General features: G+C 42.7%; 3 protein-coding genes across 4 annotated transcripts; 2 read left to right on the top strand and 1 right to left on the bottom strand.

Moving 5' to 3' along the window:
• Positions 1 to 780: 780 nt before the first annotated feature.
• On the bottom strand, positions 781 to 10,021 carry AP5M1 (adaptor related protein complex 5 subunit mu 1). Its single transcript, XM_085061034.1, has 8 exons — positions 9,868 to 10,021; positions 5,513 to 6,158; positions 3,982 to 4,209; positions 3,392 to 3,531; positions 2,564 to 2,649; positions 2,347 to 2,462; positions 2,009 to 2,105; positions 781 to 952 (listed from the first exon to the last, which is right to left on the bottom strand). The coding sequence occupies exons 1-8, from the start codon at positions 10,005 to 10,007 to the stop codon at positions 870 to 872; spliced, it is 1,536 nt and encodes a 511-aa protein (XP_084917160.1). The 5' UTR covers positions 10,008 to 10,021; the 3' UTR covers positions 781 to 869.
• Positions 10,022 to 10,032: 11 nt separating this feature from the next.
• EXOC5 (exocyst complex component 5) lies at positions 10,033 to 35,660 on the top strand. 2 transcript variants are annotated; one of them, XM_085061031.1, is made up of 19 exons: positions 10,033 to 10,171; positions 14,386 to 14,477; positions 16,769 to 16,916; positions 17,297 to 17,491; positions 21,348 to 21,412; positions 21,858 to 21,886; positions 22,033 to 22,142; positions 22,599 to 22,643; positions 22,752 to 22,892; positions 24,031 to 24,113; positions 24,562 to 24,771; positions 25,012 to 25,047; positions 25,954 to 26,101; positions 28,135 to 28,243; positions 28,948 to 29,068; positions 29,469 to 29,555; positions 31,982 to 32,090; positions 33,049 to 33,264; positions 33,404 to 35,660. In XM_085061031.1, exons 1-19 carry the CDS (start codon positions 10,145 to 10,147, stop codon positions 33,590 to 33,592), a joined length of 2,160 nt encoding a protein of 719 aa, XP_084917157.1. In that variant the 5' UTR covers positions 10,033 to 10,144; the 3' UTR covers positions 33,593 to 35,660. The 2 variants fall into 2 exon arrangements, with proteins under 2 accessions (XP_084917157.1, XP_084917159.1); XM_085061033.1 differs by lacking the exon at positions 25,012 to 25,047.
• Positions 35,661 to 35,931: 271 nt separating this feature from the next.
• On the top strand, positions 35,932 to 77,058 carry LOC146435803 (uncharacterized). The gene is made up of 7 exons (XM_085061035.1): positions 35,932 to 36,795; positions 37,312 to 37,401; positions 43,454 to 48,103; positions 65,338 to 65,538; positions 72,578 to 74,028; positions 75,170 to 75,281; positions 76,387 to 77,058. Exons 1-3 carry the CDS (start codon positions 36,675 to 36,677, stop codon positions 43,552 to 43,554), a joined length of 312 nt encoding a protein of 103 aa, XP_084917161.1. The 5' UTR covers positions 35,932 to 36,674; the 3' UTR covers positions 43,555 to 48,103; positions 65,338 to 65,538; positions 72,578 to 74,028; positions 75,170 to 75,281; positions 76,387 to 77,058.
• Positions 77,059 to 116,689: the final 39,631 nt, after the last annotated feature.

Raw genomic sequence — 116,689 nt, 5'->3', positions numbered from 1 at the left:
ATGCTCTGCTTTTGTGCAGCTTCTCACCAGCCCTTCAGAACCTGCACATTTCTGGTAACCCTTCAAAAGTCCATTTCCCATGTTCCTGCAGATCTCAAACTCAGAGGTTTGCCTCTGTAAACAGAGTCTTTTTCTGCCTACTTTTCCAGGAAAAGCAGCTCAGTGATGTTTTTCGGAACCTCCAGCAAACGTAGCTGATTTTGCCTCCTCAGGGCTAGTCTTGTGAGCTGCAAAACTGAGTTCACACCTCTGCTTTCAGAGCAAGTTCCCAGGCGTGTGTGAAGGGAACTCACCACTTCTGCTGACAGAGGCAATACAGGTTCCTTAACAAAAACTGTCTCCACTTTCAGAAGTGCTGCCATACTCCCCCTTTGAAAATTCTTGTAAATTATTGACTGGTGTGTATTCTGTACACATCTTGTGAAAATAACTCCTGCTTTGAACTGTTTTCTGAATCTGGGGTCTGATCAGATTCTTGTGACTTCAGGACATGAATAAGATGCTGAAATGTTTCCCATCCTGCAATGGGAAACCATTGGGAGTAACTAACTGGGAGTAACTGGAAATCTCAATGTCTGTACATGTAACACCAAGGATTTATTTTGAACCAGTTAATGTTAGAAGGGAAAATAAAAACAGCCACAGCAAGTACATTTCAAATTGTCTTCTCTAGGCTGTCAGCCAGGACTCAGCAATTTAAAAACCAACTCATGTTTTTAAGACAAGTGACCTCTTGTTTTCCATCAATAGAAATTTTTTAGGACACATACAAGGCAAAAGTGCTGAAGAGCATTTATTTTTACTGTATCATGACATAAATCTCATGAACACTGTGCTTTGTTTAAATATAAAAACTATTCACAAGTAAATTAGTCAAGTAATGGTTTGTACACCATAGGTGCTGGTGCTTTGGAATTCCAGATGTAGTAATCAGAAGAAATCAGTTCCCGGGCTAAAGGGAAAAAACAGGCAAGAAAAATAAGCATTACAGGGTGCCTTACAATCAGACATTCCTTCATCCAAGTTAAGTGACTACTAATCCATCCTTACCAGTTTACAGAAAAGGTATAATGGCCTCTTTAAACTGTAAGACTCTTATTATTATTTGAAAATTGTTTTTGATAATGAGACATTTAAAGTCTCAGCTTCAATTACCTTTACTAATGTATCAGTCATGAGCTTAAAATTCAAACAGAGGTTAAGTCAAAAGCAGGTGAATGGCTTGGATTTTGTTCAATGAATATAAATTGCATGCTCGATATAAAACATGAAAATGCTGCTTTTCCTGTGTAACAATTTAGGGCTGAGTGTGACCTGTCACAAAATTAACAGTGCAGACCATGCTTTTCAAAAGGCATTTACAGAGTTCTGCTACCATGACTGGCAGAAGTTGCAACAGAGAGACAGCTACAAATAAAAATGCTTCCACTAGGCAGAGCTGTTCAGGTTTAATGAGTGCTTTCTGTGTGCCATTTAGGGTATTTTTGGTGCAGGCTTGGAAGTGCTCATGTTTTAAATGACAAAAAGCAGAATTGGTTTCTGCTTCACATATTCAATGTAGAGCCACATCCACCAAGGGATGCTGGTGTGGTGACACTGACAGCAGCAGGCTCACCTGGCATGCAGGAGCTGCATTCTGTACCTGGAAACTGCCAACCCACCTGAAATGTCTGACAAAGTTGTTCTGAACAAGGAGCCAGACCATGGAGGATCATTCTTTGACTCCCAAAAAAGTTCTGCCATTATGGAGAGCATGAGAACCAGCACAGGGCAGAGGGGAGAGCCCCAGAGAGAGATTGACTTTGCAACTGAGTGTAGGAGCTCTCATCTCAAAGGGAGAGGCCACTCCCTACTCCAGGGATGCTTTAAGCATCACAAAAAAAACCCAACTAAAAAGCAGAGAATAAAAGTCCAACTTTAGCCACATAATTTTAGTCATGGACATCCAGCTTGTAACTTCAATATGCAGTTTTCATAAAATAATGAAATTATATTTTAAGCAACTCACATGCAGTAATTTTGGGTTTCCCTGGGACAAAGATCTGAACGGAATGCTGGTCTACATTACATCCAGTAAGTGTAAAGTCTGGGATCCTAAAATACAGCTACAAAAAGAGAGGGAAAACATGATTAGATGCACATTGTCACCCTTGCTGTGGAAATCCTAGCAATCTGTGTCACAAGCTCTGGGTGTGCAAGTGTACTCCAAAGTGGCAGGATGTCAAATCCCCTAGGCATCAAAAGGAAAACAAAAATCCATGCTGAGATTTTAAATCAATGTATCTTCAATTTAAGACAAAAATAAAGTGGCTACTAAGGCCTCTTTTCCCAGAGCCTGTGACTTACTTTCACATAAGCAGTGTTGCCAGTGCACACATAATCAGTCGGGTGCTCTTTGCCTGCGGTGCCGAAAGACAGAGTTCCAGTCAGGGAAACTTCCAAAGATTTGGGGAACTTCTGTCCTAAAGGCAGAGACAGCATCCATCAGCAGTCACACAGCTGTGCCCACGCTGCAGAGAAGGGGCTGGGGGAGGAAGGACAGTCACTGGGGTGAGTTCCTTACCAATGACCCAAACCAGGAGGCTCTTCTCCCGGGACAAATCCAGCTGGCCGTAACTAACTTTGTACTCTAAGTGAGCAATTGGGCCCCTGCATGTGACAGAGGAGAAATAAAACCACTGGAATCACTATCATTCAGCATTTGTTCATGCCTGTTTTGTTACAGAAAGCGAGGAAATGCTGACAGACATGATTTATGTGCATACAGACAAATCACACCTATCTGAGCACACTGCTAATTTATGAGAAGAAATTACAGAGCAGGAGGAAATCACCATGCTCTCAACCCAGTAATCACAAAGGAGCTGTTATGTTTTACTTCACGGATGGTGTTTTACTAACACTATGATCAGCATCAGCAACTTTGTATCATTGCATCTTTGAATTTTCATGATAATTACCTAGCAGCCGGGTCGTGGCAGCTGTCAGAGAGGCTGAGATGAAAACTATCGTTTTAATTTGAAATAACTATATTTTTGATAAGCTGATCTGTAGCTAGGATTAGCAGTCTTAAGGAACAGGTAACCCTGGCTTGGAAGTGATCTCCAGCTTAATCCACCTGGAGGATTGTGGCAGTGTTTCACGTGAGAAAATACCACAGGGAAACAGGATGAGCAACAGAAGTGTTGGGAACATTACCAAATATTCTGGTACAATTCTGTATTCTGGAAATTAAAGGAATTCCAAGGGGGCATCCCAACATTGGCAAGGCTGGTGTCCACTGGTAGTACCTTGATGGAGCATCATCTATTTATAGTGACTCCTGACAGGTTCATTTTGGGAAGAAAACAGAGAAATGCAAGAAATTTGTTTAGGCTTTCTTTATTCTTACCTGTTGAAGAAAGGTATACGAGCTTCACAGTACTCAAAAGAGTTCTTTATGCTTTCATGAAGCTTTAAATTAACTGTGATTTTTATCTGTGATCCCTCTTCAACGAGTTGGTAACATCCCAAAATTGGTGGAACAGGAACCTGGAAAAAACTATATTCATTCTCAAGATATATTAACACCATCATCATAAAATCAGTTATATACTGTTTTCATTGCTAAAATACTTGAAAAAAAAACCCCAAACACATATTAATTACTGACTGTGCCAAACTCTTCAGGCTGCTTGTGATACAGAGATCTGGGGAACAGGCACTTGACATCTCAGGCTGACTGCATTTTGTCTAATTCAGGCATTTCAGTGGCTCATTTAAAGTAAGAGCAGCATTGCCAAGCACAGGCACCAGTAACTCCTGAACATGACTCAGGCAACTCAAGTTGCCTTCCAAGCAGTTTATTACATAAAAACCATTTAATATAATGTCTTACTACCTGTATTTGACTCAAACTCATTCCAGCATGCCCAACAACAGAGGTATTTTTATTCCCATTTGAAGACTCAAAAAGAGTGAGGGTCAGTGGGGTGTTGTTACCTGGGAGGTGTAGTAACACAGGTTGAAGGAATCTGAAGGAGGAATGAAAGGGAATTTGTAAGGTCCATTATACACAGAATCATGCAGAGGCTCAGCACTGGTGGACATCAGCATGGCAGGGTCCACAGAAGTCACACAGTGATGCACCACGATGTCTTGGAGTGGGGGAGCATTTGTTGGGAGGTTCAGGCTGAGGGTGACGTTTGGTGCAGATCCCTCTATGTCACACTTGGGAAAAGGAAGTCAAGACATTATTCTAGAATACTTGAATTAAGTCAGAATGAGATGTTCAAAACCAAAACACATTTAGCATTAAAAAACCAAAATCACTGGAAGTTTTCAGCTGACTTCGATCATTAGTACTAACCACAGTTACCAAGACAGTCTCACATGCCTGCTGACAGTTTAATTAATTAGGGTGCTTTTACAACATCCACTGAATGGATTCCAGCATGCTCTGATGGCCTCTGTGGTCCCATGCCAGCTCTGTCACAGCAGCCATGGGCAGCCTGTCTCTTGTCTCATCCCTCCCTGTGCCAGCTCAACAGGGCATGATCACACCTGAGCTTTGGTCTTGCCTAAGGCTATCCACCCACCCTGCAAGATGACCTGGGAATTGTCCCTCTGAGAGCAGGAAGCTGCTCACCCATAAATCCTTACCACCATGGCTGGTGGGAAGTAACTTAGGCTTTGGAAATGCAGCATTTAGGTTGGCCTCCTTCAGAGACAAGGATCCCACCTCATGCAAATAATTAAATTACCACTTCATTAGCAGGTCTCTCTCTTCTTAAAACACTGACAGTGTACCAAGATAATATTGTGTGCTTCCTAAGCATAATTCAGAACAAAGAATGAATTATAGTAAGAATTATAGTAACAAATTTTAATATACTTCATATTTATTATGAATCTACTTAGTCAAGAGTCCCCAGTTTTTTTATATTAAACAATGCTCAGAGAAGCTGTGGCTGCCCCATCCCTGGGAGTGTCCAAGGCCAGGCTGGATGGGGCTTGGAGCAACCTGGGACATTGAAGGTGTCCCTCCCCATGGCAGGGGGTTGGAATGAAATAATTTTTAAGGTCACTTCCAACCCAAAGCATCCTGTGATTCTACAATGAAAACCACTGTCACAAACCATCCAAAATAATTACACAACCTGTTTCTTTCACCAGATTCTTTATCAACTGTTCTTAGGTCTTGAAACACCAACATTTGTGGGTTCATGGTAGAATAAAGAAGGACAGAAGATTAAACTTTCATTTGGCAGGAAAACTAATTAAAAATGCTCATGTAAAGACTCTTGTAGAAGACATTTAGACATCTCAGCCGGAGTATATTTTGTCTAATTTCAGTGGTTCATTTAAAGTAAAAGCAGCATGGCCAAGCAGTCAAAGGCACCAGTAACTCCTGAACATGACTCAAACAACAAAATTGGGAAAATTTTCAACTCAATACATCATTTTCCATCAAATGAGTATTTATTTTGCACAAAAACTGCTTTGGTCAGACTTGCATACCAAAGGCTCTCACCTTGCAGTTCACAGCTCCATAAACTTGCCATGTGTCCACCACATCCCTCTGGTCATACTGCATACACTTGACCTTCTCAGTGATGCAGACATTAACCTGAGGCTTGCCCTTGTAGGTGCTGGATCTCCAAGCTGGCTGATCCTTATCCACAGGCATCTCCTGGATGTCCTCAAAGGAGCTGTTGAGGCTGCGGATGTTGGTGTTCAGGGGGGTGCCGAGGGGACAGGCCTGGATGAGCAGATTTCGGAGCTGCCCTATCTTTGTGTTCATCTCAGCCTCGTTTTTCCGGCTGGGAGAGATGTAGTCCATGATTCCTAACAACAGAGCCAGTCCCTGAGAGAGCCCAGTGATGGTGAGGAGGGGTGGCCGTGGCTCCAAGGTGCTCTCCACCAGCGGGACGCAGGCGTAGATGAGTCCACTCTTGTGGAAAGCCAGCACAGGCCAGAGCTCCCCTGCAGCAGTGGACACAGAATACACAGAGGAGTGGTTGATCCTGGTGCAGGTGTCCCTGTGCTCCACAAACACATGGTCATCCACCAGCCTGAGCTCAAAGAGCAGGGCCTTGAGGAAGGTGCTGTCCGAGGGCACAGGGATGTACGTGGAGCCGTTGAAGGTCTCGGCGCGCAGCTCGACTGTGGGGTAACGTCTGCAGGGAGGGAATGAAAACATCTCAGTGCCACATGCATTCATCCCACCCAAAAGATTATCCCAAAACACAGCTGCCAGGAGCAGAACCATCCAAGCCCTTTTCTGGCTGCAAAAGTGTTAGGAAAATCTTTGGCTATTGGGTTTCTCTTCGTTATTCAAATAACTCCCCAAAGCCCACAATAACCTCGTGTATGTGAAAGCCAGCAGCACCTTGACAGAAACAGTGGTGGGATCAGAACTTATATCACTGTCAATAAAACTATTCCATGAGTAGTAAGGATTCATTCTAGCAGGTCTAAACTTTGAGTAAATACATTCTCATGAGCAAATAGCTATTTTTTAAAATAAAATGTGGATCTGTCCATCTACCCTGGCTGTCACAGAAGTACAGGATGCTTGTACAACACTAAGGAATGACTCCCACCAGTGCAGCAGAACTTCAACACCAAAATATTTCAAAGAGGTGAGATCACACTGAAGAGAAGTTCTCAGATATTTAAGAAAGCAGATGTTCTATGTAATAAAATGCCACTACAACAGCTTTTACCTAGGTAAGAGTATGCAGTGCTACAGCTTTGCTGCTCTGATAATAATAACAACAATAATAATAATTCCACACTGCACATGCAGTATTATGTGACTTAAAGCTCTCATGACTTTTTCATAATTTCATTTTTTCAATTGAAAAATGTGGTGATAATATCATAGACAGAGGTTTTGTATATTTTAAAACTAGTATGTTGCAGCAATGTATATATTTAATTTCAAACTTTCTAGAAATAGTATTTGAGAAAAATAATATTAACTGTTTAAAACTATACCTACTATCTTGCAGCAATATTATTTTTTGAAGGGGAGTAGGATGAAAGGGGAGCTGAAGAGTTGTGTTTTAATAAATAGCTGAGAAAGAGAAATTATTACTTCCACTAATGCACGCGGTTTGCCCTATTTTGGAACTGCAGACTCCCCTGAGTGCCTCTTATGTGAAGTTTGCTGACAGCCTGGCTTTCCTACATTCTCCTGCCCATCACAGGTCACACATGCAAAGTTAAATCACTTTATGATTTATCACATCACCTTGTAACAGATGTTCTCAGATGTTTGTTTGCTCTCAGATCCATGCTTGCACACCAACGTGGAAGTAAAAAACTGCAGAGATATATAAATGCCCTCATTTGTTCTCCTTTTTATACCATCCTTTTAAGGACATGTTGACAGCCTGCTTCTTAAATTGCCATGGAACTGGCAACCCCAGCAATGTGGGACTTTGTTATATCTATAACTTCCATCTGCAGCACTTCCCTCCTGCTCTTCAACACTTCCATGGATCTTATCCTGCTGCTCCAAGTCCCACCTACACCATCTTTTCTTAACTGAGTAGCTGGAGGCAGCTACACTTCCTCAGGCTTGTTTTCAGTGACTATGCTTTTTCTTCTTTGATTCTTAATCATGCATCCCAGGCTTTTTGGGGTTTTTTTCAGTAAGGGAAAAGCAAACACAGACGGAGCAAAGCCAGAGCTACAAAATCCGTAAACAGGATACAGATGACAGCAAAACACCTCCCTGTGGTCTCACATCTATTCTGAAGAGCAAAGAAACAAAGTGGGTTTACAGCTCTAAAATTTATGAGGCCTTGCAGAGCCAGGTTGCTGATAAGAGGCTACATGTAACCTTGGTGAACAGCTCTTATTTTTGGCCAACGTTTCCAAAACATGGGAAGAGAAGATATTTCAGTCTAGTTTTGTCTCAGTCAAGTCCCAGTCTCTCTGCTCCATCTGCTGAAGCTGTCCCCACACCACAGCAGCCTTCTCCTCCTCCCACTGAATTTTCCCAGCTGAGTCATCAGATCATTAGTTAGCCCTTCAGATCCCAGTTTTTCAGCATTCCCTCCTAGAAAGTGATGCAAACTTCAAAAGATGAAAAGTTTCCAGGGATGAATGAGCTTCGGTGACTCAAGAGAGAGACCATCCTCGTTGCCTGAATTAAGTTATGATCAGCCTTAAAAAACAACAAAAAAAGGGGGAATGCTTTGATGTCCCCGATGTCTTCCCTGGGGTTAAAGATCAGGGCTCACGTATCTCCAGCTGAGTGCCTAAGTCCCGAAACCAACAGTTTCCATGTGATCCGGGCATTCTTTATATTGTCTGCGCGCTTTGTTGAATTTAAGGTCAGTTAGGAGGATAAACTTGGGGCTTCCACTGCCCTATTATTTCCTCTGGGAACTTGAAAGATCTAAGTCTGGAAATCACTCGAAGCATCAAGGATAGTTTGCCCTTTTCAAAGGAGTGCTACTCCCTGTCTCTGCTGCTCACTGTGTGACAAGTCACTTGGCATATCCCTGTCACCAGCCCCCCCTGCCCCGTGGTGATTACACTCGCTGAGGTTTTGGGGACAAGACTTTCTCTTTATCTGTGTTTGTAGAGGGGAGGCCTCATCTCTAGTCCTGCAGGTAATACAAGGACCATAATACTAATCCTAAAACAATCAGAGGAGTGTCCAATGGAGAGATCTGTCTGCACCTGAAGATGGAAGATAGTCTACTTGCTCTTTTTTTTGTTGTGGGTTTTTTTTCTCTCCTAGGTTCTCCTTCTTTTTTTACTGAATTCAGATTATCACTTTATCCAGGTTTTTTTTTTTTTCCCAAACTTTCCCTAGCCTCAGTTATTTTTCCTCTCATTGTTTGGATTTCTCTGAAACCACAGAGGAAAAAAAAGGGTAACAGATCTTGCCAGCCCAGCAAAAGCACTTTGCCTAGCCAAAAGTGTTACTTAAAACCCTGCAAGAATTCTCAATAAAGTCTTCCTTTGGAGGACTCTTTAGTGTTTAATAACTTAAAACTCCTCCAAGAACTTTAAAAAAAGATATTTGTACACAAAAATTAACATCAAATGGAAAGTTGAATTTCTGCCTGAAAACATTCTAATTTTTGTACAGCTCCAGAACAACATGAGGAGAATATAAGTAAAATATAAGCAATAATACATGCTTTCTACTTTGTCCATTTTGCTATTCTGACAGTATTTCACAATCACTGCCTTGTCCTTTTCCACGTTGGAACGGCAAAGAGCTGGGGAAAATCTTTACAGCGACAAACAAGAAAGAGGAACAGCAAGGAAACTCATGTGCAAAACGCAGAAGTTATGAAAAAACCCGTATTTAGTTAAAAGCGTATCTCGTGAACCTGACTCCAAACTTTTGGAAATCGAGGTCAGAAACGCAAAGCATCCAGCGGCGCTGGGATGAGCCGAGGGATTTATCCAGCATCAGAGGGTTTGGATAACAGTAACAAATATTTTGGCATGTTTCGGGGGCGAGGCAGCCCGGGCTGCTCCGAACAGTGAACCGGGGGTTCCTCTGGGTTTCCTCTGTGCTTCCCCCTTACCGAGGGCAGCAGGGGCCGAACCCAAAGACACCCAGAGCACTCGATTCCCCCTGGGCAGCAGGATTTCCTTCAGGGCATCCTGATCCCCCAGGGCACCAGGATTTCCTTCAGGGCACCCAGATCCCCCCCGCGCCCCTCAGCTCCCCTCAGGGCATCCGCTCTCCCCAAGGCACGCTGTTCCCTCCAGAGCACCCACACCCCAAGTGCATCCGCTCCCCCCAGGGTTCAGAGCATCCGGAACCCTCCTAGATCACCCGCACCCCCAGCCCGACCCTCGGCCCTGCCCAGCCCGCCGTGCCCTCGCCCCTCCGGGTGCCGCCGCTACCTGGAGAAGAGCACGGCGCCGCCGGCCGCGGGGTCGTGCCTGAGGAGCCACAGCGCCCGCAGGGCCATGCCGGCGGTGGCGGTGCTGCCGACGGCGGCCGGGGAGGAGCCGCCCGCCGTGCCCGCCCGGCGCAGCCCCATTTCCGGCGGGCGGAGGCGGCGCCGCGGCCGCCGCTGCTGCTGCCGGGGCGGGGGACACAATGGGCGGCAGCGGCGGGGCGGCGGCGGCGAAGGGGCGCTGAGGGGCCGCCGCTGTGCTTCCCTGGCTCCCCGCGGCCATGGCCACCACGGCCGAGCTCTTCGAGGTGGGTGCGAGCCCCGCGGGCCGGGCGGCGGGCGGCGCTGGGCGGGCCGGCTCGCTGCGGGGATGCGGCGGCCTCTCCCCGGGGAAAGGCGGGCGGTGTGTGGGGCTGGGCGAGCGGGGGAGCCTCGGTGCGGCCCCGGGGTGCGGTGCCCGCCTCGCCCCGCTGCAGGGCCTCCCTCCCGGCCGGCTCCCGGCTGCTGGCAGGGCTGTGACAGGCCATGCCGTGCCAGGCCCGGCCCGGCGCCCCGGCTGCCAAAGGCACCCCTCGCCTCACCCTGCGCTGCGGTGCCGCTGGGGCTGGAAGGGAATAAGGAAATGACTTTGCCCTCCCTGTACCCGCGGGGGAAGCGAGGCACGGAAGGAGAATAGCTCAGCCAAGGCCACGCAGGAATGGCAGGAGTCTGTCAGGTTCTTCCCGTGGAATCGCAGAATGCCCAGAGTTGGGAGAGACGCACAAGGATTGTCTCCCTCCTGAAGGGAGCCTGCGAGAAACATGAAAGGGGGACTTCTTGCAGGAGTGGGTAGTGACAGGACGAGGGGAAATGGCTTCAAATGGAAGGAGGGTAGGTTTAGGATGGATGTTAGGAAGAAATGGTTGGTTGTGAGGATGGTGAGGCCCTGGCACAGGTTGTCCAGAGAACCTGTGGCTGCTCCATCCCTAGAAGTGTTCCAGGCCAGGTTGGACAGGGTTTGGAGCAACCTGGGATGGTGGAAGGTGTTCCTGCCCATGACAGGTGTTGGAATGAGATAATCCTTAAAGTCCTTTCCAGCCCAAACCATTCTGTGATTCTGTGGCTCCAGCTTCTGGCCTGGCCTGTGACCTCTCTCGATGTGACCTGTGATAAACAAAAAATGTGTGTCCTCACTCCCTCCTCACAGGGACATGGTGTCATCACCAGGTGCCCTGTGTTTGCTCTCCAAGCCACTCAAGAGCCAATTGTTCCTCTGGTGGGTTATCACTGGGACTTGCTTTGTCCAGCCTTCAGGAAAGGGTTTTCCTGTTCCTCTGGAAGATCCTCTGTGTGGGGTTTATATAAACGCATTGTGTGCACTTGAATTTATGAATCACTGGGATGGCAACACAAGTGTTATGACTCACATCTTTTGGTTTGCGTAGCTTTAAAAAATAGCAGGACTGAAATACTGTGTTCCTGTAGCTGGTTGCCAGGTTTTGCACCCTCCCTACCCCAGTCTAGGAGCCCCTTGATTTCTCAACACGATGACAGTGCAGTTCTGTTCTTTGTGGGATGTTGAGTGTGAGATAACTTGAATATGGAAAGAAAACTGTTTTGGCTGCTCTGGGTCATGCAACAGCTTTTTCCATTTTGCAGTAGCAATAAAGATAAAATTGCAAATTAGGTGAGACTTTTGTCTTGAGGTTTGGGCTAGAAATTATGTTTTCCATTGTGGAATCCAGTATTTCTGTCTCTCATGCTTTCACTTCTTTCACTCCAGAGGCAGGAGAGTTTTTGTTGATGTCCACCAATTTAATGTTGCTCAATCATCTAGTTTGAAATTGCTGCCTTAAATAAGAATAAAAAAAAAGGTGCTTCTTATGGGAGTAACCCTTGGCTGTGTACTGAGGGTGGAATTTGATTACCATATTTTCACAAGTGTGTGTTCTAAATTAACTTTCAATAAAGATATGTGAAATGGTACAGGAGGATCTGTACTGGAAATGGGCACAACAAGGACTCAATTCTCCCTCCCACAGTTTGTGGCATAATTTAACAATGGCTACTTCTAAACTGGTTTTTAATTTGGCTGGGTCCAGTGTAGTTTCATTTGTAAACACCAGATCAAACCAGGTTATCATCCACTTCAGGCATATCTCTTATTAAATCAAGAGTATTGGCTGAATGGCTGGGATCACATTAATTCATCTGGAGCCAGAGGGAAGTTCAAAGCTGAAGAAATTGACTGTTGGGGCTCATCTGATAACGGGCAAAGGACTTGCAAATGACATTTGTAATAGCTGAGTTTCAGCAATTTCTGCAGAACAGGATAGAGACTTAAAATAGGAATTAGGCTGTCAGCCATGGGTAACCCTGTTATCAAGATAGCATTTAAAAAGGCAAATGTGTATGGAAGATACAAACTGAAGTAAAAACTTTTGGATCTGCAGTGGAACTTGGGAAATCATGGCTTAGAAAGACACTGCTGAACTTCTTTTATTCCTTATAAATCAAGTAAGTTTTTAGCACGCCCTCTGTGGAAATCTGGAGGAAAAAGCTCATTTTATTTCTCTGTTGATCAATATCCTGCACATAATATCCACTGCAGCTAATAGTTCTTAAATAATACAGAACAGGATATATATGGTTAAAAAACTGAAGGACAGATCTCCTGTGTAAGTGTTCTTGGAAAAACAGGTATTTTCCAGGAGGAGAGCTGCAGGTGAATTCAGGATCTTCAGAGGAAAGATTGTGGATTTTCATATAAAGGAGTCCTGCAAGGAGCCCTAAGGTAGTTAGGAAGCTGTAGGCCTCCCCTGCAGGGAATGTTACTACACTGAATGACTCATTTTATTTCTAATTAAATTGCAAAAGTGTTCCCAAACTTTTAGATACCAAGATGCTATAAGGAGAGAATTTACATTTGGTAGGAACACATGGCTTTTGATTAAAAGGATTTGTGTAAAGGAAACTTCACCTTGTGTATTAGGAAGGACTTGGTTAAAGAGATGAGTGACTTGTAGGGAAATTGTTTTTATGTGGCATCAACCAGTTATTTTTGAAGTTTAGCCAGAGAGGCTGAGCACAACACAGCTACTTGAGTCAGTCTGTGAATGAGGAGTTCCTGAGTGATCTGTTGAAAGGGTGAAATTTCTGCCCTGTCTGGCAGGATTCAGCATGTAACAAAGTGTATTTAAAAACCTTTTATCTTCCTGTTTAGTGGCTGGGCCTGACTGGATAGGGCATAATTTGTTTCTGAGGAAACAGACCTTGAACTGGCAATATTTGCTTTTCAACCCTCGGTTTTAGTTAAGAAACTAACTCTATAATGCTGTTTTCCCCCTCCTTGTTACTTGTGACAAAGTTTCAGACATGTCGATACAGTAACAAATATAACACCTGTGGAGCTCTCTTTACTTTTTACTGTTGTCATTTTTGTAAACCAACTTTTAGCAAAAGCACTGGTGGCATGTTCACTTGTTTCATCAAATACCCCTATTAGCCAGACCAGCTCTGTTTTGGGTTGTTTCACACTTTTAGGACTGTTGCTGCTTATAATTTAAAAGCTTTCTATAAAATCCTGGTGGTTGTAAGAGTATTTTTCTTACTGGTCTTAGAAGTGCTGATGTTGGCACCTAATCACTGCTGCTGAAGTGATAAATACCATTTTTGTTAGTAATAGAAGTTGGACTGTGTTTAGAGTAATTTAGTAGTAACTGTGTGATGAAGTGTTTGAGGTGGTGTAAGTATTAGGCCAGCTAAAATAGAAGGTCTTGAGTTTATAAATGGGATCTCTGCCTTCAGAAAATGTTGTTGGATGGAGAAATAATCTTAACTCTACCCTTGAGTGGTGTTTTTATGGAAGAACCAGCAAATGTTATGGAACAAACTTAGGTAACCTTGAGTTCTGGTATCATTCATGCCTTGTTTCTTCTGCTTGTGGAAATCAAATTCATCCTCTGTTTTTATGCATTTTTTCTTCTTTTTTTATCTGCTCTGTTTCTGCAGCTGCAGTTTGATGTTGGGTTGTGTCCAGTGGCATCTCGTGCTGGTTTTTTTGGGCAGTGCTTTGGTCAGTTCTGTGTGTGATGCCATGGTGTGACAGAGAGTTGAACAACTGTAAAAACCCCTTATTTTGCCACCTAATTTTTTTAGGCAGATGAATTCCCTGATGTGTTTTGCTGTGCAGCTGATGGCTGGTGATGTAACCTCTCAAATCAGCTGCAGGGTTCAGGCACTTTGTAATGACAATGACACACAAGCTCAGCTGCAAATAAGGTCATTTAGAGCCAGCTCTTCACAGACCTACAGCAAATTCTTTGCAACTAGTCTGATATTATCTAGACTTGTTGTTCAAACTCACCGTGTTAAGAGCAGTGTTCTCAGCAATAAATATGTAAACCCAAGAGGTGATGGAATAATTGTCAAAACTGTACTTTGGATTGTAATAAAACTTCTAGACATTTTGAAAATGGTGTGTGAGCACCTGCTGGAGGAACAACCTGCTGTGAAACATTGTAAGTTTTTTTTCTGTGGCCAGGAGCCTTTTGTGGCAGATGAATACATTGAACGCCTGGCATGGAGAACACCTGGAGGAGGTTCCAGAGGTGGAGAAGCTTTTGATCCGAAAAGGTAAAAAAATCAAATTGCACAATGGCCCAAGGGAATGGATCTCTAATTGTACTGTTTTGTTCCACAGATAACAACAAGTCTCTGTGTACTGGTGCTGTGTGTCCAAGGAGGTTTTCAATTGGGAGAATTGCTAAAATTGGTGACCATGAGCCAATTATTCAGAACTAATTATTCAGCAACAAGAGTAGGGAAAGTCACTTCCTTATTGAGACCTCTTGAATGAAGGAGAATTGGTGTTTGTGCTTGTCAGACATGAATGTTCCAAAGTACTGGAGCTGCTGGATTAAAGCATAATATGAACTTCACTGCTATGATAGTTAAGACAATTTGATGAGTTTCTTACTTTATTTTCCTGAGCTGCCTTGTTTTAAGACACATTACTTTGCAAATAAGAGGCACAAACAGGTGGAGTGGGAAGAGAGGCAGCTCTGGGGATGAGATCTCTCGATAAACTAATTTGACTTACTAAAATGTCAGAAAATTACCCTGACACAGTCAAAGGACATTTCTTCTGGAGCAGTCTGGCTCTTTGGAAGCTCGAGAGAGAAGAAAGGATATTGTTGGATTTCTAGCAAGATGTTGAACCCCTTGACATTCAGTCTGGGGCCTGTATTGTATGCAGAGCGTTGTATGTGACTGAAGCAGGAAGAAGCCTGGAATTACACAACATTATTCCCTGGAGCTCTTTCTCCATGCTTGTACCCAGTATATACTTCATTTTGTTAGTTCATAGTTCATTTTGCACCAAGACCTACTCAGTTTGACAGATCTCCTGCATTTCTGCTGGTTTGCTTGTGCTAACTTCTGTGAGGCACTTTCATATCTTTCTAGACAAGCAGGAGAAACCTGCAACACTAAATATTTTTCTTGTGGCATCTTCTAGTATTGGGCAGGGACCCAAAATTAATATTAAAAAGGAAACAGGCCTTTTGATGTATGTTTTTTTTTTTTCTTTTCTGTTTTCAGAAGAATCTACTTTTGTGTGCTAGAAAGAGTATTGTAGTCTGTATTTCTCTTCTGAAAATCTGACCAGCAGCTGCCTTTTCTGCTTGAGCATTCTTTCCTCTTAATGTATTGAGCACTGTTGCTGGATAAGTGCTGAATTGACACAAGACCTGTTTAAAAAACAAACCCCAGCCTGAATCAGTTTGTTAAAATTAATACAAACTGTTCACATTTCCCCTAGACTTTTGTTGGAAAGAATGCTTCATGTCACTGTTGTTTAAATTTTATTTTCAATATACTTCTGTAAACTTAGATGTGTTCCTTGTGGTTTTCTGTGGAATCTGATGCAATGTGCTTGCTCATGGGCTTCTGGCAAGCAGGGAGTGAAGGAGAGGAGTCACCAACATTTGACTCAACCCAGTTTTTTTTAAGAAGGTGTGCCTTTAAGTAACTGACTGGGCTAAAAGCCTTTTTTGATATTAAACTTGGACAGCAGAGTTCTCAAATGTTTCAGATGTTTTCCAGTTATTAGCATGAGTGTTATGGCTGTGGAGGATCTGGGAGTAATCCATCCCTTGACCAGTGACTGGGATATTTAGATAAGTAAGAGCTGAGAAGTTGACTGGACTGGGACAGAAGGGACAAAAACAGAGAAAGAGAGATGTTGAGAGCAGAATGAAAGGAACAGAGGAAATTTAAGAATGCATACAGATGTACTGTGACTGGGAGGAGTAAAATGTGATTCTGAAAGAAAAATCAGTGATGGGAAAGGGCCCTTAAAATGGAAAAAACCCTTCAAATGGGTGTAGGAAGAAGTGAAGTCAGTCAAAACAACATGATGAAATTATGACTGTATTATCTACTTCTTAATAATTATTTATTGTAATGCTGATTTCCAGCTTTGCAGGAACATGTACAGTAGAAAATATTTTCCTGTTGTATCCCTTACACTGAAGGGATGTAGTGGCCTAAGCTCTCTTTTTCCATATGAGACTTACTTAGGGAAGATGGGGCTATAGGGATTTTTGTATCTGTGGCAGAGCCATGTTCTTGAGTGGTATTTTGTTATTCCTATCTCCTTTGGTCCACCATACACAGTTTTTATGTTGGCATAGAGAGCTATACGACCAGGGAGATGCAGTTTAAAACAAGATTTTAGAAACAGAATTTTTCTAAAAATTTCAACTTTAAATTTGTTTATTTACATTTACAATTTAGAAACATTTCTAAGTTAGATATGTTTATCTCAGCCTTAATAAGTTATTTTCTTTGAGGTGTTCTAGACTCTGCAGAAGACAGTGTCTTTCAAACTAAAGTCTCTTTTCCTGTATTTTATTCTCAATCAGACTATTGGAAGAATTTGTAAATCATATCCAAGAATTACAGGTAATGGATGAAAGGATTCAGAGGAAAGTGGAGAAACTAGAACAGCAGTGCCAGAAGGAAGCAAAGGAATTTGCCAAGAAAGTACAAGAGCTGCAGAAAAGCAACCAGGTAAATCCAAAGGGTAGAGTCAGTGGGAAGCTGTGCAAGTTTTTAAAGCATCCTGTGCTCCTTGAACATTTCTTGGTACAGGGTGTTGCTGTTTGAGATAAGAATAAAGAGGGCTTGATGACAATTTCTGCTGTCAAAGGGGGCTTATCTGCATGTTCCATTAATGAGTGTTAGCAATGCTGCGAGTAGGGAGTCTTCACAATAATTTAAAGGAAGACACTAAACTTTAATGGGTTGTGTGTAATTAATTAGTGCCTCTGAGTAGCTCTGTGGCTCTGAGATGCAGCACCTGCATTCACTGTGCTTCTTCCTGGTGGAAATCTTGTGTTTCCTGAAGTGCATGAAATGGAAATCATGAGTTTAGCGTTGTGTTCTCCCAGGTTGCCTTCCAACATTTCCAAGAACTAGATGAGCACATCAGCTATGTAGCAACCAAGGTCTGTCACCTTGGCGACCAGCTGGAGGGGGTAAACACGCCACGGCAACGGGCAGTGGAGGCTCAGAAGCTGATGAAATACTTTAATGAGTTTCTGGATGGAGAGCTGAAGTCTGATGTTTTTACAAACTCTGAAAAGGTAAGAGCTGTCAGCGGGATGAAAGCAGTTCAAAGCAATGAGCGGGACTGCCCTAATTACAAGCTGCTACCATGACTTACCATGGTCAGACTTCAAACCACTGAGTGACTGACTTGTTAAAGTTTCATTGTTCTGAAATGTAAATGAACAACACTGGGCTGCAGATTGCTGATAAAGCATTTGTATTCAGTGATGCTTAATGTGGCAATGTTGGCATTTTTCATTTTATGAAATTATCGGAGATTTGGGGAACGCTGGGAGGGCAACTTTGGAGTGCAATACAATATCTGCCTCTTTCCTTTGAACCCCTTGCCTTAGATCCATCCTGTAAAGCAGAACGCTTCTGAATGCAGCTTCTTTGTGCAACTTTGCTCTGTTGGGTCAGTCCACTGGCCTTGGATACCTTTTTGTCACAGCATGCCTTTGGGCTTTGTATAGTCCTGTGGTTATGTCTCCACCCTTGGAATTTAGAGGGACCAGGCAGGAAAACTTCAAAGAAATGTTGAAGCATTTTGTTTTTCTTGTGCTTCAAGAGTACGTTCATGAAGCAAATACAATCTGAGTGGTGTGGCAAACAGAAATAAACTGAAGGAAAAGAGTCCAGCTCTAAGCAAAAGGACACATATTGGATTTCCCAATGCAGTTTAAGTAAACTTGTTGGTTTGGGTTTGCTGGGGTCCTTTTTGTGTGGTGTATCCTGAAGAATCTTCCTTCTGTCCTTGAATTCTGTGCAGTGGTATGATTGTAGTCAGGAAAAAATTATAATATGTGGAAACAGCAAAAATTTGATTTGCACATTCAGCAGAAAAATATGTGCTTGAAATGCAGCTCAGAGAAGACCTGAGAACAGGTTAATAGTCACCCCCTCCCCACTGAGCCAGAGGTATCTCTCAGGGAAATGAAAAGCTAATCATTTTATATAGTTGTATTCCCAAGAAGTCAGTTGCACAGTGACTTTTGATTCATGGTCTGTGGATATATGGTAATTACCAGTTGATGGTTTGCCCTAATTCAAGAGGGAGCAGAGAAAAACTTCCCTGATTTCCAAGGGAAACAGAAAGGTTTCAAAGTACTGAAAGTTCCTCTGTGGACAGCCTTTTCCAGATCTGCTTAATTTTTTTCTTTTCTTTTTTTCCTAAGCAGTAATAAAACATGCATTTGAAAAAATATTTATTGGCAGCATGGTAAATAAGTGAATGTAAATTAGAGAATTATGTGTTGTCTGCTCAAGAAGCTCATAGAATTCAACTTTCACTTTATTTGTAAATGAAAATTTCGTGATACATCCGGCTGGAGGACCAGAAAAATCTGGTAGATAAATAGGGTAAACCTGGAAATTTGTAAACAAACGAATCTCTGTGCACCTTGAAGAGTAATAAGATACTCAGCAAATCTGGAGGAAGACAAATGTAAAGGCCCTGAGTCTCCTGCCAGTCTGCCAGGGAAGGGTGTGGGAACACAAACCAGAATCTCTAGATACAAGTTGTCTTACTAGCCTAATTTCAGCCAGGTGGATTCTTCAACTTTTTGCCTCCTAGTTTAAACAATAACTTGAAGAAGTGTTTGTAGAAGAGCCTGCTGAGACAGAAGCTGTTACATCTTAATGCATCTTTGAACTAAAAATACTTCTAAAGTATGAGATGGTAACAAATGTTCTTAAATGGGAAATCTTAGTGCTTTGTCAGTCTCTTCTGATCTTCGAGCTGATGGGGGTTTTAGATAATGTTGTGGAGGGTGTTGTGATTTTTTTATTTTTTTTTTTGTGCTATGCCAGCCCTCACAAGTGTGGAGTTTTCTGTGAGACATCGAGGGGGTACTGTGAAAGGAGAAGCACAAAAAAGAATACAATAGTTATTTCCTAATTGATACTTTTCTCAGTAGTGTCTGTTCTTAAAATCTGTTGGATTCCTTTTTTTTTCCCTACACTCCATTTATTGCTTCCCACTTCCTCCCAGCCATACTGAGCAGTTTCTTATCTCTGTGAAGCTTTTCCTTGCTGTCTTGTCCTGTCCTGTGTATTGTGTCTCTGTCCTCTGAATCCTTATAATTTCCCTTGTGCTGCCAGTCTTTCTCCTGTACTCAAGATTATTGAAGGGAGCAAATCACCCCAGTTAACACAATTAAACTATCAAAATGATCAGCAGCTCACTTGTTTATCATGTAATAACATTGTTCTGCTTAATATGTTTACTGTTATTCTTATGTCCATTTCTCTGTTTATGTTCTGTACTTAATATTATTTCATTATGCCTTTTAACTTGTGCATGTTTTGTGTTAAAATTCTCTATTGCCTTTATTTCTCCATGATTTTTTGGTTGCCTTTTTTTCTCAGATACCATTATAGCCTTTAAGTTGTATTTTACAAAATCGATATTTATTTTGATTTTAATTGTTTACAGAAGCCTGATTCAATTAAAAATTAAATATGTCTGGGTTTAAGCAGAAACCATGGAGAATTGATTTGTCATGGCTTCTCTTGTGAATAAGAAAAGGTCCTGAATTCAATAAAATCTAAGTTAGTTAACAGCTATTGTGTGAAGAGGAGACAAAGAAAATGTTGTGTTAGTGGGATTTTTTTTTTGCTGTTGTCTTTTTTTGTTTGTTTGTTTTGATTTTTGTAGTATTGGTTCATAACTGCTAATATATAGACAATCCTACTGACATCAGTATTGATCACAGTTGTTAGGTATTAAGGCTGCTGCAAGCTAATAGAAATAACTGCTCTTTCACTGGATTTATTTGAGGAGTGTAGCAGCTTCTGCCTTAAGAGGCTATTGTAAGCTGACAGTTCAAAACATAAGCTGCTCTTAATAGTCAGAATGGATACTCTTTGAGAGCCCCTATTTTTGCTGAACAACCAACCTAGTGTCCTGCCTGTGCTCTCTATTCTTACCTGTGTGTCTGCTTCTGTTCTTGTAAAGTTTTAATCCAGCCTGCTGTAAGTGGTGGCAGAATAGGATTTTGTTACTTCCTTCCCTCTCACTTCAGTTCCCTGGATCATCACGATTAGGAAGAACAAGATAAACTTCATATTCTCCATGTTCTCCATTGTGCCAGCTTATAAAGGTTTTAGTCATAAAATAATTCAGGTTGCAAGAGATCTCTAAGACCACCAAGTCCAACCAATCCCCCAGCACTGTCAAGGCTACCACTAAACCAAGTCCCCAAGTGCCACATCCACATGGCTTTTAATGTGATTTTATTCAGCCTAACGTGAATAAATGTAATTTTATTCAGCAGTCTCTAAGCACCACTTGGATGCACTTCCTGTGCTGATTGATGGTGGAAGAATAATTGATAAAAGGTTTTGCTGCCCAGGAGAGATCACAAATTTGCACAATTTGTTATCTTTATTTATCAACTTTTGTATTTTTACAGCTATTCTTATTTTGTAGCTATGTAATCAACTGACTTTCATCTTGATTTTTGCTTTGGACCTCAGAATTTATCATTTCTAATGGAGCTTCCATTTCTCCTTCCTTGGTAGAATGCTCTGCTTTGATCCCCTTTTTCCCTTTTCTCCCCTCTCCATGTCAAGCATGGCCATGGCTTTTTTTGTATGAAGTGTTTGTCCAGGCAGCTCACACACCTCCACAGGCATCCCCAGGGGGAACTTGTAACAAGACTTTACATCATGTTTTGACCTATATAACTTTATGTTAAAAAAAAATACCTTAAGCATCTTAAAAGTACATATGGGAACTTGCAGGGGTTGATCTCTTCCACGGGTATGTCAACTCAACCAGCTTTAGAAATAGGAACTTCATGTATGAAAATTGGACAGTGCAGGGGGAGGAAAGGAATAGCCTAAAATCAGGCCTTCTTTAATAATTCTGTCATGTTTTCCTCTCACCAGATTAAAGAGGCAGCTGATATTATTCAGAAACTGCATTTGATTGCACAGGAACTGCCTTTTGACAGGTAAAAATCTATCAGAACATCTTTATAAGAAAATAAATCTTCCCATAGCTGTGATTTTTCTGATGCTTCCCTTGTCTCCCTTTTTGGTGCAGCGCTTAGCGATTCATGGAGCTTTTGAGCTGGATTGTGTGCTTATTTCTCTCTCCTCTATTCTCAAATTTGTGTTCACGCACTCATGTTGTAGGATCATCTTTACATACACATCCTAAACTGCTTAACAGACTTTTAATGGGATAATTTTGCTTTGCTGACTTAATGCTAGATCTGAATTAGATGCTTGTAGGTTTTTAGGGATATAAAGCGGGTAACTTCTCTGTCGTCTTTGTGCTACATGTTTTCATTTTTAAGCAGAGTGCCTGCTGTTCATGATCCAGCATGTCTGTGATTTCCCATGTGATGTGGATTTGAATTTAATCATGCTATTTTTTTTTGTTGTTGTTAACAGGTTTTCTGAAGTAAAATCAAAGATAGCAAGTAAGTTATCTATCCAGTTCAATCCATATTCCTGTATTTGAATTGTTAAAGATGATTAAAGAAGTAAGCAATACTGTCAGTATTACAGTTTTTGCCTGTATTACGTAGCCTGATGGGTTTTTGTTGTTATCCCCTTTCCTCTGCAGGTAAGTACCACGATTTAGAGTGCCAGTTAATTCAAGAGTTTACCAGTGCTCAGCGGAGAGGAGAAATCTCCAGAATGAGAGAAGTAGCAGCAGTTTTGCTTCACTTTAAGGTAAAAACTGAGGGGTTTAATTTAAATACATGACTAAAACCGACCCACAGTACAATAAATGCCTGTTTGGAGTGAATGTGTTTGCGTGGGCACAGCCCTCATGTCAGATAACACTTCAGAAATGCTGAGGGGTTCAATCTGGAATCAAATGCAGGGGAATAAAGGAGGCAGATGAGGGAGATTGGGGGCAGAATCAGTGGAGAACTTTCTAAAATAATCTCTTCTTGCCTGGGTGTGAACTGACTTGTGTGCTTGAGAAAGAATGTTGAAACTTGAGGTGTAGATCCACGGAGAGTGGTGGTAGATCTGTAACAAAAATGGCTTTGGAAAAGTCTACATGTTGAATGAACCTGTATTTTTTTTGCAGTAACTTTTTCAAGTATTTTCTTGATTTCATTTCATACTGAAAGTATGAACAACCTCCTTTAACCCTGAGTTCTTTTGCTCCTTCCTTAGGGCTATTCCCACTGTGTTGATGTGTACATAAAGCAGTGTCAGGAGGTAATGCAGTTTGTTTTACATTATTTCTTTATTTACATTACATTATTGTTTTATATAGTCCTATAGGTTGTTGTCAATACATTCTGAAATGTGCTTCTCAATCCCTAGGGGGCATTCCTGAGGAATGATGTCTTTGAAGATGCAGCCATTCTCTGCCAGAGAGTGAACAAGCAAGTTGGAGAAATTTTTAGCAATCCAGAGACCGTGCTAGCCAAACTCATTCAAAATATCTTTGAAGTTAAACTTCAGGTATTTCAAATTTTAACATGTTGAAGTTCTTTGAGGAACCTCCTAATTAAAAAATATTTTATCTAGTAATAGCAATTAATGAGAATTTACAAAATTTGTAATTTTTGTGTAATGGTGTAGAATCATAACTCATTGTTAGATAACTATTCAGATAGATAATCAAGCCCACATCAAAGAAATCTGCTTGTGCTCTGAATACAGGGTGACTGAAAACACTCAAATTCAATATTTAAAATTATTAGGGAATTGGGTAATTCATTGGGTAATTCACGAGATGTCATACATATATTTGATTTTTTCTCTATGCCCCCTACCAAGAATATGTCAGGAAAAGAACTTCCACATTTCATATCTTTAATTATCTTTAACTTGCTCATCCTTAGATTTGGGTGTCATGTGTGAGGTTAGCATTGAATGAGTAATAAATAATAATTTATAATTAATAAATATTTATAAGTAATAAATAATTTATGTTGTGAATACTCTCTTGCAGCTAATGCAATATTTATATGAACATCTAGGATACTTAAAAATACTGTTTTTCATACTGCAAATACACTCACTTAGGTACTTAAAGTCAACAGCATGACTTTACTTGCAAAGAGCAATTTCCCTGTAGATGTTGTTCTTGTAGTGTAGAGACTGAGCTTGTGTTTCAACCCCAATTTTGTGTGTCAGTTTTGAATTAGTATTTTATGGTAAATAACATTTTTGTCCAAATATTCAATGATAAGGCTCTAAGCTTGTATCTGCTTTGTGTATATATTATGATAAGCAAATATGTAACCATCTCCATTGCTTACTGTCCACTGCAGAAATGCCCTGAAGCCTCTGGTGCTTCTGATTTATAAAATGAGAGGATGTTGTGTTAGTTGGTCAAACATATTTTCAAAGCCATCTTTTGTCTTTGCTTCACACATTACTGTTTTGTATTATTAAATAACTTTCCTCTACAAGTGCTTTTAACTCTCTCTGTGGATAATGCAGGAAGTGTAAATTAGAGATTTAAAAACAAAGGATAGATGAATTACCTTGGCTAAGATCTACACTTTGCAGGAAATTCCATATAATCTAGGAAGTAGGGAGTATGACCTCTGGTTGTCAGTTGATCTTCTAACAGATGCACCAAATTTTACAGAGTTATGTGAAGGACCAGCTGGAAGAACACAGGAAATCAGATGCAGAACAGTATCTTAAGAATCTCTATGATTTATATACAAGGTATTTATATCTCAATGATGAAATTATTGGATCGAAGTTATTGGAAAATAAATGGATTTATTATTAAGAAAAAGAAGCCAAAAATATAAACTGCGCATAAAAACTGGAAAAAAAAAAGTCTATAAACCTTTACAGTGATGGCTTTCCTAAAGAAAACTTAAAATGGCCATTATTATTTTCAATGGGAATTATCGTGACCTTCAAGAGTAATTTTAAAATTGTGCAAAACCCAGTCCTCCCCATCTCACTGGCAACTTGATTGCAGTGGTGCTGTGTGTAATTAAACATGAATTATGTGAAATTCTTTACTTCAATGTAAAACTGCTCCAAGTCCTAAATCACCATCAGGGTTCTGTTGTGCTGTGTACTTTACAAACTTGTAATGCTGTAATTCATCCACATTCAACCTTTTCCTCCCCTTCCCTTCTTTGTTTCTTTTTGCATAAAGAACTGCTAATCTGTCAAGCAAATTGATGGAATTTAACTTGGGTACTGATAAGCAGACTTTCTTGTCTAAGCTTATCAAGGCCATTTTCATTTCCTACCTGGAGAATTACATTGAGGTGGAAATTGGCTATTTGAAAAGCAGGAGTGCAATGATTCTGCAGCGCTATTATGATTCCAAAAACCACCAGAAGAGGTCCATTGGCACTGGAGGGTAAGTTCCTTCTGGGAAGTTTCATCATTTTAAAGTGGAAGGGAGGTGGTGAGGGGAGAAAGGTTGTATTTGCCATGTCAGTGATGAGCTGCCAAAGACCTACAGCTTTTTATAACTTGCTTTCACTTTGTGTTCTGCTCAAAAGTGTGTTGCTCTCAGTACATGTGAAATGTACTCAGTGCATGGTATTTGTACATACTGGAAATGAAAAATACCAGTTAAACCTATGTTTCAACTTAGGATCCAGATCCACAAAAGGACTGAAGCAAAACTAAGGTACCTAAAGCATGTATATGTGTGTATCTAAAAGCATACATTTTTTTTCACCTGCCCAGGTCTTGTGGTCCCCTCCCAAGACCTAGGAAGGGGAAAAGACCATAGCAATGTCAGTGAGAAAGCTCTTAGTGAGCCCAGAAGATGCAATGGACTTAGAGAAAGGTAAAACAAGACTTCATTATCCTCAGGGTAGAAAAAGTAATGAAGGAGTAGTGAGAAGTGGGATAGGAAGCATTAAAACTTGTGTGAAGCAGAGGTGCTAAGGCTCTACTGCACCTTTGAAAGAGCTCCTGGGTTCAGTGTGTCAGGAATGAGGAATGATATGGAAAAAGCAGCAGTGAAGTAATTAAAAAAAAAAAAAAAAGCAAAGATGAAAATTTAATTTTCTTGGGGAAAATTAAATTTATTGTAGTGTGTAACTGTATGGGTTGTTTTATGCATGGAAATGTGTCGGAGCATGCTTGACTAAATAAAGGACTGCTGAGATAATGGATGAGGATGAGAGGATTTGTGGGTGTGGATGAGATAGGAAGCTCTCATTAGTGTTTGGAAAGTGCAGTGTGACATGACAGAGTGTATGGAGGCTAAATTTGTCCACAGAGCATAAGTGCTGTAGGGATTCCAGTGCAATTACTCTTATCCCACAAAAGGGAATAGCTGCTCCCATGTGTGAATGTGCCATGCTAGAATGCAGTTGACCATGGAATCAGAGGTGGTAGTTTTGCATTTACTGTCAACTTTTTGTTTTTAAAGCTTGCAAGACTTGTCGTAATGCTTGCACATCCTAAACTGTGTCTCGGGTCCTGTTTTTTTAAGTTAACAACTAAAAGATCCTGAATTGTTGTTGAGTTTGAGTATCAAAATTTCCACCCAGTGAAATCTTCTTGGGGTCTATCTCTGTTCCAGTATTCAAGACCTCAAGGAGAGACTAAGGCAACGAACAAATTTACCCCTGGGGCCAAGCATTGACACACATGGGGAAACGTTCCTGTCACAAGAAGTGGTGGTTAACCTTTTGCAAGAAACCAAACAAGCTTTTGAAAGATGTCACAGGGTAAGTTTGCTTCCTGTGATCTCCCTTAGTGGTATAATTTTGTGGGTGAGATTAAGCCTTGAGCTGAAGTTTTTGGTTGAGGTGTGATAGGAAGAAGAAAGGACATTGTTAAATTCTCTGTTTTTCGTGGAAATGGAGCCACAGTGGAGGCTGAGGGTTTGCTTTTACACCTGGATCTAGTTGTATTTTGTGGGTATTAATGCTGTCTATTTTTGGAAGAAGTGGGGATGGTTAAACCTACTGGCAACACTGCTTTTCTTACTAAATTAGAGCCAAGACCTGAGAAGCCTTTAGTGTGGTTTTCTTTTCCTGCTTTAAAAATCCACTGAATAGTTCAATGGTTGTTTCTCTGCCTCAAGTGTAATTTCTTCCTACATTAGTGAATGATCACCAGAAAAGTGCTGAGAGGAATAGTATTAAACATTGTTTACCTTAGTAACCCTCTGCAGTTCTTTAAATGCTTTAGACTAATGTGAAAAAGGTATTTTACTTTTGATTAAATTGCTGGTTTTGCTGCCTGTCAATCATATTTGTCTGGTACTTGGTGTAAATGAAAACCCTTGAAATTTAATTGCAGAACTTAAATGTTAGTGATTTTTTTTATTAGCTAAAACACACTGATTTCTAGGACATTTTTTTTTGCCATTCTACATGAGCTTAGAGCAGAAAAACTTCACATCAGATATAAACTTAGTGGGGCCAAAGAGAGAACAGGATTCAGACACAGGACTGTTACCTGCACTCATTGGGATCACCACCTTCCTCAGGGTGAGAATCAGTGACTGTAGGACAAGCAGGTAGATCATTATTTCTCTCAATATCATAGTTGCTAGAAGCAGTTGTTAAATTCATGATATAAACAAACTTTTTCCAGATGTGCATAACCCTTTCTTTTTTCCTGCCTTTCTGCTGGGATCAAATTTAATATAAATTATTTGAAAATAATTGTATTGAGGTGGAAACCCCAATGGATCTTGACATGTAAGGAGATTTCCAGAATTAGGCTTTTTAGAATTTAGGGGTTTGTGGTCAAAACAACTCACTATACAAAAGATAAGTTAGTCCTTGGCTAACTAATTGTGGTATTTATGTCACATTGCAGATACACTGGCTCTGCCAGCTGGGACTGCTTTGGGAAAAAGAAATTGCTAATTTTGATGTAGCCATAGGTTGAAATATTTCAATGTTTGGGAGTCTCTGTTGTTTGATTCTTTGAGTTTTTTTTGGGGAGAATACAGCAGAAATATTTGAGTGTTGTGTAAATTACCTTGAGTCGCAATAGTAATCTTTCTCCCTTGAAGCTTCATAAAAGTCTTCACCTAATTCCTTAAGAACCAAAGCTGTATTTCCTAGGTACAAAAGCCCTGTCACGTTTTTCTTTAGAAAAGGGATTTACTGACAGGTTGCTGTCCGAAATCCCACGTTGCTTACAGCTCATCAAAGTCCAGATGCTGAGTGTAAATGTGGGCCTTGCTGCACTTAATAAAAGTGTTCATGCTCCATTGGCTCCAGCTGAACTGAGCTAAATGTGGCTGAGCTTCAGCTGCATTATTTTTGCTCCAGTGATAAAAACACAAACTGGAGGTCCAGCTAACCCAGTGTCCTGCTTCTCACTGTGGCCAGTGGCAGAAGAGTATTAAAAGAATGAAAATACAGGGTATGGATAGAGTAATCTCTTCTGTATACATTTTTCCCAGCATCCAGTGGCATTCAGGTTAGGTAATTCCTGAGATTGCATCTGGAAAACTTATTAGTTACTATCATCTTTTATTATTACTCTTATTAGAAACTGTTTCTGCTTTTGTTTGTTGTAGCATCCTGTGTCAGTTTTTCCTTGTAAATGCTGAAGGGTTTATTGACACTCTTAAGTTGTTCCTGAATAATTCTCTGTACGCATACTTTTCATTTAGAATAAAATTCCAAATATTCTGGAATACTTGTCACATTTTAAGCTTATCCCTTATGCAATATCCAATAAACTTTCAAATCTATGTAGAACTGACCTTTAGGATATTTTTTCTTTTTCTTTAAAGCTCTCTGATCCCTCTGACTTACCCAAGAATGCTTTCAGAATTTTTTCTATGCTTGTAGAGTTCTTATGCACTGAACACATCGATTATGCATTAGAAACAGGCCTTGCTGGTGAGTACAGTATTTCCTGAACATTTCATCTCCTTAGCCTTTCTGTGCAGATGATCTTTGCTGTGCCTTATTGATTGGCCTTGTTCAGGATGTGTTGGGTAAATGAAATTTGTTTGGTGTGTTTGGGGGTCGACATTTAATGGCTTCTCAAGTGTAATTTTCATTTGGGGGATTGATGCACAGAAGGAAACATGCTTCTGTCTTCAAAAACATTTTTATCACAGAAACTGGGACATCAGCACTCCCTACTTCTTCTAATTGTTCACTGTGTCACAACAAGAAAATATTTTTATATTGAGGCTTAGTGTCTTAATTTTTATTGGAATTATGTGCTTGTGTTTGTATATTTATGTATTTTAGAGTGATGGTAAATAAGAAAACTGCTTGTTTAAAGAAGTTAAAATCTCAACAGTGAGAACCTGTCTTTTTGATAAGACAGCATCAATCTCACATTCTGAAGGAGTTTTTAAATTGACTGTTCTGTTTTGCTGTCAGAAATTTTACCAGGAAGGTATTTCTGTGCTTGTGCTTGTTACCAATATAGCTACGAGAAGAATTCTATATATGGCACCGTGGTAAATTTTTGAAACTCTAAGCCTGTGATTGAAGCATTCATGGAAAAATTCTGCATATTTAAAAAGTCATCATGCTAATTATAAGAACTGCATATCGTTACAATTCTAATGAAACCTTCTTTGCTTTAGGCATTCCCTCTTCTGATTCCAAGAACGCAAATCTTTATTTCTTGGATGTTGTCCACCAGGCCAATACTATTTTCCATTTATTTGACAAGCAGTTCAATGATCATCTGATGCCATTGATAAGGTACTTGTTTTGATTAGCATTTTCTCTGTAAATGGTCTTTTTTTTTGCTGAAGAAAGCAATTTTTTTCATTTCTCATCTCTGTTAAGAGGAGTTTCTGCTCGGAGTAGTTCAGCTTGATATTGTGGAAGATAAAATACTATTGTGGGAGGGGAAAGAAGGGAAGTTTAAACAAATTGGCTCCTTTGGAAACAAATGGGAGAGGGTAAACTCCAGGAGTATTGGTAGGCAGGAGAGATGTTGCTCCTTGGAGACTTTGCTGCTGCATTCCAGGTGGGACTGAAGGAGGTTTGTGGCTGATGGGATGAGAAATCTCCACTAGATGCTGTTGGAAGCAGCAAACCCAGCAGACAGATTTGTTTTCATATTTTAACATTTCACACATCTTCTGCGTTGTTTCAGTTCTTCTCCTAAATTGTCTGAATGCCTTCAGAAGAAAAAGGATATCATAGAGCAAATGGAAGTGAAGCTGGATATGGGCATTGATAGGCAAGTAGAGATCTAAACTTTCTCCTGATCTTATAAAACACTCCTTTGTGATATATGTTAACTGTCCTTTTAAGCAGGAATTACTGAATAATTAATAAATTATTCCTGAATGCAAAATCGATATTTTAATTTTTTTAAACAGATAAACATGCATTATTGTGCATAGGAAATTTAGATTTTGTGTGAACAGAGGGTCATGTTTTCCATGGCAGATTTCTGACCCATAAATGCTTCTGGAAGGATGTCAAAGGATTTTAGTTGTGTTGGAAGAGTGCAATAATTTACTGTTGTCTTATTGTCTCCAACTGGGTTTTTTTTCTACTTTGAAAGAGGGAGAAGTGATGATTGAAATAGGTTAAACACTTGCAGGATTTCCATTAGGAGCAAGGTTTGACAAAAATAGGTTAAATGATTTGCTGGAATCTGTGCAGTGCTATGGATTAGACCGAGTCGTGGAAGTCTGGAGACCTGGAATAATTTTGCTTCTGACATTGACTTGCTTTGAGGTTGTGACTCATTTAATCTTTTTTCTATTTCTCAGCATAAAAATGAGGGGATAGCTATAAAAATTGCAAATTAAAATCACAGCTGTTTTGCAGCAGATGAAAATAATAAACTAACAAGCTTAATATTAGGAAATGGAGCTGTTGTGTGATGCCCTACTTTTGACTTGATGTATTATTTTCTCTAAGTGCAAAGAGAAAGGTGGAAATAGGGGATATAAGTGGCAATTGAGATTTTAGCTGCTCCTACTGCAAGTGACCTTAGGGGTTTAAACACAAAGTTGGAAATACTTTCAGCACTGAGGCCAGAAGCTTAGATCTAGACAGATACAGGTCAGTCATCAGTATTACAATGGTTTGTATCTGTTTGTGTTAAATAATTAATCTTTTAAAAGTATTAGTAAGACTTAGGAGAACAAGTCCTTGTCAGAAGATAGAACATTCAAAGGTTTGTGGATGGAGAATGCAAAAAAATTTGTGTTTCAGCACATAAAAAAGAGAGATTAGTTCTGAGATTACCATTACATGTGAAATGTGTTTGTGGGGCTGTTTCATGCTGCTTTGTGGTGCCACTGGTGCTGTTGAGAATTGATTGTCTTGCTTAAAGGAATGAGTTTAAAAAACGAAAGCAAATTTTCAAAATGTTGATGGTTTCAGCTTTATCCAATCTGGAAAAGTCCAAGTGCAGCTTCTTGAAAACCATTCACAGCAATTATCTACCTCAGTAAAAGTGATTTATTAGCCTAACAGAATTAGTTCAATTGGTTTTCTCTCAGTCTGTATTTTGTGTAAATAGCCTTCTGGGAGTATTTAATTCAAATAAAAATTGAGCAGAATGCAAGATATCAATGGAAATTTAAAGAAATTGTATGTGGATTGTGGAATGAAGTACACCCAAAATGCAAGCCTGAGCTCTGTGCATAGAGCAAAAGGAGGTTTTTTCCTCCCTCTTTGGATACATGTATTCTTCTCTACCTCATGCCAGCTTGAATCCTTCAAGGCCTGTAATGTCCTTGACAGTTTTCTTTGGGAAGGATGGAGGGGTGAGGGGGGTGAAGGAAAGGGGAAGGGAAAAGAGGAGAGCCAGGGGGATGTTCCTGGCCAAGGTGGGTTCTGGGAGACGTTTGCAGCCTCCCTTGCCTGCTTTGCTGTTTGACCTTTGCTTTGGACTTGAAGGAAAGCAAGGCCTTGACCTTAGATAATGTTGTGAACAGATAAATCCTATAAAGGAAAAATAATTGATGCTGTAAAACTCCATTAGATTTCTGGGAACAAGAGAAATACCAAGCTCTGGCAAAGGAAGAGGTTTTTTCTTCCCCCTCACCCCTCCTTCATTTTCCAAGTGTTTCCTGACACTTGCTTCTGACTAACATGCAATGTGATCTAATTCTGCTAAACTCCTTGGAATGCTTCCTTTGGATTCTCTGCATTGAAGGATGCTATCCAATTTCTCTGAAGAGCTGGATTTGAATGGATTACCTCACAATTAATGTGTCCCCTTTAAAAGCAGCAGGCCAGCAGGCTGTGTGCTGCGCTTCAAGACACTGAACTTGGAGGAAAGAGATTTTAGGGTTTATTTTTGGCTGATGCTCCTTTTTCTAAATATATATCTATATAAATACATATAGATAAAATCAAGTGTATCTTCTTTATAGAATTACTTTGCAACTGCAGAAGAGAGTGTGTATGTCTGTTAATTGAAATATTTCCTATGACATGTCCTAGCACTGCTTGCTTCTTAAAATAAGTGTTTGTTTTCAGTGTATCTTCTGTAGATTACTCAAATGTTGGGTGCTGGGGTTTTTCCCTTATTCCTTTATGCTGCTTACTTTTGTCCAGAATCATGTCAGTATATGTAACTATAAAAATCAAGGAGATGAAAATGTTCCCTTCAAAACCCAATTTGTATTTGTAACTTTAAAGGACACTGAATTGTATGATTGGACAGATGAAGCACATCTTGGCTGCAGAGCAAAAGAAGACAGATTTTAAACCAGAAGATGAAAACAATGTCTTGATTCAATACACAAATGTAAGTAACCAAAGTCCCATCTCATAAGGGTTACCGGGTACAAGATGTTCCTTACCAAACTCCCATTAAACAACATGTGCATTTGCTTAATTTACTTCCATTTTGCACCAAGCAGCTCCAAACTCTGTTGTGGACTATTTTCTCGAGCTGAAAAGGAACATGAGTAGTTTTTATCTAGTGTCAGACACAAATCAGTAGGTGCTAGAGAAACTGGCACATTCTTTCCCCTCCCAAGAGGCCCAGATTTGGAACAAGGCTTTTAGCTGATAATTAGCTCTGAGCTATCAGTTTCAGAAAATCAATTATCCGGTACTCTCTAGTTGCTGGGTGCTTTTTCCTCTCAGAATGGCAGGAACATGGCAAAGCATCACAGGTACAGCATGAACATTCTTTGCTGCACAGTGTTCTTTCCCACTGAGTGTCTGAATCCCAGCCTGGGGGCTGCTGGGGTGGCTCACATTAGGCTCTTCTTGGGAACAAGGCAGGGAGGAGTAGAGAACAAACTCATTGGGAAGGAGTGAGAGCATTCCCTGAATGCCTGCAGCCAGGTGGGAATGGGAGAAGTGCAGCAGTAGGTGTAGAGTCTGGTAGTCTGTGGGAAGGGTGAAGATCCCTGTGTGGCTGTTAATTTGAATTTATAATTGTGACCGACAAGAGGTTTCTACTCACATCCCTCCTTGTGTGAATCATTGAATTAAAAGTCCAAATTAAACTGTTCTATACTGAACTGATATGAACTATAGCCTAATTCAATATTAGCTTGCATCCGTCTTTCTACTTGCATTTTTGCATCTTTGTGTGGGAAATGAAAATAAATGTGGGAAATTACTAACTGGAGAATAAACTTTCACAACACATCATTGAAATTAGTCAAAGGTAGTGACTGATGTTCAGCTTATGATATGGGAGAAAGTAGATTACCTCATTCTTATTTATTTCTTTTTTTTTTTGAATTCAGGCTTGTGTTAAAGTCTGTGGCTACGTTAGAAAACAGGTGGAGAAGATCAGGAATTCCATGGATGGTAAGAATGTGGACACAGTTTTGATGGAGTTTGGGGTTCGTTTCCATCGCCTCATCTATGAACACCTACAGCAATATTCCTACAGCTGCATGGGAGGAATGCTGGCCATTTGTGATGTGGCTGAGTACAGGAAGTGTGCCAAAGACTTCAAGGTGAGCATGTCTGTGAGGAGACAATGATGGTTGTAAATCCTATCTTAGGAGGAAATGTTTTGAAAATGTAGATGGATATTCTGTTCTAAGCAACTCTATTTATATCTGTTTTTTTCCCTATATTTTCTCTTGCCCACAGATTGCGCTGGTGTTGCAGCTCTTTGATACCCTGCATGCACTTTGCAACCTTCTGGTTGTAGCCCCAGATAATTTGAAGCAGGTTTGCTCAGGAGAACAACTTGCTAACCTGGACAAGAACATCCTTCACTCCTTCGTTCAGCTGCGTGTCGACTACAGGTCTGCTCGTCTCGCTCGTCACTTCAGCTGAGAGCATGGCAGGACACCTTGCACCTTTGGGCAGCCTCAGCTGTTAGAAAGCACAGGGAATTCTTTCTTACCAACCATGGGTGTAACTTTTGTGGGACAGTGACTGTTCAGAATAAAGCAGCAGCCATATTTAAACCTGACCGTGTAGAAGGTGAGCAGGTAAAAATCGGGATGATGTTTCATGTTAGCTCAACTTCTCCCAGTGAAGAATTTCACAGATCTACTTGCTACTGATTTTTTTTTTTTTTTTAATTGGAAACATGTCGGTGTAGGAGAGCAAATGGTGCATTGAAAGTATTTTAGTCTTCAGTATTGAATTATCAGATACCATTTGTTAGACTTGAACTACAAGAGCATAGCGTAGGTAATGGATTACATAGAATAGACCAGTGTAAAAACATTCTTCATCAATTTTAATGACTTAGACTTCAGCACAGCTAATCATAATCAAATTATCTTTGATTGGTGTTTCTAAGTCATTTCTTTCATTTAAAACGTTATCCTGCTCAATGTAATTTCTTGCTCTAATTAATTAGCTTGGAATTTCTTTGAGATGTAGGAGTAAAGCACTATCCCAGAACGACGTAATTTATTCATTGTGTAGCATTCTAAACAGAACTAAAGTGGTGAAAAGTTCTGGATTTTTTTATTTTTGGTTCTTTGGCTTTGTTTTTTGGGTTTTTTTAACCTGATAGTCAAGGGCCCACTGGAATGTACTGGCATTGTATGATCTGACATTATTGTTTCTGTTTGATACCAGCACACTGAATTTTATATATGCTCCTGAAGTAAATGCAGCTGCCTTGCCTAAGGCATCCTTATTACAAGTGAAGGTGCCCATTGTTGGGTTACTATAAAAGAACTTTTTCTCCTGTCTTATTTTGTATGTAAATAAATTCAAATTCTAATGAAGTGAGAGGATAAAATGTAGCCCAGTTTTTCCTATGTGGCAGGAATGACTCCAGCAAAAACTTAGAGTGGAAAATTCTCTTGCTGAAGAGAATTGATCCTCAGTGCCTGAGCAATATAAAATGTTGAAGTGTGTGAAGCTGCTCACTGATCATAACTTTAATGTTGGACAGAGGCTACTCTGTGCCTGTTGTGCTCCAGTGTTTATTCAGGTGTTTCTGACATGGACCCACAGTGTGCATACAGAGAACTGAAGCAACAGCAATGTTTGAAACATCTGGGGTGGCTTTTCCACAGGCAGCTCGAAATTGTTGTAAATAGACTTTTCAGAGTGGGCTCTTGTGGAAACCAGGTTGAAACTGCAGTGAAACAAATCCTTTCTAACACTTTCCTTCTACTGTGAGCTCAGCACATCATGGAAACTTCTTTGTCTCCCATCTCCAGAGCAGCATTTCTATCAATTCTCCTTATGGGTTGGTCAACTAATTTTATTTTCCTCTTCTGTTAATGAATTCCCAGGGGTAGATAATATTGACAAGACTTGATGGAGCTTCTTGTGCTTAGCTGGGGTTCTCCTGCTTCATGTTGGATTGAGGGGGGCATTCTGTCAGAAAACAGGGAGTGGATGCCAGCCTGGCTCTCAGTATCCAGGGAGTCTGGCTGCTCTGCTGGGCTGCTCTGCTCTGTTCCTTGGCCATGGCAAAGCCACAAAGGAGTTTGGACACTGGAGGAGGCACCTGCTTGTACTGCTGCCATTTTTGTTTCAAAAGCTCTGATGTGAATTCAGATGATACCTCTCTGTTACCTCTGTAACTGAAAGCCAACAATTTTAAAGGCTGTGGTTTTATGAACCAATACAAAAATCTTTCTACAAAAAACAAAAAAAAAAGTGTCAATTTGCTAACACGTCAGAACAGTGAACATCAACTTGAGATTGCAGATCACAGAAGTGCTTCAGAATTCGTTGTATGACTGCTTGAATTTTTTTAAGGTTGTATGAAATGTATTTACCATATTCCTTGCTTTGTTAGCTGTGTTTTCCATGCAAATGCTCAGTGCAATATTTCCATTATGCCTGTTAACAGGAGGCAGCAAAAAGTAGGTGAATACTTAAACTAAGATATGTAAACTCTTCCTCAATAAAAAGAATTCCTTCCAGATACCTTTTTCATTTCATTTCCATGTTTCTCAAAGATATTTATACTCAATTGTATAAGCCCTTCTATTTAAAAAAAAAAAAAGAAAAAAAGAATAAAAGTAATTTTACTGACCAAATTTATCACTGGTGTGAGCTTTCCCCTTCCTTTAAAAAACCTCCCCATGCACACACTGAAAGTTTCTATTTCTGGAGAAGGCTGCATTGTCAGTAAGTTTATTTTATAATACAAGTTGGATTGGGATGGGGTGGAGGAACTATAATTTTCACACATTTTTAAGTTTAGAGCTCTTAGAGCATGTAATTTAGAAAAATATTTCCAGTGGCTTCTGAATGCAATAAAATAGTATCTAAAATACAAATATGCCTTTTCATGTTCATGTAATGAGTTAAAGTATTGCCTGTCTAATGTTCCCTCCTACAACATAGGCACTTATTTATCAGGCTGGCAGCCAAAGCTGGGAGGAGGAGTGTGTTTGTGTGTAATTATGTTGTCTACAATTGGTGAAAATGGCTTTGCAGTAAACTGTTGTAGGCTGGAAAATCAGCTGTGTTTTTTCCAAGTCCTGTAATTTATTAAGGTCATTTGGGATTTTGTTCTGTTTGCGTATGCACAGAGGGCAGGAAGGAGTTCTGTAAGAATACCTCAAGTAATGGAAAAAAATGGGAAACAAGTGCTTGGAAATGTATAGAAATAGAGGGCAAGGAGTGGAGAAGACATGAAGTAAAAGGATAGGGAGAAGGAGCAGTTTTAAATGAAGAAGGGCAGGAAGGAGGAGGTTAAAATAGAAATAATGGAAACCTGACATACCCATCAACTTGGGAGAATAAGCAGGATTGGCATTAAATCTCCACAGCTGCATCCCACCCTGAAATGAGATGAAATGAGCCTCTGGAGGAGGGGGACTGAAATCAGGTGAAAATACTTTGCTGTGGAGCTGTTCATTCATCTTGAGACTTGGATTCAACAGGAGGAGACTCCATACCCCAGTCTGTCTGCTATGAAGGACAGGTAGTGATGCTGGGAGCCTGCAAGGAGTGGAAATGCATCAGCAAGATGCAACCCCAGTGGAGGGAAGGAGAATTTGCCAGAGCTGAGCTGCTGATTCTCCTTGAGGACCACAGTGAGGTGGAGGATGGTAAGTGACTGCTGGATTTGAGGGTGGTGTGGTGTTGGCAGAGGGCAAGTCAGGCTATCCTGGATGTGGTAAGAGGACTTGGGTTGGATTTGGGGTTTGGTTTTGTTTTCCTCTTCACAAAGTCATTTTAAATCATTGGTGGTGTGATGGAGTGTTGCCTGAATTCACTGCTCCATTTCTGTAGGAAATTTTGGGTGCCTTGGTGAGGGATGAGGCCCCTTGAATCCTTTCCTGGGGAGGTTACACCTTGCCCTGTCCTTCAGAACACATAGTTCCAGGTTTCTCAATCCAGTGTGTGCCTGGCAGTAAACCATAACATTCTCAGTTTTGGATGTCATGACAAACTCCAGAGCAGGAGATGGCTCTTTGGATTTAGCTTTCATGGCAATAACTGTCTTAATTCAGATTAGCACTGGAGTTGAACCACTCATGGGCAGAGAAACCAGTTTGAGGCAATGGCTTTTTCCTCTGCAAAGGAAGCAAATATCTAAACTGCTTGTCTAACTTTAAATGCAGGTAGCAACCCTTATCCTTTGCCCTTCTTGTCCCAGGAGCAGCAGGGAGGACAAGCCAGCCATCAGCTCTCTTCTAGAGGACAACAGAAAGGTAGGAGAACCTTTCCTGTCCTCATGTTGTGCAGGATATTGGCTTCTAGCATTATTTCTACCACCACTTCCTCTGTGGTAACTGTAAATGGAGACAGATTTCTGTTTTGCTTCTGCATCAAGGCTGGCATGTTGATTTTTTTTTAATTTTTTTTTTCCTTTCCTGGTGTTTCTACACCTGTTTTAGAGGAGGGGAGGGAGCCAGATCTCCTGCCCAGTTACATTCACTGCTTTGCTTGCCTTTTTTCCCCTCCCTTCTAATTTCTTTTGGTGGTAGGAGGTTTCTATACCACATCTTCTGCTTATCTTGGAGTGGGGAAGCAGCTGTGTTTGCCTGTCGTCTTTTCTCTGGTGTGTGGGGCACTGCTTGCTCTGTGTCAATACAGCCCTCAGTGTATGTAGAAACCTTGGTTTCTACTTTTATTCTATTAGCTTTATGTCCCTGTGCCCTGTTTTCCTTTCAGATCTCAGGATTGTACTACCCCTTCCCTTCTGTTTCCTCTCTGCCAGAGAGGGAAAAATCTTTAACTTTGCAGTGTGGCTTCTGGGAGATCTTTACACATTATCTGATCACTCTTTATCCATGTGTAGCATGGTAGGAGAAGTGTAGCTCCTTTCCCCTTTATCCCTCTACCTTCCCCATATTCTCTCATCTCTGCAGGTCTCTTTTTCCATCTCTTCACTGAAGAACTTTTTCCTAATATCCAATCTCCTTGGGGGTCAGAGTTGTTCCACCCCAGTAATGTAATTTTAGTGCATCTCAAGAGAGCCACAGCTGTCAGTGCTGGCTTGTTCAACTGATCTTCCTATGTGCAACATTCTTTAAAAGTTGGTATTTTAAATTTTTTCTTCTTGAAGTGCAGAACCTCCTCTCTCTCCTTTCACTGAAACCCAAATCAGCTAATTCAGTAAGGCTGCTGAACCCAGATTGTGAAGGAGGAAATACTGGTTTGGGATCACAGCAGCAGTGGCTGCTGCTGAAAGTTCCTCACACTGTGTTTTGCTGTTCTCAAACCTGGATTTAGCCAGGACAGAGAGAATGGACTAAGAGACATTGATCCTTTCCATTTGTCCCCTTTGTGTGCTCAGTGGGGCTGTGTAAGTTTTAAGACTGTTTCTCCTCCCCAGAGGAGGCTTTTGCACCACACTCTTCCCTTGAAATGTATTCACCTTAACCCCATCTGTTCTCAGGGCTGCCCTTGCCCTGCTCAGCCCCATCCCAACCTCCCTTCCTGGCACAAAGGAGCCCTGCAGAGGCTTGGATGTACAGCTGCTTTTCCATGGTGCCCATCAGTCTGTTTAGAACAGGAGCTGTTGGGCTTTTGGGAGTTCAGCCTCATCAAGGACTCCTCTTTGCTTCCAAAGAAGGAGACTGTGGAGAGAAGATGTATCCAGAACCAATTCCAAGCTCCAGGTGTCAGCATAAACAGCTCCTGCTGGAAGGCAGGGTTCAGCTTCACCTGGGTTGAAAATGGTGACTGTGAACCCTCCTCTGCTTTAATTCATGTTTGAGCATTGTGGAAAAGCCAGGGAACACAAGCTTGCATTTGAAACATTTTTATAACATCCATTTTACTGTAAACAATTCATTAAAATGACTTGCTAAGTCTGAGGCAAGTGGATTTTTGAAGGTTGCTCATTTTACTTATCCACCCAAAGTCAATTTGAGTATGAATATATAACATTTTACTCATAATAGCAAACAACTTCAGAGGAGAGACATTTATTCTGGAGGCAGAGATTCAAACTAGACAGCAATGATGCATTACAAATATATAATTATTTGCACTAATATTTGAGCAGGTGGAATGGATTAGTACATGGTCAACATTGCGCTGCTGATAACATGTTTTTTTCTATATTAATATGTACTGTGCAACATGTATTAAAATTGTCAATAATTCATTTTAACAGAGATAGCAGTATTTATATTGCTGTGTTCTACAGACAGCAGAGTGAATTGTTAAAATGTGTAAAGCTGGGCTAGATTTAACTTAACTTTGTTTCCCAGCATGTGTGTTTTTAATTACTCATTAAGAAAAAAAACCCACCTTTCAACCTAGACAGATTCTTTAAAAGAATGTTCCTGACCAGCCAGACACAAGTTCAACTGGGCTAGTGAATCTCTCCATTTGTGTATTTTTTTTTTTTTTTGTATATATAGGGGTTTTTGGTACATATGCTGATATATATTAATCTCAGAAGGGGTTCTGGGGATGCATTGCTCCTTCCTCTTGTCTAGGCACCTCCTTTATTCTGAAAGAGCATCTTACATTTGAAAAGCTTCTTTAAATGTGGAAAGACATCTTTCTTCAGTGTCAGAGCATCTGCCATAAATGTCTGCGTGAACTGAGCCCCCAGTCGAGACTAAAGAAAAGTCTTGCTTAGCTGTTGAGAGTCAACTTGCTGCTTTTTCATTTACTTTTTTCTTCCTGTGACAGTGAGAGCCTTAAATAGTAATTTTGAAGCCGAGCTTGAAGTCCAGGTCTTCTGAAGGAGACCAGAAATAGCTGGCTTCTGTTTGCTCAACACATAGGGCTCAGTGCCAAACTCACTGCTGGTGTGAGCAGCTGTAACTTTGCCAGCTTCAATGGAAATATGAATTTTTAAAAGTCCATAAGCACGTTAGACACATACCTTTGTCTTTCCACAATTAGTTTTGTTGCCTGCATAGCATGAGGCTTTCTGTAGTGCATAATCCAATGGCTAAATATAGTAATTCCAATGCACTTGAGATCAATTAGATTTGTACTTTTAAACTCAGTTTTGTCTGTAAAGATAATGTTATTTTGCTGAAGGGATTTGGTATTTAAAGTGTCTGAACAAGTCTGAGTGGCTCTTGGGCATTATAATTTTTATTTAGCTGCTTTTAGCCCAATCACTAATCAAATTAAAACCTACCATGACTGGTGTATAACTCAGAGCAGTCGGTGGAGCTTCTTTAGCTGACGGCACTTAATTTTTTGGTGAGAGGGGTGCTAAGGTGTTGCTTTTGTTAGCAACAAAAGACTCCTCTTTTCTGCAAATTGAAAAATAGGTTTTAAAGTGACTTTGGGGGAACAAAAAGACAGAGGTTCAAGGTTGTAGTTGTCCCTGCAATGATGGGCAAAGATCTCTTTGAAGTCCTTACACTGCAAAGGTGGTGTGCTTTAAAGGAAATTACTTTATTTGGTCTTTACAAACAACAGTCCTGTAAGAATAATGCTGCTAGTTGTGTGAAGGGAGGAGAGGGAGGGTTTGAAAGAGCTGTCAGCTTCCCTCCAGGACATTATTCCAGAAGGTACCCTCAGATTAGGCTGCTGGAGGGACAATCCCTTGTGCAGCAGTGATATGATCCAAACCATGGTTTGTTTCCATCGAGAAAGCCAGAGAAATTTTTGTGCAACATGTAATTCCCTCTGTGTTGGTGTTTTCCATTCAGAGCCACCACGTGAGGTAAGATACAGGAAGGTGGGCAGCTTTCTGCTTTGTTTCATGGCAAAATGGTGCATTTAGCAAGGTGAGGGGCTGAGCTGAAAAAGAGAAGGCAGGAAATAATGATTCAATGGTAGCACCAAGTGCCTGACTGTTCAGTCACATCACGAGGGCAGAAATCAACAGCAGTGTCAGCTAAAGAGGAGAGTTCATCCTGAGGCTTTATTTCCAGGACTCAATAAGGTTCTAATCAGGCCAGGAAATGTTAGCTCTTAGAAACTCCTAGGAGTCTGTCAACTTGGTTTAAAAAAATGGCATGAGTGTCAATTGTGCTGTCAGACACACTCTTACACTTGTCTCCAGCTCTGAGCTGGAGTGTACTTGCTTTTAATTGTCAGTGCCAGAAAACTGCTTCATGCCAAAAAAGACAAGGAACAGCTCTCCTTGTTGAGCATTCCCTGTACAAAATAGACACAGAGAGAACTAGATGTGCTGAGGAAGCTATGGGAGAGTGACATAATGTTTTAGAAGTTTTTGTTTTAATTCAGTGGGTAGATATTTTTTGGATGTCTAACTGTGTAGATTCCAAGGGGAGATGGAACAGAGCCAGTTCTGAGATGAAACGAGATTGCAGAAGACAACACAGCTACTCTGCACTGCCACACAAGACAGAACTGCAGCCAAAAGAAGCAAAAGTGGAGCAGTTCCCCAGGCATGGCAACATCGTGGGGGACTGATCCCCAAATTCCCATTCTGTGACTTTCAATGGGCACTGTGCTGCTTGGGCAGGCTCTCTATATCATGGTCTACGAGAGAAGGGATCTATTCCAAAGTCTGAGTCATCCTGGCATGGAGCTAAAGTGGGACAGATGATTTGCTTCCTAGAAGAGTCTCAGTTCTTCATCACTTCTGAAGGGATGCAAGCCACTTGTTTAGACCAGCTAAAATGAGATGTCTAACAAGTAAGACAACCTCATCCACTTGTAGAGGCCAAGAAAGCCATGGCTGCTTGTTATTTTGACCCCTGGAAAATGTCTGAAAAGAATTCAGCTTGCTTGGCTCATTGGGTTTCATCTTCCCTCTCAAGTGGAAGAACCTTGAGATGACTTTCCTTCCCTGCTAAGTCTGGTGGTAAACTAGAGAGCAGAGAATTTGATAGCAGGCAAATGCTTCCTTTCTGTGTGCAGGAATTGTCTTTCTGAAGGCTGCACAGCCCCTCTGGCTGCCGTGGCTCAGCACTGCTCAGGGGTTTATCTCCCGTGGCAGTGCTGTGTGAAGGAACACGGTGGGGTACATGCTGATGCAGGCATGGAAATTGCTTCCTAAATTGCTTTGATCTTGGTCTCTTTGGTGATCACAAAGCCAAGGGATGAGCCTCTTCTGGAGGAGCCATTCTGTTGTGACTGATGGAGAAAACAAGCAAATGGAGGAGCAAGAGAAAAGAGGTTAAACTGGACAAAAGGCTTGGACAGAAATCTGAAAAACGCTTCCTTTATTTCTCTTTGCTTTACTCTAAACAAGTCTTTGATTTCTTTAATCTGACACTGGCTAACTTCAAACAAAATGAGTTTTCTTCTAGCTTGGTTCCCTTCTGCTTGGCATCTCTCTCCTTGCACACCTGCTGGTGCTTGGCAGAGCAGATCAGTCCCCCTCTCCCTGGGCTCCCCCTGGATCCCAGCTCTGCCTGCCTGGCTGGCAGCTGCTGTCTGACCGTTTGCTCTGCTCGTGGCTGGGCACTCATCTCTCGCTGCACAATGAGCTGTGCTGCAACTTAGACAATCTACAGATGCCATCCATCTGCTCCATCATTGGCTTCTGGGAGAAATGGGCTTCTGTTGTCCTTGCAAGTCTCTATCCTGATTCTTTTTCCACAGGGAACTTCACAGGTGGAGTTTTGCAGTGCTGGGCCTGGTCTGGGTGGCTACTTAGGCCTTTTGGTATTTCAGAGCTACTCAGGCAGTGTGTTGGGGTGAACCTCATGTCTGTCTGCTTCCTGCAAGGCTCTGGTTATGAGCTGCCCTCATTTGTCCTCACTGCTTTCACCCTCTTGTCTTCCAGGATCCATTTCTAGCTAAGGCTTATCAGGTCATAACAGAAATAATGTCTCTTGTCCTTCCCAGAGCAGCTGAAGAATTACGACTTTTTTTTTTTCCCCCTCCCTGTGCAGCAATGAAGGTTATTTCCAGCCATCCCTTCTCTGTGTTATGAACTGTGAACCACAAAACATCTTTCTGCTCCATCAAAGGATCTCTTGGCCTTCCTGGTCAGTTTAATTTTTTTAAACCAGTTCCCTGAGTCTGAGAGTCTCTAAAGCTGGAGGCCAGCACCAACATCAAGGAGAAATGATTTATCTTCTTCAGAAGAAAATCCTGGGTTTGGCTGAACTTCCTCCTGGATGCCCATCTCTCCCAGGGTGCTTCCATCTGACCTGCCATCCTCTTTCAACTCTGCCTTGAGTCTACCTTACCTGAGGCAGTTCTGATCCTCAGCATTCCCTCCCCTCCCTTCATCCCTCCTCCCAAGCCACCACACACTCCTCAGCCAAGGCATTTTTGGCAGGATAGGCAGGAACTATTCCAAGAATAGGATCTTCACCAGTCAAACAGTTGCTTGTCATCTTGTCCCCTCCTGATTCACAGGTGGCTTTGAGCTTCCCCGTCTGGCAACACAGGAGGCAACAGCTAACAGAGCCTCGATGGCTGAACTCGATGTAACAGCAGAATTTGGAATGACAGGATGAGAGATCACCTTCTTGCACTGTGGTACCCTGAGGGCAGGCTTCTTATCCTGCAGAATCCTGGAAATTGTGGTTGACATCAGCCTTGACGGAATGAAAGAGGTGTCACATCCAGCCCAAGGTTGCCTTGTTGTGTTTAGGGTTTGATTAGTTGGTTTTTGGCATCACTATCTGCCTCCTGTACCTGTTGAGGGTGTGATGCAGACCCACTGTGCCAGTTTATAATGTGAGTTTATTCTTTACTCACTTGGATTTTTCTTTAAAAGTACAGCTTTTGCAGGTGAGAAATTCACCTGTGGCTGTCCTTAGCTGCATGGCAGGTGTAGTCCTTACTGGTGGTATTCCCAAATTGGGATAGACATGGAATAATTGAAAGAGACCTCAGAGAGTCACCTGGTCCTCCCACCCCCCACTTTTAAAGCAGGATCAGCAGTGAATTCAGGTCATAAGGAACACTGCATTTAACAGCCCTAAAAGAAGGGGCAGAAGCTGATTTGCTGACTGTGTGCATCTAAGACCTGTTAGTGTTAATTTCTTTTATTGTGTTCAGTGCTGGAGTAAACCAAGCCTGGTTTCCTGGGGAATGATGCCTAATAGGTTCCTCACTCTGTTCAATGATCTGAGAGGTCTTTGCCACCCTAAATGATTGTGTGATTCCTTTAAATCCCTCTGGAGCACCCTCTGTGCTGTGTCCCACAGGTGGATGAGTGGCTGTGTGTGCTGTGGGTGCCTCTGAGACACACAGCATCTGGCACATCTCCTGAGTATCAACATATGTTCTAACTGGACACCAGTTCACACATTTCAGCTGGTCAACAGATGGGATAAACAACAAACTGCTGCTGAGCTCTCTCTGCAGTTTGGTGACACACTGGTTTGTATTTCTGATTTTTGCATTAAATTGATTGGAGATTTTTTTTTTTTTTTTAATCTATGCCTTGGCCACTTTTGGTTAAAATGGAACTAATTGTGCTATGCCTAGAAATTAATAGAATCCTAGAATGGTTTGGGTGGAAGGGACCTTCAAGTCCATCTCATTCCACCCCATTCTGTGGGCAGGGACACCTTCCACTATCCTAGGTTGCTCCAAGCCCCATCCAACCTGGCCTGGAGCTCCTCCAGAACTGGGACATCCACAATGTCCTTTAGCAACCTGTGCCAGTGCCTCACCACCCTCCCAGTAAATTCAGGGAGAAGAATCAGTTTGCATATATCCATGGCAAGACCCTGAGCTTACCTGCTGGTTTCAGTTTAGGAAAAAGCTTTAGGTTGAGTCCCTAACCGAGGGAATTGTGAAGTCACTTTCCACCTAAAATCACTGGCATCACACCTGATTAAAACTCAGCTGGTCAGCTCTGCTTGTGAGAGAGGTTCACTCAGACACTGGCTGAGATACTTGGGGTTTGCTTGGCCAGATGAAACAGTAACACTGAGCTTTCCATGGAAAGTAATCCAGGGTTATTCCTTTGCAGAAGTCCAAAGGCATAAATCTGAAGTCACTTGTCCCCAGTCCTGAGGGATTAATCTTTATTACAACGTCCTGTAGCAGCACAGAGCTCTGGATGGATTTGTTATGCAGATTTTTGCCTGAAATTCTTCAGGGGAGCCCTCTGCTCTCTGGGTATTCTCCCAAATGATAGTTATGTTTGTCTTGTACCAACACAAAACACAAAGAATACTCCTAAAAGTCAGATCCATTTGGTGAACAGTGAAAGCTGCTTTTGGGGACCACATCATGCAGAAAGGGAGGTGGTGTGAAGAGCAGAGAACCTTCCCCTCTGGAAGGGTTCCTGTGGAAGTAGCTGGGAATATCTCTTTCCTTCTTTTCCATGTCCAACTGGGATTCAGTGCTGTGCTGCTCTCCTGCTTCCTGTCCACATGGTGAGTGAGGCTTTCTTTGTCTGTGTTTCTGACATTCAGTTTGTACAGGAATAGAAAAATAGCTTAAAATCATATTTAGGATAATAAGTTCTTGGTCCAAGATGGACACAAGTGATTTTTGAAGTTCCTAAGCAAGGATGGAAAGTGTTAAATACTTCCCCAAGCATTTTAGCCACTTAAGTTCTTGATTCTCCAAGGAAAGCTTTTATTCCCTCCACACCTCTGTGAAATTTGGGGGTTTTTTTGCAATGTGGCTGTCATTTGAGGTCAATACTCAAAGGAGGGAAGGTGCCTCAATCATAACCCAAGCAGAGAAATAGTTAAGCATCTTAAGCTGTGTAAGCAAAAAAAAAGAGGGGAAAAAAGTTGCCAACATATTTCTGACAAAAGACAGGAAAATGACAGGCTGTTTGGGGTATGCAAAAAATTTTTCCTTTCATACATATTGACAGCCAGAGGGGGGTTATTATTGAGAATATGGGTAAAGTTACTGCCAGTTTCTGCTGGTACTCATGTTTAAAAAGAAACTATGGAAACCAGGAGTAGGAATATTAATTAAGTTCAAATTTGGAATGCCTTTGCCAGGAGTGGCTGCATGAATTCAATGAAGCAGCCTGTTGGGTTGCAATTCACTATGTTGTTTGCAATTTAATAGAATGCTGAACTTTTCATAAATTAACATGTTGTTTCAATAATCTGATTAAAAGGTTATATGTTGATAAGATTAGCCTTAGCTGAGTTTTTCCCCCTTCTTGCTTAAAGAACCAGTGTATATTTTCTTTAATCAGTTTGCAGCCATAAACTGTACCTTAGGAGCAACATCTCTGACTCCTTTAGATTTTGGAAGTGAAGATGGAGTCAGTGCAGCTGTGAATTTACATCAGTGAGGGTATGAGCCTTGTCCCCAGGTTCTGGTGACCATCTCAGTTATAAAGGTGTTCCAAAAATACTGATTTTGGGAAAGGCTTTGATTAATTGTGGAAGATGACTTAATCCTATTTTTAGGGAACAGGATGGGATGTGTGTTGTCTCTGGTAGAAGCCCAAGGAGTGGGAACACAGAACAGCAGCTGGAAATGCCTTCAAACAGAGCAAACAGGTCCTTGTTTGGGCAGACAGATCCCCTCTCTGCCCCATTCCTTGTGTGCTTTCTGTTCTCCCTGGGTTCAGTCCCACAGATCTGCTCAGCCCTCCCCAGAGCCTGCAGGTCCAGCTACATCAGCTGGCACCACAGCTGTTGGGTACAAACAACCAAAAGCCCAAGAATTACCTGAATTTCACATCAGATGAGGAAAACCACATACCTGGAAAATCAGGTGCTCAGTTATGATTTGGGGCCCAAACAGCAGCCACTTCTCTTAACTATTCCCATAAATTATCCCTGGTTTATATCCCAATCTTGAGCTCAGTTCACTGAGCTGACACACAGACATACACAATCAATGTTAATATTTGTTGACCACATCTCCCTATCCCATGGTCTTTTCTGACTTTCCAAGTGGCAACTCCCACTTTGCCCAACTTGTACCTCAACCAGGGGAAGGTGGGAAAAGTGACAGAGGAAGAGGTGGGGGACAGAGCTGGAAGGCTGAGTCTTGACTGTCTGGTGTGCAGGACAGGTGAGTTATCCAAGGGATGCTGCTCTGCTTTTAGGAGCACAAATAAGTGCATTCCAGGTAATTCCCTCAAAACCCTTCATGAGGATGCTGGTGGTGCAGGGAGGCTGCCAGGTCTGTGGAGGAACAGAGCAGCTGCTCTGGTTTTTAACTGCCTTACATCTTTGTGGTAAGAATGGGGACTGTGTTCAGAAAGCACTTATTAAGCCAAAAATAACCCCCCATTTTTCTGTGAAAAGCGAGTTATAAATATAATCACAGTCAGCAGTAGATCTCAAATCTAAATTGCATGCTTTGCTGAGAGGTTTTTTTTTTTCCCCCAAGCAGAGGTGAGGGGATGGCAAAGATGCACTTCCAGGACGTGGTAGAAGGGAGGCAGCCTTGTTTCAAGTAATGCTGCTTCTGGGCGATAATCCAAAATGCACAGTAGGCAGAAGTTAAAAGGAAGTGCTTGCTTTTAGGTTTTTAAACTATATCCCTTAATCCTGGGTGATGATTGACAATCATGATTTAGAGTATGAGGTGCCCCTTTCTAATCCGGCAAGTTTGATGTTATTTGCGTATCTAGTATGGCTTTATTCGACTAAAACTAAATGGGAGCCTGTGCAATTGATGCCACATTTCAGAGATGAGTCCTGGACTGGGAGTCTATTTACAGATTAGTGGATACACAGCTTCCATAGTTGTGGCCTTTTTCAATGCATGTGTGTGTGTGGGTAATTTAAAGACTCCAAAAGGCAATTTTACAATTAAAGTGTTTCTTGCTGGGTAAGAATACTAGTGGGGGACTTTTTACATCATTTAAGTCACCGTGAAGGGAAGCAATAGACAAGATTATATTAATCCTAGTTTGATAATTATTGTAAAATAAGGATACGTGTTTGTATTGAATAGTGATTAAAAAAGCTATCGTTTATTGGCTTTGTGTTTCTGTGTGCTTGATCTTGATTCCAGCAGAAATGCTTCTCCTCTTGCTGAAGTTTGCAGCAAGTGAATGTAAAATGAAGAGGACAAAACAGTTAATGAGTATTTGCCCAGGATTTGTTTTTTGCAAAGGTGAGCTGACACTTCTTATCTCCTGCCATCAGCAGCTTTTAAATCAATTTTGCTTAAAGAAAAGTAGTAATAGACCATGATACATTAGAAATGGCAAAGAGAGGAAGCATCTGGGGGGAAAAAAAGCTTGATATAACTTAAGCATGTAAAGCTTTGCAGCATCTTCTGCATTTTCTAGGGTTTACTGTTGATTTACCAAAATGCAGAGCAGCTAAGATGCACACTCTTGCTGATTGAAGCTTGGCATGTATATTTAGCATTAATCACAAGCAGCTGTGGTGGAGGGAAACCTTCTTTCTAGCCAGCCAGATTATATTAGATTAAAATGATCCATATGTAAGGTGTTGCAATACCTACTACTGGGGCAGGAGGGAAATCACATTATACTTGCAACTAGATTAACACAGGGATTGAGCTGACAAATAATTCTCTCCTGCTTTTTATTTTGTCATGTGGGAGAAAGAAAATGTTGCTAGCCCAGTGAACTGCCTCGACAGGCACAGCTCTGCAATTATTTTGGCCACACTTGCCAGCTCCTGGAGTTGACAGAGGATCCCAGAAAAGCCTGATGCCATGGGAATCACCAAATCATTTAGGCAGGAAAAGGCCTTTAACATCATTGAATCCAACTGTTCCCCCAGCACTGCCAAGGCCACCACTGACCATGTCCCCAAGTGCCACATCTACAATTTCCAGGGATTGGCACTCCACCACTGCCCTGGGCAGCCTGTCCAGGGCTGGACAATTCTTTTGGTGAGGAAGTTTTCCTTACCATCCAATCTAAACCTCCTCTGGTGCAAACTGAGGCTATTTCCCCTTATCCTGTCCCTGTTCCCTGGGAGCAGAGCCTGTTCCCCCCTGGCTGTCCCCTCCTGCCAGGGAGTTATGCAGAGCCAGAAGGTTCCCCTGAGCCTCCTTTTCTCCAGGCTGAGCCCCACCAGCTCTCTGAGCTTCTCCTGGTGCTCCAGCCCCTTCCCCAGCTCCCTTCCCTTCCCTGGACACACTGCATCCCCTCAGCATATTTCTTGTTGTGAGAAGCCAAAAATTGACCCCAAAAATCAGAGGTGTGGCCTCAGCAGTGCCCAGCACAGGGAGACAATCACTGCCCTGGTCCTGTTGCCACACTATTGCTGACACAGGCCAGGTTCTATTGGCCTCTTGCCCACGTGGGCACACCTGGGCTCATGTCCAGCCGCTGTCCCCAGCACCCCCAGGCCCTTTCCTGCTGGGCACTTTCCAGCCCCTCTGCCCAGCCTGGAGCTGCAGGGGTTGTTGTGACCCAAGTGCAGCACCCAGGCCTTGGCTTGCTGAACCTCACAGCACTGCCTCAGCCCATGGATCCAGCCTGTGCAGATCCCCCTGCAGAGCTTCCCACGTGAAATATCTGAACCTCAGCTACAGAATCCTCTCTGCAGGGAGCACAGCTGCCTGCAAACCACCACAGGGCCACGGCTGGGTGGGGTTGGGGGCAAGGGTTTGCACCTTGGATGCTGAAGGGAAGGGGAGCCCAGGGTTGGGACAGTGCCTGGGGTAACAAACAGGCTGCCCTGGATGCTAACCTGGTGTGCCAGACTGTCCTGGAGCAGAAAGGTCTTGCAAAGTGAGGGCCTTGTTGCCCTTGTAAAAATCCTTGCTCACTTCTGTTCCTTTGGCTAACTAGAAAAGCATTCTGGGAACGACTCAGCTAAACTAGAGGTGAAAAACAAGCTACATAATTGTGAAACAATTGTTAGAGCCAATAAGAGCTCACACCATGGGGCTGTGGTTGGTTATACCTGATGTTCCTATCATGGTCTGTGGTGGTTGGTTAAGCACATTTGCTGCTCTCACAAGTGTGCAAACTCATAACAAACTAACAGTTTAAGAGCCCTGGATTTTTGCAATAAATCCATAAATAAATCTTTGCCATACCATCGTAGAAATCATGTATTTAATGCCCCCCCAGACCTCGTGGGGCTGTGTCACCAGGAGCAGGACCCAAGCACGTGCTCTGTGCTCGCAGACCTCATCTGTGAGGGCAGAGAGATTTTCCTTTGTGGCCCGAGACTGTCAGCAGAGGAAAATACGTGATGTTTTCTGTACTGCCCCGGAGAAACAATAGCTCAGTGAAATATTGCACAGAGCTAAGGAGTGGGGAGCAGGGGGGCTGGGCTGGATTTGCATAAGGCCAGTGCAGGAATTTGGCTGCCAGCAGGGCAGGGGGAGGCAGGGGGCTATAGAATTCTCTCGCTTGATCATGAATAGCACTGGGGGCTCCACGCTGAACTACTGGGATGGAGCCATGGTGGGCCTGGGCATGCTTCCAGCACGCTCTGTCGCAGAGGAAATTCCTTCCTTCAGTAGTTCTGTCTGAGCAAAGAGGACAGAGCCAGGATCCTGATTGTCTGGGACCCTTGAGGAACCCATCTATATTGTCATCTTGTTACTGGGCTTGCTGATTTTTTAAAATTTTGTCTTTTCATAGAGCCTTGAACAGAATCAGAATTTTGTTTTTCACTCTTTGAAACAGGTTGTATTCAGGCACCCATTAATTCTTATGCTAAGATCACCTCCCTGATACTTTTCTGCATTGAGTGTGAAGCTCAGAGCTCCTTCCTGCACCCTAAAATGACAATCTGGTGTCTCACACTCTTGCAGTGCTGTGCTGTTGCCCTGTGCTGCTCTCCTATCTCCTGAGTCAGCTGCTGACCACTTCACTCAACAACAACGTGCTTTCCTTTTTATTCTTTTTGTTTGCACTGCGCCCCTCTCTCCTGGTCAGTCCACTTCTCTCACCCACCTGCTGCTCAGATTTTTCTTTTCCACCTGAGATCATATCACCTGAGATCTGGTGGCACAAGGAGTTTGAATCCTGCCACACTCAGACAGCTCTGTCTGCAGAGGTTTCGTTGTACATTTCCAACACAAGGTCTGTGCCACATTTTTAGAGACCATGGTAGGGTCTGAAGGTTGTTATTTATGCCTGCTGAGCTGGTGTGGGTTCCAAACAAATTCTGTGGGTGATAAATCTCAAAGAGACATTTATTTACCTTCAGTATTCTATATACTAATGCACTTAATTGATGTGCCCCAAATATCTGTGTAGGAGTTTTGATGCCTCAGACCATTTGGAAAATGCAGGGAATACTTTGCTTTATACCAGGACTTAGACACCTGCAATTTTTCTTCTAGGTAAAGACTCCATTTATGATGAGATCTTGGGCTGCATCTGCAGCTGAATGCTGCAGCATCATTGCTCTCTAACAGTGCTGCAGCTGGAGGCAAAGCAGGGCAGGGACTGCAGATCACTCTCAGTAAGTCAGGAGTGGAGAGATCTGACAGGCATTGAGGTTTGGGCCCCTAATTCCACCCAGGAATCCTTGAAAATTAAATGTGTTGAGCTCAGTTAAACCCTTTCCTGTTTAATGAGTACTCTGGGTACCTGGAACACACACCAGTGAACCTCAAGAACATATTCCACATTTTATGGCTTCTTATTATCTTCCCTTGTATCCCAGAGAACGCCAGCAAGCTGTTGTACCAAGGATCAGATGGACAGCGTTGGGGTAGCAGCACTGTTTAGGTGTGAAATCAGGAAAGCTGCCTGGGAAACCTCTGTCCCTGCAATCAGACTCTTCAGGATGTGTTTCTCAAGCTGAATTGATGGGGGAAAAAGACTTTCCTGTTTGAACTGGGGCTGGTTTTAGGGATTTGTCTGCCTGTAAAGCCACATGTCCTCATGCCATGGGTGCAATCAGGGCATCTTCCAGAAGGTGGAAGTGACAGCTACAAGTGTCCAGAGCAACTTTTACAGGTCATAAGCCTTCATGTTCAGGAATCTGATCTCTCTGTGTTGGGAAAGGCAAACTCTGTGATGGTGAACCACTCTTTTCTTCATATGTAGGTCATAACTTGAGCAGGACTTGTTGTCACTCTCAGATTAAATTCTGCTGTCATTCTTCTAGGATAACTCTGTTTTCCACCCGTGTGCAAACCATCTGTTTCTTGTAAATTTGTAGATATAAACCGTGGCTGTTTGGACAATTGATGTCTTTAAAAGATGTCTTGTTCTGTACGTCTCAATGAGATTTAAAAAAATCAATCAAAGCCTGAAAACTATATACTTTCCCCAACCCTAATGAATGCGTGTCTCTAAGCAAAATTGCAGCTTGCATTATATTTTGAATTAATTGGCAAACAGTTACATAAAGAGATCATATTAAGGTCTCTGAAGAAGGAAGCTGGGTTAAGAATGAGCTTTCATCTCTAAATCTGCTTTTTCTGACTTTTTAAAAGCTTGATTTGTCAAGATGTAGTTGATTTCTGTTTTGTGTATAGATTTTCTGTCTTTGTTTTTCTTTTAAACAAAACATGTCAAGGGGAAGCCAATATAACATCAAAGCACTAAAATAAAGAGCTTTAAGGGAAGGAAAAGAGAGATGTTAAGATTAGGTGAAGGAGGGAAGGCAAAGGTGTGGAAGAGATATAAATCAAGTAAATAAAGACATGGCAGTGAACTGCTCTAATGAGACACAAGGCTAATTAAGGAAAGGAACAGATTTAATTATTCTCAGATATTTTATGAGGCACAAGAATGAGGTTAGCTGTAATCTCAGTCCTGATGCAACTCCAAGTTCTTTTTATTTTGCTTTTTTAAAAATCTTCCCTTATGAAGGCACTGAAATCCTCCCTGAGTTCTGGCCTCATGAGTTGTGTGCTATTTTCCTGCTGGTGACACCAGCGTGTAGTAATGTTTTCCTGTCCCTGCTTTCCACTTGATGTTCAGGGAATCACATTTGAGACCTGAGACTCAATTTATTCCTGAATGGACCCTACTTTAGAACTCAAATCTTGGGCCATACCCTGGATTTCTATTAATCCAAATTAACCTGAAAATGAAGTGCAAATAGGACAATGGAACTGGGGAAGGGGTTGGAGCATCAAGAGCAGCTGAGGGAGCTGGAGGGACTCAGCCTGGAGAAAAGGAGGCTCAGAGGAGACCTTCTGTCTCTGCACAGCTCCCTGACAGGAGGGTGCAGCCAGGGGGAAGTCAGGCTCTGCTCCCAGGCAACAGGGACAGGTCAAGAGGAGATGACCTCAAGCTGCACTAGAAGAGGTTTAGGTTGGATATTAGGAAAAATTTCTCCACAGAAAGGATTGTCAAACACTGGCACAGGCTGCCCGGGGTAGTGGTGGAGTCACCATTCCTGGAGGGATTTAAAAGCTGTGGCACTTGGGGACATGGGTCAGTGGTGGCCTTGGCAGTGCTGGGGGAATGGTTGGATTTGATGATCTTAGGGAGTTTTTCTAACTAAAATGATTTGATGCCTCTGTCACCTACCACTGCTAACAGTGTTACTGTGTTAAGCATGAGCTGAAAAAGACTCATCAGCCACACTGAGGGGCCTCCAGCTCTCCCTGTCTACTGAGAAAGGCACCAAGGCACTCACCATCCACTGTGGGGTCTCCTGGGACCCTGCAAGCTTGGCTTTGCAACCCTTGATTCATCAGTGCCTAAATTGGGTCAAACATGGGGGTTGGAAGGGATTTTAAAGATCATCCAGTTCTGCCATGGCAGGGACACCTTCCACTATCCCAGGTTGCTCCAAGCCCTGTCCAACCTGGCCTTGGACACTGCCAGGGATCCAGGGGCAGCCACAGCTTCTGTGGGTAGCATGGGCCAGGGCCTCTCCACCCTCACAGGCAGGAATTCCTTCCCAATATCCCATCTAACCCTGCTCTCTGCCCGTGGGAAGCCATTCCCCTTTCTGTTACTCCACACCATTGTCCACAGTCTTTCTACAAACCTCTTGTAGGCACCTTTCAAGTATGGTGAGGCTGCAGTAAGGTCACCCCTGAGCCTTCTCCAGGAGCTCTGGAGAAGAAAACCTTGATCTGCCTCACTTGAAAAGGAAGCAATTTGTAAAGCCTGTTTTTGAAAACCAGGCCCGTTTTCCCCCAAGGCTGGGGACATGTGGCACACAGGTACAGGAGTTACCTCTGCAGCAAATGTTCTGTGGCTTTCCGTTGTCCAGGTATTTGCCCACCTGTTTTGTCACCACCAAAAAAAAGAAAGAACTCTGTGACAGGTTCAGCTTTCAGCCAGGATGCCTTTGTCCCCCCTCGCATTCCTCACCCCCTCCTCCTCCTCCTCCTTTCCATCCATTCCCCTCGTCCTCCAAAGAAAACTTGTGCTCACTCGCCTCTCGCGCCGCCTTGGCACCGCATGAGAATCCTTGCAGCAAAAGGAAAGAAAGGGGAAAATCCTGAAAGCCATGCTTTTCCCAGCAGGTTGGCACCATCGCTCCGGCTTTCATCCACGGGAGCAGCGTGCCAATCTCACGCCAGCACAAACAGATGTGACTCTAGAGCTTTGAGTGTCCAATGAAAGGGGCATTGCTCGCTCTGAAAGCTGCCAGAATGCACCAGCCTCAGGATTTTCCATTGAGACAGACGGTTTTCTCAGAGCTCGGCTTCAAGGTGCCTGGATTTGGGGTCGGCTTATTTATTTATTTCCCCCTTTTCCTTTGTGCCCTGACATTTATTCTGAGGTTCAGCACACGACTCCTGGCTCAGAAGAATGTTATCAGGCCAGGTTAAGGGCAAGGCAAGGCTGCTCTATATACACAATGAGGGGCTGTGTGGATGGATGGGATGAAATGTATTCCACATGCACCGGGAGCTCACGTGTGTTGAAAATTCGTGCAACAGATAAACTGTATTTTAATTTTCACAAAACCAACCCATTTTCATGCCATTTGAGGTATATAAAGCAGTAAAATACGTACGACTCCTTACGCTCCACTGAATCAGAAAAAGGAGGTGCTTAGTTGGCAAAACCACTTAATCCAGACATCTACAAGGGAAATCATGTAAGTCCAACGATGCTTAGTGGCAATGAGTGCCACTTAATAGGGATTGTAGTTCTGCTTAACTGGGGCACCTCCAGATGATTTAGGAGGCTTAGTGGAACGGGGTGAGCAATTTGCAGGCTGTACTCTTCCAAACACCACATCCCTTTCTCTTGTGTGCAAAAAACTTTCCCCAAATGGCCTGCAATATATGGGGGGGCATTTGCTCCTCAGGATTTTGCAAAGGCTTCCTAATGGCTACTCCTGGAATGACCTGTGAGGGTGGTGAGGCCCTGGCATATGTTGCCCACAGAAGCTGTGGCTGCCCCTGGATCCCTGGGAATGTCCAAGGCCAGGTTGGATGGGGCTTGGAGCAACCTGGGATAGTGGAAGGTGTCCCTGCACATGGCAGGGAGTGGAACTGCATGGTCTTGGAGGTTCCTTCCAACCCAAACCATTCTGTGATTCTTTCTGTTGATACAATAAGAAATCAATGCTTGCTCATGAGTCTGAGCTGAGTATTCCACAGTGGATTGGCCAAATTTTTGTAAGACAATAGGATCTGCTGTGATCACCTCTCCTGACACCTGGCTGATTTTAGCCAGAGAATGTAATCCTTGAAGTCTCTCCATCAGGTCCATCAATGATAGGTTGAAATACAATTCAGCTTTCGTCATGGTAGGAGTCACAAAACTATCTCCCCTCCTCAGTTATGTCTTCCTGGTGCTCAAGCTTTATATCAGGGATTAAATCCTGATATTAGCCTGTGCCAGAGTGATAGAAGAAGCAGCTCTTGACTGATGAATCCTGTTGGGAAGAAATGATGTAGCTGAGCTGTGTTCTTCAAGACAGGAACATAATTGTTTGAAACATTCTGGAGAGTTTTTTTGACTAACCTGGCTTGAAAAGCTGGACACACCATGATTTCCTTTGGCATGATTTCACCATCTTTCAGTATCACTGCTTAAGGATTCCAATGGCATTGGAAATCCTGCTCCACACAGCAAAAGGTAAATATATGCTGAGAAACGATTTCCTAAATAACCTGGGATTTGGATAGACTGAACAGACAACCAAAAGCAAGTAGTATTATCCCATTCTATACAGGGAAAGCTGCACCTTTGAGGGATTAAACAAGTTCTTCAAAACTCAGAAGCAGGATCAGGACTTGAACTCTTGTGCCTTTGCTGTCCAGTCCCATCTTCACTGCAAGTCTCGTTCCCCCCTGAGATAAGGAATGCTCAGGGTAAGATTAGGCTCAGGCTGGGAAGCAAACTCAGTGCTGAGGCGTCTGACAAGATGTTCTTGTGAATTTTTAATTGTTGGCTGTGTGGACATGTGTGTGAGGCAATAACCTGAGGAATTCTGTCCTACATTTTGGAAACTGTTGTAGCTTTGCAGCTCTTGGAGTGAGTTTCGAGTGAAAAATCTGTTCTGCTGCATGTTCTCTATCATGTTCCCTCTAGATAAAGCTTTACATCTGTGAACTTAGTGGCAGTTATTCCAGGAATTTCTCCTTGGAACCAACTAACAGTATCCCTAATATTTAGCTAGAAAGAAATCTTTTCTGGAAAAGACTAAGGTGGTGCAAGCTGATTTCAAATGATAGTTGACTGTTCCCATGTTAAACAAACTCAATGCTCTGTGATTTTTCTACCAGAAAAAAAAAAATCAGCATTTAGCTAGTCCCTTACAAAATGACTTTGAATCTCTAGCAGCTTGAATATAAAAATTTCTTTTCTCATAAATCTGGTTCATAGATAGGTATTGGTTTCTTCTTAGAACTACCAGTGTGAGTTTAATTCCAGGGAACAAGAACTATGCTAAGTTGTTTAAAAAAGCACATAAAATTAAAGTGGGAGAGCTATTCTTTTCTTTTAAGGAAAGGCAGGACAGGAGAGAAAAGCTACAGTTCAAGGTAATTCCCATTTTTCCTATGAAATTGTATAATCTCTCCCCCTGTGCTTTTATTCCCCTCAGGCTTGAAATGTTTTTTAAAGTCTGTCCAGTGGGAGGTGAAGTCCATATTTCTAGAGAAGGATTTTTACTTTGACTGGTGTGTCTTAAGGGCTCTGCTGCTGAAATAGATGGAAAAGTCAAATTTTTGTGCATTGCAGTCTGTAAATTCTTGCTCTGTAGTCTGCTGCCTTCACAGCTGGCACATACAAAACAGGTATCTGATGGTTTCTGTGATTTTACTTTGCCCCTTGGGATGAGTCAGGAGTTGGGCCTGGCTATCAATCTTTTAAAATTGTGTCCAATTGTGAAAGTGGGGGGAGAAATAACTTGGAAAATTTAGGAGCTGCTTGTTTGAAAGCCAGCAATTAAAACAGAAGCACAGTTTTTAAAAAGGGAACAGAATTTTCCATTGACTGTATTGTGTTATAACTATGCTGATTTAACCCTTCTTTTGGAATGCTGTGAGTTCCTTTATCTACCACATATTGATGGAGAGCTGAGACAGCAGCTATCCAAGGCTGGGCCAGAAAAATAAATTAATAATGATTAATAGCCCAGAATGATTTTCATGAGCAGATTGGCTGTTTGGCAGGGAGGGAACCTGAGCTGGATGTTGATTCACCAGCAGGACATGGAGAATCCTCATGGCACTGGAGCCACTGCCTTAGTGCTGCCTGGTGAGACAGAGGGAAGGAACCTCAGCCCATTTCTTCCCTCTATTTCTAGCCTTTTTGTGACTGGAGGAAGGTAACTCAACCCCTGTGATGTGAGTCAACACGTTTTGGAGGAGTTCTTGGTCCTGTGTAGGGCCAGGAGTGGGACTTGGTGATGCTGGTAGGACCCTTCCAGCCCAGGATATTCTGTGACTCTGTGATGATAACAGACCAGTTGCTGGCAACAGCAAAATTCCTACAGGCTTTGAAAGGCAGAAATATTCTGCATCCATTGGCCAACTGATATTATCCTGATGGTAAATGGAATGCAAAGAAAAAGGTTGTATGGGAGTAGCTTGACCCTCATCTGAAAACTGCAGGTTTTCTTACTCTTGGGTGGAATTAGTCCTGAGTTCCCCAAGGGAGAGACAGAGGTGTTCATGTGTAAAACTCCACACATATGTTCCAGTCCATGTGCAGCACCAGGGGAAAAATATGTCTCTGTGTAACTTCTAGTCCACAGCAAACAGTGCAACATGCAATTGGCATTTGGTTTGAGAAAGAAAACAATGTTTTATGCCATGATGGTCCCAATTCCACAGCTGACTGCATGGTCATTTAACAAATCTTTCACAAGCAGAAGATCTCTTTAGTAAATTTTCCCTTTTCTCTCCCTTTTGCTGATGCTTTAACAGTGGGACAAACTGAGCAGTGAACTTTAAATCACTTAGCAATCATTTTATTTGAAAGTCAACTGCTTCCCAAGCCATGACGACAAAAAGTTTCCCAGTTAGTCCAGAGAATTTTTTGAGGTGGTTTTTTTTTTTTTTTGGTTCTTTTTTTTCCCCCTGTCATTTCTGTCCTGTTAATTTGAGCAGAAACTGTAATTAGATGTAAGTGGTCTTGTTCCCACAGAAATGAATGGCAGCATCTGGAGAGAGACAACCGTTCCAAATGCTTTTGGCTACCAGCTCTCCACAAGTCACCAGGATGGAGCAAGGGCCAGAATCCAGACTTCTGTCGGCCTAATTTTGGATCTGTGGAAGCACAGCACTAAATCCAATATTCCAATGCCTTGCTGTGATGGGTGTAGGAGAGAGCACATTGCAGACTTTCATGTTTCCTGCTCCTCTTGGGAGGCAAATCCCCACTGTGTCTCTGGGTGGGATTGCATGACCAGAGCTCGGGAAAGGAGGGATGCTGGGCAAAGGTTTTTGGTGTGTTTGGTGGTTTTTTCCACCCTTTTTTCCCATTTCATTATCCATCTTGACAGTAACTGGGCTCTGCTTGCCCAGACAGGAGCAGGGCTGTGTTTGTAAACAGTAATTGAGTTAAAAGATGTTTTGAGTCAGAGCTGAGCTCGTTGCTTTCTCTGCGGAAGGGGTGGCTCTGGTTTGAGGTGTGGCTGCAGGCACTGGTCTCTGCCTTGGAGCTCCAGGGCTCTACAAGGTCACACAGCTCCTTATCACCACCAAAAGACATCTTCTGTGGTCGTTTATCACAATCAGCACCAGGGTGCTGCATTTTTATCAAACCTTCTGTCCCCTGAAGGAGAATCAGACTAGAAGCTGATAGTGCTCTTTGGGAGTAAACATTTCCATTCAGCCTTCCTGGTTAATTGACATGGGATGAAATTCCTTTCCTTTCTTCAGTTTTTTAAACTTCTCTTTCTTGTTATGATCAGGAGGAACTTGCAATCCTTCAGAAGCATTTTCACCTCTGGCCTTATCCTAAAAGGCATCACGGCCTCTCTCTCTTGATACTTTGTGTGGCATCTACAGGTCCAGGACAAACATGTTGCCACTTCTCAGTGCCTTTCATTAAATTTTATTGAACTTTTTCACCATGCAAAGCCTCTTGTTCTATCTCTCTAACACTGATGAACACAGAGTCTCCTCTACTTGCTGCTGCTCTCCAGGGCTGTGTCTTCTTTCTTTAAAATATGCAAAGGGAGGGGGAAGGAATTTAGACTAAAATTTTTTAGAGCTGCCTGAAAGATTTACAGGAACAGTTCCCATGACTCTAATGGGGCTTGTGTCTCTAAACCCTTTCAAAACTCCCAAATCTCTGACTTCTGCTGTTGTGGAAGCATTAATGATGGCCCAATAAATGAGGGGAATTGAGATTTACAGCTGAAGGGTTGTCTCAAAGTTACTGTTGTGTATAAAAGCAAATACTGTGTTTCTTCCCCAAAGCCAGGGTGCTTACCCTGAGTGCAAAATGAAAGCCTGAGCATTTACAAGTAAATCTGTTATTCAGTGTGGGAATTAAATTAAATTATTCATCCTTTAAGAAATTTAGGAATGTCAGACTCTTCCCTCCTTGATAATTTCAGTAATACAGTGGTGAAGTAACTTCAGACCTGTGACACGGCTGAGGTTCAGTGACATGTTTTCTCTGCACGTTGGACTGTTTACATAAAATTATTATTATGACTCACAAACAGTTATATCCTGTGGACAGCACTTCATATGGCTGGATTTAGGGAATACTCACAGAATCACAGAAACCTTTGAGGTGGGAAAGACCTCCAAGATCATCAAGCCCAACCTTTGGACACAATCATCACTTTGTCAACCAGAGCAGAGCACTGAGTGCTACATCCAGTCAGTCATTCCTTGGGCATGTCTGGGGTGGTGACTCCACCACCTCCCTGGGCAGCCTATTCCAGTGTCTAAATAACAATAATAATAACAATAATAATAATAATAATAATAATAATTCAAAGTAGTTTTATTCCTGGATTTGCATCCATCAGAAATTTTTGTTTGCTGTCAAAATTTGCCCTCTCTTCTCTTTGTCAAGGACATGCTGGTAGTTCTCAATTCTCATGGAACTCTAAATTTTTATGTTTGATTTTATTGCTTTATCTTCTGGTTGTTCACAGGACAAATGCCTGTAGCATGGCCTTCCCAGAACTGCATTACTGGCATTTCTTCAGTCCCACTCAGCATTTGCATTCTACTGCTACAATTTGGATTTCACTATACTCATTTTATTTGGCTGTTCCTATATTTTCCATACTTTCCTATTAGACCATCTACAGGCACATGGTCTGAAATTGGGATTCCTGTCAGTTTTGAAAGGATGAGTTTTTTTATTCTATACAGCTGGATATAACCATCCACATAGGAATGAGATCCCTGCTGTGTTCCAGTTTGGTGTTCCTCCAATGTCAGTGATGGCAGCCTGAAGATACCTGATCTTGATTAAATGATCCACCAGAATCCATGGTCATGTACTGGAGGAAGACTACTCATTGATTTATTTTATTGGCTGGTAGAAGGCTAAGAGTGTTCTTTTTAAGTTGTTCCCTTGCACAAGTGTGATTGGCATGAGGATCTGAGCTTCCTGAATTGTTACCTTGGTTAGTGTGAGCTACACAGGCTTAGCCAAACTCTGACCTGCCTCATGCCATTTCTTCTGGCATCATCCTTTTGTGGTAGGAACTGGTTGTGAAATGCAGGAGAAAACATTTGGTGACGATAATTTAGACTACAAAAACAGAGAGTTGGTCTGGGTGACTAAACCTTATTACTGATTTTTGTGGTGCTGTGAAACCTGCCCAGTTCAGGACAGCTCTTAGTCCTGTTTTACTGTCCCCTCATGTTGTGACTGTGACACAGCAAGTGTGAGGCAGGCAGGAGAGCACCAGGAGGCAGAAATACCTCCTGTCATTCTCAGCTGGGCATTGTACTCCTGACAAAATCCTTTTCCTTTAAGGTGCTGCTGATAACTGAAGAATTGAAGAGTCCTCCTGGGTCAGAGCTTTAGGTCACCTCCTGGCCTGTGCAGTGATGAAGTGCCATTCTTAAACAGATCAAGGTCCATTTTAATCCTGGCTGGGGTTTGTTTTCTTCAATGGAGAGGGAGAGTTGTCCTGCTCATCCACTTCCCCAGGCAGCTCCATGCCCTCTCTGATCTTACACATTGAAACCTTCCTCTAATTCCCAGTCTAAATAACATCAAGGTTCTCTTATGCTCATGTGCATTACTGTCCTTTGGCATCAGTAATTTCTCCCTCTAGGCATTAAATCTCCAGATTTACTTTCAGCAGATCTATCCCCTCCCAGCCTTGTTTTGTTAAGGCTGGGGAATTGTTGCTGTGCCATCTTGCCCCTGTGACAAAGCACAATCCCACTTCTCAAAGAGCTGTTGGACATCTGAAGCTGCCTTAATAAGGAGTCACTTAGCTCTGCTCTCCACCAGCTCGTGAATGATTCCCTGAACAAAGCCACTTTGGTGTGTGGAGAGCCTGGAGCTCAATGTCAGAGTGACATCCAGTGGAAGAGCAGTGGAGCATCTCCACAACACACCCACCTGGCAGCATCTTGCTTGTCATGGCTTTAAATTCATTTTCAAGGTCAACGTGTGATGAGTGAAATGGGTTTTGCTGGGAGAACTTTCCACTTTTTTCAGCTTCCCTACAGTAACAGGGTGACTCCTGTGACACCTGGGACTTGCATTTCTTCTCCTTGTGAAAGAAATGCACTCCTGATACCCTGAAATGCCACTCTTGGGGAATCAGGAGTTGATCTGCTGGGAGCACTGTGGTCTCAGGGCCAGCTGTTCAGTTCTCAGCATCATCTCCACTGACTGAAAGCAGCTGTGGTGATTCACATTGATTGCTAGTACCAGAAAAACCCCCTTTTTTCAGTTATTCTGTGCAAAGAGAACAGAGATTCCAGCTGATTTGGGAAGAGAACAAAATGGATTATTGTAAGATATAATAAGTGGGAGAAGAGAGGCCCCTATAGTTTGGCCACTTTAATATTTAACTTCAAGTGGGAAGGGGTTGGGGCAAGAAAGATGATTTGGGACTTTCTCTGCCCATATTAAATATGTGGTGGGGAAAATGAACCTTTCTTTCCCATTTCCATGTGGTTCCTACATGGCCTTTATTTCTTCCCATGAGCCATCAGCAACAGTGCCTGGGATTCACTCCTTTCCCTTGCCCTGCTTGCAGGGCTTGATCACCAGGACATTTCATCCCATGGGCTGCAATAATTCCTGAAGGTGGGCAGGCAGCAGGCTCTGCTGCAATCCCATGGCAAGTGGTAGGAGGAATTTCAATTATTGACCCTTTAACTGTGATGAGTTTTTATCATCATCTGTTTAATTCTCCCAAGTAGGTGTTGAGCTTGTTTTTACTGGAGTATTTTTGGGATCCTGAGGGAACCTTTGACCAGGAAGGTTTTCCCCACCTCCTCCAGATGTCTTAGAGGCAAAAAAGAGAAGAGCTTGGTTCACTGGAGGAGGCACTGAGTGTTTAAGGTAATTTGAAATCCTTTATCTGTCAGTGCTCTTGACAGCAATCAAGCACAATAGAAAATAAATAAATAAATAAATATAAATCCTGTAGCCATGGAAGCACACTTTAGATCAGATTTCTATTTGCATGCTTCATACATATACATAAAACATATTTCATGTACCAAGTTAAATAATGCACAATGCTTAAACTATTCTTACTTTTTATCCTTTGGTTATTGTAATTACAAGTAATTTTGTGAAGGATTTTCTATTTTTAAGAAATCACACTTTTGTACTTGATCCAGCTAACAGGATTTTCTTACATTACTTCATAAAGAGACCATCTTTAAACTTCTAATGTTATTTCTTATTCATTAGTACATATGCCTGTAGGGTATGTTCATAAATGGGTTAAAGTTACAAAGTTATGCTTATAAAAGCTCATGGTAATTTGGAGTATCAGGAGGATTTATTAATTTTGAAATCTTAAAAGAGCAAAAGCTAAAATGAGATTGGATTAAGTATATTCTTGCATGCAGTTATTCTAAACACCCTTAAGGACCGCAGACTAACTTACAGAGGACATTATGCAAATATGAATATATCTCTAAGTGCCTCATAGGCTTGCTGATGTAATATTTTACATGGTTAGTTAAGTACATCAAGTAAAAGGTTTGACCTTGATATACTGTAAAAGGTACTTATCCCACAACACCCAATTGTTTTCGGGGCCATTGTGAAATGCATCACTCCAACGTGCAAACAATTTTGTGCACAAATCTCATTAAATGTGGCTCCAGCAGCCAAACAGCTGTCCACAATACCCCATCTCTTCACAAGACCAAAGAGCTGCTTTCTAATTTATCTTTATCAAAATGCCGTTTGCATTTATCGGCAGCACCAGGCTGTACTTATGTGGTGAGAAGACAATTTCTTGGGAGGACAAATAGAGTTTCCAGGCTTTATTGCTGGCACCTGTTCCCATTACACAGTTCAATTTTATTTTTTTTTTTGAGAACACATAGAAGGTGGAAGACTACAATGCCCTCGAGTCAAACGATGTTTTGGGGAAGGAAAACAAGCTCCAGGTTCGACTTCAGCTTGGAATTTCTGCAAATCCTTGGCTTTACTTGTCTCTTTGATTATGCAGAAATAAGCTTGACTATAGGGACTTAAATGTTATGTTTTCCTGTGTCTTCACTCATCCTTCTCCCACTCCATTCCATGTATATATATATGTGTGTGTATATATATTTATATACATATACATTTATATTCCATTGAGGTGGTAACAGAACAGAAAAATGGATTGCTAAATGTTGTGTGTTATCTTTTCCCTATGTGTATCTGAAGGGAAGATTGGCTGATGTGGCACCTGCAGATTACTTTAGGGTAAATCCTTGTTTGTTCTGTTTAGCATTTCTGTGGTTATCACAAACTGAACTGGAGGGAGAGACTCTGTAGATGGATGGGGTGGGTGTGGATTCCTTACATTAATCAGATGGAAAAAACAGATACCCAATCTTGCACACCAAGACATCAACCCCCTTCTAAAGCCTGCATCATATCAAGAACTTCCTGTGGGGCTCAAGCAGTAAAGTGTATAATCTCTCTCAAGTCCCTCCAAAGTGACCAAAGTGCTAAAAAAAATAATTCTGGTTTATTATGCTGGACTGTAAATACCCAATTGGGATTGCCTTTCCTGTGTGGTGCTTTGACAGTGATTAAATAGTTGTGTTTATAACAAAAAAAAAGGAATTAAATAGTGCAATTTCATTAGGGTGATGTTGATGGTGTGAGATATCACACTCCAGGTTGTGTTCTTCCATTAGGTCTGTCTTAGGAGAACGATTAATTAGCTGTAAAGTACAACTGAGAATATTTCATTAGCATTTGCCAGCTACCTGGGAAAACTTGACCTGCTGGAAGTGGCACAGAATGAAATTTTAATGCAAAAAAGCCCAGAACATGCCTGTGTGAGTAACAGCTATTTCTGCACCTGCCTGCCATGATGTGGTTTTGCTCAGTGGAACAAAAAAACAATGGGAAACCAATTGTTTCCATATCAGTTCAATGTCTCATAGCTCTTCTATATAGGAGGATGTTATTTTCCATAGTGAGAGTGTATTTTGTGGTGAAACATTAGTTCTCATGTCAATTTGGTTTGGTGCTCTCCTATTTTGGAGTTTGTGTCTTGTGAGAGAAGAAGAGCTTGGAAGCAAGATGAGGTTTGAGGGATTTTATTCCTCTCTGAGCCTTATCTGTAAGGAAGCCTATGATGGATATGCAGCATCAAATAAATCATCCTTGTTTGGAATTTAAAGCAAATTTCCATGCTACAAAGACACATCCAGGAGTGTGTGCTAGTAGATCCTCAGTAGACAATAAATGGAATTAGATACCCAAGTATAAATACCCTTTCCCTTGCCCCTCTCTTTTCCTCAAACCAATATTTCTGTGTAATTCTGGATATCTATTTCTCCCTCTGGCTGTATCTAACAAAACAAGGCTGTTTACTTGTTTGGTTTCTTTTGTTTAGAAAACATAATTGCTACAGAGGGTGATTTTACCAAACACACAAGTTACCACTGGGATCTGTGAGGATGAGATGCCTCTGAAGAGAAGCTTCCATCTCTGCAGGAGTGGATGGTAATAAGGAAAAGGACTGATCTCCAACAAAGTCTAGCACTTGAGGAAATGTACCCCACATACAATTTGGGACCTGCTCCACAGAAATGAGGTATTTGGGGAAGCTGTTGGGTGCCTCATGAGTTTACAAACAGAATTGAACAGATTAGGTGAGGTTGGTAATGGGCTAGAAATATCTGTTGGTTCCCTCTGGCATCTGCCTGTGACTTTGGTCTCTGAGAAGCCTGAATATGTCTTAATTCTGTATGGTGTTTGAAGGAATGGCTCTTCTCGAGATGAGTTAATTAAGAAAGTCCTTAGCCATGCTATTTTTGTTTAACCCCAATGTACTTTTGTGAATGAGCCCACTGCATTTACCCTTTTTATCTTCTGAAACCTCACAGACAACAACAACAAAGTCCTCAACACACCCACAGTGCACACACATACACAAAACCTGTATAGAGGCACATGCAGTGCTTCTGGAGCACATGAAGCAGCAAGTGCTGCTCCTCCATCCAAATCTGACTCATTTTAAATGCAAATGGGGGGGAATATCACTGGAAAGATAAGTTATCACTCTACTGAAGATAGCTTTTCTTTATGTTTCCCCCCCTGCCCAGTGCTGGGTGTGTGTGCACGAGCTGTAAAAATCCAACCAAAGCAAAATGTAGATTTCTTACCTCAAGAATGAGTGTAACACAGTTGTTTAGGGTGTCAGGTTTGTATGAAGGGTTTCCACATACATCCCCTTTTCTCACTTTCTAGGTGATTGGAGAGGGAGAGGTCTTTGTTTTGGACCGAAGTGGAAATAGGCACAGTGGAAGAATGAGGTTCTTTTCACAACAAGACATGGAGCATGTCCAGGGAAGGGTCTGGAGCCCCAGAAGGGGCTGAAGGAGCGGAGGAGGCTCAGCCTGGAGAAAAGGAGGCTCAGGGGGGACTTTCTGACTCCCCACAAGTCCCTGGGTGCAGCCAGGTATGGGGTCAGGCTCTGCTCCCAGGGAACAGGGACAGGGTGAGAAGGAATGGCTTCAAGTCATACCAGGAAAGGTTTAGATTGGATATTGGGGAAAATTTTCTTCACAGAAAGGAATGTTCAGCCTTGGACAGGCTGCCCAGGGCAGTGCTGGAGTCACCATCCCTCAGAGTGCTCAAAAAATGGGTGGATATGGCACTTGGGGCCATGGGTTAGTGGTGACTTGGCAGTGCAGGGGAAATGTTGGACTCGATAGTCTCTGAGAGCTTTTCCAGCATTACTGACTCTGTGGTTCTCCCTGTGTCAGAGAGGTCCAGATTGTATCCAGATTAAGCCCAGCTGTACACAGGTAATAACTGAGCTCAGCTGTGTGTGTGTGTCAGGCAGGCATTTACAGCTGGGCCAGTCAGCCTTGTTCTGGTGGGGAGCAAAGGTACTTTTCAGGCACCACTTGGTTACCAGGTTTTGATAGTCACTGTAGGAAAAAGTGATGTGCTGAACTGGTTTTACTGGCAGGATCTTCAGTGGCTTGAGAGAGAGCCCAGAGTGACCACCTTAGATGGAGCCATGCTCACTGGGCAGGTGAAATGTATCTCTGAAATCTCATGCTGGCTCTGTAACTAACTTATTTTTATAATCTGATCGTTCCTCCCACCTTCTGCTTGTCCTTTATGATGTAACTTTGAGATAGAATCCCAGAATGGTTTGGGATAAAAAGGGACTTAAAGCCCATCCAGTTCCCATCCCTGCCATGGACAGGGACATCTTTCACTATCCCAGGTTGCTCCAATCCCTGTCCAGCCTGGCCTTGGACACTTCCAGGGATCCAGGGGCAGCCACAGCTTCTCTGGGCAGCCTGTGCCAGGGCCTCACTGCCTCTACAGCAGAGAATTCCTTTCCCATGTGTAATTTGAATCTCTCCTCTTTTAGTTTAAAACCACTTCTACCAACCATTACTTCCTACCATTGTACTTCTCTCCCTCTTCTTTTATAAGCTTTCCCTGAGTACTGGAAGGCTGCAGTGAATTAGGGTTCAGCTCTGTCACTTTATAAAATATAACATGGCATGAAAAGAATTGGTTTGGTCCTATAGATATTTTGACAAAGTTCAATATTCTGAATATTTTGCAAAATATTCAATATTAAAAAAAAAAATCTCTTTAGGTAGAGTTAAAGGTCTTTGAGCCCTAGTCAGCATTCCTCAATGTGGTGTGAAGGTTTTAATTTTTTAACTCATACAATTAACTGTTTTTTCATTAAAATTTAAACATGTTTCAGAATGGAAGCATTGCTTTCAAACTGAGGGACCAAAATACTTAGTTTGCAAAGTATTTTCCATCAAAACCCTCTGTGTTGCCTTGAATTGCTGCACAGTTTGGTTGACCACAGTTTGTCTTCCATGAAATGTGTGTTGTACACAAACAGCCTCTGGCTCTGCTCATTCTTCTGTTTCCAAGGTCAATGCCTGCAAATGTTCCTCCTTTTTCTGTCTCTTATTCCCCATTTTCCAATCTCAGATCCTCTTTTGGCTGTGTCCAGGTTAATAAACCCTAATGAGAAATGTATTCTGGACCAAACTTGGCTTACACTGCATCCATCTTGGATCCTTCTCTACCAACCTATACAAACATAGAACGTTATTTCATTTTTCTTGAATCTGCCTCAAAAATTCCTCATGTCTCCTGCCTGTGGTTTTGCTACAAGAGGCAATCTGTTGTGTGCAGGAGGAAGGTTGTTACCTCTTTCTTGGAGAAGAGTAAGAGAAAAAACCCAGTGGTTGCACAACAGCTCATCTCTGATGTCAATGCAGGACATCGTGAGCTGGTTGGGAGAACTGGCAGGTGTAGGAGTGATATGAAGGTGCAGCTGAAATTTAATTTCCTCCAGAACCATTCCCCACAAGCTGTGCAAACTTCCCTTGGCTAAATAAATACACTTAAAGACAAAGATTTCCCATTTTCCTAGAAATACTCGTGGTAACAACTGCCTGTGCTTTCTCTCCTGGAGCCTTAACAAACAGTCTGCACATTTGCATTTTCTCTAATAGTCTCAGCAGTAAACTTCCTTCCAAAAAGAGGGGAAAAAAGGCAATCTTGTGCTCCCTGAATGCAGAAAGAAATTACACATTCTGTCTCTGTCTCTCGTACATACAGATACACAATTTAGCACTTTACATCTTCAAAGCACTCGCTCCAATAGGGACTAAATTGTGTTTGTAAACTCTCGCTTTGGGAGAGAAGTTCAAATGGGGCTTAAGTCCCAAATGGAATGTTGATGGTCTCAGTCAAGTTCCTAGTGGACATTTGCCACAAAAGCACAGCGCTGTTTGCTTGTATTGATAACAATTAGTGTTATTGCTCTGTGATCAGCACAGCCTCCTTCAGAGACGTTTTGTGTGATGCACTGGGTGTACACAGAATTAAAGACCTGCCCTGCCTCGAAATGTGAACAGGAAAAAAAATATAAAAAACAGGAGAAATTGTGTCCTCCTCTTTCTGTTTTGTAGTGGAGACCCCAAGGGCTGCAGCCCTGCAAATATAGTTAAATTGATGGTTACTGCTGTCCCAGTTCAGCACCTATTTTTCTCAATTCAAGGTAAAATTATGAAGTGGTGTGACAGCAGTCCTGGGGGCATTGGTGTCAAAGGCAGGGACAGAACCCAGCTCTCACCAGCCCTTAGAAACTGTGTTAACTGGAAGGTTACCCTTCCTCTCCAAATGGAGTTTAATGAATATAACACACTTCAATAGGTGTATTCATAAGAAGTTACCCATTATGGATGTAATGCATGAGTTTTTCTCTCTTGGAAATCGGTTACTCTTACTGGCCATTTCCTGGTCAGGTTTTGATGAGTCCCTTTCAGGCACAGTTCCCATTGAAATTGGTTTGCCTGAATGAGGACTTAAGGAACAACTGAATAAAGACCTCTATAATTGCTCTATAATGATTAAATGGTTCCCATGAGCAAGGCAGTTCAGAAAGACGTGCTTTCACTTAGCAACATTCGCGCTGCCAAAATGAAATAGCCACATCTACTGCAGGCAGAACTGAATTCATTGCTGCTGCTGCTGCTGTGATTGTGGCAGAGCAGGGACTGGACAGGAGCAGGCCAGGAGAATGATAGACTCTGTGCAAACACACTGTACATGGCAGTCCATGTGTCCTGAGGTTCTTGTACTGTGTCCCTGTGTGTTGGTGCTGTGCCAGTTTGGAACAGGTTCATTACTTTGCCTTATTTTTGCCCCATTTGTTCTGCTTTTGAAATGGTGTTTTGGGTAAGGATGTCAGTGCTTTGGTTTAAAGATGATGTTTCTTCAGAAGGTTTGGGTTGGGGACAAGGTGGATGTATAAATTTTATTTTGAGGTGACATATAAACTGCTCCCACAGGAGTGACCAGTTCTTCAGGTCCTATAAGTTTATCAAAAAACTCCTTTTTTTTTCAGTCTCTCAGGTTGCTGTTCCATTATTTGTTTATTTTATGACTTAAGACAAAGGACAAGAATTGCACTGAAGTGTTTAATAACAAAAAGGAAGAAGGCAGGAGGTGGTGAATGATGCTCTGTGACAAAGCAAGAGGCCACAGGAGCTGAGGAAACCTCTTGGGGTTCCCAAGAGCATCCTTTTGTGACTGTCCATCTTCCCCAAGATTTTTGGGGCTGTTTGCTGGAAGTCTGGAGATTTCCCCAGCTCGTTTTGGAATGCCAAGCCCCACTCTGGGCACTCAGATCAACACCATCCAGTGAAATCTTGCACCCCCGAGGTGGAAATGGCAATGCTCGAAGTCAAACCATCTTTAGAGATTTCCCCTGAAACCGAGGCTGTGTTAAACAATGGAGTCAAATCTCTTGGAAATGAGTTCATAAAAATCAGCTCTGCATTGTCAGCTGTAAAGGGAGAGGAGCGTTTTGTTCCTCAGGGCCTTATTCTAATCTCAGATGCACAGCATGCATTACCATATAGCTTAAAAAAGCAGATATTTCTGAGATGATATGTGGGATTCTGTGCAAACCTCTCTCAGAAACCAATATCCTTCAGGAGATTTTTATGCACTCAAACATTCCCAGGCATGACGTGGGCCCCTGATAGAGCATTTTTGGCTAAAGGGTAAAAGAGGGGATGGGGAAGCCAAAGAGAAGAGGAGGTGAAGAAGCAGAATATGCCAGAACTGGAGCTGGAAATTTTGGGCAGACCTTGATATCTGAGAGGAATGTCTGGTGGGGTGTCTATCTCATGATAACACAGAGATATATCACTGGAATATAAGACTACAGAGGTTATTCAGTCTTACAGGGGTACTGAGACAAATAACACATTTTAAGAGGCAGTGAGGGTTGGTTTGTTTATTTATTTTGGTTGTTATTTGTTGTTGTTATTGGTAGTCTTAGCCTGCCACAGGAACAGGTCATTTGGGCCATTCAAACCAGAGCTAATTGGTGTCAGCAGCTATCTGGGGCCTGACCTCAGTCTGGCTGCTGGAAAAGAGCACCACAAACCCATCCTGACCACAGGAGGTTGTGAGCAATCTGGGAGAGATGGGGCCAGCAGGAACCTCAGGAGATTATATAATCAATGGAAAACATGTCTTCTGTCCCCACAGGCTGATTGCCAAAGCCTTCCCACATAAACAATCCCACCAGGTTGTGCACCTTGTGCCTTTGGAAGTTTGAGGAGCCAGGGGTTCTGAGAGTGGTGGGCAGCAATGACTCCCCACAAGATGGGGCTGAGCCAGGCAGGTTTGGGGTGCAGGGATGTTTGGCAGCCTGGCCAGCAGTGCTTGCTAACTTTTCTCCAGAAACTGCAGAGCAGGAGTGCCAAGTGGCACAGGTCTGGCTGGCAGCCCTGGGATGCTGCCTGCCAGGGGAGCTGCTCTCCAGCTGGGCCAGAGCCAAACGGCTGCCTCTGGAAGCTGAAATGTGGAATCAAAGACTCACAGAGTGCTTTGGGTTGGAAGGGACCTTAAAAACCATCCAGTTCCAACCCACTGTCATGGGCAGGGACACCTTCCACTATCCCAGGTTGCTCCAAGCCCCATCCAACCTGGTTTTGAACACTTCCAGGGATGGGGCAGCCACAGCTTCTCTGGGAAAGCTGTTCCAATATCCCACCATCCTCAGAGTAAAGAATTTCTTCCTGATTTCTAATCTAACCCTGACCTCTGTCAGTTTGAAGCCATTCTTCATTTTCATGTCACTCCATGGCCTTTTCAAAAGTCCATCCACAGCTGGGCTTGCAGTGGTCAATAGATGTCCAGCTCAGCTGAGGGTGTTGGTGACCACATGGTAGCATCTCTTGTTTAGGAAAACTTTTGCAAAATGCTGTACGGAGCTCTATAAAGATTGTAAGATTTCCCATGTAATGGAATGGGGAAAGCTCCAGCCAAGGTGCAGCACCCTCATTTCCTTGTCTGGGTGGTCAGACATGGCTTTGTGCACCCAAGGGCTGCTTGCCTCACACTGCTGCATGGTCACAGGGCTGGTGTCTCAAGTGGGAGAACCATTTAGGTTGGAAAAGGCCTATAAATCATTGAGTCCAACTTTTCTTCCAGCACTACCAGCCTACTACTAACCCATGTTCCCAAGTGCCACACCCACACATCATTTAAATCCCTCCAGGGATGGTGACTCCCACCACTGCCCTGGGCAGCCTTCTCCAGTGCTTGACAACCCTTTCTGTGAAGATATTTTTCCTAATATCCATCCTAAACCTCCCCTGGTGCAACATGAGGCTGTTTTCTCATGTCCTGTCACTGGAGAAGAGACTGACACGCTGCTTTGTAAGGCACTACCTGATTTAAAGGGGTGCAGGAACCCTGTGCAGCAGCAGTATGCTCTTCCTGCTCTGTGCTAACCCTTACCAGCTTTCCCTTGGCTTTTGGCAATCACCCTTGAGTGGGACAGGGACCAAGCACAGAGACAGCACAGAGGCAGCTCCAGGTTTGTACCTGAAAGGAAGTTTGCATTTCTTGTGTAACCAAAGTGTGGGGAAAAAAATCTCCATTCCATATTGCAGAGGAGCTGTAACAGAGCTCTGTTATCCTGATGGAATATTGGAAGGTTGAGATTTTTGGGTATTTCCTTTGCATGTTTTCCTCATCCCAACCATAATTTCCCACGAGCATGTGCTGGGCCTTGGCCAGCTTCTTTGTCTTTCATCTCAGAGCTTTTCTTTCAGGGGCACTGGGACAGCTGGGGGAGAGAAGACAATCCTGGCTGTGGCAGGGAAGTGTCACAGCTTGGCAGGCACTGAAATCGAATCCCATCCCTGAGCCTCACTCCTGGAGCTCTCACCCAACCTGGGAGTGAGAAGACACGAGCTTGCCTTGTGCATCCTCGAAGAGACAGAACAGATGCTATTCCCAACCCTCTGGGGTCTCTTGGAGAGGAAGGAGCAAAGCCAACTCCTCAGCTCTGTTTCTCTCCGCCAGGCCTGTGAGATGGATTCAGCCATGGCAGTGTCAGGAGTTGCTGTCAGGTCTAGGAGATGAATCTGGATGTTTGTCACCTCCAGAGCTCGTAGCTCAGCTTGTCCCAGCAGAATCATCCCTGTGTTATCAGCCTACCTGGGCTTTGGGGAGAGGATGAAATCATGGATTTGTGTCCTGACACCACTCAAGATTCTTCCCTGGCTGCCTGCAAGGTTAAACTGGGAATAATCCTTGGGAAAATGGTTCACACTGTGGTGGCTCCTCAAATCTTGGCTGAAGCACTGTGTGGCTCGAGGAAACTTCTCCAATAATCTCTCCAAGATCCTCTGACCTCCCCAGCCAGCAGTGAGCTGCTGTTGTGTTGTCCCCCAGCCAAAACTGCTGTGGGTTTGACCTTCAGATGCTTTCCTGTCCTTTCTGAAGAAGTTTGGAGAAAATAAGGAAGAAAACCAAAACCAGCAGAGTAGATTTTGACGGAAACTGGTGTTCTGCTCTTCCCTGAGCATTCAAGCAGCTCTCCAAAATCTTAACTCTGCTTTTCTATGGCTAAACTAAGGTGTGACAATGAATTCACAACTCTGCCAAGCCCTGAGCACTTGCACAGGTGAGGACAAGGATTTGGACAACCCCAAGCCTATTAAATGCACCTTTGGGCTTGAGCACATCTGCAAAGCCTTGCTGGAGGTGGACAGGTGCCCCACACTGAGACTCCAGGGCAGGGATTTCTCAGGAAGGGGCTCAAATAATAGAAAAACAATGACTAAAATCTGCTTGTTCATTGCAGCCTCTCTGGAAACACAAGAGATGTGTTTGGGGAGCAAGGACCAAATGAAAGGGGCAGAACAATAAGCTATTTCGAGCACCTCAGAATATATTTAAAGCAAGGGAAAGAAAAAAAGACCTAAATTTCTGAAGCAGCACTTGAGTGCATTTTTTTCTGCAGCTGGTTGATATATCACCTTCCTTATTGTTTTTTTTCCCTTTGCACTGAAAATATACATTATCTTCCAATCCTTCTTCAGTGAAGTAAATATAAAATGAAAACAAACTACACATTTGGCCAACCCTGCCTTAAAATTACACATCAAGAACATTTCCAGTGACAAATACTTTCAAGGCAAACAAACTGAAGAGAAATTAAAAAATCTCTGTGGGGCATAAATATGTAATTACACTCACACAGGGAGCATTTTATCAGGTAAACCATCCTACTTTGTTAATTGAAATGCTGCAGCACAAGGTTTTTTGACAAAGGGGCTGAATATGCATGCATATTTCTCACTGCTGCTGTTCCATTTCTCTCTTTCCTTTCCCTGTGTGCTCCAGCAATGGGGTAGGGATCACTCCTGCTTTCTTTGTTCAAATATCCTCATTTCTGCCACCTCCACTTAATTCTGGCAGGGAAAGTTTTCCTTTCACTGGAGGCACAGGATTGTGGGGGGTTTTGTTGACTTGAAAAAGAAACCAAACCAAACCCCAGAAAACCAGAAACCGAGTGTTTTTCTTAAATTAAATTCTCCGGAAACAATAAAAGGCTGAGAATTAAAACATAAAGCAGACAGAATAAAAAGAACTGCAGGAAGTAGGTGCAGCTGTGTTGACCTAATCCCACCAAAACCAGGGCGAGGATGAGTTTGGGAGCTGATGGGAGCAAGGCTGAAGTTTGGGACTTCAGAGGTTTGAGGTCCAGATCCCAATCCTTTGTTACAGAAGCATTTGTCAGTGTTTAGTGGCCACGGGCAGCAAGTCAGTGAAATATTTACAGCACAATCCCTTCCAAGAAGCGTGGCTGCTGGCAGGGTGTTTAATTGTCTAAATGCAAGCTGCAGTGCCAGCTGTGGGTTTGCTCACCCATCTGCGAGGCTCTGCCATGCCAGTTCCAGAAGGAAGCAGGGAATATCCTCCCTGGAAAGAGGGGTGGCTCCGTGCACAGAGCTACCCAAGCTTGCTTGGCCATGGTGACAACTGTGACAACAGTGAGGCTGAGAACACACAGTGCCCAGGCTTCCTGTGGGGAAGGTATTTGGGATTCTGGGATGTCAGCATTTCTTCTCCCTGCAAATGGATGGTGAATAATATGTTGCCTCTCACAACCCACTGCCTAATTGGGTTTTTCTGTGCATTTTCTCCCCCTGTGATGTGCAGCACAGAAGGTGCCCCAGTTGCACAGCCTTTAGCCACCATCATGTGGGGAAGCTCAGAAAGCCTTCAGTGCTTTTCTTAATGGGTTTTGTGTGTTCCATATTCCCTTTCTGCCTAATGCCCAGCTCTGCTTCCCTGCATACATCCTTCCTTTTCACAGCAATGTCCTACAAGTATGATCTTCACTCCATTTCCAGTTTGCTTTCCAGGCTCTGCTGGTTTGTTGAGAATAAAAGAAGATTGTCTTGAGTAAAGATTGGCTGACATTTCCAGAGGAGAAGGGCATTTCCATGCCATGTACCTCTCCAGGTAAGTAATGTTAAAAGCCCATGGACATGTAAACCTCTGGAAAACATTCTAAAATGGCCAAAATAAGTTTGAGTTGTCCCTTGTCTGTCTCTGTTTCCTTCATTTGGTTTTACAACATGATAACAACACTTCCAGGAGGGATGTGATTGAACAGCCAGGGAATGTGAGTTATGTAGAAACTAAACCACAGTGGTTGAAGATCAAGAAGTTGCCAGGACTCAGAAGTCTCCTGTTTTCTCTCTGACTCTGAATCTTTAATAATTTTACACAAGGAGGATCAGGTTTGGTACCTAACATGTGAAAAATCTGGTGTGGTGTAACAGGATATTTTAACCACTAGTGTGCCCTTTCCCTTTTATTTTTGATTAGTAGATCCTCCCTTTTTCTTCTCTAGAACAATCCATGTTAGATTCCCACCAGGCTCTGCAAGACCTGGGTGACCACATGAGTGCCTACCAGCTGAAATACAGGTAATATGAAGACTTTTCAGGTAGAAACTGGAACATCCAGAGAATTCTATTATCTTGAGAATTAAGTACCAACTTGGTAGGGATTTTAATCCAGACATCCCAGTTCACATGTGGTTCTAGGTTTTGGCATTTTATCCTTGGTTTATTCTGCTAGACAAATGCTTTTGGCAATAGAATATTTGCTATATTCTTCAACATCCTTGGCTGGCTCATGTCCCTCCTGAGTCATATTCACAGGGACACTTCCCCATCTTTTTCTCTTCCCTCCCCTTGCCTTTTGAGCTGTAGGGTGGTTGTTTGCTCAATAAACAGTGTTTGAAGTCAGCAATCTCCAGGTATCTGTGTTGACTGAAACCACTGGACTGTGTCAGAGAGAGCAAACAGAGCTTGGTAGGCACTGCTATGGTTCATGTGAAACCCTCAAGCATGGCTGGGAAGGATTCCCTTGGTGACAGATCAGGGGATGCCTGAAGGAGTTTGACACTTTTCAGTTTTATTACCATTATTTTCCTAAAATACAAGAATAGCTTACCTGTGTTTATACAAAAAGCAAATAAGGCATCTTGCATCGATTTGGCTTGGAAAGCTGGTTATTCCAACATTGAGCTCTAATTCTTCACCTCATATTCTCACAGGAACATCTTCCTTGGACATTTCAGTATCTCAGAAGATCTGCAAAGCAGAGCAGCCACAGCACCCAGGGCTGAATTGTCACAGATGGGAGGGCAGGGACTAAGGTTTGTTGAAGAGTGATTCTCTGATATTGTGGTTTTGTTTATCATTTAAAAAACAACCTGGGATGGTGTTCAGTCTGTGGTCTTGCCATGACAGCATCAGACAGGTTGGACAGAAATTTCCAAATGTTTTGATTGTTAACTTTTCCTTTCATTTTGGTAAAAATACTGTTCATTTGCATTTCCTTCTTGGGCTTTTTGTAATTTTTAATGAGCATATCTGTGTTTGTTTCAGTGCCTGCCTTTTCTTCCTTATAAGTTAATGAATAAATCCAGGCTGGTTTTGCTGAGAGCTGTAAACTCACTCCTGCTGGTGGGCAGGGCATTCCATTGATCCAAACTGTGATGCCAACTGAAAGTGCACCTGCCTGTGGTGCCTCTCAAATCCCTCAGTGATTTTATAAACCAGATGATGAGACCAGGAGAGTGTTTGCCAAACTCAGATTTAGTCTGTGGTGCAGTTGTAGCTGGATGAAGTGTTGAGGTACTGGTTGGAATAATTTTATTTTCTGGTAAGGCTGCTGTGACCCTTGTGAAGTTTTACAGGAACACCTCAGAAAAAATGAGTATTGATTTCTGATCTTTTTGTTTTTAATACCAGAATTCATTTATTAGATGTTGTAGATGTTGTCTTGCCATTTCAATTAGCTGTTTGCCTTTTGGTGTTTGGTTTTTTGGGTTTGTTTTTTGGGGTTTTTTTTTGTTTTGGTTTTTTTTTTAATTTTTATTTTCTTTGCATTTGGCACCATAACAGACCACCCAATTATCTTCTTTTTTTACTGCCTGGTATCCTGCAGTCCAGAATTGGATGGAGGGAGCAATATTTGGGATGTTTCCATGATAAAACAGGCTGCAGGCACAATTCCTGTCAGCTGGGTTTTATGGACAAGGTCACAGATTGGGCAGTGGGCAGAAGACCCTGACCATGGAGTTTTGCCATGAAAGCACATGAGGAATAGCTACAGCTGATGGAAAGCAGAAAGAAAAAGCCATTTGTGTGAGCATCACACTGGACTGGTCAGACAAAATCCCCATTTCTTCTCCTCTCCAGAATCAGTAGAGGTATTTCTTCAGTAAAAGTACAGAGGGAACTGAGGAAATCTCCAGGCAGTTTGCTGGCTTGCAACATCCAACACTTCTTTGTAGGAAAAGAGGAAACCACCTCAAGTTTCACCAGCAGAGGTTTTGATTGGATATTAGTGAAAAATTTCTTCACTGAAAGGACTGTCCAGCCCTGGCAATGGTGCAGTCCCCATTCCTGGAGGGATTTGAAAGCTGTGTGGATGTGACCCTTGGGGACATGGCTTAGTGGTGGCCTTGGCAGTGCTGGGGGAATGGCTGGACTTGGTGATTTGGAGGTCTTTTCTAACCTTAATTCCATGGTTCAGCTGAATCCTGGAAGAGCTGGCCAGCCCAGCAGCACAGCACATGCTCTGCACATCTCAAGGATTCTGTCTCTTCTTGCTTCCTGGTCTTGCAGACAAACTTTCCTGCTGAACAATGTAGATAGCAGCTTTGAAGGGAAAACAGACCCCCAGCCCCTTCACAAACAAATCCAGCATCACTCTAAACCCATGCATTTCCTTGGCTCTGCAGCATCTGTCAAAGAGCTGCTTCAGCACCTCAGTGCTTGGGAGCTGTGACTTCCACCCTCAAACTATTTGGCTTGTTCTGATGTATTCCTATGCTAATGCCAGTTTTCTGTCTGAGCAGCCTTCTTTGCTTTGTTGTGCTCACTTCCCTGCCATATTTCTACAGGGAAAGCTGAATGTTTTTGCATCTTCTCTTAGAAGATTGAAATTCCCTTCTCCCTGACTGTTCTGTTCTTGTTGAAATGGGAGGATCTTCCCTGAATGAGGCACTGTGCTCAAACAGTGACCCTGGACATGGTCAGTGATGCTTCCCCAACTCCACTGGGTATATCTGGATAGATAAACCTTAGGACTTTGCTTGGCTTTTCCACTGCCAGAGGATACTGGGGTCAAGTGTTCACCCTGGTAAAATATCTCCCAGTTTTATGGATCTGGTTTTTGTCAGCTCAGAGGCCTTTATTAGAGTGGACTTCCTTAAATTAATCTTATACCTGTGATCCTGAGATCATCATCATCATGTATCCACAGGATTTTGTCTTAAATGCCTCTCAACCTCATATTTCAGCAAGCTGGATTTTTATCCTCCCATATTTCTCCCTCCTTTGAAGAAATAGCCTTCCTTTTCTCTTTACACTCAGCTAAACATTTGATGCTTCATTTGACTTGGACTCCTTTTCCTGGGCAAAACCTGGAGTATCCCAGTGAGGCTGGTTAATGTGATGTGTCAGTGCAAAGAAATGTCCTTGCTTAGCCATCTCTACAAGGACTTACCTGCCTGAGCTCTGCAATTATGTGATTTTAATTGGCTTTTAATTTGCCAAGATTATATAATATACTTAAATGAAAACCACGGAGGTGTTGTTAATGCACAGGTTAGAAATTGCAAACAAAATGATAAGTGACTGAATTGCTTTTGAGCTCATACAGGCAAATTCACATTTTCTTTCCCACGTATTTAATATGAAATGTACCAAAAAGTTCATAATTAGGAAATTATAAGGGTATAAAACCTATATTGAAAAAAAACCCATTTTTGTGGCTCTGGAGGTTGCAAACATGCTTTCCATGTCGAGCTGTATGTTGCATTTATGCTGATTTAATCATTCATTAAACATTAGCAAGAGGCCAATTACGCTGTTCAAGAATAAGATGTTTTACGAGAAAATGACAAAAAGATACATGTAATCATTGAAATGCCAGTTTACAATCAGATAGGATGGGAAATAATCCCTTTAGCAAGCTTAAGCTTTTACATATTAATGGAAACATTGGGGAGAGTGGGAAGAGGGCTTTAACAGCCTCCCAGCCCTGGTGGGGAAGAGAGAGCTGGTGGTGCTCTGGACAGAGATTTCACAACTTTTATTCTGTGGCACAGATACCTTGAGAAATGGGCTTTTCAAGGGCCCTACCTGGAGTTTGCCAGTCTGTGTCTACATATTGAACATAAACATAGACAAAATAGGGCTGGAAATGTAACTCGGAGTCTTCAGAGAGGTCATGGAATCCCAGAGTGGTTTGGGTTGGAAGGAACCTTAAAGGCCATCTCATTCCAGCCCCTGGCCAGGAGCAAGGACAGCTTCCACTGTTCCAGGTTGCTCCAAGCCCTGGCCTTGGACATTTCCAGGGATGTGGCAGCCAGAGCTTCTCTGGGCAACCTGTGCCAGGGCCTGACCACCCTCAAATTCAAGAATTTTTTCCTAATATCCAATCTAAACCTGCTGTCTCTGACTGTGAAGCCATTCCCCCTTTCCTGTCACTCCATTCCCTTGTCCAAAGCCCCTCTCATGTCTCTTGGAGCCCCTTTAGGCACTGGAAGGAGCTCTACAATCTCCTCTGAGCCTTCTCTTCTCCAAGATGAGCAACACCAACTCTCTCAGCCTTTCCTCATAGGAAATTCCTCAGCTTTCCATCCCTCTAATCATCTTCATGGCCTCCTCTGGACTCACTCCAAGGCGGGATGATCTGGGGAGCAAAGGGAGTAAGACTCTCTGGGACATTTCCATACTTATATTTTAAAGATCTATGCCAAGCACTTCATGGAAAAGGGAGGATGGATGGAGGACAAATCCATGAAGTTCCATGGAGAAGCAGGGAGGGACAGAAACTCATTTTCCCACCTGTTTTCCAAGACTTAGGGACACCAGGAAGAACTGTTGGGTCATAGGCGCAAAATAAACAGGAATAAGTTGCCCTTTTCACACAGAGCTGTGAAGGGATGACACTGCTTGCTGCAGTATTTGGTGGATGCTCTGAGTTCAGCAAAGTTCAAAAAACAAACTCATAAATCCATGGAAAGAAAGTTAAGCACCATGTTCGTCTTGCTCTGGAAGTTTCTCAGCTGCAAGGTTTTGTGCACTGGGAAAATGTGCAGTGAGAAGAAAAGATCCAACAAATCATGGACTACATTGCTGAAAGAACCAAAACTGCTTTGGTGTGCATAAGGCCAAAACCAAGAGGGTGAAAAAAAGACAAAAAAACCTCTACAGGCAAGCTACAAAAAAAGGAAGACAATAAGACAATTTTTAATATTAATGTCCTTATGAACTGTAATCCAAAATATCTCACCTTTGAATTGCTCTGGGTACTTTCTGTGACTGAAAGTCTCACAGTTCCCAGGTTTCCTTGAGTTCTCCTGTCTTTTATTCTAAGTACATTTGGACTGAAGGCTGAGTAGGGTCAGGCAGAGAAAATCCACCATGATTTGAGCAAACACTCAATCCTTATGAAAAATTAGGACAGGAAACCCAAAGGTTAGGCAAACTTATTTGCAATGAAGAAAATCACAGAATACTAAAGTCCCTTGCATTCCAAGCGAACAACAGAGAACAAAGAAATTACACTTTCCATGCTCATTTTACCAACAGAGAATAACTAAGAATATGTTCTGTTAATGGATGTGGGACCAAGATATCCTGGGGCAACAAGAGAAAAAACCAGGGAAGACCCAGGTGAGCAGAAGATGAGCTCCAGATAAACCTCAGCCAAGCATCTCTCCAGCTCTCCAGAGCCATGCCAAGCCTTGATGTTCTCCAACTGCTCTACCAACCCTGCATCTGGCTGCCCAAAACCCACAGCCCCCTTTCCCCTTTTCCCAAATCCAGTTGGTCAGCTGTCCCCGTTGCCATGCCGGCCTCTGGGCAACAGACCCAAGCCCTGCTGTTGGGAGGGAGAAAAATGTATTCCAGCGATAATATTGAAGGGTTACAGCTGCCAAACACACAGTGTCTGTGGAAACACCTGTTGAGTGGCTGTTGCAGTGGGAAGAGCAAGATGAAGAAAGACAGCTGTAAAAGTGCCAGCAGCAGTAGGAAGCTCTGCTAAGACTGCTTTGTGCCAGTTAGAGATGTGCCAAATTATTTGGCCGCATTTCAAATAGCTGGGTGTCCACTACATTTGCCAGCTCACGCTCCCAGGGAATACTTCTGCATTAACACCACTACTGCCACGCTCCCTCTGCTCTCCCACTTTAATTTCAGCCTTTAGGTTCCCGGGCTTCTTTTTTTCCTGGTTCCTTCTAGGGCAAAGGAAAGCCCAGGATGGCAGGGCAGAGCCCAAAATAAGAGCTGGGATCTGCAGCTGGTGGGAAGACAAAGCACCACTGTAAAGGTTTCTGGCAATTGGCTTGTGAGATCTGCTGGGTTATTATTTTGTGTCTCTCCTGTCGCTGTTGTTGTTTTTGTTGTTGTGTCTTTTTTTCCAGAAAATAATAATTTTATCTTTTACAAACAGTTAGCTGACCTGCACACTTCTCCTGCCTGTCCATCTAGAAATCCTTGGAGCTGCAGAGCTCAGCTTTGGGAAGTTTACAATGGGAACAGAGATGAAATTTGAAAGTTTAGATGGGCTGGACGGGTGGCAAAGGTGGAAATACAATGGCAGAATGCTACAGGGAAATATTCCAAATATTTATAGATGTGACACTTGGGAACATGGGTTAGAGGTGGGCTTGGCAGTGCTGGGGGAATGGTTGGACTTGATGATCTAAAAGGTTTTTTCCAGCTTAAATGATTCCATGTGTCTATGAATTAAAAGCTCTGTCTGTAGAAACAAGAAATGGAGTGAAGATGGAGTTGTAGAGTAAGAAGATCTGTTATTTCTGTTTTAGATAATCTTCCTCCTGAAGTGCCCAGAGAGTTCAGGTTCATGTCCAGGATATCCTCCCAGTTTCTCCCAATTTTTCTTTAAGACCACCTGCACTGCCAAAGCCCTGAAAAAGCACCATGGTGGAGATCCTTCCCTTGTCCACAGTGAGACCTAAGGGTATGCCCCAAGTTAAGTTTGCCTTTTAAGGAGTTTTGAAAGCTAAAATGAGCCACTAAATTGCAAAGAATTAAATTCTCGCTCAAATAATTCCTGTTAACTCTCCTACCTCCTCACCTTGCTCTGGTGATACCCCAGACAGGCCAGGAGACTGGAATTACAGAGCACTGCTGTGCCTGTACAGCTGCAGCAGTTTCACTGCTTTTCTATTTGGCACAATCATCTATTGTCATGATTTCTGTAAATTCCCAAATCCTAAGAATGATCAAAAACTCCCCTGGACCAAGGAGATAATACTTTTCTCAGGGAGCTTTCTTTCTTCCCAGGAAGGTTTATCTGTTAAGTGTTTGTGGGAAACAATTCATCATCTTCTGTTCAGTTATGAATATTTCCAAGCCATCCTTATCCATGGCAGTTGATTAACCCTGGAGGTGGTATTCCTCTGGGAGGTATTTTTGCTTTGCTGGTTGCAGACAGAGATGGAAAGGGCTGAAGTCCCAACAAACAGAATTGTAGCATCCTAACCCCTTTGTGTGCCTTCCCTCCCCTCATAGTAACCCTTCTGGGGCAGAGATTCACTCCTGTGGGGTTTTTTTGTTTCTTTTTTTGGTTTTTGTTTGTTTTTTTTTTTTTTAAATAGGATTCTGTTTGCATTTGGGTCTCTGGGACTGACTGTGATGCACATAATGTCTAAACCAAAAACCTTTCCCACCCCTTCCCTCAGAACAGAAACTTTCTTGAGAAGAAAACTCATTTTTTACAGGAACACAAATCTGTGCTTTTTGAAAGACAGAGAAAATATCATCCCTTTCAAACTGGCACAAGACCAGCTATGCACAGGACAATTCATCTTTCCCTTTTGAGCTAATTTTCCAAACACTCTTTGCTTTAATTACAGATTTCTTTTTCCAGACCCCGGTTCACCTGTTCTTCTGGATTGTTTAAGTGAGGATTACTATCTGTATGACTGATTTATTCTGATTTTATCTGCAGGTGAAGGTCAAAGAGCCAGTGGTTATACTTCAATAGGGCTTGACAGACTCCTTGGTTAATCTTTCTTCCAAGATGATGGGAGAAATTCTCATTTTTGGAAGTCTCACAGAAATCCCTGCCATTCTGTTCCTGTCTCTGTGCTAAGCAGAGAGACAGAAATATTTTTCCATGAACTTCCAAATGTCCAGTGGAACTAGAAAGCTCCAGCCTCTTGAAACCCTCCTGCCTGAATCTCACAAATAATGATAAAAACTCTGCTTGGTGTCTTGGCCATGTCAAACTTCTCTTCAGACAACCAGAAAATTCATCTTTCCTCTTAATCTTCTTGAATTTGTTGCCAGAGTCATGGGTTATGGTCTGTTCGTCCTGAGGAAATGTTATGAGTCAATATTTAGACAGAATAAGCCTTAATCACAACACAGTTATGCTTCATTAAAGAGGTTTTCCATTTGCTTCGTTTGGAAAATAATGCAGGATGTATCAGAAGCAAACAAATGGGATGGATTTCCTATTTGTGAAACCCTTTCTTCCACAGAAATAAAGGACTAATTACTTGTGCAGAAGCCTTTCTTTTCTTTTCTTCCTTCAGAGGAGGCAGAGGGATGCCTTTCCTCACCCTCACCAGTGTGGATGTGCTGATTGGGTGATGCTCAGCTCCTCCCACTGCTGCCACTGAGACCCAGAACAGCACAGCCTGCTGTCCTCTTAACCATCCCTTCAGGTGCCACCCAAAAATGATGCTCAGCTCTGACCCTTCTCTGGCCATGCAGACCATTGTGAACAATCTGCTTCTAGGAGTGACCCCAGTCTTGGTGAGCTCCCAGGTGTCCCACAAGTGGAGGTCCCACCTCACCTTCAGATGGAAAAACCCAGGGCAGTCACAGAATCCTTTAGGGTGGAAAAAACCTCCAAGATCATCGAGTCAGCTTTCAATCACCACCTTGTCAACCAAACCATGGCACTGAGTGCCACATCCAGGTGTTCCTTGAACACCTCCAGGGACTGTGACTCCACCACCTCCCTGGGCAGCCCCTTCCAATGCTTGGAAACCCTTCCAGGAAGGAAAGCCACATTTCCATCCTCTCCCTGACACCTCCCATGTCCCCAGGGCTCGTCCCCTGCCTTTGGCCTCGTGGCAGAACCACAGGGGCACAGAAGGTAGGTGGGAGGGTGTGGCAGGACATCCTCCCCTCCCCTCTTTCCTTCTGCCTCATGGCAGGGCACAGATAACTCCATGGGGTCAGAAGCCCAGCAGGAGATTATCTCTGGGCGTCCCAAGGTCTGAGATCTCTAAGCTTGAATTCACATTTTAGTATAAAGAGAGGACATGGAGAGAGAAACAAAGAAATGAATACTGACTGAAAGGCACGCTTTTACAACTGTAAAAACTCACGAAAATACCCCAGAGGCAGAAGTTTTCCTACACACACTCTGAAGATGTGCAAGGAGCTTCTCCCCAGAGTCTGGACACAGACTCTGTGCTTGCTTTCCTGGGAATTGAGTGAAAGGATTCCAAGGTATACTTCACCACCAATTGGCTGGGTAAGGTACATTTGGTTCCTAAGTTATATTATTCTTGCTAGCTGTTAACAAGAATAGGTACCTTTTCCTGTTTGCACTTTTAGTTACTCATAGTTTGCAATTATTTTATTCCTGTGTAGGATGTAGTTTGTCCTAACTCTGATGTCTATCAATTTCTGTGTCTAATAAATTGTAATTTATGTCACATTAGATGTAATCAGCCATTATTAAAAGAACTTGTGAACCAGACCAAGTCTTGGGGTGCTGGCCACCCTAAGAGTGACTGAACAAATGGCAGAAATTCATCTAAGCTCCTTCCTAACAGAGGGGCTGAGCAGCCTCAAGGCAGCAGATCCTTTCCCAGCTGGGCTCAAGGGTGGAATAAAAGCACAAATGTGTGGAACAGAGCATGGCACGGCAGGTTTGGCCTCACAGCCCCTCCACACAGCCCCATGGCCCTATTGCCATAGCAACTGTCCCCCCAGCTGTCCCCAGTGTGTTTCTTTATCCTGACAACATCCCGGTGAGGTAAAAAAGTGCTTTTGTCTCCATGTGGCACAAAGGAGCTCACTGCCTCACCCATGGCAGGTGAGAGTGATGCTGCCATGCCTCCCACAGCCTGGGGGAGAAGTCACAGCATTTTCCTTCCTTCTGCAACTAAGGAAAGAGGTTTGAGCTCCTTCTTCACTTGCTGTTAGAGCCTGGAGTGCAGAGCAGACCAACAGGGGGAGGCTGCAGGGAAGCTGGTGGTGGAGGGAGACCAAGCAGTCCAAGTCTGTCCCCTTCTCCAGGGCATGCAGGAGCAGATGATTTTTCGTGCAGTGCTCACCAAAAAAAAAAAAAAATTGATTTCTTTCATCTCTTTCCTGAGCAAAAGCCAATGCTGAGCCTAGCAGATTATTCAATAACATCCCATAAAAATATTAAACTTCTATATCGGAACCAAATGAAAATTGTATTTCATGATGTGAACAAAGGTACCCAAGTCGATTTCGTCTCTCTCTCCCTCCTCTTTCAAATTTAATATCACACAGAAGAGAGAAATGGAATCTGTATTTAAATGGCTGTGGAACATTGTGCATTTAGAGTGCACAGCAAGTCACTCCCTAAAGCACTCCATATGATATGTAAATCTTTTGATCTTTCACAAAATGCATGATTTCCATAAAGAATAATGAGTGCTAGCTTGGGAAGTACAATATTGACTGTCACTGTACTGCACTTAGCCACAATTATTATTTGCATGGCTTTTGCAACATAACTGGAGGGAAGAGTCCTGTGAATATTTTTAATGCATTCTAATAGCTACTAAAAGAGATTTTATTTTATAATAGATGCATTCTTTCTTTTGGGTCTACAAGCATTTTTTTTTCAATTTATTCATTACTTTTTTTTTTTTTTTTGCTCTTTATAAGGAAGCATCTATGGGGAAAAGCAGAGGAGCACACGAGCCCTGAGAAAAGAAACAATTGACATCCTGCCCTGCCATGAGCTGCAGGAAAGCAGAGGAATCAACAATAACATTTATTTATTCTTTAAGCCACTGGGTAAAGTTTGACTTGATAAATGATCTGTGTGAGATGAGAAGACCTCAAGCTCATGGTGCAGGAAAGAGAGGTAGGAATAAGGACTATCACAAACACCACGTTAAATAAAGGAAAATTTAAGAATTAACTTACCACACCTCTGTTTTGTTGCTCCCTTCCTGAGGTTTTGACATCTCTCTGAAGGTCTGTTCCAAGTAGCTCAATGAATTTTTCACTTGCAATGCAAGTAAAGCTGCAAGGAGAAAGAAGGTTTTGGCTTTTTGTGCCTCAGTTTCTCTGAGGGTAAATTAGTCATAGTGCTATATTCTTTCTTTATAAAAGCACTTGGAGGGCCAGGGAAGAACTTGTTGTAATTAATGGTGTAGATGAACAACCACAGAGGTGAACTGAGCTGAACTGCAATAGGAATTTGGTGTCCTGATTTGAAGCAGGCTTCAGGAGACCAGGATGGTAGCAGACATTTTGTGAGCTCACTGCAGAATCAAAGCCCATTTTCATTCAAAAGAGGATTTGTGATTTTTTCCCCATGTATGCCAGCCTTATCCCAACCTAGAAAGAATTTAGAACTTGAAAAAGTAGAACTTGAAAAAACTTGCTCCCATGGCAAGGAGGCGCCAAAATCCATTTGTGTGTTTGACTACTTGGTTCAAACTGTGATATACCATTGAAAGACACTGTTCCCATTTTTTCATTGCTCTTATCCTTGAAGATTTGACTCCTGCTGAGCACTGATCATTCAGTTCCTCTTTAAAGGACTAATAATGCAGAAGATGACTTAGATCTTGTGAGCTGAGATCATTCTTTCTGGTTTATTTCCTGGTGCTATGTTGTTATTATATATTAAATGCTATTTATTGACCTACTTTTTCTGAAATAATTTTTAGTTTCCCACCTTAGAAACATTGCACAGGCTCATCCTTAAGGGTAAGAAAAAGGCAAAAAAGTTTGGGTTGAATGGCCCCATTGTTGTGTGTAGCACAAGAACCAGATTTTTGATTTTAAGGCTTTCTTCTTTAATTTTGGACCATGTGGATAATTTCAAATAAAAAAGGATTCCTCTGTGAAAACATTTGCTATAAATAAGCTGCACCAGTTCCCCAAAATCTACTGAACTTGTTTACCTGGTAAGACTTGTAGTAATTTTCCATAACATCCTGCCATTTATTATGCTCTGGAAAGGCACTGTAGTGATTTCAAGAGGAGAAAACCAAGAAAGATTATTCATTTCACATCCTCATGCAATTCTTTTGTAGGTGGCTTTCAACAAAGGGTGATATTGGATTACATTCATTTTGGTTCTTAATAAACTAGTAAATCTCCCATTGTTCTATGTTGTCCAATTATAAAAGCAATGAATATGAGACTAAGCACTTCAAGATAACCATAGCTTTAAAGATAGACAAAAAGCTTTATAGATTAGGATCAGAATAAAACTGCCATTTTTGTAGTGTTTTGATGAATAATATTTTGTGAATTAAAGCGTTCTCTCTTAGGAACGTCCATAAATTACTCTTTAAATAGGAACTGCAGATCTCAGGAAGAGTTTCTGAATATCTGGGATAGTGAAAAAGGAAGGAAGTAAATCCTTCCTAGAAGTCATTTCCTTGCTGTCTGAAGAGGTGATTATAAAAGGTTTTTCCTGAGGTCTGTTTCCCTGTAGGAGCAATCTGTTGGAATTTTCTTGAATTATTTCTCTTTCCTGCCCATTTCAGATGTGGTGTCTTTTCAAACATGCTTCTCAGCTACGATGTGTTTCAATAATTGAATCTTCAGCGCTTTCTGAAGGCTTAATTGGCAATAAAAATCAGCATTTTGAAGTCAGGATTTGCTTGTCTTGCTTGGTCCAAAGCGAGGGTTTCCAAAGTTGTCCAAGAACTGCTTCTGCAAAGTCTCTGGAGGTAGTGAAGAACAACATTGGCAAGTGGTTTAAATACACTGGGCAGGGGCTGAGCCACTGCAGTGAAATTCTGAGCACTGAAAGTTGTGGAAAAAAAGAGTTGCAAATCACAGCCTGAAATACCACAGAGTGCTCTGTGGGTTTGTGAACTGGGATCATTGCCTTGCTCGACTCCGAAAGAATTCATGAGACATTTACAGAAAGATTTATTAATCTATTAATTGCCAACAGATTCTTTGTCAGCAAATCCTTAATGGAAAGCAGAGCCCTCCACCCCTTTAATCCTCATAATCCTACCTTGCGTGCAACTTCCCAAAATTTGATGTGGAATGGCTTAATATTGTAAAATTGTCCCTTGGCAGGGAGGAAGCAGTGAGGTTCAGCTCTCTCCAGTGGTGACAAAGGACAAATGTCCCATCCAGCTGCTCATCCCAGTTGTCTGTAAAACCTCAATGTGAAAGGAATGTGCACCACAGGTGTCAGAGAGGAAAATACATCGTGAAGAGATGGAGAAAAAAGCATGTGGACAAATATGGGTTATATTTAGATGCCTCAGCCCAAGCCTTAAAGCCCAAGCCTCTCTGTTGTCATTGTGAAGATCCAGCACCCAATTTTCCCCCCTTGGCTTGGGCTAGGATGAGTTTTTGCACCAGGAAACTGCTGCAGCCCCAGAGAAAGGCTGAAATTCCTGTTCCATGCAGCCTGGCAGGGATGCCATGCTTGGCACACCTGGCAGCAGCAGCAGTGGCACAGCTCAGAGGGGGAAGTGAAGGGGAGATGAGAAAATGCTTCCCTGCTGTCAATCCTCTCCTCACATCCTTACCCTCTCAGTGCTTCCCAGGATTTCAAGCATCTCCATCTCTTCCCAAATGGCTCCTCCATTGGAGAGTGAGCTGCTGGGTAATGATAATTCCTCTGCTCAGGGTTGTCAGTCACATCATGGGACTGTGCCTGGAACAGCAATCACAGCCTTTGATCAGTTCTGCTGAAACAACCTGTTGTCTTTTGTAATAACATTTCCATTGGGAATATTCAGATGCTGAGGCTAAAAAGAACCATTTCATAGCACACACACAACTACACACGCAGTGACTTTGCATTTTTATCTTTTTGATTTTCCAGTGGGTGTATTTGCCTGGGTTTTTTTTTCTGACCACATCCATCTGCTTCCTAGTTCTTACAAAAGCTAGTTTACATGCAGTAATTGCCATTAAAATGTGAAGAGAAAGCTCGTTGCACAAATGCATTGTTTTGCTCCTTTCAAAGCACACAGAAGCTACAAAACTAGATGAAGCTGACTGATGGATGGGTTTATTTAATTATTACTTTCAGAAACATGTTCTCTATCTTGCCCATAGCAGGTGCAGGCTGTGACGTGGCATTTGCTCTGGTAATTATGCAGGTTTTTTTTGTAAATAGCAGAACAAGTCAGGATGAAAGATAGCACTGCCCTCAGGTTGTGGGGAATGATTCAGCTTTCTCTTTACCCAATTTCAAATGATGCATTGGAATGATAAGGTCGCTTTGATTCCTGTTGCACCTCCCACTTGTACTCCTGTGACATGAAACTGGGAGAGGGAGGGAGAGGGACTGGAGGATGGATATGTGGGAAGGGCAGTTTGTGGAGGCTGCTGTTATTGCAGGGAGTGATAAAGCTGATTTGGGGTACCCTGAACTGCTGTGTAGCATTAAAGGACACTGGGATGTGCAATATCCAAGAATTAAAGAGGGTTTTTGTAAGCCTAGAGCTTTGCCAGGTAAGGCACTGCAGCTCAGCACTTGCTCAGGTCTCCTCCAGCATCCTCCATGCTGTGCTTCATCCTGCTCTTCTTCTGTGTTTGAAGGAGTCTCTTCTCAGATTTCAGGCTGTTCTCCAGCATTCCCATCCCATGTTTTTTTCCCTAAGCAAGGGATAAATATCAGGGGCAATGGAGGCAGATGGGTGTATGGAAATTCTTCCCTAAGGGAATGACAGCTAACAAGGAATGCCAAGACAAACATCCCCCAGTCACCAGGGGATCCTTCCACAGAGATATGGGATCTCTAAACTGTTCCCTGAACTGTTCCCTCCTGCTGGAAGAGGGTAGGTTTAGATGGAATATTGGGGGATCAGGGGATCAACAGCTAAAATCTATTCCTGCAATCTACTGAGAGCAGAGCCTGCAGCAGTGCTGGGCTTGCAGGCCTCCCAATGGTCTGAGTGATGAGAGGATGCAGAATCACAAATTTATGGAATTGTTTATGTTGGAAAATACTTTTAAGATCACCAAGTCCAGCCATTAACTCAGCACTGCCAAGCCCACAGATAATCCATGTCCTTGAGTTGTATAAGTCCCCAGGCAGCATTTCCAAACTTGGGTGATGTGTTAATTTGAAAACAAAGCAGTGAGGAGATCACAAGTCAGGATTATAAGTTTAATAGGAAAATTAAGTGCAATAATACAAGAAAAAACACTGACAGAGTCAGATACAACCTGACACCCTGTTAGGGTGGTAGTAGCAGTCCAAGTGAAGTAGTTCAGTTGAAGCAGTGATCCTGTGGAAGGTCTGGTCTCCACCTGAAGGTCCAGTGGTAGCTCTTGTCCTTTGAGAACCCAGCAGACAGGGCTGCCTTGGGCAGTTCCAAGCCAGGTTATATCCAGGTGGGACTGCTTGGCTCCTCCCTCCTGGGTGGAGCATCTCACAACAGGATGAGATAATTCCATGAGTTCTTGATGGCCCATTGTCTGTTATCACAGCAGGAGATAACAGCTAATGCCCCACAGCTGGTGGTAATAGAATACTAAATACATCTATATTGCAACCTAAGACAGGTGACTAAAAATTTCCATCAAGGCAAACATTTTCATAGCCAGAAAGAAGCCTTGGGGCCTTCTTTGAACTCTTCAATTTGGTCCTTTGAAGGGACTCAGCACCATTGCCCAGCACCACTCACACCCTGGGCAGGTCCTGGATCCAAAGCCACATTTGGGAGATTCCATATCTTGGCATCTCCACTCTCAGCTCGTGCTGCTGAGAGCTGCCTGATGCTTTATCAGATGCTCTGATGTATTTGCTCTTCACCTCGAAATCAATAGGTATTGATGGAGTTTGGGAGCTGCAGAAGATACAGTCCTGCTGCTGTGTCAATAACAGCTTTAGGGAATGTTGGCTCCTCTGCTCTCCACTGAGTATGCAATGAAATGGGAACAAACCCCACGATTAAAATGTGTGTTGAGTTTATATAAAATCTGAGCTGAGCAATATAATGCTTCAATGGAAGGTGCACAGTATGTATATGAATGAAAATCAGTTGATTGTTACCATGTGTCTGTCAAAATTAAAATAAGGTCATTCACAAATCTCAACGTTTTGTGGAGGGGAGGCATATTTTTTTTTTAATTAGGATTAAAAATATTATCTACTTAAAACGTGTCCATGCATATAGTTCTGGTACAGCCTATGGCAACACCTATGATTTAAAAATAAAACTGTTTTTTTTCCAAGAAGGAAGTAATTTTGAGTGATAACTAATTTAGATAGTGCTAATTATATTGGTTGGAACTTGCAAGGGAGTCAATGGATAAAAAGTTGATTAAAGCGAAGTTATAAAACAACAATAAAAAAACTCTAACTCTGCACTTTAAGATTTTCTGACTATTTTAATGTTTGCTCCTGCCAGCTCTCTTAGCTGCACTGGAAAGTGAATGTTTCTGTACACCTGATTGAAATGAAATGAGAGGGAAAGGTGAGAATTTCTCAATAAGTTCAAGAACAACTGGTGTGCTCTACACCCTAAAATACCCTTAAGATGATGTAGCAAGTTACACAGCAGTGTAACTCAGCTGATCTTTTGATTTGCTGGGTTTTGAGCCCCTGGTCAGGGTTGACATGGCTGAGACAAGCAAGGAGGAGCAGCTGAGAGGATTTGTGAACATTTCTCTCTCTCAAACTTGCAGAACATTCCCTGGGGTTGCTCAATATATGTCCTTCCAAGGGCACTGCATATAAATATGATATAAATTATATAAATACAGCTGGACCCAGCAGCTATGTAATTTCTTCTGGAAGTACTTTCCCAGCTTGGATCCAAGAATGGATCATGTGTACTTCCAGCTGTTTCACCTCTGGTTTTACATCTGCAGTGAACCCTTGCAGGCTTGCTGGTGCACAGCTGGATGTGTAGTCTCTAGTTTAGGAGTGGACAGATCCATTCATGGCTTTGTGGCCATGAAAAGCACAGGACTGACAGCTCTGCCCATGGTGGAGAGAGTCAGGATGCCTCTGTCCATCTTTCTTTCTGTTCAAGTCCTTCTGCTGGTAAACTGGAATAACAGACTCAAGAAAAGAGCCCAAACCTCCTTGAGAGGATGGCGAGAGACACAAGATGAACAAGGTGTGTTTATTTCTAGCTGTATATTATTTCTGTTGATCACCTCACTGTGTTTCTCAAGCCACGTGTTCCCTGCCCTCCAGGCTGAATAGTTTGCACAAAAACATCATGAGGTTGGTGAGTTTTCCTGGGAAACAAGGAAGATCTGACAGAGTGTGTTGGTTTTGCATGGCCTCAGTTTTGGTAGCAGGGAGCCACAGAGATGCCTTCTGTGAGAAGCTTCTAGAAGCTTCCATCATGTCCAACAGAGCCAATCTCTGATGGCTTTGAAGATGGACATGTCATTAGCCAAGTCTGGGCCAATCAAAGATGTTGGTTAAGCCTCTGTGATAACATATTTAGGAAGAAATTCTAGGTGGGGCACACAGTTTTTTTCTAGCCAGAGAAGAGGAGGAGCTGAAAACACGTGAGGGAAACAACATGGAGACACCAAGGGCATTGGAGAAGGTGGGGGAGGAAGTGCCTGGTGTGGTCAAACCATGACACAGAGCTGTAAAGAGAGTTATAGAATCACAAAATGGTTTGGGTTGGAAAGGACCTTAAGGATCATCCCATTCCAACCTCCTGCCATGGGCAGGGACACCTTCCACTGTCCCAGCTTGCTCCAAGCCCTGTCCAGCCTGGCCTTGGACACTTCCAGGGATCCAGGAGCAGCCACAGCTTCTCTGGGCAGCCTGTGCCAGAGCCTTACCATTCTCACGGGGAAGAATTTCTTCCCAATATCCCACAATATCCCATCTAACTCTCTCCTGTGTACGTAATAATTTCTGTGCATACTGAAGACTGTGTGTGCCTAATGATTTTGTGTGTAGCACAAAGTTCTGATAATAAACTGATTGTTAATTTTATCTTTATTGTTCAAACTCAGCTTTATTACTACTGTTATTATTATTAGTATTATTATTAGTATTATTGCCGATGTTTTATTTTATTTTATTTTATTTTAGCGTATATTTGCTTAATGAACAATCCATCGTACCCCGTGTGCACTTGAGAATCTTGAAATTATCAAAAGAAGGGATGTTAAAAGAAAGGGAAAAACAAATAAGAAACAGAGATATTTAATGTACATCAGTTAGACTGCAAGCAGCCTGGCATAAGTCATCCTTTAATAGAGCTGTAAGAATAATTAATTTTTCAGTTCAGTGGTCAAACTGAAAAAACTGTGAGGGAGGAAGGAGAGGAGGTGAGTGGAGTGGGAAGAAACAAGGAGATGTGTTTGGGTCAACCTTAAGTAACAATTTCTCATTTTCTCTCACTGAAGCGAAACAAACACTTGTATTATCTGTTCCTTTGATAAACGGCCCTGTCTGGGTTCCTGAGCAAAACTTTCCTTCTAGAAGCAAAGCCTGAAGATCCTGCCTAGATGGTGGTGACACAGAACATCTTTATTTTCCTGGAGATTCTCCTTTACCTCCCCTTTCCTGGCAAAGCTCACTCATTAAATTGGCCATTGGTGTGCAAAGACTTTTACTAATAATATGATTTGTCAAAACCTGCTGCCCAGCTTCAGTTTGCATCATTTTCCAGCACTTCTCCAACTGTGGACCCTGTAAGACACTTTCTACTGAGAGCAAATCCCCTGTTTTTATGTCTGTTAACTCTAAGTTTAATTCTTATTGTTAAGTTTACTTGTATAGTTTTAACTGGGGAGAAAATCCTGCCTGTGAGGGTGGTGAGGCCCTGGCACAGGGTGCCTAGAGAAGCTGTGGCTGCCCCTGGATCCCTGGAATCCAGGTTGGATGAGGCTTGGAGCAACCTGGGATAGTGGATGGAACTGGATGATCTTTAAAGTCTTTTCCAACCCAAATAATTTCACAATTCTATGATTCTCTTAATGAACTTCTCAGGGATGTTCTAAAACCATACTCCAAGCCCCCAGGAGAATATGGCCCAGGTTATGGGATTCACTGTGGATATGTCTATGGATGATCTCAGAAAATCTGGATTTTTCATCATGCCTTTGCTACAAATTGCATTTCAGGCTTTGTCCTATCATCCTTTTTTCTCCTCATGCAGGAGCCCTTGCTTTCACTGTATACAAACAACAGACTCCCCCCTCCAAAAAAAAAAAAAAAATATATATATATAGGTGTCTAGCTGATAGACTCATAAGGGTAAATTTCTTTTTGGGTAATCAGCAGACAGCCAAAAACCAGAGACATTTTAAAAGCTTGCAAGCAAAAGAGGTTGCCATAAGAAAAATCTTTGAAGGGGTATTATCCAATTAGCACTGATAGCTCTGCTAATATGGCAGCAATTAAAATGTTGTTTGTGAACTAAATAGGAGAAGACCTAAATATTCTTTGGACTTACATATGAATAATGTTCTAATATCTGGTGGAATAATTATAATGAAGCTGTAAGTATTCTCTCACGAGTTGTTTACTGAAATAGCAGTCTATTTAATCAGTAGCAATGCATTCAAGGTGACTAAATATTAAATATGATTGGCAGCTTGCTGCTTGGACTAAAACGATTAAGTAACATGAGAAAGAAAGTGACAGGTGACTTCAGTCCCCTCGAGGAAACATGCCCCAGCCAGGAAATGGGTTGAGACTTCTAATAATATTGGTAACAAATAAGTGCTGAAATGTTTGCTTGCAGCAGTCAGTCTGGAAAGGAATGCAAATCCTGTTATACATCTTTTTCATCTTGGTGAGGTTGCAGTGGCAGCACTCTGAGGTGCTGTGCATTTTAACCACCCTGTAGAGACTCTTGGGTGGGATGGGTCAGGTTGGCAACCAGAAAAGCCACTCTAGCCCTAGGTGCTGAGCCAAATCCAACCATCCCAGTGGAGGATCTGATGGGGGTTGATGCACCAGCACTCATATGGTCTCCCCCATTCACCATTTTTGAGGTCTTTCCTCGTTGTGGGTCTCATTGCTTTGGGCTCAGTTAGACCAACAGGAGTGAGGGATGGATTGCAAATGGATTCCAGGAGCTGCAGAGGTCAGTGGGAGTTGGATTTGATGCAGGGTCTGACCTGGGATTGCTGGTTGCAGCTCTGGGAAGGGAATACAGCAAGCGTGGCATTTCCAGCCCAGCATTTCACAGGGAGGAGATGCCAGATGTTCCTCTCTCCAAACTCCATGCACAGTGAAAGAATTTGCCACTATGTGTAAATCCAAGTTCCTGCTTTTAGAGGGATGAGATTCCCAAATACTTGCAGTGATGTGAGCCTCTACCCCAGTGTGCACCATGTCCTCATTGTGCTTTAACTGTACCTGATGTTATCAAAGCTCAGGTGAGGACAAATCTTTGTGAGATGGCCATGTCAGAACTTGCAATAGTGTCACCTTCCCCTGGGACACATCCTGATAGCCTCACTGGAAGAGTGCTTTGCTTCCTGGCAGGTTCAAATCAAAGCACTGTCCTTCTATACTGAGCATGATCAATTCTTATCCTGATATTGGTGAGCCCCACATTAAAACTAAATAACTGAGATACAAGTTAGAGTAAGAAACTGGCCAGGGTCATACAGGATTTCCACAACTGGACCAAAATCTCAGTCCAATTCTTCTGCTCTTGTGTCTTCTACCACAGTGCTCTCTTTTCTGGCTGGTTCTTCCAGGTTCTCACAAGCATCTTCATCTTTTCTGGTTCTGTGGAATAAGAATCAAACCTTGAATCCACTGCCTGGCTTGCTGTAGTCACTGCTGCTGCTCTTCTCCTCTTCTTTGCTGGAGTAGCCCAGCAAAGAAGTTGGGGAGCTTGGGCAGCTCCAAGGGCAGGAAGAGGGACTCCTTTCTCTCTCCATGTCCCTAATGGGATCCTAAGTGTAGTATAGACATGAGAGTCAATGCCCTTTTACACAGAAAGTAGAGAATGAATTCCAAACAGTACTGGAGACAGCTGACCCTTTTAGCACAATGCTTAAATATTCTAGTGCCGTGCCAAGGCAGCATGTGCAGAGTAAATATTTTAATCCCTAATTAATCACTTTGGTTAGATTGGTAAAACAGAAGTCTAATGAAAATAATTTGAAATTTCCTTCATGAATAATTGCATTGTTCAGGGGATTCTGGGAAGAGTCAACTGGCTGACCTTCCATTCTTGAGCTGCTCTATTGCTATGAGACTTAATTTGTGTCCTTCAGCCCTTTTCAGTCACCGTCACGAGATTAGAAATACCTTTCATGCAGTTTAGCAGCAACTATGCAAAAGGACAGTGCAGTCAGCAGAGAGGTAAGAAATTAGCACATGCTTCCCTGTGGTGAAACACATACAGTACAGCACACAGGACAGGGCAAAGCTTCTTTTCCACTCCGTGTCCCTTTATTGTGTCCTGAACATGATGGATTGCGTTGTTTATTGAAGTGCTCGTGGCCATTTTTAATTAGAGAGGTGAGGTCTGCGGGTGCCAGGGCTTTGGGTATTTGCAGGATTGGAAAAGAATCTGCTTGTTGTTACGTCCTGGTGGCCAGCACCATGGTTGGTCCTGTGGCTCCAGGGGAATTTATTTCCTCCTGCAGGTCCTGTCTTTCCGGTGGCCTGGTGTGAGGCACCAGTCCTGTCTGGACAAGATGGTTTGGCTTGTAGGACCAAGACTGGTCCAGTGAGAGCACAGTCACAGCCTTCCTGCTCAATTAATCTGGCATTTCTCAACAGACCAGCTACAGTTCTCTGTGGAGGGAAGATTTAAGTGCAGCAAGGTCTGTGGTCCTTCCCCAGGCTTTTACACTTGTTGAAAAAAAAAATTAGACCATCCTCAATCTCAGTACAGTTTTTCTCGTGCTTGATGGCTGCAAAGTGTTCATGAGAACAAAACATCTTGTGCAGGCAAAGGGTTTAAAAACACATCTTTAATCCATAGACCTGTGAGTGTCCTTTCCAGGGGGATTCTTTCCCCAGTTGCTGGAAGATTTGTTTGCTGTAGAGCTGCAGCTGATGTGTCTGCTAAAGGTGGAGTTCCTGTGGAAAGGCAGTGACATCAGGCTCTGCAAAGTTGTGCTCCTCTGTGTTTTTTTTTGGAGTGTCTTCTTAGAATCACAGCAGGGACCTGTGAGAATCGCTGAGTTCAGTTCTTGGTTCTGCATAGGACAACTCCAAAAATTCTTGCCCAGCATCATTAACAGGGGCTGGGTTTGAGGTGAGGAGGATGTGGGGGAACTGTACCATGGGTCAGAGAGGGAATGCAAAGGTTTTGCAAGAAATAGGTCATTAAATACAAGACAGGAGGATTGAAAAGGGGAGAATGGCTTGATTTGGGAGTTGGTTGTGTAGAGGAGAGGAGCAGAGTTATGAGTGTGGGTCAGAGCATTGCTTTGGGAGAGAGAAAGTTGTGGTAGAAAATTATTTCTCGATCCAGGAAATACATCTGTCCTTCCCAGAGCCTTAGAGAGCTGGGAATGTATGTGAGCTTCAAACAGGAGCTGGTGAAAAACTCCACAAGAGAGCATTTCTATCTATTAAGAGAATGATTTTTGAAGCAAACAAATTTAAACTTTTCCTTTACTTTTAGAGGACAAATATTAATCACTATTCTTCTACTAGTGGTTGTACCTGATGAAGCCAAACTTTCTGCAATGATTATCACTTCATAGCATCTTGCAGTCTCCACTTTCATTTGTGGTTATTTTTCTTTTTGCTCCCACATTCACTATTTTATTTTTCTATTTGTCTGCGCAGTTGCTGCTTATCAGCCATGGAAATTTACAGATATTAAATTAACTACAGGAGGGCTCTGATATTGTTCCCTCAATGCTAAAGAAACCTATTGAGAACTAAAGGAAAAATTATTAATGAAAACTGAATGAGAAGGCTATAAAGTTCAAACAAAGTGTGTTCCCTACCTCACAAGGTCTGGATGCATGCAAAATTTCATGAAAATTACTCATAAAATGGTATATTATGTTCTGCTTCTTCAGCCAAAAGCATTGGTGAAATATTTTCATTCAGTGCAAAATATATTGGATGATAATGATAATTAATGTACTGAACCATTTAACAAGGAGATAATACAGGATATGAAGGGTTTATTATAAAAAATGTGACCCTCACCACAGGACTTGAACTTGCTACTTTTGACAATACAAAGCAAAGCCTCTGCCCTGTAGGCTGGAAAATGTCTTCATGTCTTCTCCAGTTGAGATGCAGATCATAAAAGACTGTCATGGAGATGAACCTTGATTTTATGTAAAAACGGTGTGGAGAAAGAGACTAAATCTGTGTGTATCTCCACTGAGAAATATTCAGCAATTTGGGTGTTTAGGGTGGTTATGCCTGGACCAAAATGGAGAATAAATTTTAAAATATTACCACTATGATGCTGATGTACAGGATGGTGTGGTCTTTCTATGTGATCATAAAACAAAGCTAAATAAAACCAATTCCCATTTGTGAAAGTACAGAGTCTCCTTTCAAGACAGTCAGGACAAATCTGAAGCTCCTGAGTATTTTTGATTTGCTGGGCTAAATTGAGTTTTGTTCTGTTACACAGAATTCTTCCAAGAGACAAACAAACAGGATAGTAAAATATATTGAAAAATTAAAAAGATTCCTTTTCAATTCTCTCATATATTATTGTTTTGACACAAAGGATGCAAGAGAGAAAAGACAAAGTTAAAATTGGTTTCTCAGCCTAGATTTCCTAGCTCATTCCTCTGCTCTGTATTTAGGGAAAACTTCTTGGGCTGTTACTGAATTTAGCCACAACATCTGAACCAAAATGATAATGTATTCAGGAGGCTGAAATCAGTTTCAACACCCCAGAAACCCACCCTGCATTATGATCTGAGGATGGACAAACCTGCACAGGAGACAGAACTGGGCATCTGCAGCTCTACAGCAACCCAGAATATTGCCCCAGCATTATTGTACATGGATTTTATCAACAGCACTGCCCTAAACACAGAGAGACCCAAGCCCTGTCCTGAAATTAGGAGCTGAAATTAGGAACAAGTGCTATCGCTGGAAAGACTGAAACCTTGTCCAGGACGTTGAACAGAGAGACCTGAAACCTGTCTGAAAGCTTGGGTGAAACCCAGGCAATATTTTTGCAAATTAAAAACTGGCGTGGCAGAGAACTACAGTCAGGAACTACAAAGACCCATGAAGGTTGATGCTCAGGGCAGCCTGCTGGCTCCACCGTGCTGCTCGGGGCTCCTGGCGAGCCGTTTTAATTGAAAGTGAGAGCATCAGTGGCAAAAGGTTGGGAAGTCCTGCTCTAATTGACTCTTTCTGGGGTTAACCGTGGCAAAGAACGAGTCAGATCCCGGCTCCTCCGTCGGTTCAGTCCTCCCCCATCATTAATTACTTGGGTTGCATTTCTTAATCAGCGCCGCGCGGATCTATCGGAGAGATCCCTGGCGCCGCGCCAGCACCGCCACTCCGACTGGATGAAACACAGCGCAGGGAAGGGGAGGAGGGCAAGCCTTGCTTGTTATTTCTTCTCCCTTTGATGCTGAACGAGGTGGGTTTCCGACTCAGACCGTTCTGTGCAGCTTCTTTCCCCAGCAGAGCGGCAGGATTGTCATCCTCATGGCCTCTGGTTGTGTCTCTAACCGACCTTGCGGCATTTTGGAGGGTTGGGGTTTAAAGGAGGTGATTTCTGCCAGTGGCTGTGGCAGGAGACTTTGTCCTGGAATGCCACAGATCCTGATGGAGCTGGAAATCAAGGCAAAGAGGTCCTTCAGGTTTCTGGGGTCTGAACTAGATGATCTTGGAGGTCCTTTCCAACCCAAAACATTCCATGGTTTTGTCTGTCTGCTATGCCGGCCCTGCAACAGCTGGTAGTGGGGTCCCATCTGCAGCTGCAGATTTGATAGGAAATTTTGGGATCTCCACAGCCAGACAAGTCAGAGACCTGAAAAGAGAGGTTTGGAGAGTCCAGGTACCAGCAGGGCAGCAGGAAGGGAGCAGTTTTTGCCCTGGAGCACAGAGCTCCATGTTCGTGTCTTGCCTTGCTCAGGGCTGCTGCCCAAGATTTTTCTGGGTTTCTCAACCCACTTTCATCCTCCTTCTCTACCACGCTTTTTTTCAGCTGAAGACTAAAGAGTTTTGTCCTCTCTGTGTTAAAGAAGGACTACAACCCACTCTGTGCAGCTTCTAGGAACTCAGCAAGTGTGTAGGGATTGAAGGGAATGGAAGAAATGATGTTATAACTTTGTGTTGCATTTCTCTTGCAGTCAAGAGGGTAAAAGGAGTTCATTACTAGGAGCTGTGCTCTGCCATCAGGTTCCTGGGAAGCATAGCTATTTGAACATGGTTAATGGTTGGAATCAATGATCTTAGAGGTCCTTTCCAACCTAAATGGTTTTATGATTCTAAGGGAGGTTTCACAGAATCATTTAATGACCTGGGTTGGAAGGAACCTTAAAGACCATCTCATTCCAACCCCACTGCCATGGATAGGAATGCCTTCCACTATCCCAGGTTGCTCCAAGTCCTGTCCAGCCTGGCCTTGGACACTTCCAGGGATCCAGGAGCAGCCTGGGCTTCTCTGGGCTCCCTGTGCCAGGGCCTCCCCACCCTCACAGCCAGGAATTTCTTCCCACTATCCCAACTAACCCTGCCCTCAGGCAGTGGAAAGCCATTCTCCCCTGTCCTGTCACTCTATGCCTGTTGTCCAAAATCACTTTCCAGCTCTCTTGGAGCTCTTTTAGGCACTGGAAGGAGGTTTCTTTTAGGGAAGCCCCCTTGCTTGGATGAAGCATTTCAAGCCCCTCCACTTCTCCTGTTGGAGGTAGGATGAGAAGCAAGCATGGTGCATTTCAGCTTTTTGATCTCCCAGATTATGTTGTCTCACCATGAGACCAGTCCAGGAGGAGAGGAACAGCGAGCCCAGAACAATCACAGCACATTTACTGTAAGGGATTACCTTTTCTTTTCCCCCTTGGAAATTTCACAACTGGCTTTAATTAAGTTCTTCCAAACGCAGTGAACACACACAAGGCATTAGAGAGGGGAAGGGTGCTCGTGTTTGCCGGATGGGATTTTTGCAAATTTTCCTTCCTCTAATGAAAGTTTCCTTGGCTGTCCCCATTGGAATAGGCTGCAGCCAAGCTTCTGGTGGGCTGACACCCCGTGGCTTGGCCCTGGGGTCACTGACTCATGCCAGGCAGAGAGAGCAGCATTTCTCTGCTAATGACCCAATAGCCTGTGCAAAATATGCAAAAAAAGTTATAAAACTATTAAGAAGTATATTTCAAAGTCCTCTCCTGGTGTAGTTTTATAATGTCTTTCAATCTACCCTTTGGATTGCTGATGGAATGTCTCTTTCAAGCAGCCCCTGGGATTTGCCTCCCTGCCAAAGCCCCCTAAAAAGTGCAGGTTTTCTGTCACTCCTGCTTGTAAAACGCGCTGTCAGGAACCACCTCTTCTTCAGCATCATATTTTCTGAGTAGGTTTCTCTCCACCTCTGCAAATTCATGTGCTTTTCATTTGTCTGCACCAGGGGCTGCTAATCGAGGATGTCATGAGCTCTCAATGAAACAAAGTCTTTGGACGTGGGGACCCAGAAAAATGGACACAGTGTACTCCCAAAATGTTCTTAGTAGCACATGTGAATTTCTTTGCACTCAAATTAAGCAGGATTAAAGCAGCTAAACTGTTGTTGCTCAGTTCTCTTGGATCATGTGACAAAGCCTGAATCGCTTTTAGTCACTGGTATAGGCCTAAGTCAGTCCCTTGATCTCCAAATTAATTTTTGAATTGAATGATTGTGTGGGGTTTTTTTGTCCTAATTGAGTCTTCAAGTGAAAAATGCTTAGCAAACAGATGGAAAACTGAGGACAAAAGGCTCTATTATGTAATAAAAAAAGGGAGAGTTCACTACAACAGTTTGAAATTAGTACTTGGAGGCTCAATTTATTTTTTTTTCCCCTTCATAAAATCCCAAACAGTAAGCGATATGCAGCGTGTTTGGCACAGCTTGGTGGAAAACCATGAGAAAGGAGGAAGGTGAAAAATTCATACCGTCAGCTCTCGTAGCAGATAGTACAAAACATCTGAGTAAATTATTGATCCAATTCATTAATTGATAGGGCAGAAGCAGTATTCCTTTTTTCCCAGGAAGAAAAAGGTTTCAGGGGGCAGCAGTGCAAAGCTCCAGGGTATTCCATGGATATGAAAAGACCCCAAACTTCCCCTGGGAGATGCACTGGAGAGTTTCATGTTCTGTGGGATCCTTGGGGCACCAAGGGGTTTTCTTGTTGTTCCCCAACCACTGGGCTGGAAGGATGGGAAAATACCTGGAGTTTCTTCAAGGAGCTCTCTTTCCTTCCTAGGTGCAGAGTTAATTAATATCACTCTCTGCTAATGAGCAGGAGTAAATGGGTTTTATTGACAGCTACTGAGTCAATGGGGTTTATTGATAACTACTGAAGCCCAATCAGAAATCCAGGTTAAAATGGGCCATGCTTTAGCCAGCTCTGTCCTCTGCATACAGCTAGTAGGTGGAATTGCTTTTTGCCCCAAAAATCCCTGTTGTTGCTCCCTGTAGTTTAACACTAAGCTCATCACTGTAGTTGTGCTTGTGCTAAATATTTTTCAATGCTTAGGGCACAGATATTTGATAACTCTTTATTTCCTATTTTCCTGGCAACTGAGTATTTTTAAAGCTGTTCCAAGTTATAATCACTGCTTAATATAAAATAGAGAGAAACCACCCAAATATTAATTGATTTTTGGCCATGGTTAGTCCCAGAGTGCTCAAACTTCCTGGCATAATTTATTGATAAATAATATAAAGAGTCTAGCTGAGTGTGTTCATATATTTAAGAAAAGAATTTTCCCCAGGGAAGCATCTAGAAGATGCTTGGGACTTGTATCCTTCTGCTGGCCATCAAGTGAGTGTTAGCACTTCTCCCTCACTGGGATCTTGCTCTGCTCCTGTTGGAGCAAAGGGAGAGTTCTTGCAGATGCAGAAGGAGCAGGTGGGTCTGGGCTGCAGCCTCTGAGAGGGAAAAAAAATTGGGAGAAAAGTAACTGCAAACAGACCAAGTAATTGCAGCTTCTTTCCTGGGGTAAAAATGTGGCACTGAGTCCAGAACAAGCAGGACTTTGTTCAGGCAATTAAACTGACAGAGGGCAGGATTAGATGGGATATTGGGAAGGAATTCCAGGCTGTGAGGGTGGTGAGGCTCTGGCAGAGGGTGCTCAGAGAAGCTGTGGCTGCTCCTGGATCCCTGGAAGTGTCCAAGGTCAGGCTGGACAGGGCTTGGAGAAGCCTGGGATAGTGGAAGCTGAGCATGGCAGAGGGGTGTGGAACCAGATGGTTTTTAAGAACCCTTTCAACCCAAACCTTTCTGTGATTCTTTGATTCTAATTAGTGAAAATGCTGTGTCAGTGGGATGAGAGAGACCTGCTGGCTCTAACTCTGCAGTGGGATATTTCCATATTTTTTCTAGAGGTACTTGTGGTTGGTCCACATTGAATGGTGTCCATGCACTGGGAAGACCACCAGGATGGGATGGCTGGAAAATTTTACTGTGTATTCTGGATTTTTTTTTCTGCCTTTCAAATTTCTGACTGGGGAACAGAGCAAAAGGGGAATAATTGGATGTGCTGCTTGAGACTGAAATGTCAAGGATTTACTTTTAAATGCTAAAGGGTCTATTCTCCTGTCATTACCTGCATGTGGATCTTGGGCACATCAATTAGACAAATGTAGTCCCAAATGTAGTCCACATCAGCTGCCCCTCTCCTGGCTGAGCTGGGCACATGGGAGCCCAGTGGGTTTGCAATGCCATCCTCAGCAGACACACTCAGACCACCAAACCAGCTCAGCTCCCTCTCTCCGCACCCCAACAGCCTCCAAATCACATCCTGTAAATCAACTCTCCTTAGCTTTCATTATTTTCCCGAATTAGAAGTCCAGGGAAGGCTTATTCTCATTTTGCCTGAAATAGCAGCACATGAGCTGGGCAGGAACAGGTCTAACCTTTCAGCAGAGTTCAGGCTCTGCCACGTCAGCGATTGTTTCTTGCCATCGCAGTGTAAAACTCTTTTCCCTTTCACTTCACATCATTTCTTTCTGCAGAACGCTTTCAGTGCAGATAATGCACACGGAGGTACAATGCAGGCAGTTGTCTGAGAAAAGAAACCCGTTTTCTTCTAGTGGGTGGTAGGTAAGAATTACTAATCCAATCTGCTTGAGTTAACGCAAAACAAGGATTAGGGTAAAGTTCCCGAATATGTTAATCTTCCTTTATAGAGGCAAACTTTAGCACTGCTATCAACCCCGTGGTTTATAGTTCATGGGAACAATGAACCAATTAAAGTCGAGCAGAAAAAAATCTTGCACAAGTTTTCTGATTGTTACCTAATACTTTGAATTCTTTTGATTCTTAATTATTCGCCACTGTGGCATAGAACGGGGAAATAAAACATTGTTTATTATTCATTAGACTGTTTCTAAACATATCCATAATTAACTGCATCTTATTGTAGTTGTTCTTTTCATCTCTCCCTGTATGAAAGTAGGTATTAAATGACACATAAGGGCCTGGATAACTGATATAATTGTTGGCAGTGGAAATGGATGGCTTACTGGAATTGTTGTGTCTATTCACAGTCAGCTAGTTGTGAAAAAAACACAGCTTGTGTGAAGGAAAAAAAAGGGACATTCAGAATCATTTCTCTTAGGTTTTGGGAAAGAAAAATTAGCTTACTTCAGTTTTTATAAATGAGCACAAAATGTCCTCTGGTCCTTTGGAAAAGCCTGAAATGCTGCTTTAGCCCTGTTGGTATCCAAAATATTCTTACTTACTGCTGCTCTTACAGCAATCCATACAGCTTGGAAAATTTTACTGTGTATTCTGGATTTTTTTTCTGCCTTTCAAATTTCTGACTGGGGAACAGAGCAAAAGGGGAATAATTGGACATGCTGCTTGAGACAGAAATGTCAAGGATTTACTTTTGAATGCTAAAGGGTCTATTCTCCTGTCAATACCTGCATGTGGATCGTGGGCACATCAATTAGACAAATGTAGTCCTAAAGCAAATGTTACACTGTAGGATTTCAGCAATATCTGTGCCAGTGGGTCAGAAAGGGCAGTTTGATTTCAGAGTAACAATATAGATATTTTACCTAACCAGCTATTGATCCTGGCAATAGGTAGACAGCAGGGTTGGTTTTGCAGTATCACTATGTACTTGTGCTTGTTAGAGATTGAATCCCACTGCAATCCAATCGAAAAGCTGTTTCTGGGAGATCCTGATGTCACCACCACTTCTGAAAACTCAGTAATTATTGAGGATTTAATTGGACCTGAAAGAGAAGGGAAGTAACCCTCCAGAAATACATTTTTGTGCACAATTCCACAACCAAAATTCCAACGCAACGTTCTTTATAAAAAAAGACTCAGGATGAGACACGTAGGGTATTGCAATCCAAGCTCCAGTTCAGTTTATTAAGTCACATTTATAATGTTCTCAATTAAGAGAATTGCAGTTTAGGGAATACAGCATGTCACAGTAGGTCAGAGCACAGGCCTCTGTAGCACAGCACTTGTGAGAGGCTTGTTTTATTCAGTAAAAATTAGTCAGCTTTCCCATCCCCTTGGTGAAAAGTGGGCCCTTGTACAAGGCACTGAGCTGACCCTTCCTGCTGGAGTTAAACTGCTCAGCAGGAAGCAAGGACTCCTCGGGGGCAGTGACCCAGTGTCTTGTTTTTAATCCTTTTGTTAGACTCCCTTGGTTTCTGCTTTTCACCTGAGAGGAGCAGACAACTCAGCCAGCGCCCTCCTCAGGAATGGCTGCTCCATGCCTTGATGCTCCAATTCATCCCTGTGCTCCTGCATCCAGCAAAAACCTCTGGGAAAGGGCAAGGGAGGTTGGGGGATGTTTTTAGGCTGACATCAGGGTGCCATCACAAAGTGCAATGCTCAGTGCACCATCACCTCCCAGCACAGATAAACAGAGAATCCTTTAGGTTGGAAAAGAAATTTGAGATCAAGTCCAACTGATGCCAAAGCCACCACTGACCGATGTCCCCAAGTGCCACATCCACACGGCTTTCAAATCCCTCCAGGGAGGGTGACACCACCAAACCCCTGTGCCTGTGCTTGACACCACTTTTGATAAAGAAATTTTGCCTAATGTCCAGTCTAAGCCTCCCCTGGCACAACTCGAGGCCATTTCCTCTTTCCCTATCACTTGTTACTTGGGAGAAGAGACCAACACTGATAATAAGGGACTCTCCATGCGGATTTCATTAGAAACAAAGCTCACCAAAGCCTCAAACACAGCCAGGACACCTCTCCCAGTTTGGAGTGCTATCTTCTGGGAGCTGAGGGAAGCACTTGGCTGCAGGATGACAGGTTAAGTGTGGTCTGTCTGCGGGCCAGACACTCTGAGGTGTAAACTGGGAGCTCTCCCAAGATGCCGAGTTACATCTTCTGGAGAGCTGCCCTGCTCTGTCAGTGCTGGGGCCCCATCCTGGGAGCTCTGGAGCCAGTGGGAACAGATGGCACTCAGCACTTGGCAGCATTAGACCCCAAATCCCACGTGCTGGATCTTTTTTTTTTTTTTGTCCATCCACCAAAAAATCTCTTTCAGTTCACGAGTGGCAAAGCAGCAGCAAAACCGAGGCGGAGCGAGACGCACCGGGCAAACCTGGTTTGCTGCTTGAATAAATTTGCAAAAGTAGCAAGAGCTTTTTTGCCAGCCCTCCAGTGCACAGCAGAAATAGTCCAAGTTTGAGGCTAGGGGACTTTTCAAGCTCGTTTCCCTGCTGTGGCACATAACGAACAGACAAAAACCCCTTTCTGTAGCCTCCGCTGGCTGCGACATTTGTTGGTGTCTGTGGATCTTATTCAGAGCGCTTTGTGCAACACTCGTAGTAATGTAACTGTATTGTGGCAGGAGACTGGAGAGGGCAGAGGATCACTCGCTCGAAAACATGACCTTTTAATTTAAACAAAAGACTTGAAAAAATGAAAGTGGGTCTTAAATGCAGTTTAATCAGTCAGGCGAAAGATGTCTAATGAAGCTGCCAGACAGATTTGTAGCCAGACTGTCACTTTACCCATCATGTTTACAGCCTCCAGTGGTGAGATTAGGACTGGGTGAAGGCACAGTCTATCCAAATTTCCCCAGTCTGCTCATCTACCCTGTTTGTTAAGTTTTGACAATTTGACAAATTATTTTGTTGTGCTGTCTCTAGACCTGGAGGAGCTGAGCATGTCACTCCTACCTCTGAGTGCAGCTGATGGAGGGATGGGAGACCCAAAGAGATGCTGCAATGCTACAAAATCAAGGTAAACCCTCTTAGACTTTCTGCTTTATGGCATTTTCCTCCTAGGTGATCAGTGCTGAACCACCTGCCTCTTGAATAAGGACGGCTGAAAAGTTTCAGGGCAATTTTTAAACATCTTGATTCCCTCTGCTGTGAATCAATTAGTTGTGTTTTTGGGTTTTTTTTTACCAGGATCCCTATTTCTTACTTAAAGCTGCTGGGACACTGCAGTGATGAATAGGGCAGCTGTGGAAACCTTCCGGCAGTCGTTGCTGCTCCAGAAGATGCCTACACCAAGAAAGGACTTGATTTAATGAGAACCAAGCTAGAAACCTCCCCCAGAGTTAAATTCCCAGCTCTGTCACCATCGTGGCGGTGGCGATCGCGAATTTCTCACCGACATCAAATCGGTTCTACCTTAGTGTTTCTGGATTGTTTATTTTGCAGGGAATATTTGCTCCTTTAGAAGTTTTCCGTGGCTGCCCGTTGTAGAAGCCAACCTCTGTGTTTATCCACAGGCTAAGCAGGGCTCAGACACGCGGCGTCTGAGCTCCACACACAGCCATGTCGGTGAACCCAGGCTGGAAGGGGAGGAATTGCCTCTCTGGAAGATGAGAGGGGATCCATTTTCCATGCTAGCTCTTTCCTGGGGGGCTTTGCCAAGAAGAGGGAAAAACCACTCGCAGTTTTCTGTCTTTTCACCCTTTTTTTTTTTTTTAAGAGAACATCAAAGTTATCATTCCTGCTTTCTCACTATAATCCCACAAATCCTAATGTATGTCTCCCAGTCCTTTCATGCTAAAAGCACAAGTGTGTGTGTGTGTTTTGCAGCATTTAGGAGGGTGCTGGCTGTTTCTCCATTTGCATACATACTGTGTCACTAAAAGAGCCAAACCAGGAAAAGCAGTTCAAACTCAAACATTTGCCTATTTTTCTCAGGTACTTTAAAGCCTATTATTATTTTAAAATCACTTATGTGTCGTGATGTCTAATTCTGCTTGAGTCGAACAAGACAAGTGGACAAAAATGACTTTTCCTGTGAGTTGCTTTTTTTTTTCCTTCTCCCTTTCCCTAAACATTTTTTTCCAAGCTTCATGCTTAGCAAAAAAACCCTCCATAATTGTCTTGTCATGATTGTAGCTTCCCCCATTCACCACCACTTTACATGGAAGCCCCGGGAAAACAATTCTTAAAAATGAAATTTCATGCTTGCATGTGTTCCTGTGATCTGCAGCGTGTATGATCTCCGAGTGGAAAAACTTCTCTAAAAATAACTGGATTACCCTTGCTCCGCCGCCATCTGATGCCTCCTGAGCAGATCCCGCCGCTCGCCTGTGATCTCTCGCCCACCGCAATCGGGGTGACAGCCATTGAGGAGAGGGTGACACCCTCCCTCAGCCCCTGGGGACACGGCTGGGGGAGCGGGGCAGCCCCTCTCAGCAGAGCACAAAGCTCTGACCTGGGGCAAACAGAAAAATAGCATTATTACCTGGCTTCTCGGAAGGACCTGCAGCTTTTTGCCTCAAATTTCTGACTTATTTTCCTTTCAGGTCTCCTCCATACAGGGTTTTCGTGAGGTTTGGACAATGCAGCTTGGGGTGTGTCTGGGCATCATTCCAAGCTCCCCATCCATCAGGAAGGCTCCTGTGGATGCTGAGGGCTGGACCTGCCCCCTGTGGCTGTAAGACCCTCTTTCCCCTGCAGTGTCCAGCCCTGGTCTGGGGCCTGCAGGTGGTATTGCAGCGCAAGAAATAAATACTGGCAGAGTCCAGAGATCCAAGTGATCGTCTTTCAAGATGTTTTTCTTCTCATCTTGCAGTCCTTCTTCCTACATGAGCACACACTGTGGCTTTGCTAGGATGGGAACTGCAGAGGCAGCCAGAGCCACAGCAATCAGCTTCCTCTTTCCCTGCTGCCCAGTGATTTCATGGCAGGTTTTCCTGCCTGGAAGTAGAAATGACTTTGGAAGTCCTTGTTCCTGCGATGGCACCCAGCAATGGCACCTGCCAGCCAGGCCAGTGGTGCCCACAGGACAAGAGAGTGTGTCCCTCTCTGGCATGGCTGCATCCAGCCCTGACCCACATAAGTAACATTCCCTCCAGGGCTACCTTGAAAAGGGATTAGGTAGGAATGTGTAGGAAAAACCACGGAGCAGATGAGAGCAATAACACATTAGCAGGAGCAGGAAGGCTGGTCCGGTGACTGAACACCAGACTTGGACTCAGGAGATCAAGGTTTAATCCTCCATTCTTCCACAGATGTTGGCAAGTCACTTAATCTCTCTGTGCCTCAGTTCCCCATCTGGAAAAGGAAGATAGTGGTAGGTCTTTTGTCTGCACTGTCTGTTTAGATTTCTAAGTTTTCCAAGGCCAGGGATGCTTCTTCAGGAGCATATGGATGGCACCTACCTCTGCAGAGGGAATCACACTGCAGCCTTCCATGCTAGAAATGATAATTAATGACAGAAATATCAGTCCTTTAATCATCAGGGAGCTCACGCTGGTTTGCAACAAAATTTGCAATTAGTGCATGATCAGAGCTTTAATTGAAGTTGAATAAACACTTCATGCAACATAATGGGCATTTTCAGAAAAGGCCTTTGTGGGATCTTGGGATTCTCTTTGCTTCTTCAGATGACCACAACAGTCATCCCCATCCTGTAATACCTGAGAGCCATTTTTGAGCTGGGTGTCAAGGCAGAAGTTGTAGTGAGAGAATTTTTAACTCACAAGAAATATCAGTGATGGCTTTGCCTGTGGTCCTTCCCAACCCACCATGGATTCAGAAGAAATCAGAACAACTCCTGCTGTGGGAATCTGCAGTCCCCCTACTCTGGAACCCTCTGTTTCTCCATCACCTGAAAAGTTTGGGCTGAATTAACAGAATCCTAAAGTTGTAGAATATCCTGAGCTGGAAGTGACCCACAAAGATCATCAAGTCCAACTCCTGGCCCTGCACAGGAGCTCCAAGAATCACACAGTGTACCCAAGAGCACTGAATTTAATGTTCTCAGGGTTATGTGAGTGTTATATTATTAATGTTGTTATTACCCTGGGAGATCTACCACAACCAAAATCACCCAGGTTACCTTTCAGGAGAAAATGCCCAAAGTAACTATTTCTAGAACTTTGCTGATGTGACATGAAAGAAAAACATTTTGAAGACTATTCACTCTGCTTTCCAGTGGGAGAGACTTGGTATCTGTCCTGATTATACTTAGCATCTACCAGAGCCTTCACTGAGGTTGAAAGGAAATTTCAGCAGGTAGGATTATCTCCAAGAAGTGTTACATCCTGCCAAATTGTGTTTGGATTTTGTTAGACTTATTTACTTGTTCACAACACCCAGGGAAACAAGGATTTTTTTCCGGTAAAGAATTTGGCTGTGTTTGAAGACATGGGAACTGTGGTTTTGAGGTGAATCAAACTCAGGTGGACTTTGGGATTTGACATAATATTGATTTACTGACTAACCTCCCTCTTCTGCTGGATGTTCCATGGCTACTGTGAGTGATGCTGAACTATTGGAGGGCTGCAGGAATCCTCTCTGGTGGCAGGTTTGGCTTAGGACAGTTGACTGGAAGTTTTTGGGATTAATTAGTTTATGGTTCTGTCTTGGCTCCAGAGCTGTGGGATGTCCTGAAATTCCCTCTGAGTGTCCTCGCTATCTCCCCATCTTACTCTGTCTTCTCCTCTGACTCTATCCAAGAGCAAGAACCTCAAAGTGAAAATGCAGGCCTGATTGTGATGTCCTTACTGATGGTTCCATAGACAAACCCCTTGCCTTCAGCCCTTTAAACTCTAATTTTCCCCATTGCAGATCTCCTGTGCTTCTCCCTCATGCATGTCTCTGCTTTCCAATATTCCCATCCTGCTGCTCAGCCCTGTATCCCAGTTTTATTGATGAGACATGAGCCTCTGAGCTCTGAGCCTCTCATCCTTTCCTCTGTCCCTTGTGAAGATCTTCTGTGCTTGTTTCATGTATCAACAGTGAACAGTTCTCTGATTTATTTGTTTCTAAGGGATGATCTGACTGGAAAACTGATGCTAAGCATCTGCCCCAGCTGTACCTTACACTTCCAAATCCTCTTTCATTGAGCAGGTAAAGAGCTCTGAGATTCCTGGAGTCACAGCAAATTCCTAATGAGGAGGGAAGAGTGGGGTAAGTGGAGACATTGCCTTTCCAGTGGGTTGTGTGTCCCCACAATGGAGTAAATGCCCTGGAGTGAATATTCTGTGTGTGCATGATAAGCCTTAACTAGCCCTGATTATGTGCATGTTGAAAAAGATGGCAAGAAAATTACAGATATTTTTCTCTTTATTTTTTAATTTCAAGCGTCACCTTTTTTTTTTTCCCCTGTGACTAATTGCACTGAAATGTGGGTGGAAGAGGGTCTGGGTTTACCAGGTGGTTGAAAATTACGAAGAAATGTAAAAAATTGTCTTTTCCCCCATTTCTGCTAAAAATACTCTCTTGTTTCTTTGAGCTAAACCTCTGTCATGCCCCCTGTCCACAGTAGTCTGTGTTCTTGGCATCCTCCTTCTCCCATGGGGTACTATTTTTGGCATCTTCCAGCTTCCTTGTGGTACTCGATTCTTGTCTCTGAGTCAAAAGAACTGGGAGGGCTGTGGGGGTGCCAGGTGAAAATAAATCCTGGAAACATTTATACTTTCCCCACTGTAAATTTTCCATGGAGGAGGGAAATGTCTAAACAGCTGCAATTCACAGTGCTTTGCTGCACAAGGGGTTTTAAAACATCAGATCTATTAGTTCTAGTCAATATAGGCCAAGTTATTCTGAGAGATGAAAATTCTACCTAGATCTTAAATCTTTCCTGGCAGTGACAGATGCCAAAGCCTTTCTGGAAAAAAAAAAAAAAAAAAAAAAAAAAAAAAAAAAAAAAGAGACACAACTACAATTGTTTTGTCAAAGCTCACTTTATAAATACCTTTTGCTGGAATGATGATGCTTTGTATGAAACACACTGCAGAAAACTGACAGTGGGGATGGAAAACGCTGACCTAGTTTTATCCAGAACAAAAGCAGGATTTATTTTTTTTGTACAATTTTTCCTCTCTTTTTTTTTTTTTCCCTCTTTTTCTTTCCTTGTAAGAAAAGAGAGTTCAATAAATGCTAGAGCTTAGGGAAGAAGCTGGTAGAGGGAAGAAAAGGCAAGCACCTTCATGGTCAAATGTCCACAAGAAACCTTAATAATCTATCCAGAGCTTTTGGGCAGGTCAGTAGTGCCCTCTCTGAGGTTTTGGGGTCCTGGTGCTTTTGATTGTTGTAACACCATCAGCCTTCAGCCCAACAAAACACCTTCAGCTTCTGCTCTGAGCTGCAGATGGATCTGGGATTTTAGAAAAGTAAGATTAAAATGTGAGGTGAGGCATTTAAACGAGAGAGATGTGTGGGATCTGGTTTGGCAGGGATGAATGAGGACTCTGGAAGCCAAGCCAGGGAATTTTGCACTGGTTCTGCTGGAGAGCAGGTGGGCTCCTTCTGATTCCTGACTTTAAAAAATTGTCATCTTCCTGCCTTTGGGTGAAAGACTCCAGCAAGTGGCTCAAGAGGTGCAGGAAATCATGTTTCTGGTAAGGAAAGGCAAATTAAGGGGACAAAAGAGCTGTGACCCTCTGAGGTGCAACTTCTGGATCTGCTGAGGGAAATATAGTCCTTGTTCTCTTTTCCTTTTTGTATCAGGCACCTGTTTAAGTCCAACTTCGTGGAATTAAGAAGACAGGATCTGAGGTCAGGTCCTGCACTGCTGATAGAGGGCACTAAAATTCTGAATTGTGAGGGGAATTGATCCAGCTCTGATGGTTCTGGAGGCCAGGTTAGACAGGCCTTGGAGCAACCTGGGATAGTGGAAGGTGTCCCTGCCCATGCAGGGGTGGAATGGGATGGTATTTATGGTCCTTTCCAACCCAAACCATCCCAGGATTCTGTGGTGTAAAGGCAAAAGGGGTTGGAGAGCATAACTGAGCAGAACTCAGTAATAAAACTTCAGAATATAGACAGAAGCTCAACCAAAGTTTTCCTTCTTAAATTTACCCTAGACATGCTTAAAATTACTACTTGCAATGAAGGACCAGTACAATATCACTTCGTTTTTTTCCTTCATTAGAGTTGCATGATTATTCAGGCTCCATCCAGTTCGCATTCTTAATTACAAATTTCTCGCTGCTTCCACCAGGCGCATCTTCCAGAGCATTCCAGGTCATTAAAAATTCACTCTCTCCCTTTTAATCTCTCGCCGAGTTGTCAGCCTCGAGCGCGAGTTCCTCCGCGGAGCGTCGTTCCTTTCTTGCTCGTTGTCAGAAAGGTTTTCAGCTCGGAACTCTCCCCGGCTGGTGCCATAGCAGGGCATCGCCGTGGGTCAGAGTTTGCATATCGAGCCATCAGTTTCCATCATGGTGTTTGTCATGAGCTGAGGACGTTTTTATTAGATGGAGCGACGCGAGGGCGAAAGGCGTTAGGATTCAGCCTGCTTGTTTCAGGGAATTTTTTTTTTGGGAAAAGAGGATGATTTGAAGGGTTGTAAAGGGTAAACTGTTGATATTTGCTGCCACTGATTTTCTTTTGTGCTGTTGGTAATACTGGTTTGCATAGGGCGCAAAAGGGTTTTTTTTTTTAATAATATTAAAACTAGTAATTTTTATTTATTTATATTAAAATTTGCTAATTTTTACTAACAAATTACTAATGTTTACTAAAACTTACTTGTTTTCATTTATTGATATTAAAAATACTATTTTGGCAGTATTTTTAAAACAGTATTTTTTTAGTAATATTAAAGGCATTAATATTTGGTTATTACTAGTTTGCTAGTTCCAGAGTTAGGAAAATATGGAGAGGGTTGTAGTGCTTTGGGATCTAAACATAATGAAAAAACTCTAAAAAATATAATAATTATAGAATTTTAATTATTGACAACTTCCATGCATTTTTAATTGGGATTTTTAAAAAAATTTGCTTAAGACTACACTGCAATTCTTTTAGAAAATTAAATCCTTTCTAGAAAACTACATCTTTTGTGGTCTAGAATTTCAGCTACCAGAAGGTCTGGGGCAAACTCTCACTTGGAGATGTTTTTTTAGTTTAAATGTTAGAAGGTTCTTAAGCGCCCAGTACAAACAGCTGGGTTTTATTCCTTGAAAAATGGATTTTATTGTACAAGGAAACAAAAAATCCAACCTACTGCACAGTTAACTGTCCTGTTTGTGCCCACCTTCAGGGCCTTTAATTGCAAATTCATAGCCATGAGAAGAAGAATATGCAGGAAGACAAGGTTAAATGTTAAATATCCCACGGCTGATGGGATTTTCCCCTCTTTCCTGTCCCTGGTGCTCATACTGTGGGGTTCCACTCTTGTGGGTACCTGGTGAGAAGCTCTGCCCAAAGGGGTGGGAATTGCTTGGGAACATCATGTTGGGTTCCTGAGGGGATGCTGAGGGTTATCCAGCTCCAGAAACAGCCCCTGACACTCCAGCCTGTGACGAGTTCCCTCAGCTTCTCTGGGTTGTTGGTCCAAGTTTTAGCATCTCCACAAAAAATCCCTGGTGAGAATCTCCTCCAGCAGGGGACTAAGAACTTATTTAGCACTGAGTGACCAAACACCCCATTTCTGCAGCTGACTTCATGCCTCAGAAATCTGGGGAATGAGTTAATCTGGGGAATGAGTTTGCCACAGTTTGCCACAAGTGAGAAAAGCAAAGCAGAGTGCTGTTACAAACAACTTTGGGTGCCGAAGTTATTCTTTTAAAAGGGTGATAATTCACAAAGTCACGTCAGCAGAGTGGAGGATGGTCAATGCCCCATTAATCTCCCTACCTGTTCACCAGGTTGAATCCCAGGGCAGAGAGGGGACAAAAGTCCATTTGTGCAAGCAGCAGAGTGACAAAAGGAGGTGCTGGACACTGCCAAAGGCACCAGGATGTGAGAAAACCTCGTGTGTCACTGGCTTGATGTGCTGGTTCGGCTCACAGCGAATTCAAAGCAGGGACACATCTGAGCAAGTAGATAGTCTAATGAGTAAGACATTTGGTAAATAAGACCAATTAAAAATCAAAAGCAGTACACATCTGAAAAGGCAGATAATATGGTGGGTAAGACATTTGGTAAATAAGAGCAAATAATGATGTTCTAAACCTCAACCTAACACTCTCATGTCAACACTTGCGCTCTCTCCCACTGCAGGTTTGTACCATTTTTAAAGCACAGCAAGGGTTTTGTCCTTTATGAGAAGTGTTTTGTTGTCTTCTAATCAGTGTTTTTCTCCACTTTTGGGGATCCAAACAAGGGAGAGTAGTCTTCCCCTTTTTTCCCCTCTTTTTTTTTTGTTTGTTGTGGGTTTTTTGGCTGTTTTTGTTTTGTTACATTTAGAACACATGTTAGAGAAAGCTGTGATAGAAGTGTTTTTATGCTATTTATTTATTTAGAAGTGTAAAGTTCACCTCTCTGTAATGTTAAAATGTCCATTCCTGATCTGAAGACCTCAAGGGCTAGACAGTTCCCCAGTTCACTAAATTTCTGTCACTGGCATTAATCACTTTCAGTATTAAAAATATTTATCTTATTTCTAGAATTTCTCAGGCTGAGTTTTCAAGGCATTGCTTCTTTTTGCAACTCCCTTTAGGTGTCAAACCCCATCTTTCTATCTCTTTTCTCAAGATGAAAATACCACCTAAAATCCTCTGTCTGGCCAAGTGCTGCAAACCACAATGAGACCAGAATTGCTGCCTGACATTTCTCACATTGCAATTCACATGGTAATGGGAACTTTTCTGATGGAAGAGTGGCTGGAAAAAAGAAATCAAATTTTCCTCAAATTCCCTTCTGT

The sequence above is a fragment of the Lichenostomus cassidix genome, chromosome 5 (assembly GCF_008360975.1).
Source record: "Lichenostomus cassidix isolate B80296 chromosome 5, HeHo_3.0, whole genome shotgun sequence".
Classification (NCBI taxonomy): Eukaryota; Metazoa; Chordata; class Aves; order Passeriformes; family Meliphagidae; genus Lichenostomus; species Lichenostomus cassidix.
This window is presented reverse-complemented; position numbering and strand designations above follow the sequence as displayed.

Coding starts and splice junctions, on each gene's coding strand:
- AP5M1 (XM_085061034.1), bottom strand. CDS start 10,007: ATGGGGCTGCGCCGGGCGGGCACGGCGGGCGGCTCCTCCCCGGCCGCC. Junction 6,159..9,867: donor GGCGCCGTGCTCTTCTCCAG/GTAGCGGCGGCA, acceptor CCCTCCCTGCAG/ACGTTACCCCACAGTCGAGC. Junction 953..2,008: donor GAAACCCAAAATTACTGCAT/GTGAGTTGCTTA, acceptor TTTTCCCTTTAG/CCCGGGAACTGATTTCTTCT.
- EXOC5 (XM_085061031.1), top strand. CDS start 10,145: ATGGCCACCACGGCCGAGCTCTTCGAG. Junction 22,644..22,751: donor ACATAAAGCAGTGTCAGGAG/GTAATGCAGTTT, acceptor CTCAATCCCTAG/GGGGCATTCCTGAGGAATGA. Junction 29,556..31,981: donor CTGGATATGGGCATTGATAG/GCAAGTAGAGAT, acceptor GTAACTTTAAAG/GACACTGAATTGTATGATTG.
- LOC146435803 (XM_085061035.1), top strand. CDS start 36,675: ATGCTGGGAGCCTGCAAGGAGTGGAAATGCATCAGCAAGATGCAACCC. Junction 36,796..37,311: donor CCACAGTGAGGTGGAGGATG/GTAAGTGACTGC, acceptor CTTTAAATGCAG/GTAGCAACCCTTATCCTTTG. Junction 37,402..43,453: donor TTCTAGAGGACAACAGAAAG/GTAGGAGAACCT, acceptor CCTGATTCACAG/GTGGCTTTGAGCTTCCCCGT.